Source organism: Jaculus jaculus, chromosome 8 (assembly GCF_020740685.1).
Source record: "Jaculus jaculus isolate mJacJac1 chromosome 8, mJacJac1.mat.Y.cur, whole genome shotgun sequence".
Lineage (NCBI taxonomy): Eukaryota > Metazoa > Chordata > Mammalia > Rodentia > Dipodidae > Jaculus > Jaculus jaculus.
In genome coordinates this window covers 56,127,281-56,239,997 of record NC_059109.1, presented here as the reverse complement: position 1 = coordinate 56,239,997, position 112,717 = coordinate 56,127,281, and the positions used below count along the sequence as shown (strand labels likewise).

Sequence of the window (112,717 nt, the reverse complement as noted above, 5' to 3'; positions counted from 1 at the left end):
TGTGGCAAATAACACATTCTTCTTATATTAAAGTACTTGTGGGGCTGGAGAGATGGCTTAGCGGTTAAGCGCTTGCCTGTGAAGCCTAAGGACCCCGGTTGGAGGCTCGGTTCCCCAGGTCCCACGTTAGCCAGATGCACAAGAGGGCGCACGCGTCTGGAGTTCGTTTGCAAAGGCTGGAAGCCCTGGCGTGCCCATTCTCTCTCTCTCCCTCTATCTGTCTTTCTCTCTGTGTCTGTCGCTGTCAAATAAATAAATAAAATTTTTTTTAAAAAAAAGTACTTGTGTATTTCTCTCTCATATATAAACTCCTAAGATACTTATGGTTCATTATACTTTCTGTTTTAGATCAGTGACTTGCATTTCGAAGACACTGAAAAAGAACTTAATGAACTGAAATTCGTACATATATGTGTGTGTACACACACTGATAGTATACCCCAAGGAAATAAAGGACTTTTTAAAAAATATATTTATTTATTTGTTTGTTTGTTTTTTCGAGGTAGGGTTTCGCTCTAGCCCAGGCTGACCTGGAATTCAGTACGTAGTCTCAGGGTAGCCTTGAATTCATGATGATCCTTCTACCTCTGCCTCCTACCTTTGTAGAGTGCTGGGAATAAAGGCATGTGCCACCACCCGGCGAGGAGTTTTATTTTTTTTTAAATTTTTTTAGTATGTTTGTATGAGAATGTTTATTTAGAATAAGCAACACATAATAAACACTTGGAACTAACGATAAGGGAGTGCTTCGATAAAGGCCAGGGCTAGAATCTAATTCTTCTCTTGTGTCCAGCCAATAGGAAGCATTCAAGTTATTAATTGAAGGGCATACTACACTGTCACTGTATCATGTACTCAGATACATTTAAAGTCAGAGGAAGGAAAAGTACGTTTCACAGAGTATGGGAAGCCGGTGCGGTCATGTGAATCCGAGGAGACTAGAGTGAGCCACCTGTCATGTTTGTCCAGCAATTAAGAGGCGTCCCCAATGCCTGCTCACTTTGATTCCCAGCACCCCCAAGCGCACAGGATGTCATTAGCCGTTTTACAGGGACGGGCAGCGCCGCTGAGGCCAGAGAAGACCGGAGCCGGCCGCAGCTCGGGCGCAGCTCCTGTCCTTCCCTCGGCAGCCATCCCAGGCATTGGCGTCTCGATTGTCTCTTCTTCCCCCTCAGATCGGAGAGCCGGCCGCGGCGGCAGGAGGGCTCTGCGGCGACAGCAGCGGGGCGGCCGCCGGGCCGCGCGACCATAGAGGCCGGAAGCGCAGGCAGAGCGGCGCGCGGCCGGGCGGGGGCGGTCGGGGCGCGCAGGGCTCCCGCCTCGGGGGGCCGGCCGGCACCATGGCGGTCGTGCTGGCCTTCAGGGTGGTCGCGGGTCTGGCGGCCGCGGCGCTGGCGGCCCTGCTTCTGGAGCACTACGGCCTGGCCGGCCCTCCGTCCCCGCTGCCCGAGCCCCGACGCCCGCGGAGGCCCCTGCCCGCGCCGGGCTCCGGAGCCGGCAACATTTTCTGGGGTCTGCAGGTGACGCGGCGGCCGGGAGGCGGGGGCCGGGGGAGGGGGGGGGTCCCCGCGGGGGGGCGTGGCTCGCGCCCGGGGCCGTGACCAGGGTCTTCCCGGGGGGCGAAGGGGGGGATTCCTTCATGCACTTCCTCTTTGCTGTTCCTTCCCCACTCCGCAGAGCTGCTGGGTCACCGCCGCCCCCGCGGGCTCTTCCTCACTCAGACGTCGTCTCTGTTCCACACTTGCTCTTGGCAGATATCCGACATTCACCTGAGCAGGTTTCGCGATCCCGGCAGAGCGGTCGACTTAGAGAAGTTCTGTTCAGAAACTGTTGACATCATTCAGCCAGCTCTCGTCTTAGCCACAGGTAGGGGGCTTGCCATGCTGCTAGCCAGTGCTTGTGGCTGTGCCCTTTGCCACCATTGGCCAGGCCACCGCAGCAGCTCCTCCCAGGCCTGCCCGGTGAAGTAGAGGCAATGAGACTTGGCCTGTGCCCGACAGACTTAAGGTGCAGGCTAAATGCTTTGCCATATGAAGGTGTTGTCAAAGCAGTATGGGGGCATGGGGATTCCTCCCCTTGTGGGGATCAGGCAGACCCCCACTGCTTCTCCAGACCTGACTAGTCATAATTCCAATTTCCAGTTTCTCCGGGGAATTCTTACCTGGTCTGCAGGTCTGACTCCTCCTCATCTCCTTCTACTCAGGAACTGTGGCCGGGGAGGGGGGCGCGGGGGGCTTTACAGTTTCGTTGGGCCACCTGGAAGAGGACCCTGCAATCATGTCAGGGGTGCGCGCTTCCCAGTTCCAGGGACCTTTGGCAGGCTGGGAGGCCCAAGAGCAGCAGTCCTTCCTGACCAACCTGGGTGGTAGAGGAGGACAATCTCGCTGGGGCCTCCGGAGGTGTTGTAGGAATTCTCTGGAAAGATCACTCCAAAGCCCGAATGAGTGAAAGTAGAGGAGTTTATTACCCAGGGGTGGGGGGCAAAAAGCGTGAGGTAGCCCTCCAAAGGAGCTTTGATCGTGAGCTGAGATTTTATTTCCATTTTATAGTTTCCACAGCCAAAGGGAGGGGTAAGTGAAACAAGATGTGGCAATTTGCCTAGCAATCATTTCTGTAGTCAGGCCACCCTAACAATGAACTCCATTTTACTTTGTTTTAGTCTAAACTATCTTTCTTTCTTATCATCCCTTTGGGCTTTCTCTGGACAGTTCCTTTTTGGGTTTTTTTTTTTTTTTCCCCCATCTGCTGACAGATAAGTTTTAGTTCTTTAATAATTAACCCTTACAGTAACTCAGTAAATCAGTTCAACTTTTTGCTGCTGCTGTTGCTGCTGCTGCTTCTTTTTCTCCTTCTTTTAACCACAGATGTACATGAAAATGTGTTGTCTGCTATATATATATATCCATTTCCCATGGTGGTGGTTGTGATTGTTCTGGATTTGAGAAGTAGGAAAAGCATTTTGATCAGAAATCAAAAGTTGTCCTTTGCTAACTTTCCATTTTCTTTATATATAAATTAATCTTGTATTTTTATTTGTTTGAGGCTTCAGGGCACTTTCTTTATTTTTCCTTCTTTTCTTTTCTTTTTTTTTTTTTTTCAAGGTAGCCCAGGCTGACCTGGAATTCACTATGTAGTCTCAGGGTGACCTTGAACTCATGGCGGTCCTCCTACCTCTGCCTCCCAAGGGCTGGGATTAAAGGAGTGCACCACCATGCCTGGCTTCTTTTTTTTTTTTTTGGTGGGGGGAGAGGTTTTTTTTTTTTTAAGATTTTATTTTTACTTATTAGAAACAGAGAAGGAGAGAGAGTGAGTGAGAATGGGCGTGCCAGGATCTTTAGCCACTGCAAAGGAACTTCAGACGCATGGGCCACCATGTACATCTGGCTTACGTGGGACCTGGAGAATCGAACTGGGGTCCTTATGCTTCACAGGCATGTGCCTTAACCGCTCAGCCATCTCTCTAGCCCTCTTTGGGGTATTTTGAGGTAGGGTCTCGCTGTAGCTTCGCTGACCCTGAATTCACTATGTGGTGTCAGGGTGGCCTTGAACTCACGGTGATCCTCTTACCTCTGCCTCCCAAGAGCTGGGATTAAAGGGATGCACCACTATGCCCAGCTGTAACTTTTTGTTTTGTTTTGTTTTTTTGAGGTAGGGTCTCACTCTAGCCCAGGCTGACCTGGAATTCATTCTGTATTCTCAGGGTGGCCTCAAACTCATGGCAGTCCTCCTACCTCTGCCTCCTGAGTGCTGGGATTAAAGGCGTGTGCCACCATGTCAGCTGTATTTATTTATATTTTTTTATTAAGTAGAAGCTTTGTATAGATACATCATATATTGGTACCATCATTTCCCTCCTCCCTGCCCACTCCACTGAACTCCCCCCCACTTGGGGAGTTTCCTGGTGTTCATCATGGAGTTGAGTTTGTGAGTTGTGAGAGCAGACGTCAGTCATTGTGGGAGGGGGAATGATTATGCTTATACATCTTGCATACTTTAAGAATTTTTATTCCTTCGCTGTGCATTTTTAAAATTGAGCTTCCTGGCGTTGATTTTGCACTGTGGTTCATGTCTATGTAAACCTACAGGAGACCTGACAGATGCCAAAACAAGGGAACAATTGGGGTCCAGACAACATGAGGTTGAATGGCAAACTTACCAGGGTGTTTTGAAGAAGACAAGGGTCATGGAGAAAACCAAGTGGCTGGATATCAGAGGAAATCATGGTAAGAGCCAAGATTCAGATATGACAAGTGTACATTATTTCCTTTTGGGAAACTAGATCCTATAATTTAGATTTTAAGATTATAAAATGAAGAATTATAATGCGAATGTAGATATATTGCAGGTCACAGCTCTGAAACATAGTGATTACATTTGGTTTTAAAACTTCAGATGCACCGGGTGTGTTGTAATCCCAGCACTCAGGAGGCAGAGGTAGGAGGATCACAATGAGTTCGAGGCCACCCTGAGACTACATAGTGAATTACAGGTCAGCCTGGGCTAGAGTGAGACCCTACCTCAAAACGACAACAACAACAAAACCCCACAAAAAAACACTTCCGATGCTAGCCTTTGAGAGAAAAGTTGATATTCTTTACATGGGAGAAATGCTTGCTTCTACCAACATTCTTGTGGACAAATGTTTTTCAGACGCCTACAGTGAAGTGAAGGAAGATAAACCCATTATCTTTATAAAGTTTAATTCCATTTTTGTGACATTCAGAATAATGAAAACAACTACAGGTTGTGGTTTGCAGGTGTCGTGATAGGAGGAGAGACATTACAAAGAGGCAGCAGAGCCAGGTGTGGTGGCACATGCCTTTAATCCCAGCACTTGTGAGGCAGAGGTAGGAGGATCGCCATGAGCACAAGGCCACCCTGAGACTCCAAAGTGAATTCCAGATCAGCCTGTGTTAGAGGGAAACCCTACCTTGAAGAAACAAAAACAAAATAAAAACAAGAAAACAAACCAGAGAAGCATCAGAATGGACTTTTTGAGAGAAGGGTGAATTGTTCTGTCTTTTGGCTATTATCTTGGATACATGACCACCTATTTGTCAAGACCTGCATAATATTGGGTCTCTCAATATTTTAATATGAATGGTGGAGGGCAGTAAGGGTATCAAAATAGAAAGGGACTGGTTGGATAGAAGCAGCAGCTCAATAAAAGAGGACAGAAGAAGATAAGGGGAGTATAACCCATACACAGTACGTATGTGTGAACATTGTCAATAAAAAAAAAATAATCAGCTGGGCGTGGTGACGCACACCTTTAATCCCAGCACTTTGCAGACAGAGGTAGGAGGATCACAGTGAGTTCGATGGCACCCTGAGAATACATAGTGGATTCCAGGTCAACCTGAACTAGAGTGAGACCCTACCTACAAAACAAAACAAAAAAATAAATAATGAGGCAAGTCTAAGTGTTCTGAGCACTGGTAGTTTCATGGTGATCACAGCTACCTGATGCTGATACAGAATTACATGGGGAAGAAAGCTTCTAAGCAAAACCAAATATGTGGCCTATTAAATGAGTAAGGAAAGGATCTGAGAAGTAGGAAAGAAGAAGAGGGGAGGGAGGACAGGAGTAGGTAGTGAGAGGGGACTATCATCATGACACGTTATATACATCTATGAAAATTATCAGTGAAAAGGTTAAAATTCTAGAGAACTTAGGCTTGGGATGTAGCTCAGTTGGTAGAGTGCTTGCCTACGATGCACAAGTCCCTGGGCTCCTTCCCTACCACTTCATGAACCAGGTTGGTGGTGCATACCTGTAATCCCCAGCACTTGCGAGGTGGAGGCAGAAGTATCAGAAATTCAAGGTAGGGATTGGGGAGATACAGCTGAACTGATAAAGTGTCTGGCTTGAAGACCTCAATTTGATCCCCATTATCCCTGCTGTAATGGTACATGCCAATAATCCCAGCACTGGGGAGTCAAAGATTTGCTGGCCAGCTAGTCTGGTCTAATTGATAAGCTGCAGGCCAGTGAGTGACCCTGTCTGAAAGGAGATGGACAGCCTTTCTGAGGATGACGCCATACCGAGGTTATCCTCTAGCCTCCATATGCCTGCCTGCTCACATATATGTACCCACACATACACACTTGCATACCACAAATACAAAAAATAATTCAAGGCCATTCTCAGCTACATTGGGTGGTCATAGTGATCCTGCCTGGAGTAGAAACCTTATCTCAAAAAGAAAGGAAGGGGAAAGAGGAAAATAGGAGGCGAGGAGAAAGATCCGTAGAACTGTATCTCACAAAGTATAAACTTTGCTGTATGAAAATTTAAAAAACAGGGATATGGATAATCCATTCTCCCCCAAGGCAGAATCTCACTCTAGCTCACACTGACCTGGAACTCACTCTGTAGTCCTAGGCTGGCCTCAGACTCATAGCATTCCTCCTACTTCTGCCTTCTGGCTACCCATCCTTCTCCCCACCCCCAAGTTAGGGTCTTGCTGTAGCTCAGGCTCACCTGGAATTCACTATGTACTCTTGAAAGACCCCCCAGAGGGTCACTCAAGTCTCGAGATAGCACGCACCCAAAGACACACAGGAGACCAGACTTGCTGCAAAAGCATGAGGCTTTATTCGGGAAACCAGAGCTCTGGGGTCGACACGTATCTCATGCAGGAGACAGAGGAGTCGACCCTGAGCCCTATTGGGTGTTTCTTTTTATAGGGTTTTTAGCAAGGAAGGGAAAGGGGAGGGGGTTTCACAAGGGTATTTGCCAAGCTTGTACAGTTATGTTTACATATCTTATTTGTGCATAACCAGAGTTTAAGTCCTTAGTCAGGCTGTCTTGGGAAACTGTTTTATTATTTTGGTTTTTCTCAAAATTGTATTTTTGTTTATCCTCTTCCCGGGACATAAAGTTTAGGTCGACCCGACCAACCCATATCTTGTGCCACCCGCAGCCTATCTTTTAGCCTATTTTTGATTTACTCCTTTCTGAATATACAGTTCAGGCTGTCCCCTACCTGTAGCAACCAGCTATTTCTTCACCAAGTTTACTTTAAAATTTTTCATCCTGCCTTTCACTCTCAGGGTGGCCCCAAACTCAGCGATCCTCTTACCTCTGCTTCCCCAGTGCTGGGTTTAAAGGCGTGCACCACCATGCCTGTCTTTCCATCCCTTTTTTATATGATTTTTTTTTTTTTTTTTTGAGGCAGGGTTTCACTCTAGCCCAGGCTGACCTGGAGTTCACTCTGTAGTCTCAGGGTGGCCTCAAACTCAAGGTGATCCTCCTACCTCTGCCTCCCGAGTGCTGAGATTAAGGGCATGAGCCACGATGTCCAACATGATCATTTTAAAAAATATTTTTATTTTTATTTATTTATTTGAGAGAGAAGGAAAGAATCAGAGAGAGAGAGAAAGAGAATAGGCGTGTCAGGGCCTTCAGCCACTGCCAATGAACTCCAGATGCATCCGTTACTTTACTCATCTGGCTTACATGAGTTCTGGGGAATCAAACTTGGGTCCTTTGGCTTTGCAGGCAAGTACCTTAACTGCTAAGCCATTTCCAGCCCTGTATGATCATTTTTGTATTAATTAAGGAAATGAACTCTTCTCTTGGTAGGTTTGTTTATTTTATAAAAGTTGACTTTCTCAATAGTTACATACTTAATTTGTCTGTTTTATTTGGTAAATCATTGCTGTTAAGTACTTATTTATATTTTTGAAAAAAACAAAAAAAACCCTTATTTTAGCCAGATATGGTATTGCACATCTTTAACCCAGCGCTTGGGAGGCAGAGGTAGGAAGATCACTGTGAGTTCTAGGACACCCTGAGACTACAGAGTGAATTCCAGGTCAGTATGAGCTGCAGTTGAGACCCTACCTCCAGAAAAAAAAAAAAAAAAAAGATGATAATTCTGCTTTTTACATAGCAATTGGTTTGGTTAAAAAGTTTTCTGTTTATAACTATTTTTTACAAAGCAGCTAGTAATTATAAATCAAATTAGAATTATTTGTCTTATGACTTTCTCTCATATATTCACATTTTTTCTAATTACTTTTTGTTTTGTTTTTTTCAAGGTAGGGTCTTGCTGTAGTGCAGGCTGACCTGGAATTAGTCTCAGGCTGGCCTCAAACTCATAGTGATTCTCCTACCTCAGCCTCCCAAGTACTGGGATTAAAGATGTAGACCACCATGCCTGGCCTTTTTCCTAATTTTAATCAGTTATGTGGGTCATTATTTTTTTGTAACACTTTTTTTAAAATAAAATTTTTAAATATATTTATTTATTTGAGAGAAAGAGGCAGAGAGAGAAAGAGAGAATGGGCACACCAGGGCCTCCAGCCACTGCAAACAAACTCCAGATGCATGCATCCCCTGTGTATCTGCCTAACATGGGTCCTGGAGAGTTGTACCAAGATTCTTTGGCTTTGCAGGCAAATGTCTTAACCACTAAGCCATCTCTCCAGCCCCGATAAACACTTAAAATCTTTCTCCTTTTTGTTTTAATTATTTACTTGAGAGTCAGAGGGAGAGAATGGGTGCACTAGCCATTGCAAATGAACTCCAGACGCATGCATCACCCCTTGCATCTTGCTTACGTGGGTCCTGGGAATGGAACCTGGGTCCTTAGGCTTTGCAGGCAAGCTCCTTAACCGCTGAGCCATCTCTCCAGCGCCTGATACACACTTTTTTTTTTTAATTTTTAAAATTTATTTAGTTATTTGATACAGAGAAAGGCAGAGAGAGAGAGAGAGAGAGAATGAGAATGGGTATGCCAGAGCACCAGATGCATGCGCCCCCTTGTGTATCTGGCTTATGTGGGTTCTGGAGAATCGAACCGGGATCGTTTGGTTTTAGAAGCAAGTGCCTTAACTGCTGAGCCATCTCTCCAGCCCCTGATAAACACTTAAAAAATTTTTTTATTTTTATTCATTTATTTGAGAGGGAAGGAGAGAGAAATACAGATAGATAGGGGGAGAGAGAGAGAGAGAGAGAATGAATGTGTGTGCTAGGTCTTCTAACCACTGCAAAGGAACTCCAGATGCATGCGCCACCTTGTCATCTGGCTGATGGGGATCCTGTGGAATGGAACCTAGGTCCTTTGGGTTTGTAGGCAAATACCTTAACTGCTAAGCAATCTCTCTAGTCCTGATAAACATTTTAAAAAATATTTTTATTTTTATTTATTTATTGATTTTAGAGAGAGACATTGAAAAAGGGGCAGATAGAGCTGGGCGTGGTAGTTCACGCCTTTAATCCCATCACTCGGGAGGCAGAGATAGGAGGATTGCTGTGAGTTTGAGGCCACCCTGAGACTCCATAGTGAATTCCAGGTCAGCCTGAGCTAGAGTGAGACCCTACCTCGAAAAACCAAAAAAAGTGGGGGCAGATAGAAAGAGAATGGGTGTGATAGGTTCTCTGGCTGCTGCAGACGAACTCCAGAGGCATGCACCCACCTTGTGCATCTGGCTTACATGGGTCCTGAGGAATCAAACCTAGGTCCTTTGGCTTTGCAGGCAGGTGCTTTAACTGCTAAGCCATCTCTGCAGCCCATGATAAATATTTCTAACTACTGCTAGTGGGTAGTCAAGTTATATGAGTTTTTTTTTTTTTTTTTTCTAGGTAGTGTTTCACTCTAGCCCAGGCTGATCTGGAATTCTCTGTGTCCTTGCAGGGTAGCCTTGAAGTCATGGTGATCCTCCTACCTCTGCCTCCCAAGTACTGGGATTAAACGTGTGCCCCACCATACCTGGCTAGTCAAGTTATATGAAATCATTGTATTTTTCAGACAAATGTTGTTTGATGCCCTTAGTTTAAACCTTTCCATTTATTAATCCCTAACTTTATGAATCTCTTTTAAGACTTAAGAAGAGAGGGACTTTGCCTATGAGATTAACGTAATCTTGTGTTTAGAAGCATTTGGCATATATGTATAGATCAGGCATGAATTCATTTCTTTCTGACTCTAGACTGCAGTGATTAAAACAGCAGCAACAAGACAGGTGTGGCACATGCAATCCCAGAATGAGGAAGACTGCAGTAGAATGAATGAGAGTTTAAGGCCAGCCTGGGCTTCCTAGCAAGTTACAATCCAGTTTTACAACAATTTCAAAATTACTAATTCTGAGCAAAATTAAAAGTACTTTTTTTTTTTTTTTTGTTTTTTTGTTTTTTTAGGTAGGCTGTTGCTCTAGCCCAGGCTGACCTGGAATTCACTATGTAGTAGTCTCAGGGTGGCCTCAAACTCATTGTGATGCTCCTATCTCTACCCCCTGAGTGCTGGGACTAAATGCATGGGCCATCATACCTGGCTTTAAAAAATACTTGTTCTCCAGTCAGTATACTAGGTGCATTGAAGTTTCCAGATAATCTGAGTTCTGTCAAGCTGCTGTTTTAAAAATTATCTAGTTGAATAATTCTCTATAATTTTGCTATAGAAAGAATTGTTAGCTTTAGTCATTAAATGCATTTTTCTTTTCTTTTTTTTGTTTAAATGAATGTTTACTTTTTTCTTTTAGATGTGTATAACATTCCAAGTCTGGAGAGTGTCAAGAATTATTACAGGTACCGAAATGAACAGAATACAGACCAAGTACAGTCTGTTACAATCAGAGTACAATTCATTTAATGAACAAACAAATGAAAACATTTTTTTTTAAAATTTTTATTTATTTATTTATTTGAGAGCGACAGACACAGAGAGAAAGACAGGTAGAGGGAGAGAGAGAGAATGGGCGCGCCAGGGCTTCCGGCCACTGCAAACGAACTCCAGATGCGTGCGCCCCCTTGTGCATCTGGCTAACGTGGGACCTGGGGAACCGAGCCTCCAACCGGGGTCCTTAGGCTTCACAGGCAAGCGCTTAACTGCTACACCATCTCTCCAGCCCTGAAAACATTTTTAAGAGATAAAATTTCTGTTATGTTATCTCTCGTAATGGAGTTTTCTTTTTTTTGTTTGTGACACCCAGTCCTTTTTGTTTGAACTTGCTCTAAATTTAATTCATTTTAGTATTTGGCTTTTTTTTCCTTTTCTTTCTTTCTTTTTATTTTTATTTATCTAATTTATCTATTTGCTAGCAGAGAGAGAGAAATAGACAAGAGACAGACCGAGAGAGGATGGGCATGGCATTGCCTCCAGCCACTGCAAACAAACTCCAGATGCATGTTCCCCTTGTGCATCTGGTTTACGTGGGTCCTGGGGAGTTGAACCTGGGTCCTTTGGCTTTGCAGGCAAATGCCTTAACCACTAAGCCATTTCTCCAGCCCATCTTTCTTTATTTTTAAAAATATATTATTTTTTTATTTATTTGAGAGAGAAACAGGCAGAGAGAAAAAGAGAGAGAGAGACTGAGAATGGGTGCTCCAGGACCTCTAGCCACTGTAAACAAACTCCAGACACATGCACCATCTTGTGAATCTGGTTTGCATGGGTTGTGGGGAACCAAACCTGGGTAATTTGGCTTTGCAGGCAAGTGCCTTAACTGCTAAGCCATCTCTCCAGCCCACTACTTGGCTTTTTTTTTTCCTATTCTTTTTTACATTGCCAACTTGCATAATTATAGACAATAACCCATGGTAATTCTCTCCCTCCCCCCACTTTCCCCTTTGAAACTCCATTCTCCATCATATCCCCTTCTGCTTTCAATTAGTCTCTCTCTTATTTTGATGTCATCATCTTTTCCTCCTATTATGATGGTCTTGTGTAGGTAATGTCAGGCACTGTGAGCTCATGGATATCCAGGACATTTTTTGTCTGGAAGAGCACATTGTAAGGAGTCCTACCCTTTGTTTGGCTCTTGCATTCTTTTTGCCACCTCTTCCTCAATGGACCCTGAGCCTTGGAAGGTGTGATGGAGATATTTCAGTGTTGAGCACTCCTCTGTCATAATTTTTCTCAGCACCATGGTGCCTTCTGAGTCATCCCAAGGTCACTGCCATCTGGAAAGAGAAGCTTCTCTAACCAAAAGTGAGAGTAGCATTAATATATTGGTATTAACATTAAGAGAAGTGCTTACCTGACAGTTTGGTGAACATAGCCAGATATCAGCATATGTTACACCCCCTAGGGCTCATGACTACCCCTGTTGTAGGTTTTCAGTATCAGGGATGTATTCCCTCCCATGGAGTGGTCCTCCAGTCCAATTAGAGAGCATTTGGTTTCCCCCATACCAGACATGCCACTATTACATCCATTGGTTCTTTGGGCCTGGCTGGTCAAATTTAAGGCTTGCAGTATCCACTGTTGAGTATCTCCACTGGTGATTTCTCTCTCATCCATTGAACTGCATGCAACATAGCTTTTTCCAGCTTTCTGTCATCTGGTTTACCTGGAGTAGCATTTCCAGTATTTGGCTTTTGAAACAAGATCTCAGTATAGGCCAGGCTGATCTTAAACTACTTATCATTTGCTTCAGCTTCCTCAGCCTCCCAAGTGCTGGGATTATATGTGTGTGCCATCATGCCTGTCTCTCTCCTTTCATTTTTTTTGTGTATGTTTTATGTTGGTCAGTGGTGATATCAATCTTCCACTCAGAGGTTCTCTCCTCTCTCTTCTCTTTTCATCTCCACTCCTTCACTCCCCTCCGCTCCTCCACCCCATCTTTTTTGTTGTTGTTGTTGTTTTATTTTGTTGTTTTTCAAGGTATGGTCCAGCTCTCACCCAGGCTGACCTGGCGTTCACTATGTTGTCTCAGGGTGGCCTCGAACATGGCAATCATGCTACCTCTGCTTCCAAAGTGCTGGGATTAAAGACGTGTGCCACCACTCCTTGCTCTCATCTTTTTCTCTTGTCATTGGTGCATAGTAGTGGTCATCCACATCACAGCTTGGAGGCAGGCTACTGAGGTGACTAGGTTTTCTGAATACTGAGATACTGAGTCTTTTAGCCTCTGAGGTGGCTGGAGGGCTCAGTGTTCACCTATTACTGCTTTATCCTTTCATATTAACATTTTCCTTATGTGTCATGAATGTGAAAAAGACTAGTAATCTCTGAATTAGGACTGATTATCTAGTTTCCATGTGTTGGGATTCTTCTTTTGGTTCCAGTTTCACTTTCAGCTCCAAGGTGTTCAGTAACTTTAATCTCTATTGTCATTTAATCAAGCAGCAAGTATTTTGCTGAGTTACATAATAATCAGAAGCATAGAAGAGCTAATGTTCACAAAAATTGGCCTTGTCTTTAAGAAATTAATATTCTAGGTAAAGGAGATCAGGTGTGTTTAGGGAGCAATTAGAAAAGAACATGAGTGAATACCTGATGAAATACTACATTATTTGGTTTTCATGACAATCACTGTAACAGATTAGAAGAGGCCTGGAGAGATGGGTTAAAGATACTTGCTTGTAAAGCCTGATGGTCCCGAGTTTGGTTCCCCAGTATGTGTGTAAAATCAGATGCACAAAGTGGTGCATACATAATGCCCTGATTTGGTCCTGAGCATCGCATGAATCAGGCATGTTGTTGTATAGGCCTGTCATCCCAGCACTTGGGAGGTGGACACAGGATCAGAAGTTCAAAGTCATCCTTGGCTATATAGTAAGCTTGAAGCCATCCTGGGATACATGAGACCCTATCTCAAAAGAACTTAATAAGGAACCAGCCATGGTGGCACATGCCTTTAGTCCTAGCACTTGGGTAGCAGAGGTAGGAGGATCACTATGAGTTCAAGGCTACAAAGAGAGTGTCAGGTCAGCCTGGGCTAGAGTGAGACCCTACCTGGATAAAAACTAACCAACCAAACAAAAAGTTAATAGGGACTGAGGAGATGGCTCTGCTGTTAAATGCACTTTCTTGCCAAGCCTGCAGCACTGGATTCGGTTCCCAGGTACCTACATAAAGCCAGATGCACAGTGTGGCATGTGTGTCTGGAGTTGGTTTGCAGTGGCAAGAGGTCCTGGTGTACCTGTTTCTCCCTCCCTCTCAAATAAATGCACACACACACACACACACACACACACACACACACACACACATATATATAAGCATATGTATTTTTTGGTTTTTCAAGGTAGGGTCTCACTCTCGCTCTGGTTGACCTGGAATTAACTCTGTATTCTCAGGGTGGCCTAGACTCACAGCAATCCTCCTACCTCTGCCCCCCAAATGCTGGGATTAAAGGCGTGCTCCGCCATGCCCAGCTTTATTTATTTATTTATTTATTTATTTATTTTGAGGGGGGCCGAGGTAGAGCTTTACTCTAGCCTAGGATGACCTGGAAATTACTATGTAATCTCAGGGTGACCTCATACTCATGGCTATCCTCCTACTTCTGCTTCTGAGTGCTGGGATTAAAGCTGTGCACCACCATGTCCAGCAATAAAAATATATTTAAAAAATATTTTATTAATTTATTTGAGAGAGATAGAGAGAGACAGATACAGAGAACGAGAATGGGTGCTCCAGGGCCTTCAGCTACTGCAAACGAACTCCAGACACATGTGCCACCTTGTGCAGCTGGTTTACATGGGATATAGGGAATCAAACCTGGGTCCTCAGGCTTCGCAGGCAAGTGCCTTAACTGCTAAGCTATCTCTCTAGCCCAATAAAAATACTTTTAAAAACAGTTAACATAGCCAGGCATGGTAGCGTAGGCCTTTAATTCCAGCACTAGGGAGACAGAGGTAGGAGGATTGCCATGAGTTCGAGGCCACCTTGAGACTACATACTGAATTCCAAGTCAGCCTGACCTAGAGTGAGATTCTACCTCAAAAAATCAGAAACAAACAAACAAACAAACAATTAACATATTTTCCCTCTGTATATGAGTAGTTGATTTGTTTGTTTATTTATTTTTGAGGTAGGGTCTCGTTCTCTAGCTTAGGCTGACCTGGAATTTACTGTGTAGTCTCAGGGTGGCCTTGAACTCATAGTGATCCACTTACCTCTGCCTCCCAAGTGCTGGGATTAAAGGCATGTGCCATAATGTCTGGCTAGTTGCTTTATTTATTTTTTAAAAATATGTTTTATTTATTTCAGGAAGAGAAAAAGAGGCAGAGGGAGGGAGAGAATGGGCACATCAGGGCCTCCAGCCACAGCAAACAAACTCCAGATGCATGAACCCTCTTCTGCATCTGGCTTACCTGCGTCTTGGAGAATTGAACTGGTATCCTTTGGCTTTGCAGGCAAACGCCTTAACTGCTAAGCCATCTCTCCAGCCCTAGTTGACTTATTTTTGATAGCTTTAAAAAAAAAATACTTTATTTATTTGTCGTTTTGTGGTAGGGTCTCTCGCTAGCCCAGGCTGACCTGGAATTCACTATGTAGTCTCAGGGTGACCTTCAACTCACAGACGATCTTCCTACCTCTGCTTCCCAAGTGCTGGGATTCAAGGCATGCACCACCAAGGCTTATTTATTTATTTGAGAGAGAAAGAGGCAAGTGGCGGGGGGTGGGTAGGCAATGGGTGCACCGGGGCCTCTAACCACTGCGAATGAACTCCAAATGCATGTGCCACCTTGTGAATCTGGCTCTATGTGTGTACTGGAAATCAAACCCAGGTTGCTAGGCATTGCAGGCAAGTGTCTTACAGGCTGAGCCTTCTCTCCAGCCCCTAATTTAATTTTTCTTTGAGGTAGGGTCTTGCTCTATCCCAGGCTGACCTCAAATTCACTATGTAGTCTCAGGGTGGTCTCAAACTCACAGTGATCCTCCCACCTCTCCCTCCTGAGTGCTGGGATTAAAGGTGTTCACCACCATGCCCTGCTCTGTATAACATATTTGATGGCTGATTTTGTTTTTAAGTATGGTTTCCTGCCAGTGCATTAAATTTTAGAGGTTTGTTTGTATTTCTCATATATGTACCTTAGCAAATCATAATATAAGATAGATAAAAGATACCAAATTTGGGCTGGAGAGATGGCTTAATGGTTAAGGTGCTTGCTTGCAAAGCCTAAGAATTTATGTTTAATCTCTAGGTCCCACATAGGCCAGATGTACAGTGATGCAAGCACGCTATGTTGCACATGCGGGTGCACGTGTCTGGAGTTCATTTGCAGCAGCTGAAGGCCCTGGCACACCCATTCTCTCTCTTTCTCTCTGTCTGTCTCTGAAATAGATAATAAAAAAAGCTTAAAAAAAAACCCCAAATTTTACCTTTAGTAAATTTTTTCTTTCTCATTCATTCAACAATTACCTAATGATTGCCACCTCTGTACTATCTTACATATTCTTCCTCCCTGCTCTTTCCCGCTACTTATGGACACCTGAACACAGTTTACACTTAACAGTAAGGACTTTGATTACTGGATATGGATTCTGTACATGCTATCAGTCTATGTTTAGGAATGAAAATCTTAAGCATTTCTAGACTAAAACTTTCCTTCTAGCTTGATGACTTCATCTTTGCAAGTCTTTCTTGTGACTCATGCTTCTATAGGTCTGTTTCTGTATCTCACTACACCAAGACTTGTAGACTTCCAATAGGTATTTAGTAAGCTCTCACTAATTTTTTTCCCCTTTTGTGGTGCTGGGCATCTTACCCAAGGCTTTGTACATGCTGTACAAGTGCTCTAGCACCGAGCAACATCACCAGACCTCACTGGATTTTATTTTTTATTTTATTTATTTATTTATTTTTAATTTAAATTTATTTATTTATTTATTTATTTATTTGAGAGCAACAGACACAGAAAGAAAGACAGAGAGAGAGAGAGAGAGAGAGAGAGAGAGAGAGAGAGAATGGGCGTGCCAGGGCTTCCAGCCTCTGCAAACAAACTCCAGATGCATGCGCCCCCTTGTGCATCTGGCTAATGTGGGACCTGGGGAACCGAGCCTCGAACTGGGGTCATTAGGCTTCACAGGCAAGCGCTTAACTGCTAAGCCATCTCTCCAGCCCCCTCACTGGATTTTTAAAAGACTGATTAGTAACATTTTCACTGGGTTCTTTGTGAATGTGTAGAAGACTACTTAAAATAGCCAGCGTTGCTTTACTTGGTGACCTTGTTCTGGGTTATTGATGAGTTAGTCTTTGGAGACAATGAGAGAAAAGTGATCTTGAATTGTTTTCTTCAGTGTACATCTATTTTTGTGCATTTTGCTGTCAGATTAGTAAATCTTTTCAAGGGGAAGTAAAATCTTGTGTGATAGCAGGGACAGAAATAAAATTCATATATATATATATATTTGCTTTTTGAACAATTAAAGACATTTTATTTCATAGGCAAAAGCAATGTTTTATCTAAAATAATTTTGACATAGGCTGGCCTGGGCTACATGAGACCTGTATTAAAAATGAGGCTGGAGAGATGGCTCAGCAGTTAAATACACCTGCTTGCAAAGCCTGAAGGCCCAAGTTTGATTGCCCAGTATCCACATAAAGCCAGATGCACAAAATGATGCATGTATCTAAAGCTCATTTGCAATTTTTTTTTTTTTTTTTAATGAGTGCACTAAAGCCTTCTTGTCTTTTTAGGAAATACTCTGCTGTGCGTAGGGACGGCTCTTTCCATTATGTGCACAGTACTCCCTTCGGCAACTATTCTTTCATCTCTGTGGACGCCACCCAAAAGCCAGGGCCCAAGAGACCTTTTAATTTCTTTGGAATTTTAGATGAGGTAGGATTTTAAAACATCTCACTTCCCTTTGTAGCTTACTTGTTCTTATTTTTTCATAGGTATATAAAGATCATTTAAAGTTTTTCTAGGTAATTTTAGGTCAAGGTTTTCTTATTAAGAAATGCTCAAGAAAAGTTTTACTGTGGTTGCAATATGGCTAGAACCTACTTAGCTACTTCAGCATGATTACTACTGTCTTTGTTCTTATCCTAATATCTATTTTGTATTTATTCAGTAAACATTTATTAAATATGTAGTAAGTGTACTATGTACTTTGCAAGCTGCAGAGCATACATCTTGACATACCATGTAGTATATTGTTAAATCCCCATAATTGTCAGTACTAATCAGTGATTTATATATATTTTTTCTTACAAGAGAAAGACAACTACTAGACTAGATAACTTTCTTTTAAAGTATTTTTTGGCAAGGCTAAGTGAAATCTGTTGCTGGATTACAACTATTTATAAGAACATATCTGAATCCAGGCATGGTGACACATGCCTTTAATCCCAGCACTAAGGAGGCAGAGGTAGGAGGATTATTGTGAGTTTGAGGCTATCCTGAGACTATATAGTGAATTCTAGGTCAGCATGGGCAAGACCCTATCTCCAAAGACCAAAAACAAAACAAAAACAAAGCATATCTGAGAACCTCTCATTTCTTAGTACAAAAAAATGCCAATATCTCAAGCCCCCCATTTAAAAAAAAAAAAGAAAGAAATAAATGTAATAAATAGTAGGATTTGCCAAGTACTGAAAGTGGTTCAGAGTAATATGAAGGCTCAAAAGATCAAGGGAGCAGAGTAAAGTTATATTTTGTTTCTTAGGTACCAGGTGCCTTCATCAGTTGATGAACTTAAATTCTAGTCCTCAGAATAGTGTTTTCAGTGAGATACTAGGCTGGGAATATGGCTCAGTAGTTAAAGGTACCTAATTGCAAAGCCTACCAGCACGAGTTCACTTCCCCAGCCACCCATACAAACCAGGACACAAAGTGATACATGCAGCTGGCATTTCTTTGCAATGGTAAGAGACCCTGAAATTATTTTTTGAAATCAACTTTATGAAGTATGATTTATATTTAGTAAGATACACACATTTGACGAGTTTTAAAAATATCTATACTGGCATAACAGTCACCACAGTCAAAACCTAGGACATCTGGCTGGCCATGGTGGCACATGCCTTTAATCCCAGCATTCAGGAGGCAGAGGTAGGAGGATCTCTGTGTGTTTGAGGCCAGCCTGAGACTACATAGTGAATTCCAGGTCAGCCTGTGCTAGAGCGAGACCCTACCTCAAAACAAACAAATGAAACTTAGGAATTTCTATTGCCCTACAAAGTTTCCATGTAGTCATGTAGTCTATCTTTACTCCTTATGGTATGAATGATTGATTTTCTATGAGTAGTTTTGTTTGCTCTAAAATTTTAGGTAAATAAGATTATACAGTATGTATATACTCTTGGATCTAGCTTCTATGCTTAGTGTGGTGTTTATGAGATGTGCTTGTGTACATTAATAGTTCTTTTATTGCCTGGTATTCTGTTGCATGGATATGTTATAGTTTGTTAATGGTTTGTAGTGCTGAACTATTATGACTAGGGCTAGGTTTGTCTGTGGACATATGTACATTCTTTAGAAATTTGGCTTTTATGTTCTTTATTTAAAATTTTATTTATGAGAGAGAGAGCGAGAGAATGAGAATGGGCATGCCAGGGCATTCAGCTGCTGCCAGCAAACTCTAGACACATGCGTCACCTTGTGTATCTGGCTTACATGGGTCCTAGGGAATCAAACCTGGCTCCTTAGGCTTTGTAGGCAAGCACCTTATCTGTTTAGCCATCCTTCCAGCCTTTTTTTTTTTTTTTTTTTTTTTGGTTTTTCGAGGTAGGGTCTCACTCTAGCCCAGGCTATCCTGGAATTCACTATGTAGTCTCAGGGTGGCCTCGAACTCACAGAGATCCTCCTACCTCTGCCTCCCAAGTGCTGGGATTAAAGGCATGCGCCACCACGCCTGGCCCCTTCCAGCCTTTTAATGTTTTTTTTTGTTGTTGTTGTTGTTTTGTTTTGTTTTTTGGTTTTTGAGATAGGGTCTCACTGTAGCTCAGGCTGACCTGGAATTCACTATGTAGTCTCAGGGTAGCCTTGAACTCACAGCCATCCTCCTACCTCTGCCTCCCTAATGTTCTTTTTATTTATTGCTGTGTGGTATACAAGACTAAAATATTAATTGTAACTTATTTCTCAGTTTCTTTTTTTTACAGCCCCTATTTATTTATTTTAAGATTTATTTATTTATTAGAGACAGAAAGGGAGAGAGGGAGAATGGGCACGCCAGGGCCTCTAGCCACTGCAGATGAACTCCAGATGCATGTTCCACCATGTGCATCTGGCTTACATGGGACCTGGAGAATTGAACCTGGGTCCGTAGGCTCCATAGGCATGCACCTTAACTGCTAAGCCCCAACTCCCCTGTTTTTTTGTGGTAGGGTCTCACTCTTGCCCAGGCTGACCTGGAATTCACTTTAGTCTCAGGGTGGCCTTGAACTCACAGTGATCCTCCTACCTCTGCCTCCCGAGTGCTGGGATTATAGGTGTGCACTACCATGCCCACCTTCTCAGTTTCTTATATGTCAAATGTGGACAGTGCCTGCCCTACCTATTATAGTATTATTTTTAGGATCAAATAAATTATAATATAAATGAAAATAGTTTGAATCTTACAAAGATCTGTTTAACCATTACCTAATAGGGTTTAGGATATAGGGCATGTAATTATTATTGTAAAACTTTAGGGGAATTGTTTAATCTGTTGACATTGGATTTTAGCCTGAGTCCTAATTAAAGATCCTTTCATTTTCTCCATTTCAGGAACAAATGAAGGAACTCATATTACTGTCCAAGGAAAGCAGTCAGAGTAATCAGACAATTTGGTTTGGGCATTTTACAACATCTACTATCCTGTCTCCATCACCAGGAATCCGAACAATAATGAGGTGAAACAGGCCTTTAGAATCAAGATGAACTCTCTGTAGATCTTTCACACTGCTGTACCAGTCTTACCGTCCTGAAGAGATGGTCTTACTTTTGCGGCACATGGGTTGTATTTGTTTAATTATTCCATTCATTATTTATTTATTTGAGAAAGAGAAAGAGAGAGAATGGGTGTACCTGGGCCTCCAGCCACTGCACACAAACTCCAGATGCATGCACCCCCTTGTGCATGTGGCTTATGTGGGTCCTGGAGAGTTGAACTGGGATCCTTTGGCTTTGTAGGCAAACGCCTTAAACTGCTAAGCCATCTCTCCAACCCCAGTCATTTTTTTTTATATATTGGTTAGCTCTGCTACAGCTTATTTGTGTGGACACCTCCATACTCTTGGTGGACTGATGCCTGTTTTACATAGCCGTCACTCCAAAGGCACTTTGGAACTTGAGGTGGGAGACTGGAAAGACAACAGACGGTAAGGAAACTGCTCCCCTACAAAAGAAAACTTATGTAAGTTTTGCTAAAACCATGATATGCAATCTTAGAAAAACCTTGTGATATTTATGTTGTTTTGATTTCGTTGGTTTGGTGTTTTTGGAGGTAGTCCTCAGTAATAGCCCAGGCTGTCCTTCAGCTTCCTTCCTCAGTCTCCCAAGTGCTAAGATTATAGGCATGTATCACCCTCAGCTCAATATTTGTTCTTTGAAAATAATGTAGGTATCTTTTTCTTTTTCAAGGTAGGGTCTCACTCTGGTCCAGGCTGACCTGGAACTCACTCTGTAGTCTCAGGGTGGCTTCGAACTCATGGTGATCCTCCTACCTCTGCCTCCCGAGTGCTGGGATTAAAGGTGTGTGCCACCACGCCCTGCAAACCTTCTCTATTTTTGAACAGAGTCTCATATAACACAGGTTGGCCTCAAACTTACTAAGTAGCCAAGGATGACCTTGAATTTAAGATTTTCTGTACTTCCCAAGTCCTAGAATTACAAGCTTCTGTTACCATACCCAGTTTAAACAGATCTTTGGATCAAACCAAGGATTCACATAGGCAAGCACCCTACCAACTGAGCTACTTCCTTGGCCTACTTTCAAGCCCTCTCAATGTGAAATAACCAAATTACTATTCTCTGGTTTCTAGGTACCGGATCTTTGCCTTTGATCATGACCTCTTTAGCTTTGCAGATTTAAGCTTTGGCAAGTGGCCCGTGGTTCTTATCACCAATCCTAAACCACTCCTCTATAGTTGTGCTAAACATGAACCACTAGAAAGACTCTTCCACTCAACACACATCAGGTATGTTTCAGTTTGTTTTTAATGATAAAGTGGAGAATTAAGTCATTGTGATTGTAATCCCATGTAAAAGCTAGAAGATCCTACTTTTTTTTCTTTTTGGTTTTTCGAGGTAGGGTCTCACTCTAGTCCAGGCTGACCTGGAATTAACTCTGTCATCTCAGGGTGGCCTTGAACTCATGGCAATCCTCCTACCTCTGCCTCCCAAGTGCTGGGATTAAAGGCGTACACCACCATGCCCGGCTACATTTTTTTTAAATTTCATTGTTTGAGGTAGGGTCTCACTCTGGCCCAGGCTGACCTGGAATTCACTATGGAGTCTCAGGGTGGCCTCAAACTCATGGTGTTCCATCTACCTCTGCCTCCCGAGTGCTGGGATTAAAGGCATGTGCCACCATGCCCGGCTTCTACTTTACTTTTTTAATAACCTGAACATATATACATTGCTTACTGGTTCATTGCCACTCCGTGTGTGTGTGTGTGTGTGTGTGTGTGTGTGTGTGTGTGTAGGGTCTCACATATGCTAGGCAAGTGCTCTGCCATTGAATTATACTTCTGGCTCCCCAAATATATAATATTTTAAGCTGATGAAAATTTAAAACTATCTAGAAACACATAATCCATTATTTTTTATGTATTTTAGTCCAGATTTTTAAAAATGCTTTTACTTTTTTTTTAAAATTTATTTATTTTTTTATTTATTTTTTATTTTTTTAATTTTTATTAACATTTTCCATGATTATAAAATATATCCCATGGTAATTCCCTCCCTCCCCACCCCCACACTTTCCCGTTTGAAATTCCATTCTCCATCATATTACCTCCCCATTACAATCATTGTAATTACATATATACAATATCAACCTATTAAGTATCCTCCTCCCTTCCTTTCTCCACCCTTTATGTCTCCTTTTCAACTTACTGGCCTCTGCTACTAAGTATTTTCCTTCTCACGCAGAAGCCCAGTCATCTGTAGCTAGGATCCACATATGAGAGAGAACATGTGGCGCTTGGCTTTCTGGGTCTGGGTTACCTCACTTAGTATAATCCTTTCCAGGTCCATCCATTTTTCTGCAAATTTCATAACTTCATTTTTCTTTACCGCTGAGTAGAACTCCATTGTATAAATGTACCACATCTTCATTATCCACTCATCTGTTGAGGGACATCTAGGCTGGTTCCATTTCCCAGCTATTATAAATTGAGCAGCAATAAACATGGTTGAGCATGTACTTCTAAGGAAATGAGATGAGTCCTTTGGATATATGCCTAGAAGCGCTATAGCTGGGGCTTTTACTTTTTTATTGACATATTCTAGATTTGATTTTATATTTTAGAGAGAGGGAGAGTGACACAGAGAGAGAATTGGCATGCCAGGGCCTCAGCCACAGAAATCAAACTCCAGATGCCTGTGCCAGCTAGTGGGACCTTGCGCTTGCCTCGCTGTCCAGCTTTATATGGTCAGCTGGGGAATTGAACCTGGGGCAGGAAAGCAAATGCCTTTAACCAGTGAGCAATCTCCTCAGCCCCTTTTCCAGACTTTTTGTTTTTGTTTACACTTTTAATTTTTTTTTTTTTTTTTTTTGGATTTTTAGAGGTAGGGTCTCACTCTAGCCCAGTCTGACCTAGAATTCATTCTGTGCCTCACACTCACAGTGATCCTCCTACCACTGCCCCCATGCACTACTATACCTGGCCTTTTTTACACATTTTAACATATTTTTAAAAATTATTTTATATTTGAGAGAGAGTGAGAGAAAGGGTGGGTCTGGGCCTTGCAGCTTCTGTGAATGAACTTCAGACACGTGTGACCCCATGTGCGCATGTGCGACCTTGCATGCATGTGTGGCCTTGCACGTTTGCATTACTTTGTGTCTGGGTATGTGTGACCTGGTAATTCCAACATGTGTTCTTATGCTTCACAGGCAAGCATCTTAACCACTAAGCCATCTCTCCAGCCCTAAAATATTATTTATTTATTTGTAAGCAGAGAGAGAGAGTGAAGGAGAGAGAGAGAGAGAATGAGAATGGGCATGCCACGGTTTCCAGCCCCTGCAAACAATGTGCCACTTTGTGCATCTGGCTTTATGTGGGTACTGGGGAATTGAACCCAGGTTGTTAGGCATTGCAGGCAAGTGCCTTAACCACTGAAACAGTGGCAGGGAAGGCATGGTGGAAGCTGGTCACATCACTTCCTTAGCCCGGAAGCAAAGAGATAAATTCTGGTGTGCTTAGCTCATTTTATCTTTTTCATACAGTTCACAGCCCCAGACCATAGAATGGTGCCACCTGCAGTTAGCTAGAATTTACCACCTCAGTTAGCCTAGTCTAGAAATTCCCTCACAGACAACTCCACAGGTTTGTTTCCATTGTGATTCTAAATCCCATCAAGTTGACAAGATTAACCACTAACCTGCTGCCTGACAGATTGCTGACTAGCTTAATCTTGTCCAGGTTTTAGCCAGTAATCAAAGCTGCCTGCTGTGAGCTCAGAAGTGAATCAGTGATGCCATGCTCCAAAAGCAGTATCTACCTCAGCCCTTATGTGGCTCCTCTTCCAAGATAGTCCTTCACCTTTGGAGGTCAAGGTGATAGAAATGTCCCATTTATGGCTGAGCATTCAACAGTCCCTGATTCTCAGCACTTTGACCAATTTCTTACTTTTAAATTTTACATTATGCATCAGAAATATTTTTTCTATTTTGCTATGTAGGCTTCCAAAAAAGCAAAAGCTGTATAATCTTGATGAAATTGAAAAATTAGTTTGCAAATAAGTTTGATGACATAGATGAATATAATTCTAATGAGGTATTATGGTCTCCTCCCGCCCTCCACACCCAGGTATGGTTTCTCGCTTTAGCCCAGGCTGACTTGGAACTCACTCTGTGGCCCCAGGCTGGCCTCGAACTTATAGGGATCCTCCTACCTCAGCCTCCCAGTGCTGGAATTAAAAGTGTGTGCTACCATACCTTGCCTTCATTGTTATTCTTTTTTCCAAGAAAAAATATAATTTTCAGAAATAAAGGGATTTTAAAAATATACTCTTGATAATAATAACAATAATAATAAAGAAAAAATAAAATAATATATACTCTTGAGGGGAAGCTGAAGAGTTGGCTTAGCAGTTAAAGCACTTGCTTGCAAAGCCTAAGTACCCAGGTTCAAATCCACAGAACTCACATAAGCCAGATGCACATGATGTCATGTGCTTCTGGAGTTTGCTTGCAGTGGCTAGATGCCCTGGTATGCTCATTTTTCTCTTTCTCTCTATCTTGTGTGCTGTCTCATAATTACATAAATATTAAATATATATGTATACATATGTATGTGTATACACACCCACACACACTTTTGGGCTGGTTTATCATGGCTCAGCAGTTAAAGGCTCTTGCTTGCAAAGCCTGCCAGCCTGGGTTCAGTTCCCCAGTACCCACGTGAAGTCAGATGCACTAAATAGCGCATGTATCTGGAGTTTGTTTGCAGTGGCAAAAAGCCCTGGTGTGCTCATATTCTCTCTCTCCTTCCTTCTCTCTCCCCTCACAAATGAATAAAAATATTTTTTAAAAATGCACTCAAGTGGTGGCACATGCCTTTAATCCCAGCATTTGGGAGGCAGAAGTAAGAGGATCGCCATGAGTTTGAAGTCACCATGGGACTACATAGTGAATTCCAGGGCAGCCTGAGCTAGAGTGAGACTTTACCTCAAAAAACAAAAACAAAAACAAAACAAACAAACAAATACACTCAAAGGGATCTGGAGAGAAGGCTTAGCGGTTAAGGTACTTGCCTGTAAAGCTTAAGGACCCAGCTTCGATTCCCCAGTACCCACGTAAGCCAGATGCACAAAGTGGCACATGCATCTGGAGTTCATCTGTAGTGTCTAAGGCCCTGGCTTGCCTATTCATTCTCTCTTTCACTCTCTTTCAAATAAATAAAAAAAAAAAAACCAATCAAATATTTAAAAAAATATGCTTAAGGGCTAGAGAGATAGTTCAGTGGTTGAAGCTCTTGCCTACAGAACCTAATGATCTGAGTTTGATTCCCCAGTGCCCACATAAAGCCAGATGCACAAAAAGGCATCATATGTCTGGAGTTTCTTTGCAAAATCAATACACAAAAATCAGTAGCCTTCCTATACACAAAAGATAAATATACAGAGAAAGAAATCAGTGAGGCTGTCCCATTTTCAATAGCCACAAAAAATTCAAATACCTTGGAATAACACTAACCAAGGAATTGAAAGGTCTATATACTGAAAACATAAAGACGCTCAAAAAAAACAAAACAAAACACTGGAGCTAGAGAGATGGCTTAGCTGTTAATGCGCTTGCCTGCAAAGCCTAAGAACCCAGATTTTATTCCTCAGATCAGCCAAATGCACTAGGTGGTGCATGTGTCTGGAGTTAGTTTGCAGTGGCTGTAGGCTCTGGTGCACCCATTCTCTCTCTCTATCTCCATTTCTTTCTTTCTCAAATAAATTCATACACACACACACACACACACACACACACACACACACACACATATACGTATATGTATACGTATATGTATATGTATATACATATATTTGGTTTTTCAAGATAGGGTCTCACTCTAGCCCAGGCCCAGCTAAATAAAATATTTTTTAGAAATAGACTCAAGCCGGGCATGGCAGTACACACCTTTAATCCTAGCACTGGGGAGGCAGAGCGAGGAATATTGCTGTGAGTTCAAGGCCATCCTGAGACTACATAATGAATTCCAGGTCAGCCTGGACCAGAGTGAGACCCTTGAAAAACCAAAAAAAAAGGAAAACCTACGCTTAAATTTTGTTTTGAAAAGTAATACAAGTACCTGTAAGCCTAGACTTGGGAGGCTGAGGCAGAAAGTAAAACAATCCTATATAACAACTTTCAGAAAATAGAGCAGTGGATTATAAGTATGTTCTGCTTTTTATTCTAGGCATACTTTTATATATTGGGAAGGTAAAATCTAATCCTTTTTTTTCTTTCAACACAGAACATACAACTTTTTTTTTTTTTTTTTTGTAATGAGGTAGAATCTCACTCTACCCCAGGCTGACCTGGCATTCAATCTGTAGCCTTGGGCTGGCCTCAAACTCACAGCAATCTTTCTACCTCTGTCTCCCAAGTGCTGGGATTAAAGGTGTGCACCACCATGTCTGGCTCTAGCCACTAGTTTTTTTTTTTAATTTATTTGAGAGAGACAGACAGACAGAAAGAGGCAGAGAGAAAGAGAGAAAGAAAATGAAAAAATATGGGCACACCAGGGCCTCTGTCCACTGCAGACAAACTCCAAATGCATGTGCCATCTTGTGCATCTGGTTTATGTGGGTACTAGGAAATTGAGTCTCGAACTGGGGTCCTTAGGCTTCACAGGCAAATGCTTAACCACTAAGCCATCTCTCCAACCCATAGCCACTATTTTTGATGGTGACTTATACCATTTTACATTCCCACCAACAGTGTACCAGGCACCCAATTACTTTTGAAAACAGATTTTGAAGCCAGGTGTGGTGGTGTATGTCTTTGATCCCAGCACTCAGAAGACTGAGGTAAAGTGATTGCTGTGAGTTCAAAGCCAGCCTGGGTGAGAGTGAGAGACCCTGGACTCAAAACAAACAAAATACTAATTTATAATGTTACTAAGCAATATGAGTGCCAAGATTCTTCTCATTGACAATTTTAAAACATGTACATAATGTTTTTTGATCACAATCCCCTCTCATTATCTTCTGTTGATGTCTTCCTACCCTGTCCCCCTCTACTTAACCCCTTCTTTGTGATTTTTCTATATTCTATTTTGATGTCTTATTTTCTTGGTCTTTCCCCCACCATCCATGATAGAATGTTGATGGCTTAATATTGTGCAGGTTTTAGGCATGTAGTAACAGTCACTATGGTGTCATGAATGCAACAGCTACTTCATGTCCACAAGACAGTGTTCCACAGAACTCCACCCCATCCTCTGACTGTTAGATTGTTTCTGCTCCCTCTTCCACAGTGTTCCCTGAGCCATGAAGGTTGCAGTAGAGATGTGTCATTTACCCCTGAGCATTTTACACCCATCTGTTGTCAGGACTTTGGGTATTATGCTTTAAACACATTTGTTAATTAACGTGAAACTACTTATTTTAATTAAATTAATTAATTAAATCTCTATATTTATTTTTGATAACTAGTGAAGTAACAGTCATCTGTCAATCAATTATTTGATGTAAACCTAGCAAAAGTGTTAAATGTTAAAGTTTTGGTAGCCTATTTCTGGTTATGATCTTGTTTCTGGGCACATACATCAAGAACCCAAATGAATAGAGTATGGGCTTAACATTAGATATAATGATAATTATTACTATTGTTTTTTTGCATCTGGCTTACATGGGTACTGGGGAGTAGAACCTGGGTCTTTTGGCTTCCTAGACAAATACCTTAACTGCTAAGCCATCTCTCCAGCCCAACATTAGATTTAAAAAGTGTGTTTTCAGCCGGGTGTGGTGGTGCATGCTTTTAATCCCAGCACTTGAGAAGCGGTGATAGGATACCATGAGTTGGATGCTACCCTGAGACTACATAGTAAATTCCAGGTCAGCCTGAGCTAGAGTGAGACCGTACCTCAACTGCCCCCCCCCAAAAAAAAACCTTAAAATCAGGGACTGGAGAGATAGTTTAGCAGTTAAGGCACTTGCCTGTGAAACCTAAGGACCCAGGTTTGATTCCCCGGGACTCTGGTGTATCCATTCTCACTTTCAAATAAATACATAAATAAAATACTAAAAAAAAAAAACAACTAAAAGCAAAAGAATCCTTGAAGGTCAGGACTTAACTCTGTGGTAAAACACTTGCTGAGCATGTGCAAGGTTCCAAGTTCAATTCTAACATCAATGGGAGGTTGTGGTGGTGGTGAAGAGGAGAGGGAAGGAGAAAAGGAAAGACTAGAGGAAAATAGTTTCTAATTTCCCTTTTCAGTTTTCCAAACTTTACATGATCCCTTCAGTTGTGCCATGTAATTGTTTTACCTGTACTTGTGTATTTCAGGTTATAATAGTTTTACTGTCCTTTAAAAAAAACTATGTTAAAAACCTAAAACCATATATTTTATATATGTTCTTCTTTTAGAGTGTTGGCATTTTCCTTATCCTCCATTACTTCTGTCATTGTTAAGATTGATGGAATTAATTTAGGCCAAGCTACTCATTTGTCTGGTCCTATTTTCATACTGAAGTGGAATCCCAGAAACTATAGCAATGGGACATATACCATAGAAGTAATTGTCCAGGTAAGTTCAGCATTTTTAATTTGTTATATAAATTATTAGGCTGTTGCCACAATAACCTGATTTTGGATTTTTTTTTTTTAGTAAAGAAACTAGTTTAATTAATAGTAAATAAAGTTTGAATATATTCATTTGGTATATTTTGAAAATGGGCATTCAGGAGTTTTACTAGATAAAAAATTGCACAGACAATAAGAATATACAACTATTGGCCAGTCTCCTTTTATTGTTTTAATTTTTTTTGGGGGGGTGAGGTAGGGTTTCACTCTAGTCCAGGCTGACCTAGAATTCAATTCACTATGTAGTCTCAGGGTGGCCTCGAACTCACATCAATCCTCCTACCTCTGCCTCTGGAATTAAAGGCGTGCACCATCAAACCTAGTTTAAAGATATTTTTATTGGGCTGGAGAAATGGCTTAGTGGTTAAGGCACTTGTCTGCGAAGCCTAAGGACCTATGTTTGACTCTCCAGGCTCCACACAAACCAGACGCACATGGTGACACAAGTGCTCAAGGTCACACATGTGTACAAGGTGGCACACACATCTGGAGTTTGATTCCAGTGGCTGGAGGCCCTGGTGTGCCAGTTCTTTCTCTCTCTCATTGTCATAAAAAAATTACAAAAAGTAGGGTGGGCTTGTAGTGCACAGCTTTGATCCCAGCACTTGGGAGGCAGAGGTAAGAGGCTTGATAAGGTTTTGTTGTTTTCTCTGTTCAAGGGCTGTTTTCTTTATTTCTCATTTAGTGTTGCAAGGTCCTGATTTTAAACTATTTTATGTATTTATTTTTTTATTCTTATTTTATTTTATTTTATTTTATGTATTTATTTGCATGAAGAGACAGACAGGGAGAAAGAGAGAGAGTGAGCAGCAAGTGAGCCAGAGCCTCTAACCACTGCAAGCGAATTCCAGATACGTGGGCCACTTTATGTATCTGGCTCTAACATGTGTACTGGGGGATCTAACCCAGGTCATTAAGCTTTGTAGGCAAGTGCCTTCACTTCTGAGCCCTCTTCTTGATGAGTTTTGACATACACACTCTGGCCCAGGCTGACCTGGAATTCACTATGTAGTTTCAGGGTGGCCTTGAACTCATGGCGATCCTTCTACCTCTGCCTCCTGAGTGCTGGGATTAAAGGCGTGCACCGCCACGCCCGGCTGCATCTATATTCTTTTTATTTTTATTTTTATTAACATTTTCCATGATTATAAAATATATCCCATGGTAATTCCCTCCCTCTCCACCCCCACACTTTCCCATTTGAAATTCCATTCTCCATCATATTACCTCCCCATTACAATCATTGTAATTACATATATACAATATCAACCTATTAAGTATCCTCCTTCCTTCCTTTCTCTACCCTGCATCTATATTCTTGAAGCCATCACTACAGTGAATACTTTTGGGATGTGCTTTCCTTCCATCTTCATCCCCAAGCAACCTCTGATCTATTTTTAAGTTTATATCTATAACTTTTAAAATTTAATCTCCTGAAGCCTGGTGAGTTGGCACCTATGCATAACCCCAGACATCAGAAGACCGAGGCAAGAAGTCAGCCTGCATAATATAGTAGACACTGTCTTGAAAAAGAAATTTAACTTACTGAATATAAATAGACAACCTGACCCTCTCATTTATTTGTGGTAAAGTTCTGCCCTTTTATTTGTTTATTATTTTTATTTATTTATTTGAGAGTGATAGAGAGAGAAAGAGGCAGATAGAGAGAGAGAGAGAGAATGGGCGCGCCAGTGCCTCCAGCCACTGCAGATGAATTCCAAATGCGTGCGCCCCCTTGTGCATCTGGCTAATGTGGGTCCTGGGGAATCGAGCCTTGAACCGGGGTCCTTAGGCTTCACAGGCAAGTGCTTAACCACTAAGCCATCTCTCCAGCCCTAAGTTCTGCCCTTTTAAATACAGGTTAAGTCTGATTTCAAAATCTATGAAAGAAGACAACTTTTTGCTACCAGTTTTGAGAGTGATGGAGCCTTTCTTGGCCCTGGATGGGCTTAGCTTAGGGTTTAGAGGGTTGGATGCTATATAGTCACTAAAACTCCCCAAGCCAGTGGCTCTTGAATTCTTGTCTTGGGACCTTCAAAGAATAACATGTGGAGGGATGGCTTAGCTGTTAAGGTATCTGCCTGCAAAGCCAAAGGACCCACGTTAGCCAGATGCACAAGGGGCCACATGCATCTGGAGTTCATTTGCAGTGGCTAGAGGCCATGGCACGCCTATTCTCTCTCTTTCTCTCTCTCTTTCTCTCCCTCCCTCCCTCCCTCTTTCTCTGCCAAATAAATAAATAAACATATTAAAAATAATGTGCAAATAGAGTAGTAGAGCAACTTATTAGCAAAGTAAAGCAGAACCTGAATAGCTCCCAAGCCAGGAAGGGACCCCCGCAAAGTGTGTGGCGGGATGAGTGACTTGGGTCAGAGCTTGTTATACCCTTGGGGATTAAGTTGAGCATCAAGTCGAGGTGGACTGGATGTATATGTGAGGGGCTCCTGATAGTCTGATGAGTTAGACAGATTGGTGACTTTGTATAGGTCACCTGACATCCTGGGGAGTCAGTGTGCATTCTGAAGTTGATGCTTAGCGGTTCTGGCAGGCATGCAGATGTCTGTTTATTCTTTTGGGAACTACAACCTTGACTAGCTGCCTACATGTAAGGTTACTATACTAATCCCTATCACTATTATTTAGTATTTTACTTTCCCCCTATGTGTGTTCTTGGTAGCTGTAGTAGACAGCCTCAGGTCGCTGAGATGAACTCCTAAATCAGGCACAATTATGGAGGCAAGGATATTTATTGAAACTTACAGATTCAGGGGAACTTCCATAATGGCAGAAGAAGCTGGCCCACTTTCACAGGCCTGAGCAGAGAGGAACCAACATCATCACCACAAATGAGCCCACTTAGGAACTCCAGGCAAGGTCAGGCACTTGGCCTATTTTTAGACTGGAATTCCAAATCCACCCCCACACCTTAAGGCTGGAGCCTAGGCTCTATCCATGGTGACACCTCTAGCCGGTGGCTGCAGATCTGAATTACAAACTTTAATAAATTCCTTGAGCCGGGCGTGGTGGTGCACGCCAATCCCAGCCCTCAGGAGGCAGAGGTAGGAGGATCACCATGAGTTCCAGGCTACCCTGAAACTACATAGCGAATTCCAGGTCAGTCTTAGCTAGAGTGACACCGTACTGCCCCCCTCCCAAAAAAAAAGGCAGACAAAAAAGTCCTGAATATATTGGGGGCCATCTGTTTAAACTACCACAGTAGCCTAGTAGTATATTGACCTTTAAATTAATCACAATGTAGTTCTTGGACTAGTAACGCATCATCATCTGGGTATATTTTTAGAAATGCAAATCCTTAGGTTCCAACTGAAACCTATGACATCAGGAACTCTGGAAGTGGGGCACATAGTGTCAAGCACCTGTCTTGTAAATAATGTGTAAAATTAGAACCTATACATTTTAAATGTGCATACAAGTTACTTCTCTCCTGTGCTTATAACTAGGATTCTGCTGGAAGAAGTAGGAGTGCTCACCACATATTTTCTGTTCAAGAGAATACTCATCTTACATTTGACCCGTTGGCATCATTTATTCTCCTTACTGACCACTACATTGTGGTGAGTCAATTTAGTCAAATGTTACATGTGTTTTTACTATATTTGATTAAATGCAAAGTTATTTTCTTTTGTTGTTTATTTCTTTGAGAGAAAAAGAGGTAGATACGGAGAATGGGCATGCCGGGGCCTCCAGTCACTGCAAATGAACTCCAGATGCATGCACCACTTTGTGCATCTGGCTTACGTGGGTGCTGGGGACTTGAACTGTGGCCCTTTGGCTTTGCAGGCAAGCACCTTAACCACTAAGCCATCGCTCCAGCCCTTGTTTATTTTTACTTTTTGTTTTATTTATTTATTTGAGAGAGGGAGGGGGAGAGAGAGAGAGAATGGGCATGCTAGGGCTTCCAGCCACTGCAAACAAACTCCAGACTCATGTACCCCCTGTGCATATGGCTTATGTGGGTCCCAATCTCTCCATTCCCCCCCCCCTTTTTTTTTTTGAGGTAGTGTCTCACTCTAGGCCAGGCAGGCTGACCTGGAATTCACTATGTAGTCTGGTCTCAAACCCAAGGCAATCCACCTACCTCTGCATCCCAAGTGCTGGAGGTAAAGATGTGTGCCACCACACCCAGCCTGTTCCTACTTTTTTTTTTTCTTTTTTTGGTTTTTCAAGGTAGGGTCTCACTCTGGCCCAGGCTGACCTGGAATTCACTATGTAATCTCAGGGTGGCCTTAAACTCACAGAGATCCACCTATCTCTGCCTGCTTTTTAATTCCTGCTTGGTTAACAAATACTTCTTAAACAATTTAGTGTTTTTTGTTGTTGTTGTTGTTTTTTTTGAGGTAGTCTCCTGTTTCTCAGGCTGACCTGGAATTCACTCTGTAGTCTCAGGGTGGCCTCAAACTCACAGTGATCCACCTACCTCTGCCTCCCCAATGTGGGATTAAAGGCCTGTGCCACTACTCCCAGCTAATGTTTTTTTTTGTTAATAGTTTTAATGTAATTAGTATTAAACTGTCTTTAGAAAAGCTATAGGATTTATGTTCTAGTCCTACCCCCCATATCTGGCAGTTAACACAAAATACAAAAAGGATATATATGAAAATGTTAAGGAAAAGGTTTAAACCTTCCTTAATTCTACTTCTCAAAGACAGCTTTATGGCATAGCTTCACGAACATAGAATACAAATTCAGGAGGCTGGGGAGATGGCTCAGCAGTTAAAGGCACTTGCTTGCAAAGCCTACATGCCCAGGTTTGATTTCCCAGTACCCACATAAAGCCAGATGCACAAAGTGGTGCATGCATCTGGAATTCACATGTAATAGCAAGAGGTCCTGGAATACTTATTCTTTCTCTCTCTCAAATGAAAAATGAAAAGAAAGAAAACAAACAAACAAACAATGGGAGGCAGAGGTAGGAGGATTGCTGTGAATTCAAGGCCACCCTGAGACTATCTAGTGAATTCTAGGTCAGCCTGAGCTAGAGTGAGACCCTACCTTGAAAAACCAAAAAAAAAAAAAGGCCTGTGGGAGGCTAGAGAGATACCTCAGCAATTGAAGGTGCTGGCTTGCAAAGCCTGATGGCCCAGGGTCAGTCCCCCAGTACCTGTATGAAGCCAGATGCACAGAGTGGCACATGTGTCTGGAATTGGTTTGCAGTGGCTGGAGGCTCTGGTGTGCCTATGTTCATTCTCTCTCTGTCTCCCTTTCAAATGAATAAATAAAAAACTGAAAACATATTTTTAAATGTGAAATTATTAGTATTTTTTAAAATTTTTATTTATTTGTTCTGGTCTTTTCCTTTTTTGAGGTAGGGTCTCACTCTGGCTCAGGCTGACCTGTAATTCACTATGTGGTCTCAGGCTGACCTCAAACTCAAGGTAATCCTCCTACCTCTGCTTCCTGAGTGCTGGCATTAAAGGCATGCACCACCACACCCAACTTATTTTTATTTATTTATTTGTTTGACAGAGTAAGAGGGAGAGAGAGAATGGGCATGCCAGGCCTCCAGCTACTGCCAAGAAACTCCAAATGCATGTGCCCTCTTGTGCATCCTGCTAACGTGGGTTCTGGGGGATCAAACCTGGGTCCTTTGGCTTTGCAGGCAGATGCCTTAATTGCTAAGCCATCCCTCCAGTCCAAATCATTAGTATTTGATTTGCTTTTAATACTTTTGTGGTTGAGCTTTTAAAAAAATGAATAATGGGGGAATGTAGAGATGGCTTAGCACTTAAGGCACTTGCCTGCGAAGCCTAAAGAGTCATGGTCGACTGCAGATGCCACATAAGCCAGATGCACAAGGTGACACAAGCACACAAGGTTGCACGTGTCTGGAGTTCAGTTGCAGTGGCTGGAGGACCTGGTGTGCCAATTCTCTCTCTCACTCTCTCGCATTAAAAAAAAAGGCCAGTCTGTTGGGCTTACATCAAGAAAAAATTAATAATGGGCATTGTTGGCCCATTTTGAATATAAAATGAATAATGTAGCCCTCACTGGTTTCAAATTTGCAATTATCCTCCTGCCTCTGCCTCCCAAATGCTGGGGCTACAGGTATTAGCCACCACACACTACTTGAAAGTGGGCAGTTTTAATGTAATGATTCATTATAACTAATAAAACTCCAATATTGGTCTAAGTAAATTCAGAAAAAGTCATGCTAAGCAGTTTATAATTTCATCAGTAAATAAGATATTTTTACCTCTTTGACCGTTTATTTCAATTACAGTCACTTTTTGTTAATGCTTTTAATTTTGTTCATTTTTATTTATTTATTTGAGAGTAACAGAGAGAGAAAGAGGCAGATAGAGAGAGAATGAGAGCGCCAGGGCTTCCAGCCACTGCAGACGAACTCCAGATGCGTGCGCCCCCTTGTGCATCTGCCTAACGTGGGTCCTGGAGAGTCGAGCCTCGAACCGGGGTCCTTAGGCTTCACAGGCAAGCACTTAACCGCTAAACCATCTCTCCAGCCCATTGTTTTTAAATCAAAACAAAACCTCTCTGTTTCTATGCTCACATGACAACTCTAATGCCAAATGAGTGGGGTTTTCTAAATTAAACAGTTCTCCAGTTGTCCGTGGACACTGATTGGATATCCTATGATTTAACTGAACTCTGACACTAATTACTTTACTCTGCAAGGCTTCCCTCCTCACCACCCGCTTCAAATACCAATTAATTTTACGCTTAGAGTGTGATCTGTGCTTTTGATGGACCAGCTGTGAACCAAAGGCTTGTAAGTCTTCCTTCCTTGGGTTTAATGATTTGCCAGAATGAAATGACTCACAGAACTCAGGATGGGAGTTTACTTACTTTACTGGTTTATTATGGACTGATATAACTCCGCATCAGCCAGATAGAAGAGAGGCCAGAGTAAGGTGTGAAGGTTGGTGTGGGCTTCCGTGGCCTCTCAGACATATGCCACTTTCCTCACACATCTATTGACTAATCTGCAAGGTCTCCAATCTTTTAGTTAGGGTTTGTATAGAGGCATGATTAATTAAATTACTGGCTATCAATGATCAGCTACACCTGACACCCTTCTTCCCTCCTCTGGAAGGCAAGGGCAGAGAGGATGTGAGGCAGAAATGTCCAACCTGAGCACATAGTTGATCCCTCGAGCAACCAAGCCCCTTGAGGGTTTTCCAAAAGTCACTTTATTAATACAGACTCAGGTGTGGGTGAAAAGTAGCTTGTTGCTTGTAACAGATGACATTCCTTTCACTTCCCACTCAAGGATGGTGACAAAAGATGTTCTACTATTTTCTGTTATCATTTACAAACTTACAGAAGTGTTAGGTGGTATGGCCAGGAGGAGAGGATGAAGACCAAAATATGTATTTCTTCTTATGTCACAGGATGACATGCCATTTCCATCTTTTTTTTTTAAAAAATTATTATTTATTTATTTATTTTTTATAAATATTTTTTGTTCATTTTTTATTTATTTATTTGAGAGTGACAGACACAGGGAGAAAGACAGATAGAGGGAGAGAGAGAGAATGGGCGCGCCAGGGCTTCCAGCCTCTGCAAACGAACTCCAGACACGTGCGCCCCCTTGTGCATCTGGCTAACATGGGACCTGGGGAACCGAGCCTCGAACCGGGGTCCTTAGGCTTCACAGGCAAGCGCTTAACCGCTAAGCCATCTCTCCAGCCCTTATTTATTTATTTATTTATTTGAGAGAGACAAAAGGAGAGAGAGAATGGGCATGCCAGGGCCTCTAGCCACTGCAAACAAACTCCAGATGCATGTGCCATCTTGTACATCTGGCTTACGTGGGTCCTGGGGTATCAAACCTGAGTCCTTTGGCTTTGCAGGCAATTGCCTTAATCACTAAGCCATCTCTCCAACCCTTTGTTTTGTTTTCTTGAGGTAGGGTTTCACTTTATCCCAGGCTGACTTGGAATTACCTATGTAGTCTCAGGGTGGCCTCAAACTCATGGTGAATCTTCCTACCTCTGCCTCCTGAGTGTTGGGATTAAAGGCGTGCGCCATCACGCTGGGCCATTTCCATCTGTATTAGTGAGACCAGTGTACACACATTCACCTTTCTTTCTCCATAGGCCCGGGTCCTCTTTGTGCTGATTGTGCTGCTCCAGCTCACCATTCTTATTACTTTTAGGTGTCTAGCATACCCACAGATGAAAGGTGAGTCATGCTTCCTTTCATTGGGGGGGAGATGTTTAAAGCAGTACATAATGTCTTTACTGTTACTAAGTAATAAAAAGCAATATGAATTGTCTTTTCATAAACTTGGTGAGGCACATTCTTCACATGGTCACTCTTTTCATAATACTGTTTTTGCACATGTGTATGTAGTATGTGTGGTGTATTCATGTGTATGTGTGAGGAGGCCAAAGGAGAATGTTAGGTGTCTTCCTGGAACTCATCTGTGTTTTCTTAAGATGGATTCTCTTCCTGAACATGGAGCTGCCAGTTTTTTCAAGGAGACTGGCTTGCTGGTGAGCCCCAGTGATTCCTTGGTGTTTGCTCCCTGGGGGACTGCAGTTATATAGGCTTGCATGGCCATACCCAGCTGCTTACATAGGTGCTGAGGAACTGAACTGAGGTCCTCTTGCTTCACAGCAAGTGCTCTTATATGCTGAGCCATCTTCTCAACCTCTATAATATTCTAATCTTAAAAAGGAAAATAGCTGGGAATGGTAGATCCCACCTTTAATTCTAGCACTCAGGAGCCTGGGTTGTAGAGTGAGTTCCAGGTCAGTCGGGGCTAGAGTTAGACCTTATCTCAAAAACAAACATTTTCCTTCCTATTCCATAGCAGTAAAATGAGGACAGCTGTCTTCCAAAATGGGGTGTGTGGGGAGGAAGCAGAGAGAGGGGGAACCACATATAGCTCAAAATAGCCAATTAAAAAAAAATTTAAGGCCAGGTGTTGTGGCACACGCCTTTAATCCCAGCACTCATGAGGCAGAGGTAGAAGGATTACTGTGAGTTCAAGGCCACCCTGAGACTACATAGTGAATTCCAGGTCAGCCTGAACTAGAGTGAGACCCCACCTTGAAAAACAAAACAAAAAAATTTATTTATTTATTTACTTATTGGGTTTTTTGAAGTCGAGTCTTACTCTAGTCCATTCTGACCTGGAGTTCACTGTGTAGTCTCAGGGTGGCCTTGAACTCATGGTGATCCTCCTACCTCTGCCTCCCAATTGCTGGGATTAAAGGTATGTGTCACCATGCTCAGCTATTTTATTTTATTTTATTTTATTTTTTGTTTTTCAAGGTAGGATCTCACACTGGTCCAAACTGACCTGGAATTCACTATGTAGTCTCAGGGTGGCCTTGAACTCATGGTGATCTGCCTATCTCTGCCTCCCAAGTGCTAGGATTAAAGGCATGTGACACCACGCCTGGCTTTGGCTATTTTATTTTTTAAAAATATTGTATTTATTTATTTATTTGAGCCTTCAGCTGCTGGAAACAAATTCCAGATGCATGTACGACCTTGTGCATCTGACTTACTTGGGTTCTGGGAAATAGAACCTGGATCCTCAGGCTTTGCAGGCAAATACCTTAAATGCTAAGCCATCTCTCCAGCCCTGTTTTTATTTATTTATTTTTTTTTATTTGTAAGCAGAGTGGGGGAGGGATGGAGTATGAGAATAGGGGAACACCAGGCCTATTGCCTCTGTAAACGAACTCCAGATGCATGTGCTGCTTTGTGCATTTGGCTTTACAAGGGTACTGGGGAATCGAACCCAGCCTCTCAGATTTTACAAGCAAAGACTTTAAAAAATTATTTATTTATTTATTTGACAGAGAAAGAGGGGGAAAGACAGAGAGAGAGGATGGGCTCACTAGAGCCTCCAGCCACTGCAAATGAACTCCATATGTATGCACCCCCTTGTGCATCTGGCTAATGTGGGTCCTAGGGAATCGAATCTGGGCCCTTTGGCTTTGCAGGCAAACGCCTTAACCATTAAGCCATTACTCCTCTCTCTCACTCTGTGTGTGTGTGTGTGTGTGTGTGTGTGTGTGTGTGTGTATGTCTGTCTCTGTTTCTCTGTTTCTCTGTGTCTCTTTCTGTGTGTTTCTGTCTCTCTGTGTGTATGTCTTTCTGTGTGTGTCTCTGTGTCTGTATCTTTTTCTGCCTGTGTGTGTGCCTCTTTCTCTGTGTTTGTCTCTCTTTCTCTCTGTCCATCTCTGTCTGGATCTACGTGTGTGTGTCTTTCTCTCTGTCCATCACTCTCTCTTGGTGTCTTTGTGTGTGTCTGTCTCTCTGTGTGTGTCTGTCTCCCTCTCTCTCTGTGTCTGTCTCTGTATGTCTCTGTGTCTTTTTGTGTCCTTATGTCTACCCCTTATATATATCTCTGTGTGTCTGTCTCTCTCTGTGTCTCCCTTTGTCTGTGTGTGTCCATCTCCTTCCTCTCTCTGTATCTGTCCCTGTGTGTCCATTTGTTTGTGTGTGTGTGTGTGTCTCTCTCTCTCACTGGCTCTCTGTGTATGGATGTGTCTGTGTCATTCTCTCTCTCTAAGTGTCTGTCTCTGTCTGTTTCTGTCTCTCTGTATATGTGTGTCTATCTGTCTCTCTGTGTTTCTGTCTGTTTTGTCTTTCTATGTCTGCCTGTCTCTTTCTCACTGTGTGTGTCTGTCTGGTTCTCTTTCTCTGCAAATAAATAAAAATAAATTTATATAAAATATACTTTTGTAGTAAAACAACTTTCTATAAGTGTCTACATAAAATCACTAATACTAAGCTGGGCATGGTGGCACATGCCTTTAATCCCAGCACTGGGGGGGGGGGGGGCGGGCAGAGGTAAGAGGATCACCATGAGTTCAAGGCCACCCTGAGACTACATAGTGAATTCCAGGTCAGCCTGGACTAGAGTGAAACCCTACCTTCAAAAACCAAAAAACAAAACAAACAAAAAAACCCCACTAATACTGTTACTAGTACTAGAGAGTTATAAATATGTAGGTATAACTAAATTAACTTCTCATCAGTTTTCAACTGTTTCCATCATGTACTGCTCTGCTCAAATCTTTTTTTTTTAATATTTTTTGTTCATTTTTTATTATTTATTTGAGAGTGACAGACACAGGGAGAAAGACAGATAGAGGGAGAGAGAGAGAATGGGCGACCCAGGGCCTCCAGCCACTGCAAACGAACTCCAGATGTGTGCGCCCCCTTGTGCATCTGGCTAACGTGGGACCTGGGGAACCGAGCCTTGAACCGGGGTCCTTAGGCTTCACAGGCAAGTGCTTAACCGCTAAGCCATCTCTCCAGCCCTCTTTTTTTTTTTTTTTTTTTAAAGTAAATCATTATATTTATTGAGGGAAGTATAGAGCCAAGGAAAGGTACCCACATTGACTAGAGATCCCTCGTGGAGGGCCTGGGGAAAAAAGTGTGGAAAGAAAAGAGAAAGTTAAAGGAGCTCCTGCCATGTGGGAAGATGGAGGGGAGAAAGGGCCCATGTGGAGAGTAAGGGCTAGGGGACCCTCCTTGCTGGGTCTGGGCTAAGGCTTAAGCCAAACCCCTCCTGACTGGGCCTGGGCCTGGTGGGCCCAGGCAGCGCAGGCCCAGCCAAGGGAAAAACTCACTCATAGCTGGAAGTTTCCAGGTGATCAGAGAGCCTGCCTTTCCCTTGCAAAGGTATTTATGACCTTGTGGGGATGGGCTATCTTCTGGCTCAGGTAAACCAGAGGGCCCACTGGTTGGTTAGGGCTAGGGGCTGTCTCAAGAAGAGCTTAGTTCTGGAACCAAGTTCCAGGGGCTGAATTTGATCAACCACAATGTTTAAATCCTATGAAAGACCTCCCTCCCAGGAGGGTTCCTGGTTTGTGGAAAAACAGGTCTAGTCAAGATAAGAAGTCAGATCATCTTTGATTTCTAGCAAGTGCAAACTTTCCTATGCTTTTCACCTTCAGGGGTCAGTCATCCTAACTGTACCCCCATCTCATGAGAAGACACTCTAACTTCTGCTAGAGGACAAGGGGCAATGACATCAGATCGTGAACAAAGTTGTTTGGGACAGTTAGACTCTCCCAGAGAGGGGAACTACTCTAAAGGACCCCAGAAGTGTATTGATGGAGTGCAGGAAGATAGTCTTGGAAGAGAATGTTGGGGAAAAACAATAAGAGTAAGGAGTTAATGAGAAGTGAGCGCACAGCAAACTGGTTGCCTTCAAGGTTGTCCTTCTTGTGGACTTGTAGGCCTTGGGGAGCATTCGAGGAAACCCAGGTAGACAGAGTTAGATTGTCTCAGGACCATCTGAGCACAAGGTGGCTGAGATTTTCTTCCAGAAATGTTCATTGAATGGCACAGTAGTATCTGACATGGCCTGAATCTGTTTCTGCATGGCTTGTAAAACAGATGAGATTAACAGAGTTATCAGGAACATAACTTTGATACCATATTGTGTATAATAGCCTTCCAGAATGTACCTTTTTAAATCTGTGCTGGGGTAGCCAGGGCCAAAGGTTGGTAGCATAGAACCATTGGGTGCCATTAAAGACTGTACAAATATATTTTTGGCTCAGGACTTATTTAAGGATGTCCTGACACAAATTAGAAGAGTTTCACCGTTGTTCCCAGTATTAGCCTTCTGAATTAAGCAACCCTTGGTAAGAGTCATCTAGATTTGAAAATAACCTTTTGACATCTGTGGTTGTTTTTCTTTATTATAGAATTAGAACTACTAGAGATAGGGACAACATGTCTTAAGGCTTTGCTTGTTTTAATTCTTGGAAAGCTCTTGTTGTATTACTTAATAGGCCATTCATATATTTGAGGTATCTCTTTATCTTTGGTTATACATTTCTCTCTAAGTGTTTAAGACCAAGCAGATAGCTAAAATTTAATCAAGGATTAATTTTGGAGGTCACTAATGGCTCTCCAAAGGAGACTTTAGGGACCCAGGAGTAGTCCTATAGCTTCTCCAATATTGGTGTTTTCTGTATGTTAGGATGAGTCAAGGCTGTGCTGGCCAAGTAATTTTCCCTTCTTTGGGAAGTCAGGAGGACTGATTTTCCCTCAGTTGTGATTCTCCTGTTTCAGACTGTACACCAATTTTTTGTTTCTGGGTCTGTGTATCCTCCCTGATCAGGAATACAGGTGACTTAGCAGGGGGCCACTGTAGCAGTATCCTATCATCTCCAGTGGCCTCATGACCTGGGAGCACAGCCCAAAATATTGGCCTTTTTGCTCTGATGATTCCAATTGGCTTTGGCTATCACATAGGTGATTAATACATTTAGAAAGGAAGTTACACCAATCTGGGTATATTTACATATAGAGCACATTTGATTACTGAACTAGATCTAGTTAAAGAATGATATCATGGCCGGGCATGGTGGCTCATGCCTTTAATCCCAGCACTTGGGAGGCAGAGGAAGGAGGATCGTTGTGAGCTCGAGGCCACCCTGAAACTACATAGTGAATTCCAGGTCAGCCTGGGCTAGAGTGAGACCCTATCTTGAAAAACCAAAAAAGAGGGCTGAAGAGATGACTTAGTGATTGAAGTACTTGCCTGCAAAACCTAAGGACCCATGTTCTACTCTTCAGATTCCACATAAGCCAGATGCACAAAGGTGAGGCAAGTGCAAGGTCACATATGCCCACTAGGTGGCGCAAGCGTTTGGACTTTGAGTTCAGTAGCTGAGGTCCTGGCACGCCAATTCTCTCTCTTTTTCAAAATAAAAATATTAAAAAAAGAAAAAGGCCAGGCATGGTGGTGTATACCTTTAATCCCAGCACTTGGGAGTGTGAAGTAAGAGGATTGCTGGGAGTTCAAAGCTAGAAACAAACAAACAAAAAAATAGAGTCATATATGGTCATGCACACCTTTAATCCCAGCACTCGGGAGGCAGAGATAAGAGGATCACTATGAGTTTGAGGCCACCCCTAGACTACATAGAGAATTCCAGTTCAGCCTTGGTCAGAGTGACACCCTACCTTGAAAAACAAAAACAACAACAAAAATAAAGAATCTAATTTCAAAGTATATTTAAACATAAGCATGACAAATTTTGAAAATCAAGATATAGGGCTGGAATCTTAAAAAAAAAAAAATAAGGCTGGAGAGATGGCTTAATGGTTAAGGCATTTGCCTGCAAAGCCAAAGGACCCAGGTTTGATTCCTCAGGACCCATGTAAGCCAGATAAACAAGGGGATGCATGCATCTGCAGTTTGTTTGTAGTGGCCCTGGTGCACCCATTCTGTCTCTCCCCCTCAAATAAATAAATAAATAAAATATTTAAAACAAAAGATATTAGCCAGGCATGTTGGTGTATGCCTTTAATCCCAGCACTTGGGAGACAGAGGCAGAAGGACTGCCATGAGTTCAAGGCTACCCTTAGACAACATAATGAATTCCAGGTCAGCCTGGGCTAATGTGAGACCCCACATTGAACCCCCCCTCCAAAAAAAGATATAGGGCTTGGGAAGATGGTTCAGTGGTTAAAGGCACTTGCTTGCAAAGCCTGCTCACCCAGGTTTGGTTCCCCAATATCTTTGTAAAGCCAGGCAAACAAAGTAGTACATGCATCTGAAGTTCTTTTATAGGAGCAAGAGGCCCTTGCATGCTTATACACATACATCTTCTTATTCTTTCTCTCAAGTAAGTAAAATTTAAAAATAGGTAATTAGGGCTAGAGAGATGGCCCAGTGGTTAAACTGCTTGCCTGCAAAGCCTATTGACCCAGGTTTGATTTCCCAGTAAAGTGGCACATGCATCTGGAGTTCATTTGCAGTGGTTGCAGGCCTTGGTGCATCAATTCTCTCTCTTCCTCTCCCTCTCTTCCCCTCTCTATCTCTAAAATTTGTTTTCTCACAATTTGGTAGCTTATAAGTCCCAGATCAAGGCTCTTTCTTTCTTTCTTTCTTTCTTTCTTTCTTTTCTTTCTTTTCCTGAAGCCTCTCTCTTTGGCTTAGAAATAGCTACTTCTCAGGGTGTCCTTACATGGTCCATCTTTAGGTCTGTGTCGTCTGCCTTAATCTCCTTTTTATCCTAGCTGAGGCTGACCTGGAATTCACTATGTAGTCTCAGGCTGGCCTTGAATTCATCGTGATTCTCCTACCTCAGCCTCCCAAGTGCTGAGATTAAAGGTATGTGCCACCACATCCAGCCAAGGTACTTGCTTGCAAAGCCTGACAGCCTGGGTTTAATTCTTCAGTACCTACATAAGTCAGATACTTTAACTACTAACCCATCTTTCCAGCCCTTATCTTAATTATTTAAAGTACTTATCTCTGAATATAGTCAAATTCTGAGGTAGTAGGGATTAGGGCTTTACTATCACTATCCATATCATGCTACAAAATGTTGTTTACTGCCTCTTAAACTCTTGCCTTAACCATTTAAAGGCTGGGGGCATGGAGGGGGGTATGGCTCAGTGGTAGAGAGCTTGCCTAGCATTGTGAGGCCCTGGGTTCAATACCTACTTAGGAAAAAGAACAAAAATCATTTGAATGGCAGGTACAGACAGAGTCCCAAACTGCTCCATGGTTCACATGTGGGAAAGGAAGAAGGAAGAACATCCGGGTCTTAAGTTCACTACGTGCCTGATCAGTTGCTGGCCTGCTGCCTTGCTCTTGTTTGAACACTGGACATGTTCTTTTTTTGTTTGTTTTTTGCAGCCGTGAACTCTTGGCGATCCTCCTACCTGGCCTCCCGAGTGCTGGGAGTAAAGGCGTCATTAATCCTTTCCTTGAGGTTGGAGAGATAGCTCAGCAGTTAAACATGCTTCCTGCATAATAAGCTTGAGGGTTTGAGGGGTCTTAAACTGCCCCAGTTCAGATCTCCAGCCAAAAACAGCTGGGCATGGGCACACATGCATGTACCTATAGTGAGTGCCACAGGGAGTAGAGACAAGAGCATCTTCGGAGCACCGCAAGCTCTGGAATCAGTAAGAGATTCCAGCTCAAAACGAGAGCAGGCAGAAGAGTGATGGAGTGGGGCACCGATTTTTCACTCTGGCCATCGCACTTCTGCCACAGGGCCACTTCAAGGGCACATACATATGCCTATACTGCACATACAACAAACACACAACACATTGCACACAAGCAGAAATAAAGTCATCCTTTCTTTGAATAAAAATAAACAATAAAAACCCTCCTTGTGATATGTCCTTGTTACTGTACTATTCTCTCTCCCCTTCTTTTCTGATGGATCCTTTCTTTCCTTCATACATTTTTCTCTTAAGCCTAGGTCAGCTAACTCCTTTTTTTTCTCTTTAAACATTACTCCTTTGGAAAACCCCATTGCCTCAATACTACATCCTAGAAGCTATTCAAAGTTTAATATCTGTTCCTGATCTCTCTTACTGGGTCTTCAAGTGGCTGCTAGATCTTTCTACAAAGATAACTCTGACATCCCTCACCTACTCACTCCCCTTGCAGGTTTGATTTTCTTATATCTCTTCATGGCATCATTATATATTCTTTCTTTCTTTTTCTTTTTCTTTTTCTTTTTCTTTTTCTTTTTCTTTTTCTTTTTCTTTTTCTTTTTCTTTTTCTTTTTCTTTTCTTTTTTTTTTTTTTTGAAGTAGGGTCTCACTCTAGCTTAGGCTGACCTGGAACTCACTATGTAGTCTCAGGGTGAACTCGAAATCATGGCAAACCTCTTACCTCTGCCTCCCTGAGTGCAGGGATTAAAGGCATGTGTCATCACACCTGGCTATCATTTTTCAGTAATCTTTAGTCTTTACTCCCTAATGTCAACATATTATCAATACCCCATTAATTCTTTCTTCAAACGTTTCTCTTACTTTTGAGGGATCATGAAATTCCTTGTCAGTACCACTACCTCACTAGATTCCTGACAGCCTTCTCACTTGTGCCTCTATATTCAGTCTCTCCATCTAATTCATTCCCTTTGACATGTGCCAATTCCCCCTGTCATGGCACTCATCCAGCATCCACTTCCACCAGAGACTTAACAGCTTCTAAGCTAGTGGCTTCTTGGGTTAAAAAGCAGAAATCTGGGCTGGAGAGATGGCTTAGTGGTTAAGCACTTGCCTGTGAAGCCTAAGGACCCCGGTTCGAGGCTCAGTTCCCCAGGTCCCACGTTAGCCAGATGCACAAGGGGGCGCACGTGTCTGGAGTTTGTTTGCAGAGGCTGGAAGCCCTGGCGCGCCCATTCTCTCTCTCTCTCTCCATCTGTCTTTCTCTCTATGTCTGTCGCTCTCAAATAAATAAATAAAAAATGAACAAAAAAATTAAAAAAAAAAAAGCAGAAATCTTGGGCTGGAGAGTTGATTTAGCAGTTAAAGGTACTTGCTTGCAAAGTCTGACAGCCTGGGTTCAGTTCTTCAGTACCCACATAAGGCCATCACACAAAGTGATGATTTAATTATATATTTTGTTCTGTTTTGTTTTGGTGGCTCTGGTGATCAAACCCAGCTCCTTACGTACACAAAGCAGATATTAGGTCACTGAGCTACATCCCCAACACCAATCTGTACTTAAGTAGGCAGTCATCTTAGTTCACCACTTAAAATGTATTTTTTTTTTTATAAAATTTTTTATTTATTTATTTGAGAGCGACAGACACAGAGAGAAAGACAGATAGAGGGAGAGAGAGAGAATGGGCGCGCCAGGGCTTCCAGCCTCTGCAAACGAACTCCAGACGCGTGCGCCCCCTTGTGCATCTGGCTAACGTGGGACCTGGGGAACCGAGCCTCGAACCGGGGTCCTTAGGCTTCACAGGCAAGCGCTTAACCGCTAGGCCACCTCTCCAGCCCAAAATGTATTTTTTTAATCAACCAGATGAATACTTAGAAAAGCACCAGAGTTGAAAAAAAAAAACAGTTGAGAAATTAACCAAATGAGAAAAGTTATGTATTATCAGGTTTTATGTAAAATTAACTGTCAATAGATAGAATAATGTTATAAATGAGTATGTTGGCTTATTAGCAGAGATATATGTTATCAGACATACATCAGGTATCTTCTTCTGTTTTTTTTTTTTTTAACTTATTTTATTTTGAGAGAGAAACAGAGAGGAAGGCGGGGGGAGAATGAATGAATTTGGGCATACCAGGGCCTCCAGCCATTGCCAATGAATTCCAGATGAATGCACCCCCTGCATCTGGCTCATGTGGGTATGGGGAATCGAACCTGGATCCTCAGGCTTCGTAGGCAAGTGCCTTAACCACGAAGACATCTCTCCAGGTCTCTTTCTCTGTTTTGTCCCTGACTGTTGCTCATTGTGCACTGGGTTTTGTGTCAAAGTCTTCTGCTGACTGCTTTATGACCAGCCATGTGCGTGAAGTGAAATAACAGCCTAATGCTAAAGATTTGTGGCCACAGCATGGAGTCTCAGTGGGAAGGACTTACATTTGAAATCTTGGGCACTATTTTAGAAGACTATATCAATTTTGAGAGCTTTATGCTTGCCCTTCAGTTGGAATGATAGAACTGCTGGGAATTATACACTGTGTCCTATATGTGAAAGGGCTAGTTAGACAGATACTTTTATTTGAGATTCAAATAAGAAATTTTGATATATTTGATGAATCTTTTGGCAGCTTATATACTTGGATACTAAATCCTGTGGTAAATAGACTTGATCATCTTTTGAACATAGTACTATCTTTTAAACCTACATGAGGATAAAATAGTGTAGGCCTCTAGAAGGAATGTCTGTTTTTGCAGTTGTAATATGTATGTATGAATTTAATGTGTTAGTAAATAAAATCTAATGATACATTCCTTTTTATCTAGCTGTATGTAAGATATCTTGTAACTAAATAGTTTCTCTGAACTTTCAGCTATCCGTAGTTCTATCTATACTGGCTTCCTAGGATTCTGAATTTGAAGTGTTATCTGTATAGTTACCATATAACAAAAGATTTGCTGAGTATGGATTAGCTCACCCATGGAAATCTTAGAGAACATGTTATAAAGAAATAAACGTTGCATGTGTTTACTGAATTGTTTTAAATTTATTCTATTTAGAGCCTCCAGGATTTATAAATATGACTTCATTTTCACTTCATGTCTTGAGCAAAATAAACATCTTCTACTATTCTGTGTTGTTGCTGACCTTGTATACAGTACTGGGTAAGTAGATGAAACATGAAATTGTGGAGAATGCTGCCAAAGAATATATTGGAATAAATTTTAAATATTTTTATTTATTTGCAAGCAGAGAGAGATAAAGAGAGACAGAATGGGCATGTCAGGGCCTCTAGCTGTTGCAAATGAACTCTAGACACATGCACCACTTTGTATCTGGCTTTATGTGGGTACTAGTGAATGAAACCTGGGTTGTTAGGCATTGTAGGCAAGCACTTTAACTGCTGAGCCATCTCTCCAGCCCTAAATTGGACATTTTGAAAACAGAGTAATTAACGAATTTGTATTTGTGGGCTGGGAAGGAGGGTTAAGTGGTTCAGGCACTTACATGCAAGGCCTAATGGTCCAGATTCAATTCCCCAGGACCCACATAAGGCCACATTCACAAAGAGGTACATGCATCTGGAGTTCGTTTGCAGTGGCTGGAAGCCCTAGTGAGCCCATTCTCTCTCTCCTTCCCACTCCCTCTCTCTGTCTCTCTCCCTCTTTCTCTCTGACAGATAGATAAATAAATAAAAATAAATAAAAATAAAATATTAAAAATTAACAAGCTAAACTGTCCCTGTTAACCCTGATCATATAGTTGATATACAATATAATGAGTCAGTCAATAAGAAAAGGCCAAAATACATTCATTAATATTGGTAGGAAAGAGAAGTTTGTGAGTATATTTTAAATTTCCACAAAATGGTTAAGTTTTTTTAGTTATCTCAAATATTTGCCTCAGTAGAATTTCTCTTTGCTTCTCAAAGGGAAATGTTAATGCATTATATTAGGGTTATTATTTCAGTGGAATATTTAAAGATCTTACGACTGTAATGCTTTATTAGTTACCTCATGACAAGGAACTTACAGAAGGAAAGGTTCCTTTGGCTTATAGTCAGTCCGTCATGGTGAGGAGGGCATGTGTCAGGATCTGGAGGCAGCTGGGCACATTCAGTCCACAGTGAGGAAGCAGAGTGAGGAATGCTGCTGCTCCCTTGATTCAGTCCTGGATTCCAGCCCATGGAACGGTGCCACCTGCATTTAGGGTGGGGCCTCCTACCTCACCCTAATCCAGAAAATCCCTCACGGGTATTTCCAGAGATCTGTTTCCATGGTGGTTCTAATCTTACCAAGTTGACAACCATACATTAATTGCCACACATGCCATCTGTTTTCAGAATCTATAAAGTATATGTCTGTTCTAGGTAGATCATGTACTCAGTTTCATAATACAGAAAAGTATAGAGCAAATGGTTAGGATATCAAGTTCAAAGAAGAAATTAGCAAAGGAAAAAATGCTATGGATTAAAATGCTTACAGCACTTGCCTGTGAAGCCTAAGGACCCTGGTTCGAGGCTCGATTCCCCAAGACCCATGCCAGCCAGATGCACAAGGGGGTGCACGTGTCTGGAGTTTGTTTTCAGTGGCTGGAGGCCTTGGCGTGCCCATTCTCTCTGTCTTTCTCTATCTGCTTCTTTCTCTCTCTCTCTGTCCTTCTCAAATTAATAAATAAAAATAGGGCTGGAGAGATGGCTTCGCGGTTAAGCGCTTGCCTGTGAAGCCTAAGGACCCTGGTTCGAGGCTCGGTTCCCCAGGTCCCACGTTAGCCAGATGCACAAGGGGGCGCACGCGTCTGGAGTTCGTTTGCAGAGGCTGGAAGCCCTGGCGCGCTCATTCTCTCTCCCTCTATCTGTCTTTCTCTCTGTGTCTGTCGCTCTCAAATAAATAAAAATAAAAAAAATTTTAAAAAAATAAACACAAAAAAATTTTGAATGCATATAGATGCCAGGTGTGGTGGCTCACATCCCAGCACTCAGGAGGCAGGAGTAGGAGGATTGCCATGAGGTTGAGGGCACCCTGAGACTAACTAGTGAATTTCAAGATGACTTGAGCTACAGTAAGACCCTACCTGGAAAGACAAAAAAAAAAAAAAAAAAAATGCTTATAGATGACTATAAGCTTGTGTCTCTTGACTATTCTTTTTTTGTTTTGTTTTTTGTTTTGTTTTTCGAGGTAGGGTCTCACTGTAGCCCAGGCTGACCTGGAATTCACTATGTAGTATCAGGGTGGCCTCGAACTCACGGCAGTGAGTGCTGGGATTAAAGGCATGTGCCACCATGCCCGGCTCTTGACTATTTTTGCAAATATCTTATGAAATATATAATCAGATTCACAGTTCTTTAATCTGCTTTTCTGTCCATTGTCTTTCCTAGGACCATGGTTTTTTGGTGAAATAATTGATGGCCAGTTGGGTTTCTGCTTTTCCTTTGGGATGTTTGTTAATGGTCATTTCCTGCAAGGCAGTCTGACATTTATAGTCGGAATTCTTCAGGTAAGAAATCACAAGTACAATTTAAGAATACCCAAAATCAATACCATAGATCATCTTTTCTGCTTTACTTGCAAGGCAATTTTAGTAGCTGAAGTCTTCCCTTTTTGGAACATCTATATGTAATTTTAGCCAAAAGGCCAAGAAGTGACTGTGTAAACATTTAAAATACATTTTGGTGGGCTGGAGGGATGGCTTAGTGGTTAAGGGGCTTGCTTACAAAGCTAAAGGACCGAGGATCGATTCCCCAAGACCCACATAAGCTAGATGCACAAGGTGGCTCATGTGTCTGGAGTTCATTTACAGTGACTGAAGGTCCTGATATGTCCATTCTCTATCTGCCTCTTTCTCTCAAATAAATAAAATACATTTTGGTATTCAGGGTTGATTTCAGGAGAGAGAATTTATGTTTTTGTTGTTGTTAATTGTTTTTGCTTCTCTCTCTCTCTCTCTCTCTCTCTCTGTGTGTGTGTGTGTGTGTAGATATGTGGTATATGCACATTTATGTGCCATTATGGTGCCCCATATGCTCATCTGCGATGGCTGGAGTGTCTCACTCTATTAGCTGGTCTTGTTTTGAGCCTGAATCTCACCCCACTTTTTTAAAAAAAAAATTTTGTTGTTCATTTTTTTTTTTTAATTTTTTTTTAAAAATTTATTTATTTATTTATTTGAGAGCGACAGACACAGAGAGAAAGACAGATAGAGGGAGAGAGAGGGAATGGGCGCGCCAGGGCTTCCAGCCTCTGCAGACGAACTCCAGACGCGTGCGCCCCCTTGTGCATCTGGCTAACGTGGGACCTGGGGAACCGAGCCTCGAACCGGGGTCCTTAGGCTTCATAGGCAAGCGCTTAACCGCTAAGCCATCTCTCCAGCCCTGTTGTTCATTTTTTATTTATTTATTTGAGAGCGACAGACATAGGGAGAAAGACAGATAGAGGGAGAGAGAGAATGGGCGCGCCAGGGCTTCCAGCCACTGCAAACGAACTCCAGATGCGTGTGCCCCCTTGTGCATCTGGCTAACGTGGGACCTGGGGAACTGAGCCTCGAACCGGGGTCCTTAGGCTTCACAGGCAAGCACTTAACCGTTAAGCCATCTCTCCAGCCCCCACTTTTTTTTAAAACTAATTCTAGAGTTGGAATTTTACTAATTGCAAAGTTTGGGGCGGGGGTCCCAGTGATTCACCTCTCACATGTCTCAGTTGTTAGCATTCCCTTAAAGAGGCCAACACCTCTCCCAACCCTGGGCTCTTCATTTGTTCCTTCCTGGAATGTGTTTCATCAACTGATTCATTGTTTAACTTCATGCTTCAAGGGGCAGCCTCTAGTTTTCCTCTTACCATCCACTTAGTTCCTTCACATTGAATTTGTTACAGTCTTTAATTATCTGTATACATGTGTATGTACACACATATACATATTGTCTATAGTAATTTTTTTCAGTTGTTCACAGTGTGTTCCTAACCTAGAACCTAGCATAATACCTGCTATATAATGGGTGCTGAATAAATATTTATTTTTATTTGACAGAGAGAGAGGGAGAGAGACAGAATAGGCATGCCAGGACTTCCAGCCACTGCAAAGAAAACCACCTTGTGCATCTGGCTTACAGGGATTTTGGGGAATCGAACTGAGGTCCTTTGGCTTTGCAAATGCCTTAACTGCTAAGCCATCTCTCCAGCTCTAAATATTTATTGAATAATTGAATGAGTGACATAGAAGCTAACCCTGAACTAAAACTTAGATCTAATGTATATTTCTATACACATCATGCTCCCTCAAACAATACAGACACCCAAATCCCTATTTCATTCTGCCAACAAAGAGTATACACTGTGTCACCATGGTATGTGTACATGCATGTAGATAATTCTATTCAATTCCAACTGAAATACTGTTATAGCCACTGTCTAGGCTTCAACATAATGGTACTACCTTTAAGATAATTAAAATGACACAGGCAGAGTTAACCACTGTCTTACAAACAAGTATATGATGAAATAATTAAAAATAAGACATCTAGGGCTGGAGAGATGGCTTAGCGGTTAAGCGCTTGCCTGTGAAGCCTAAGGACCCCGGTTCGAGGCTCGGTTCCCCAGGTACCACGTTAGCCAGATGCACAAGGGGGCGCACGCGTCTGGAGTTCGTTTGCAGAGGCTGGAGGCCCTGGTGCGCCCATTCTCTCTGTCTCCCTCTATCTGTCTTTCTCTCTATGCCTGTCGCTCTCAAATAAATAAAGAAATAATAATAAAAAAAGACATCTAAGAGCTGGGTAGTTGTAGTTCAGTGGTAGAGTGCCTAGCATGTGCAAAGCCTCCCTACCCCGCCTTCCCCCCCCCAAAGAAGAAAAATTCAGACATGTAACATCTAACCCAAAGATAGTAACATTCTTAAGGGTCTTCAATAATGAGACCTGACCACCCCAGGGCTTGGTGGGAAATTAAGGACTCTGTCTGGTCCTCTTTTCTAGCTGCTGTTTTTTAATATCCCGTTGATGGCATACCTGTGTTGGAGCTTGCTGCAGCGGTGCTATGGTCACAACTTCAGCTCTCATCTTCACCAAGGAAAATGTTTAAGAATTATACCTGTTCACCTACTTATGCTACTGCTGTACATCTGGCAGGTTTATTCTTGCTATTTTCTTCATGTGACGTATGGCACCCTGGCGCTTATATTTTCCCCTTTGCGGACCTGGTTAGCATTGTTGACACCTGTACTTATCCGTCGTGTCTGGACATTGAACTCCCCAGAGCTTGGAACTTTCATGGTGCACTTAAAAAGTCACCTGAGCTCCTGAAGACCATGACTACCACTGGCAGAATTCCAGCCTCCACATCTAAAGCCCATACCTCTGCCCCAGTAGCAGTTGGAAAGCCGGTATTGGTGGGTGAGCTTTCCAGGAGCTGCTGATCCGGGTTTCTGGATGTTGGAGCGTTACTACTGATTCCTGCAGAGTGGCCTGCAGGAAAGTCTAATGACTTTACCTCGGCGAAGAGCCTTAATCAGGGAGAGCCACAGGGTAAGGGCTGAGTGGTACCTCAGAGCCCCTGTGTTATTATGGTTTTCCTGTGTAAAGCATCTGGTCCATGTTTGGAACTCAGAAGCTGTCAGAGATGCCATTTTAGGCAGAGGGAACCTGTGTGGACTTGGGCTGTACCCTGACTACCTTTCAGCTATTTGTTCCAAGCCCTGTTTTCCTACAGGGTTATGGGCTTCTGGTAGTTAGTCGGGGGTGTTTTCAACTAATCAAATAAATGATGAATGTGAAATATGGACTTCAGCTTTGCAGCCAAGCCTCTGGGAACATAACGTAGGCCTGGCATCTGGGCTGCAGAGAGGTTGTGGCGGGATCTGTGGGAAAGGGGCAGGGGACTCTTGTCCAGCTCTCCAGGAAGAAACGGGTGCAATCAACCTTGTTCTGCAGGTGGAACCCGGATGGGGCGCGAGGGAGGGACACCAAGCTGGGCGGAGCTCATGTGAGGGGGAGAGGGAGGAGATCAGGCTGGGCGGGGCGGGCGTGAGGGAGGGAGGAGGAGCAGGCTGGGCGGGGCGGGTGTGAGGGAGGGAGGAGGAGCAGGCTGGGCGGGGCGGGCGTGAGGGAGGAGATCAGGCTGGGCGGGGCGGGTGTGAGGGAGGGAGGAGGAGCAGGCTGGGCGGGGCGGGCGTGAGGGAGGGAGGAGGAGCAGGCTGGGCGGGGCGGGCGTGAGGGAGGGAGGAGGAGCAGGCTGGGCGGGGCGGGTGTGAGGGAGGGAGGAGGAGCAGGCTGGGCGGGGCGGGTGTGAGGGAGGGAGGAGGAGCAGGCTGGGCGGGGCGGGTGTGAGGGAGGGAGGAGATCAGGCTGGGCGGGGCGGGCGTGAGGGAGGAGGAGCAGGCTGGGCGGGGCGGGCGTGAGGGAGGGAGGAGGAGCAGGCTGGGCGGGGCGGGCGTGAGGGAGGGAGGAGGAGCAGGCTGGGCGGGGCGGGCGTGAGGGAGGGAGGAGGAGATCAGGCTGGGCGGGGCGGGCGTGAGGGAGGGAGGAGGAGCAGGCTGGGCGGGGCGGGCGTGAGGGAGGGAGGAGGAGCAGGCTGGGCGGGGCGGGCGTGAGGGAGGGAGGAGGAGCAGGCTGGGCGGGGCGGGCGTGAGGGAGGGAGGAGGAGATCAGGCTGGGCGGGGCGGGCGTGAGGGAGGGAGGAGGAGCAGGCTGGGCGGGGCGGGCGTGAGGGAGGGAGGAGGAGCAGGCTGGGCGGGGCGGGCGTGAGGGAGGGAGGAGGAGCAGGCTGGGCGGGGCGGGCGTGAGGGAGGGAGGAGGAGCAGGCTGGGCGGGGCGGGTGTGAGGGAGGGAGGAGGAGCAGGCTGGGCGGGGCGGGTGTGAGGGAGGGAGGAGAGCAGGCTGGGCGTGGCGGGCGTGAGGGAGGGAGGAGGAGCAGGCTGGGCGGGGCGGGCGTGAGGGAGGGAGGAGGAGCAGGCTGGGCGGGGCGGGCGTGAGGGAGGGAGGAGGAGCAGGCTGGGCGGGGCGGGTGTGAGGGAGGGAGGAGGAGCAGGCTGGGCGTGGCGGGCGTGAGGGAGGGAGGAGGAGCAGGCTGGGCGTGGCGGGCGTGAGGGAGGGAGGAGGAGCAGGCTGGGCGGGGCGGGCGTGAGGGAGGGAGGAGGAGCAGGCTGGGCGGGGCGGGCGTGAGGGAGGGAGGAGGAGCAGGCTGGGCGGGGCGGGTGTGAGGGAGGGAGGAGAGCAGGCTGGGCGTGGCGGGCGTGAGGGAGGGAGGAGGAGCAGGCTGGGCGGGGCGGGCGTGAGGGAGGGAGGAGGAGCAGGCTGGGCGGGGCGGGCGTGAGGGAGGGAGGAGGAGCAGGCTGGGCGGGGCGGGTGTGAGGGAGGGAGGAGGAGCAGGCTGGGCGTGGCGGGCGTGAGGGAGGGAGGAGGAGCAGGCTGGGCGGGGCGGGCGTGAGGGAGGGAGGAGATCAGGCTGGGCGTGGCGGGCGTGAGGGAGGGAGGAGGAGCAGGCTGGGCGGGGCAGGTGTGAGGGAGGGAGGAGGAGCAGGCTGGGCGGGGCGGGCGTGAGGGAGGGAGGAGGAGCAGGCTGGGCGGGGCGGGCGTGAGGGAGGGAGGAGATCAGGCTGGGCGGGGCGGGCGTGAGGGAGGGAGGAGGAGCAGGCTGGGCGTGGCGGGCGTGAGGGAGGGAGGAGGAGCAGGCTGGGCGTGGCGGGCGTGAGGGAGGGAGGAGGAGCAGGCTGGGCGTGGCGGGCGTGAGGGAGGGAGGAGGAGCAGGCTGGGCGGGGCGGGTGTGAGGGTGGGAGGAGATCAGGCTGGGCGGGGCGGGCGGGAGGGAGGGAGGAGGAGCAGGCTGGGCGTGGCGGGTGTGAGGGAGGGAGGAGGAGCAGGCTGGGCGGGGCGGGTGTGAGGGAGGGAGGAGATCAGGCTGGGCGGGGCGGGCGTGAGGGAGGGAGGAGGAGCAGGCTGGGCGGGGCGGGCGTGAGGGAGGGAGGAGGAGCAGGCTGGGCGGGGCGGGTGTGAGGGAGGGAGGAGATCAGGCTGGGCGGGGCGGGCGGGAGGGAGGGAGGAGGAGCAGGCTGGGCGGGGCGGGTGTGAGGGAGGGAGGAGATCAGGCTGGGCGGGGCGGGTGTGAGGGAGGGAGGAGATCAGGCTGGGCGGGGCGGGTTTGAGGGCGGGTGGGGGAGCAGGTTGGGCGGGGCGGGTGTGAGTGAGCCACGGGACCAGGCGGGGCGGGGCGCGTGCGGGTCTGTGGCAGGGACGGAGTTCGACTCCACGGGTTGTTGACGGAAACGAGTCTGGTTTGGCCCCGGAAGTGTGGCATCTTGGGCCATTCGTCTTCCGTAGTGGCTTTGGTGGCGTTGGGACCCCGCCGAGCCATGGCTGGCGCGGCGCCCGCCGTCCCCGTCCTGCCTCCTCCTCCGGAGCAGCTACGGCTCTTGGCTGCGGAGCTGCGGTCGCTGGTGCCGGGGGTGCGGGGTGAGTGGCCGGGCCGGGGCGGGCACTGGGTCGTCCCGGCTGGCGGGCGGGCGGGCGGCGTGGAGGCCGCTCCGCTCACCTCGCCTCCCTCTTCGTCCCGTCCGCTCTCCGCAGTCGGCGAAGCCCAGGAGAGCGCCGAGTTCAGTCGAGAGGCGTTTTGGAGAAGACTCGGTGAGCGCGTCGCCCTCTTTCCCCGTCCCCAGTGGAGTGACAGCCCCTCCCTCTGCCCTCCTCCCTTGGGAGGCTGAGGTAGCCAGGGATTTCTGGAGTTGGTTTGAGACCTTTAGGCCTGGAAGAGTGGAGAAGGATGCGATATGTAAAAGGCAGCTGCAGCTCTAACCTTTGTCACTGTCTTTACCCTTGCCCGTCACCCCCACCCCTCCTAGATGAGGCCGCCGTGAGGGTGTCCCGGGAAGCCACGGCTCTGACCACAGTCTTCTGTCGGCCTCCGCTGCCGTCTCCTCAGGTGGGCTTCACTTACTGGAATTCTTAAGCTGCCTGTCAGAAATCTTCGCGTGTTCTTCTCTTTTTTTCCCTTTGGTTTTTCGAGGTAGGGTTTCACTATAATCCAGGCTGATCTGGAATTCATGTAGTCTCAGAGTGGCCTTGGTCCTCCTGCCTCTGCCTCCCCGGGATTACAGGCGTGCTCCTCTTCTACCTTTTAAGGTCACCCAGATTTACTTATCTATCACAGTTCCTTTTAAAAGTAGTTTATTTGGCCTGGCGAGATGGCTTAGTGGTTAAGGCATTTGCCTACAAAACTAAAGACCCACGTAAAGCTAGATGCACAAGGTGGTGACTTGCATCTGGAGTTTGTTTGCAGGGGCTGAAGGCTCTGGAGCACCGTTCTCTGCCCCCCCCCTTCCTTCTTTCTCTCTTACACTCAAATAAATAAAAAGCAAAACATTAAAAATAGTTTATTTATGGGGGCTGGAGAAATGGCTTGTCTGCAAAGCCAAAGGACCCAGGTTCGAGTCCTCAGGTTCGATTCCCCAGGACTCACGTAAGCCAGATGCACAAGGTGGGCCATGTGTCTGAAGTGCGTTTGTAGTGGCTGGAGGCCGTGGCACACCTGTTCTCTATCTCAAATAAATAAACTATTTTAAAAATAGTTTATTTATTGATTTGCAAGCAGAGAGAAGAAAGAAATAATGGGCATGCCAGGGCCTCCAACCATGCAAATGAACTCCAGACTCATGGCCACTTTGCATCTGGCTTTATGTGGGTACTGGGGAGTCGAACTTGGGTTGTTAGGCTTTGCAAGTTAAGTGTCTTAAATGTTGAGCTATCTCTGCTGCCTGAGATTGCAGTTCTTAACCTCTCAGCATTGTTGGAAAGACTAAATGCATGCCTGCTTGGAGTAGGCAAGTTTCTAAATTGACAGATGAACAAGCCGGTTTAGAGGCTCAGGTCAATAGTGATAAGCAGTATAGTGTTGAGTTTAAGTAGGTCTACTCAGTGTTTAAGCTACACTTTTTATCCTTTTATATTGTGTATTTTACTTATTTATTTTTTTGGTTTTTCAAGGTAGGGTTTCACCCTAGCCCAGGCTGACCAGGAATTCACTATGCCTCTCAAGAGCTGGGATTAAAGGCGTGTGTCCCTGCACCCAGCCTATTTAATTTTATTTTATTTTTAATCAGTAACACATGTAGATAATATAAAGTTGAGAAGATAGCAAAGATTCATGTGCCAAAATGTGTATCTTCCCACACCAGTTCATTTTTCTCTTCTCTTTTTTCTTTTTTTGTATTACTTCATAAATAAGCTATGCATATATACATTTGTGTATATTTATGTATGTGTGTCTGGCTATTCACAAAAATGATCCAGTACTGTAGACATTGTTCTGGGTCTTCCTTTAAAAAGTTAATAAGAGTTTGGAAATTAATTCTTAGCATCACATAACAGGTTGCTCAGTTCTTGGTAGTTGCTGCTAGATATTGAGTAACTACAACCATAATTGAACCAGTACCCTATTGTAAACTGTTTTCAACTTGCAACTATTGTAAGTGAAGATGTGGTGATTTGTCTCATCATCTATGTGCATATGGGAGAAAAAAAATCTCAGAGGTGAAATTGCTGGAACAAGAATTTATGCATTTTTTAAAGTTTTTGTTTATTTATTTGCACGCAGAGGGAGAGGGGGAGAGAGAAAGAGAAAAAAAGAATATGAATGGATTGAATCTGGGCTGTCAGGCTTTGCAGATAAATGTTTTTAACCACTGAGCTATCTATTCAGCCCTGAATTTATTTATTTATTTTGGTTTTTCAAGATAGAGTCTCGCTGTAGCCCAAGCTGACCTGGAATTCATTGTGTAGTTTCAGGGTAGCCTTGAACTCACAGGGATCCTTCCACCTCTGCCACCTGAATGCTGGGGTTAAAGGTGTGTGCCACTGTGCCCGGTGAATTTATATGGGTACTGGGGAATTGAACCTGTGCCAATATCTTTAAACCTAAACCATCATGCCCCTTACCTTCAATGTCATTATATAGCCAGATGTCTTATTTTTTAAAATATTTAATTAATTAATTTATTTATTTATTTATTTGTGAGAGAGATGATGGGTGTGCCAGGGCCTCAAACCACTGCAAACTCATGCACCCCTTGAGCATCTGGCCTGTGAAGGTCCTGAGAAATCAAACTGGGGTCCTTTGGCTTTGCAGGCAAATGCCTTAACTGGTAAGCCATCTCTCCAGCCCATATGTCTTATTTTTAATTAATTTATTTCATTTTATTTACATATTTATTTGAGAGGAAGAGAGAGAAAGAGGAGAAAGCATGGCGTGCCAGGACCTCTAGCCACTGCAGATGAACTCCAGACGCATGCACCCCCTTGTGCATCTGGTTTATGTGGGTCCTTTGGCTTTGCAGGCAAATGCCTTAACTGATAAGCCATGTTCCCATCCCAATTTATTGAATTTTTGCAGTGCTGTGGGTTAAATCTGTAACCTCACCTGTGCTATGCAAATATTCTACCACAGAATTATACTCCAGCTCTATCTAGATACCTTGAAATAATATAACTGTCCTCTTTTAAAGGCAGGGTCTTGTTCTAGCCCAGGCTGACCTGGAATTCACTGTGTAATCTCAGGTTGGCCTCAACCTCATGGCAATCCTACCTCTGCCTGGCCCACGCCTTTAATCCCAGCTCTTGGGAGGCAGAGGTAAGAGAATCATTGTAAGTTTGAGGCCACTCTGAGATTACACAGTGAATTCCAGGTCAGCCTGGGCTAGAGCAAGACCCTACTTGAAAAAACAAAACAAGGGCTGGAGAGATGGCTCAGCGGTTAAGTGTTTGCCTGTGAAGCCTAAGGATCCCAGTTTGAGGCTCAATTCCCCAGGACCCAGATGCTCAAGGGGGTGCATGCATCTGGAGTTCGTTTGCAGTGGCTGGGGACCCTGGCACACCCATTTTCTCTCTCTCTATCTGCCTCTTTCTCTCTCTGTTACTTTCAAAAAAAAAAAAAAAAGTTGGGTGTGGTGATGCATGACTTTAATCCCAGCACTCAGGAGACAGAGGTAGGAGGATTGCCATAAGTTCAAGGCCACCCTAAGACTATATAGTGAGTTCCAGGTTAGCCTGAGCTAGAGTGAGACCCTACCTTGAAAAACCACAAAAACAAAACAAAACAAGAAAAACCTTAACAGTTGGCCTGATTTGGCTTCTGAGCCATACTTTGCTTACTCCTAGTTGAAGATACATATTTCTATGTTGTGCTCTGAATATCAGGATAGAGAGTAGGAAAAATAAGTTTTTTTCTTCTATTTCTTAATTCTTTATTGAGTGTTTAGCCTCTGTCTGGTATGTAGCTAACTTTCTGGTGTTGGATGATTGTAGGTAGTATAAGGCCTGACTCATAGGCTATCAGAAAACACTTGATGATGCTTACTGTACACAGATGTTCATTTCCTCTGTAGATGGGTTGGCTGCATTGATAGTAACCATTCCTCCTTTCTCATCCTGAAATTGGTCCATCACCTCTTAGGAAACCCAGAGAGTCTGTGAGCAAGTCCATGCTGCCACCAAGGCAATTATTACAGTATACTACTCATTCCCCAAGGACCAGGGTAAGTCATTGCATTGATCAGCTACATATTTTTTGGTATAATAGATTATATACCAAGATATCTATCTTTTTCCAATTTTGAGTATGTAATTTTCTTCCAGAAAATGAAGTCAAAAGTAATTTTTTTCATGGTGACTAATGAGTTAAGCATTTCATTATGCTACGGTGCAGATGTTATATGCCTCTCTTTCCATCGTTCTTGGTTTGCCTGACATTTAAGGCTTTTAATTCACTTCCTCTTTCCAACTGCTGGAGATGCTGGTTGAATGTCAGTTTCATACCCAGGATCAGGCCATTCCTATTCTTTCCCATTCATATACTATACCCGGTTTTCAAATTCCTTCACAAGTTAAGTGTCCACCAGACTCACCTGTAGATTTCTGCTTTGATTATAGTTAGGCCAAAATTATAGATGGATATGTGTCGTAGATCACCAGAGTTACTCACAAATGGCTTAAACTTCCAGTGTTGTAGCCTCAGTTGTCAAAGGGCCAGTGTCCTTAATGAATGAATGCATGCTGTCATGGGAAGGTTTTGCTATAGAACTGTTGGAGAATAGTTGGAAGAAAATGACATGAGGATATAAGTAAGACCTAAGTTTTATGCTAGCACATGACTTAAAGCATGTGGGTGCTCTTTACCTTAGAGTATGTAATGCTAAGACTTCAGAAGAACATACAGTGGCCCCTGAAAAGGAAAGCAGGCCTCTTACTCTTTGGGTTTGGTCATAGGAATCACCCTCAGAAAGCTGGTACGGAATGCCACTCTGGACATCGTGGATAGCATGGTTCAGCTCCTGGAAGTGCTTCTTGTCACTCCACCTCAGAGGTAGTAGTGCCACAGTGTGAGTTACTAGGTTTCCTTGATTCAGGAAGGAAAAATTCATACTAGTAACCTAAGTTATCGATACCTGAGAATAATGACCAGTAGGAAGAAGTTTTTTTAGGAGATAAGAACTTAGGTTATTGATGTTTTCTTATCAATTCCTTTTCCCAGCCCTGAGAACAATGACCTTATTTCCTGCAACAGTGTCTGGGTTGCTTGCCAGCAGGTGCCTCAGATACCAAGAGGTGGGTATGAGTGGGTGTTGTACTTACTGTTTCATTGCTGAGATAAAGCACTCGACCAAAAGCTACTGATGGGAGGAAAGTTTTTTATTTTGGCTTACAGTCTTGAGGGGAAGCTTCCTGATGGCAGGGGAAAGCATGGCATGAAAAGAGGGTGGATATCACCTTTGCCACAGCAGTTGGAAAGCAGTTAGCACAGGTGAGTGAGCCAAACTTTGGAAAGGGGGAGCTGGCTAATACCCCTAAACCCACCCCTAACAACATACCACCTCCAGCAAGGCTCCACCTCTCAGATTGCTACCAGTTAGGAGCCAAGCATACAGAACTCATGAGTTTATGGGGCCATCTGATTCAAGTCACCACAGTGGGATGCTAGCCAAAGCAGAGAGTGCCCTCATACCTAGTTTCCGTCTTTGTAGCATCTTTGACACCTGATTTATTTTATTTTATGTATATATTTTATTTTTAAAATTTTTTTGAAGCAGGATGTCACTTAAGCCCAGGCTGACCTGGAACTCACTCTGTAGCCCAGACTGGCCTCAAACTCATGGTGATCCATCTACCTGAGCTCCCCAAGTGCTGGGGTTAAAGGTGTGGGCCACCATGCATGGCTTTGTATTTTAATTTCTATAGTTTAACGAAACAATATATAACTTTCCATCAAAACTATTCAGTTTAGTACTTTGGCTTTTTTTTTTAAAAATTATTTATTTATTTATTTATTTGAGAGCGACAGACACAGAGAGAAAGACAGATAGAGGGAGAGAGAGAGAATGGGCGCGCCAGGGCTTCCAGCCTCTGCACATGAACTCCAGACGCGTGCGTCCCCTTGTGCATCTGGCTAACGTGGGACCTGGGGAACCGAGCCTCGAACCGGGGTCCTTAGGCTTCACAGGCAAGCGCTTAACCGCTGAGCCATCTCTCCAGCCCGACTTTGGCATTTTTTTTGGAAGTGCTGGGAAATCAAACCTGTGACATGGCAGGCAGGCACATTACCACTGAGCTATATCTTTTAATTTTCTTTTTTTATTTTTTTAGTTTTTCAAGGTAGGGTCTCACTCTGGTCCAGGCTGACCCGGAATTCACTTTGTAGCCTCAGGGTGGCCTTGAACTCATGGCGATCCTCCTGCCTCTGCCTCCCGAGTGCTGGGATTAAAGGCATGTGCCAACATGCCCGGCTTCCACCCCTTTTAAATTCAGACTCCTCTTGCTGTAGCTGTCTCTTGTTGAGTACATATGATTTGTTTTCTTACTGCTGCCTCAGGAGCAGTGTTATGTGGCACACTAAAGCAGTTAAGCAGAGCTGGGCTGGGGACATGGCTCAATGAATGTGGGCATTGTCTTGTGTGTGAGAGAGCTTGGGACCACCTGAATTTGATTCCCCAGCACCAACATCAACAGCTGGGCATGGCCACACATTTCTGTAATCCCAGTCCTGCAGTGAGTGAAGACCAAAGAATTACTGGAGCTTGCTGGTTAGGTAGTCCAGCCAAAAACAGCAGCGACATTGCCAGGCTCAGTGAGAGTCTGTCTCAGGGAAACAGAACAAGTGAACAGTGTTCTCCTTTGGCTTCTGCACACATGTGTATGGGAAATACGTATCAGCATACACATGCAAAAGAGAGAGAGCCAGAGAGACTAAAAGTGGTCATTAAGAGGACTGTGATAAGAAATATGTGACATTTTTTTTTTCTTGTGAATATAGAAGAGTTATACATTAAACTTTGTTAATCTTGGTACTCTTCAAAAAAGAAAATGCTTGGCTTTTGTAGTGTTAAGAGAACGATTGTGTTTCTCTTCTAATTCTAGTGCTTGTGATATTTTTCACTTGTAGATAACAAAGCGGCAGCCCTTCTGATGCTGACGAAGAGTGTGGATCTTGTGAAGGATGCCCATGAAGAGATGGAGCAGGTGAGGAGCAACTTCATGACCATCAGATGGGAGCTGATCATATTGACTGAAGAATCCCACTCTCACTCTTGTCTTGGCTTCCATCGTCCACTGTGCTGTGGTTTGTGACTTAGTACCACTCCTCTTTGTTCCTTTGCTGGACAAGGAAAAGTGAGAATGTGGCTTATGAAGTGATTCAGTTTTGTGGCTATTGGTGAAGTAGTGATTAATGGTATCATGGCATGTCTTAGGCTGTGGAAGAATGTGACCCTTACTGTGGCCTTCTGAATGATTCTGAGGACAATGCTGACAACCATGGTGAGGAGGATGGGGTATTGGAGTGTCCAAGCAACCAGGACTCATACTGGTCAGAAGATGATCAAGAGCTCATAACCCCATGCCTTGCATTGGTGAGAGCATCCAAAGCTGCTCTCAAGAAAATCCGGATTTTAGTGGCAGAGAATGGGAAGAAGGACCAGGTGGCCCAGTTGGATGACATTGTGGATATTTCCAATGAGATCAGCCCCAGGTCAGTTTGTTAACTGAGGTGACAGGAGCATTCTGATCTGAGGTGCTGCTGTTGCTCCAGGGTTTTTTTCCCCAAGGTTTTTTATTTTTTATTGTTGTTTTAGTTTTTCGAGGTACAGTCTCACTCTATCCCAGGCTGACCTGGAATTCACTCTGTAGTCTTGGGCTGGCAATCCGCTGAGCCATCTCTCCAGCCTCTTTATTTTATTTTTTAATCTATACCATATTTTTTTTTTCTAAACAATTTAAGAGTTAAGTATACACATAAATGCCATTTTACCTCTAGATACTTGAGCACTTACCTTCTAAGAAAGGAATTCATATTTAAGAAATTAAACAGGCTAGAAAAATGGCTCAGTTGTTAAGAGCAATTTCTGTATACACATAAGGGCCTGAGGAGCTCTGAGAGATAGTTTGAGTTTGATCCCCAAGACCCACTTTATAAAGAGCTGGGTGTGGCCATGTGTGTCTCTAACCCAAGTCCTATAGGAGAGTAGAGATCTGAGAATTGTCAGGGTGGGGGCAACAAGCTCTGAAGTCAGTAAGAACTCTGGGTGAAATAAGACAGGGAAGAAGAGCTATGGAGTGGGACAGTATATTGGTTTGGCCACCACTGGTATATGCCCAGGCAAGTACACCCTGTTGCAGGCAAACTCATGGGGTACTGCATGGGCATATACACATGCATACATTACACACATGCAAAAAAAAAAATACATAATATTGAGATCACTCCCATTTGTCTCTAAAAGTCTCATAAAATTTAGTTTCATCAAAGTTTAATGTTACATTTAGTTTCTTGCAATCTAGAACATTCCTTATCTCTTTTAGTCTGATTGACATTGCCATTTCAGAATTATACAGGTTAGTTACCTTAAAGACTATAAAAATTTAGAGTCATAAAATTATTTTCTCATAATTGCAGTCAAGTTAAATCTTTTTTAAAAGTTATGTTATATTTATTTATTTGTTAATCTGTTTGAGAGAGAGAGATAATGGGCGCAATAAAGCCTCTCTAACCACTGCAAATGAACTCGATGCATGTGACACGTCACCTTGTGCATCTGGCTTATGTGGGTACTGGGAAATGGAAACTTGGGTCTTTAGGCTTCACAGGCAAGTACCTTAACCACTAAGCCATCTCTCCAGCCCATGTTAAATCTTTTTTAACAAGAATATCATGTAAGCCAGGTGTGGTGGTGCACAGGAAAGAGGCAGATAGAGAGAATGGGTATGCCAGGGCCTCCAGCCACTGTAAACAAACTCCAGATGCATGCAACACCTTGTGCATCTGGCTTACTTGGGTACTGGAGAATTGAACCTGGGTCCTTAGGCTTTGCAGGCAACTGCCTTAACTGCTAAACCATCCCTCCAGCCCATAATTCTCATTTTTTTTGACTAGTCATATCCCATCCTGTGAACAAAAGGCATTTTTCTCTATCTCTCTAGTGAAATAGGTATTTGTTTCAATAAATACTGGTTGAATTGATTGTGTATTGCTTTTCTGTTTATTCAATTTAAGGAATTGATAAGAATTTCTAGGAATGTCAGTTTCTCCCTTGTTACAATTATATTTGTATACTGAAAACAAGCTGGTCCATGTCCTTTTTTGTTAATGGTTATTTTTGTCTTCTACTCAGTGTGGATGATTTGGCTCTGAGCATCTATCCACCTATGTGTCACCTCACTGTGAGAATCAATGTAAGTACCAGCTTTGAAAGAATAGTCACCAACCTGATTGCTTCCTCTAAACTATGTAGTGCGTGTTTACTTGTCAAACTTGTGTGCAGGTCCAACAGTGTCACAGTTTGTCCATATTTGTGAAGTTGAATTATAGTAGCCATGTGCTTTTATGATGCACTTAAGGTGTTTGCCTGCAAAGCCTAATGACCTGGGTTTGATTCCCATGTACCCATGTAAAGCCAGACACACAAAGTGGCACCTGTATCTGGAGTTTGTTTGTAGTGGCTAGAGGCCCTAATGTGCTTATTCTCTGTCTCTCTTTCTGCTTGAAAAAAATAAAATATTTTTTAAAATCTGAAGGCTGGGGAGATGACTCAGTGGATAAAGTGCTTGCCATGCAAGCATGATAACTGGAGTTTAGATCTCCAGCATCCAAGTAACTGCTGGATGGGCGTGGCAGCCCACCGGTAATCCCAGCACTTGGGTGGTAGAGACAAGATCCCCAGAACAAGCTGGTTAGGTACACCAGCCAGATCCGCAAGGTCTGGCTTCAAGTGAAATCCCCTGCCTCAGTAAATCAAAGGGGAGAGTGAGCAAGGAGGATGTCCAGTACCACTTCTAGCTTCCACACTCACGCACATGTGCACAATGCATGCAACTCCCAAAAATCTGACTTTATTATATTCTTTTAAGTGCCATCTCCTTCTTATAAAAATATTGGAAGCATATGTAAAATTATATTAGGTTTTGTGTGTGTGTTGTATGTCATGGGTTCTGAAGGTGCAAATCAGGCCTTCTTAGGCCCTCATACTTAATGTGACAAGTGCGTTTTGTTGTCGTCATTGTTGTTGTAGCATTACTGGGTACTGAGCCCAGGACCTCTCACACTTACTAGGCAAGCATCCTTCCACCAAGTTATATCTCCAGCCTAGGATGAATCAGAGTATTTGATAATAAAGTGGGAGAAAATTCATTAAAAGAGACATCTTTAGGTTTGTTTTGTTTTGGTTTGATTTTTCAAGGTGGGGTCTTATTCTAGTCTAGGCTGACCTGGAACTCACTCTGTAGTCTCAGCCTGACAGCGATCCTCCTACCTCTGTCTCTCAAATACTGGGATTAAAGGTGTATGCCACCACACCTGGTCATCTTTAGCTTTTTATGGTCATTAACTTTTCTCTACATTAACTTTCTAAAAATTGACTTTCTGTAGTTGCTGCATTCTTAACCTTACAGCTACAGTCCATTAGTTGGACACAATATTGAGTCCATCAACATTCCATCACAGATGATGGAGAAGGGAAATAAAAGACATTAAAATAGAAGAGGGTCTAGTTAGCGAGAGGAAGGGGTTAAGTGGCAGAGGGAGGGGGAACAAAAGAAGGTAATGGGAGGGGATTATGATCAAAATATATTATGTACATGTATGACGGTTGTCAATTAAAAATTAGCTTGCGGGCTGGAGAGATGGTGTAGCGGTTAGGCACTTGCCTATGAAGCCTAAGGACCCCGGTTCAAGGCTCGATTCCTAAGGACCCATGTTAGCCAGATGGACAAGGGAGTGCACATGTCTGGAGTTGGTTTGCAGTGTCTGGAAATCCTGGTACGCCCATTCTCTCTCTCTCTGTCAAATAAATAAATAAAAATTAAAAAAAAAATAAAAAAAAAAGCTTCCTCCTCCCCTCCCAGTGACTGACTGCTGCTCCTACAACCCACAACCCCATGGCGAGTACTAGTAATCCCACTGAGAAGGGCCCTTAGTGGATTGGGGACAGGGAAAGGATGGTACCAACATGTGATGTATCCATACAAAGTGTATACTTAATGACTTCCACTGGGTGTGGTGGTGCACACCTTCATTCCCAGCACTTGAGAGGTAGAGGTAGGAGGATCACTGTGAGTTCTAGGCTAGCCTGGATTACAGAGTGAATGCCAGGTCAGCCTGGGCTAGAGTGAGACCCTCCCTCAAAAAATAAGTTGGCTTCCTGAGAAATTTGTTCAGCAAGATGTCTTATCAAATATCCCAAATACAATATATTGGTAGTAATTTAGAAATATGTAATATATTTATCATATTTTATATGTTGCCATAATCCATCCCTTTGTTTCTTTTGGTAGTGCTAAGGGTTGAATCCAAGGTCATTTGCATGTTAGGCAAGGGCTCTACCACTGAGCTACATCCTCACGTCCTCTAGATCCCCAGGTTAACTTGACATTGATCTTAAAGTTCTATACATGATTTTTTAAAAAATATTTCTTTTTGGAGGGGGGCCTGTTGAGGTAGGGTCTCACTCTAGCCCAGGCTTACCTGGGATTCACTATGTAGTCTCAGGGTGGTCTCAAACTCATGGCTATTCCCCTACCTCTGCCTCCCAAGTGCTGGAATTAAAGGCGTGTGCCACCATGCCCTGCTCAGTCTTCTTTCTGGGTTTTTTTCCTTTTTTTGTTTTTATTTTTGAGGCAGTTTCACTGTATTAATTCAGGCTGCTTTTGAATTCACTGTCCTGCCATAACCTTATAATTGCTTTTATATGTTCTTTTCAAATTAAAGACATTTAAACTTTGAAACTAAAATGTTATACAACATTATGCATGACACTTTGCTAAGTAGAGAAGAATTTATAATCTGACCACCTTAACCTAGTCAGTAGTTTTGGAGATATATATATATATATATATATACACATGTACATATACATATATGTGTGTGTGTGTATATAACACACACACACATACATAAACACACACATACATTATATATATCTACACATACATACACACACATACACATATTTGTAAGCAGAGAGAGAATGAGAATGGGCATGCCAGGGGCTATGGCCACTGCAAGCGAACTCCAGATATATGCACCATTTTGTACACCTGGCTTTATGTGGGTACTGGGGAATTGAACCCAGCTCATTGGACTTCGCTGACTAGTGCCTAAACCACTGAGTCATCTCTCCAGCTTCCATGCCCAGTTTTTTTTTTTTTTTTTAATAGGGTGCTAGGGATTGAACAAGTATGAGATCTCAGGCCCTCAAGCTTGTGCTTAAAGTAAGTGCTCTTACCCACCTTCCCCACCCCACCCCGAGCCAGTTCCTAGGTCCCCAAGCCTTTTTTGAAAAAAAACCAAACAGGTGTGCCAGGGCCTCTAGCCATAAATAAACTCTGCATGCACGCACCACCTTGTGCATCTGGCTTTTGTGGGTACTGGAGAATCAAACCTAGGTCCTTAGGCTTTGCAGGCAAGTGTCTTAAATGCTAAGCCATCTCTCCAGCCCCAAGCTTTCCTTTTGATAGTAGTATTCAGGGTGAGTAACTTTTGTTTCTTTTCTAGTCTGGGAAACTGGTGTCTGTTTTATTGAAGGCACTTGAAATTACAAAGTAAGTATGAAGATATCTCCCCAGGTAGCTTTTTGAGAATAAAACTAGCTGTTTTCAAAAACTGTTCTCCCCCATTGCAAAGACTAGGAAGGGTGGCTGTGGGTTATGAAGAAGCTGAGTTTCTATGAAGGAGCTTTCCTCTTACTATAATTCCTTCTGTGTACCTCCTGTGAGAAGGGATTTTCACTGACACTGCTAAGTTTTAACTTTTTTTTTTCCCATTTCATTTCCAGAGCAAGCCATGTGAGCCCTCAGCCAGAAGACAGCTGGATTCCTTTACTTATTAATGCCGTTGATCACTGCATGGACAGAATTAAGGAGCTCACTCAGCATGATGTTGAATTCTGAGTTTTTAGCCTCCTCATTATTTTCTTCCTCTCTTACTTGGTTACAACTAGGCTCTGCTAGGCTCCAATATTTGCTTTTAAAAGTGGAGCTAGAGGAGCAGGGGAGATGGCTCAGTGGTTAAAGATGCTTTCGAAGCCTGCAGCCTGAGTTCAGTTCTCCAGTACCCACATAAAGCCAGATGCACAAAGTGATGCATGCATCTGGAGTTGACAGCAGCAGGAGGCCCTGGGATGCTCATTTTCTCTCTCTTTTCTCTCTGCTTGCAAATAAAGAAAAATAATGAAAAAAAAATGGAGCTAGAATGCTTGCTGGATGAAAAGGAAGTTTCTATCTATCACTCGCTTGTATGTGTCTGTGCCTGTTTGGGTGCAGGTGCACACGTGTGCGTGTAGGCTGTGGAGGCCAACAGTTGACCCTGGGAGTTGTCTTCAGTCACTCTTTACCTTGATGTTTGGACGGGACTTCATTCAACCTGAAACTTAGCAATTAGGCTAGATGAGCTTGCCAGCAAGCCTCAGGGATGTTCTGTCTGTGTCTCCCCAGCATTATAGGAGTGTACCACTGTGCCTGGCTTTTAGGTGGATGTTGTATGGTGAGCACTTGACCCATTGAACCACCTCTAGTCCTTCCTGTCTATGTTTTGACAGGCGACTGTATGACTAATGATTATTAGCTAGGGCAGATTGGTAATTATTTATAAATTATTTGAATGTGATTTTTTTTTTGTGCTAGACATGAAAGAAATATGCTTAAATTTGTGTTCCTGAGCTGTCTTTTGGCGATTCCTAGGAAAACTACTACTTATTTGCAATAAAGTATATTGTTTCATTGTTAAAGATGTTAAACTATTAAAATATTAATCTGCTAGTGATTGACTGTTCTTCCAAAGTTTTTTCTACTAGGAATGCAGCCTTTTGAGACTAGAACATTTTCTTTTGGGGTTAAAGGTCTGAAGATCTGAGTCTTATCAGGATATTTAGAACAAGTACTTGAATTTACATAGAACTACAGAACTCCTTTAGTACTTCAGGATATCATATTATATTGTACTAGTAAGTCCTTTGGAATATGATTCAGGTTACCCTGTTCCTCTAAATGATACTGGTTCTGAGCTTGTTATTTTTTGCCTAGTTAATTGAACAGATTTATTTTCCATATACATACCTATATTGTTCCCTGTTACATATTACACACACATCTCCACAAATGTAAATACCACACGTTAACAAATCAAAAATATTGAGGGCTGGAGAGATTGCTTAGTGGTTAAGGTGCTAGCTTGCAAAGCCTAAGGACCCAGGTGTGATTCCCCAGAACCTACAAGGTATGTGTATACCTTCCCCACAGAGCAGGCCTCCAGTTCAAGTCGAGAGCAGTTGGTTTCCCCTATAACAGACATGCCACTATTGCTCCTGTTTGGTCTTTTGGCCTGGTTAGCCAAACTTAAGGCTTGCAGTGTCCACTGTTGAGTATCTCCGCTGATGTCGTCTCTCTCTCCTATGGAGCTGCATTCAGCATAGCTTTTTCCAGCTTTCTGTCAGCTGGTCTGTAAGGAGGAGGTTTTCAGCCCAGCCCCAGCTTGATTTCTCAGTGAACTTGCAGCCCAAGCATGTGGAGTCTTTAGCAATAAGGTCTTCTCATCTATTCATGGTGGGAAACTAAGGGCCTTGGCAATGGCCTGTAATGTTTTTGGGGGTATCAGTGACCTCCCTGGCCAACAACTCACTGGAAGGTATCCCATCCCTGGCACTGAAAGTTTTCTAGTAACAATCTATGACTTCTGGGTGTGCCATTGTCCAAAATAGTACGTTTCCATAGGACTTATTCATACCCTCTTAGAATTTGATTAACTCTTCCCTCTACCCTTTCTTTACTCAATCTCTTCCCCCCACCTCACTTAGGTCTTTCCATCCCCAGTGATCTGTTCTTCTACTTACAGACACAATACCATCCCCTTAAGTCCTCCCCTCTCCTCCCTCCCTTATAGCCCCTTTCTAGCTTACTGGCCTCTGCTACCAAGTGTTTTTCTTTTTTTGTTCGAACTCACGGCAGTCCCCCAACCTCTGCCTCCCAAGTGCTGGATTAAAGGCGTGCATCACCATACCCAGCTGCTACCAAGTTTTATTCCAACTCACATACAAGTTTAAACATTTGTAGCTAGGATCCATGAAGGTGAGAGAACATGTGGCACTTGGCTTTCTGAGCCTGGGTTACCTCACTAAGTATAATTCTTTCCAGGTCCATCAGTTTCCCTGCAAATTCCATAATTTTTTCTTTACCAATGAGCAAAACTTCATTGTATAAATGTACCACATCTTTATTATCCACTCATCAGCTGAGGGATATCTAGGCTGGTTCCATTTCCTAGCTATTGTGACTAGAGTGGTAATAAATATGGTTGAGCGAGTATCTAAGGTAGTGTGACAGGTCCTTAGGATATATGCCTAGGCGTGGTATAATTGGGTCATATGGCAAATCTATTTATAGCTGTCTCGAGAACCTCTACACTGATTTCCACAATGGCTGTACCGGATTACATTCCCACCGACGGTGTAGAAGGGTTCCTCTTTTTTCGCATCCTCACCAGCACTTATTGTCATTTGTGTTCTTGATAGCCATCCTGACAGGAGTGAGATGGAATCTCAAGGTAGTTTTAATTTGCATTTCTCAGATGTCTAAGGATGTAGAACTTTTTTTTTTTAGATGTTTGTGTATTTCTTCTTTTGAGAACTCTGTTTAGTTCCTTAGCCCATTTTTAATTGGGTTATTCGATTTTTTAATATTTAGTTTTTGAGTTCTTTGTATATCCTAGATATTAATCAGCAGCTCCAGTTTGAGAGAGAAACCCCGACTCAAGGAAACAGATGGACAGTAACAGGATGGCTGACCTTCTTCTCTGGCCTCTGCGGGGCACATACATCTTCACAATACACTCACCACACACACAAAACTCAAAACTAGTACAGATTAGTAAAGAGTAAAATAATGTAAACAAAAAAATCCTAACTGTACAAAAGCAGTTCTTTTTGTATTCTTTATTGTAGGGCCTATTTTCTTAAGCTTAGAGAAACTTTATTAAGGAAAGAGGAGAAATCATGAAAAGCTTCTGCCCATAAGAAGATAGGAAGGGGTGAAGCCTACCTGCAGACCCAAATTGGGATCATTTAGTTTCTGAATAGGGGCTTGTTAACCAGCCATGATGCTGAGTTCTGGGGCCTGAGCTTAACCAACCACAATGACCAGATAAGGCTTAATCATTCCAGGAATCTTAATTTTAGGAAGGGGGGACATCTGCCTAGGGAGAGACTTGGGTTTAGGGCCTATTTTGTATATATTTAATTTCCATATTCCCCAACCACCATCAAAATCATATTACTTTATGTTGGACTTTAGCTGTGAGCTATTTAGTCAGTGTAGAACTCAGCTAAATTTAGATTATTTGGTTCAGACCTTTGTTATAGATTATATAACTATGTTTAGTCACCTTTGGATCATCTATGGCCAGAGATGGCATTAATCAATGGAATTTTAAGGTTACAGCTGATACTATCCATCGTTACAAATAGAATGATTTAAAAATAATCCCTTGTATAAGTTAGTGAATGTTGATAAAAATCAAATGGCTTAAAATGCCTGGTCCCCCAAATCTGGATGTGCTCTTAAATGTATTCAAAAATATTAAATGTGTTTGGAAAGTTATCCAAGCACCCTTTGAAAGATGTCCTTCTTATTCAAGCACAGTATATTCTAAGACAACTCATTTTCCTGGCTGTCTTAAGTTGGCATGGCAAAAATGAATGTTGCTTTCTGTGAATTTAGCTTTGTTCTTGGTCCCTGTTCTGCTCATACTCAATGGAGACTCATTTGTCTGATAAGCAGCTTCCCTCCAGCGCTCATGTCTGGCTTTAGATGGTACTTTTGAAGGTTGCTAGGGACAGTAGTGATGGAACTGGAAGTTTAAGCTGGCAGCTCAGGGGCCACCACAGTGACACTTCTGTAGCTGGTGAGGTTCTGGAACACATTGCAGTCTGCTTCCACAGTGAGTCTCTGGAGCCCCAGCTGTGTTGGTGTGAACTGGAGCTCAGTGCACAAGGTGTTTCCAGGCCACACGGTACCTAATCTGAAAGGAAGGAAAAGATGGCTTTTAATTCTGTCCCAAGGGTCCTGTTCTGCTGTCCTTGCTTGAGGAGGTGGGCCATGAGGAGGTGAAATTGAAGTGCATACTGCAATGCCAGGAGTGGTCATAAGGGGCAGAACAGGGGCTCACTGCTGAGCAGCTATGTGGTTCAAGAGAAGCATCCTTGAGGCCCTTCAAGCTGCACCTGCTCCCTTATTACCTGTGATTCACTCTTGTGCAGCTCTCGGCACTAGTTACAGCTTTGGAGCCCTCCCTAACCTTATCGTGGGTAGGCAGCAGGCATATTGAGTGTAGCAGGTGGTATTTGGACTTCTGGACTGCTCTAGAACTTTTGGCGACTGAGAGAATATAGGGGATTTCCTTAAAGAACTTGCTGCACAATTAACTTGGAAACTTATAATGTCTACTTAAACACTGGCAGTTCCTCCTCTCATCTTACTGACAAGAGTGACTTACTGGAATTTCATGAGGCTGAGACAGTGGTTCAATTGTGCTACCTGCCAGAGACCTCGGGGATGGCTGGCCTAGGCAGCTTGAACTTCAAGCCGTATACCATACAGCCAGCAAAGGATGCAGCAGGCAAAGTGAGAACAAATGTAACATAGAACCAAAGAGGGACCAACACTCCTAAAACTTAACAAAAAAGATAGTAGGAACTACAAAAGAGAGAACTAGGAAAAGATAAGGATGACCAGCGAAAATGAAAAAGGCGAATGAGGGCTGGAGAGATGGCTAAGTGGTTAAGGTGCTTGCCTGTGAAGCCTAAGGACCCAGGTTCAGTTCCCCACTACCCATGTAAGCCAGATGTACAAGGTGGTTGCATGTGTCTGGAGTTCATTTGCAATGGCTAGAGGCCCTAGTGTGCCCATTCTCTCTCTCCATCTCTCTCTCAGATACATTTTTTTGTTCATTTTATTTATTTATTTATTTATTTGAGAGCGACAGACACAGAGAGAAAGACAGATAGAGGGAGAGAGAGAGAGAATGGGCACGCCAGGGCTTCCAGCCACTGCAAACGAACTCCAGATGCATGTGCCCCCTTGTGCATGTGGCTAACGTGGGACCTGGGGAACCGAGCCTTGAACTGGGGTCCATAGGCTTCACAGGCAAGCGCTTAACCGCTAAGCCATCTCTCCAGCCCTCAAATACATTTTTTAAAAATTTTAAAAAAATTTAAAAAAGAAATAGACTAATGCACATGAAGGCTGGTAAATTAGAACAATTGTAAGACATTGCTTTCTGTTAGGAGAAATAGCTGGATATTGCCAGGAGAGAAGGAGAAGCAGTCATATAGACACTCTCCTGTGGTACTGGCAGGACTATAGACTGCAGCCATTCTGCTGGTCACAGACCACATAGGATCCTATGACTCAGCAACTCCATTCTTAGGCAGACTTATACCCCGGCATCACCAGAGTTTCAGACTAGCAGATCAGGGGATATGCTGTTGACTGCAACACACTGTGACCTCATCAAAGAGTTGGATGCATTTGGTGCCTATTGCTGTGCACTGGTGGGTGCGCACAGTGGAGTATTAGGGAGCAGAAGAAATGGACTTGATGTTTGTGAAAATAACAATTAGACATGTAAGTTAAAAATACAAGCTCATGAAGCAACAGTATATATTTTACATGTACTAGGGGTCCATACACAACAGGATAAGAAGGGTGGTAGAAGGAATGGGGAAAAAAATGAGTTAAATTAAAATTGCAGGAGCTGGAGAGACGGCTTAGCGGTTAAGCGCTCGCCTGTGAAGCCTATGGACCCCGGTTCAAGGCTCGGTTCCCCAGGTCCCACGTTAGCCAGATGCACAAGGGGGCGCACGCGTCTGGAGTTCGTTTGCAGAGGTTGGAAGCCCTGGCGCGCCCATTCTCTCTCTCCCTCTTATCTGTCTTTCTCTCTGTGTCTGTCGCTCTCAAATAAATAAATAAATAATTTAAAAAAAATTCCAGGAAGTGCAGAACATCCTGCCTGCCTTTTAAAATTGCATATTGTAGTGGTGACTAGTAGCATGCAGCTCTCCAGTCACACGGAGAGGCAGCCCACCCTACCTGTAATATTCTCTAGTGCCCGGGCCTAACCTCTGTACTAACCCACCAAGACCAGGCTCTTCCTGTTGGACAAGGACAGCAACTTTGATGATGTGGGTGTATGCAGCGCCCACACAGACTCCCTTGTGACCACCCCTGTTCACTGGTAGTCTCAGAATGAGACAGGCCATTTGGTGGCCATTAACCTTTAATTCAACTTCGGGGGTATTTGCATCATCTTCATGGCATGGAGAAAAGATGGGTGGTTATCTTAAAAAACCATTGAGCTCTTTTTTTCCCTCCATTTTTAAAAAAATACTTTTTGTTCATTTTTATTTATGTATTTGAGAGTGACAGAGAGAGAAAGAGGCAGATAGAGAACAGGCATGCCAGGGCCTCCAGCCACTGCAAACGAATTCCAGATGTGTGTACCCCCTGTACATCTGGCTAACATGGGTCCTGGGGAATTGAGCCTCGAACCGGGGTCCTTAGGCTTCACAGGCAAGCGCTTAACCACTAAGCCATTTCTCCAGCCCCTCCATTTTGTTTTTATATTAGTTTTTTGAGGTAGAGTCTCACTGTAGCCCAGGATAACCTGGAATTCACAATGTGGTCTCAGGGTGGCCTCGAATTCATGGCGATCCTCCTACCTCTGCCTCCCGAGTGCTGGGATTAAAGGCGTGTGCCACCATGCTGGACAAGTCCATTGAGCTCTTTTAGTTGGATGAGAAGCCTACAGTCTCTTACCTGTATCTCCTCTCTCTGTGAATGAGGCCCCTTCCAAAGATGGAGATCACACAGTCCTTCATGGGGGAATCTAGGGAGTTATGGATGCTGACCAAGACCATAAGAGGTTGGTACTGTTCTGTTCTCTCTGGCATCTGTAGGAAGAGGCAACATCTGGTACATCAAGGTCAGAGCCCTTGCTGTGTGCTTCCCTTCTCATATACATGTCTCACTTCTGCCCCCTTGACCCCTCTCCCTGACCTTCCTGCTTTTACTCTCCCCCTTGATCCCCACAGATGGCTTCTGATGGCGCCTCTCCTCTGCTTAGAAACTTTGGGGTTTCCTATTGTCTTTGGAATTCAGCTTAGGTTGAGTGCTTCAGTCTATACCCAACCCAACCTGCCAGCCGCACCTGTCCTTTCCTTGACTACAAGATGGTTTACCCATGCTGGGGACTTCCCATGTCCAGCACACTGCTCACACATCTTTCCTTGACACCCCTCTGATCCTCCTCTCCCTTCAGTGCTCTCCCCTGACTCTGCACTACAAGTGAGCCTGTCTTCCAAGGCCACCAGTTCTTCCCATGACTCCGTACCTTTCGTAAAGCATTTATACAGAAGACCAATTGGTATGTCTCCAAACTATCTACTCCTTGAGATCAGGGACCGGATCTCATTTGTTTTGGCCATGGTGGATGCGTGAAAAGAGGGCTGGACCAGGAGTGTTCAGCTTATAGAACTCCTATTGTTATGGTCTCAGGCAGGCTGCTTGCTAGGGTTCACTTTACTTACCTGAATAATGGGGACAATGCCACTTCAAAAGTACTGAACTGGGGCTGGAGAGATGGCTTAGCGGTTAAGTGCTTGCCTGTGAGCCTAAGGACTCTGGTTCGAGGCTCAGTTCCCCAGGACCCATGTTAGCCAGATGCACAAGTGGGTGCACGTGTCTGGAGTTTGTTTGCAATGGCTGGAGGCCCTGGCGTGCCCATTCTCTCTCTCTCTCTATCTGCCTCTTTCTCTGTCGCTCTCAAAAAAATGAACAAAAAAACAATTTTTTTAAAGTACTGACTGAACTGGGGCTGGGGAAATGGCTTAAGGGTTAAGGTATTTGCCTGCAAAGTCTAAGGACCCTGGTTTGAATCCCCAGGACCCAGGTAAGCCAGATGCACAAGGGGGCGCATGCATCTGGAGTTGTTTGCAGTGGCTGGAGGCCCTGGCACACACATTCTCTTTTTCTCTCTTCCTCTTCCTCTGTATCTCTCTCTCTCAAATAAATAAATGAAATATTTTTTTTAAAAAGTACTGAACTAGCCAGGCATGGTGGCGCATGCCTTTAATCCCAGCACTGGGGAGGCACAGGTAGGAGGATCACCATGAGTTCGAGGCCACCCTGAGACCACATAGTGAATTCCAGGTCAGCCTGAGCTAGAGTGAGACCCTACCTCGAAAACCAAAAAGAAAAAAAAGAAATGTACTGAATTGGAGTCAAGGACATGAAAATGCTTTGGCATATATATAGAGTTCTAAGTAAACACAATCTATTACCATCCATGATAATTTGGAGGCAGCAACTGGGACAGACCTAGATTACGAACTTTTACTTAATTGACTAATGAAGATTAAACTCAGTATGTGTAGGAAACCATCTCTTCAAGATAAGGTGGTCTCCAACCTAGCCTGGTCTGGTAAGCACACTATATACTCATCTATGATTGGGAACAGCTAAGAGCAAGTCAGGGACGAGCCAGTGCCTACCTTGATGACAAGGTGTGGTCTACAAATGGCCACGTCCTTCTGAGCAAAGCAGCTGAGGCTGGTGTCTGAGTGCGTTGCCATCGCTGTGATTCTGAGGAAGCTGTTCTCGGGTGGACTTCGCTCAAAATAGGAGAAGGACAGGCTGGTGGTTATTCTCATAACTGTAACACAACAGGCGGAGGTAGTGCAAAGGGGTGAGTCTGTACTGGCAGAATTAAACCATAGCTCCACACATAATGCAAAGGACTTAGGGGCTCACTGAGGCCAGAAAGATGCCTCATTACCTACAGTAACTATTCTTTTTTTAAGTATTTTATTTTATTTATTTTTTTTGAAAAATTTTTTGTTTATTTTTATTCATTTATTTGAGAGTGACAGAGAGAAAGAGCGGGGGAGAAGGGGATAAAGAGAAAGAGAGAATGGGCGCGCCAGGGCCTCCAGCCACTGCAAACGAACTCCAGACACGTGCACCCCCTTGTGCATCTGGATAACGTGGGTCCTGGGGAATTGAGCCTCGAACTGGGGTCCTTATGCTTCACAGGCAAACATTTAACTGCTAAGCCATTTCTCCAGCCCTACATATTTTATTTATTTATTTGACAAAGAGGGAGAGAAAGAGAGAGAGATTGGACATGCCAGGGCCTCCAGCCACTTCAAATGAACTCCAGATGCGTGTGCCCCCTTGTGCATCTGGCTAACATGGGTCCTGGGGAATCAAACCTGTGTCCTTTGGCTTTGCAGGCAAATGCTTTAACTGCTAAGCCTTCCCTCCAGCCCCAACAACTTTATTCTTATTAAGAGCCCCATCCCATCACCATCTGCCAGTGTTCTTGGCAGACCACTCCATTGGGGTTGTGGAAAAGTCCTTGTGAAGTAGAGCAACTTAAGAAGCTCTTTTGACCTTCCTGTCCTTGTCTATAGTAGTAGGATGGTCTGTGTTAAATGACATACTGCAAAGAAGTTACTTGCCACATAGTAATTGCGAAATATATTTTCATAGTCCCTTCCTACTCCCTGCTTTTCCTTACTTTTTCAGAGAAAATATAACTAGCAAGTGGGAATCTCTCAGGCTCAGGTTCCCATTCCCAATGGGAAAACCTAGATATTATTCCCGCTGTCACATTTCCTCAGGGTATTAGCTATCCCTCTGCCCAAGTTAGATCATGGGTTTTTTTTTTTTTCATTTTTTTAAAATTTATTTATTTGAGAGTGACAGACACAGGGAGAAAGATAGAGGGAGAGAGAGAGAATGGACGCGCCAGGGCCTCCAGCCACTGCAAACGAACTCCAGACGCGTGCGCCCCCTTGTGCATCTGGCTAACGTGGGACCTGGGGAACCGAGCCTCGAACAGGGGTCCTTAGGCTTCACAGGCAAGCGCTTAACTGCTAAGCCATCTCTCCAGCCCCCCCCCCTTTTTTTTTTAAGCTTAGGCTATTTTATTGTTTATTTATTTGAGAGGGAAAGAGTGAGAGAGGAAGTAGCAGATAGGGCCTCCAGCCACTACAAAGGAACTCCAGATGCATGCACCACCTTATGTATCTGGCTTATGTGGGTACTGGGGAATTGAACATGGGTCCTTAGGCTTGGCAGACAAGCACCTTAACTGCTAAGCCATCTCTCTAGCCCAAGTCCTGTACTTTTTAATATTTTATTTATTTAAGAGAGAGAAAAGAGAGAGAATGGGCACACCAGGGCATCTAGCCACTATAAACAAACTCCAGATGCATATGCCACTTTGTGCATCTGGCTCACGTGGGTACTGGTGAATTGAACCCTGGTCCTTGGGCTTTGCAGGTAAGTGCCTTAACCACTGAGTCATCACCTCTCCCACCTACGTTCTGGGACTTTTTAAGTCTGTTCTCCATCCTCATCTACCTCTGATGAACTGTGTAGCCGCAGGCAAATTATTTCGCCCCTCTTATCTCAGTCTCCTCATCTGTCAAGTGGCTGTTTTCTCCTAAGAGATTGTGAGACTGGAGATGAGGCAACTTTGACAAATACTAAGTAAATATGATTAAAGTTATTCTTGTTGTTTTGTATTTCTCCATGGATTACACTGACTCTTAGAACACTTCTCCACAAGGCTTTAGCCTCTATCCTTATTATTTTCCTCAGCATACAAGCAGAGTCATCTTAAAGACAAATGGGCCGGGGAGACAGATGGCTATTGGTAAAGTGCATGCTGCCAAGCACGGGGACAGAAGTTCGGATCCTCAGCAAATATGTGAATGCTTAGTTGGTATGGAAGCTGCCTGTAATCTTGAGACAGGGGGTCTCCAGGGCAAGCTGGGAACTTAAACCAAGTGCTAGACTGTCTAGACTAGCTAAATCAATGAGTTGTAGGCTTGAGTGAGAGACCCTACCTCAGTGAAATAGAGGAGAGCAATTGAGGAAGACCCCAACCAATCTTTGGCCTCTGCACATGCACTTACCAGTGCACTCACATACCTGCACACACATATGTGAAAATAGAAAAATTCATAACCCCTCTACCCAGGGTCCTTGGCTGACAACCCGCCTAGTCTCCTCTTCCCATCATGCTTCAGAAAGAACTACACTGTCTTACCTCCTCAGCTCACTCAGTTTAAACCCTGGGAAGCTTGCCTTTGCCTATAAGTTCATGCATGCCTTGACTCTTGGCCACCCCCTCATACAATTCCCACATTTGTTCATTCTAGGCTTTATCTTGAGCACTAGGTTTAATCCTAATGCTTGCTGGCCATCTCGACATGTTTCATGGGCTTTTAACAAAACATAACTGAATTCATCTTTCTCCCTACACCTGCTCTTCTTCATTTTCTCTTATATGACTCACCCAAACCAGAAGCAAATACTCCTCCCACAGTCACAAGTCCAACCTCTCCCATCTCCTCAATCCGACTTAGCTCTAAATGCTACTATCTTGGTTTGGCATTTATTTGTGTACGCAGCTAAAAGAATGGGCGGGATCTTCAGCCACTGCAAACAACTCCAGACGTGTGCGCCCCCTTGTGGCCCATGTGCAACATTGATTGCATGCTTGTGTCACTGTGTGTCTGGCTAAGTGGGACCTGGAGATTCAAACATTAGTTCTTAGGCTTCACAGGCAAGTGCCTTAACCACAAAGCCATCTCTCCAGCCCCACTTTCTCCTTTTTAAAAGGCAGAGTCTCACTTTAGTCCAGAATGACCTGGAACTCACAGCAGTCCTACCTCAGGTATTGAAGGCATGAGCCACTATATCTGGCTTCTACTCTTTAATGCAATTGTTCTTAACATTGAATGTAAGTTAGATTCCTATGGGGAGTTTTATAACAGTCCCAATACCGGGCTATACCCCAAGTCAATTAGATCAGATGCTGGCAGTGAGGTTCAGGGATCAAGAGGTTTTTTTGAGGTAGGGTCTCACTCTAGCCCAGGCTGACTTGGAATTCACTATATAGTCTCAGAGTGAGTGGCCTCAAACTCAACTATTCTCCTATCTCTGCCTCCTGAGTGCTGAGAATAAAGGCATGTGTCACCACACCCTGATTTATTTTTACACAAATCTTTTACACAAGATTTTTACAGTTCCTCCAGTGGTCCACTGTGCAGTCAAGGTCAAAAACCATTACTCTAGTGTGACTTTCCATCTTGCCAAAAGTTCATTCTTTCTGAAATAGATTTCTGAGCACATCGACATGCCTGGTTAAAACTCCCATTATCCAGCTAACAAAGCTCAGAGTCTTTAGCGTGATAATACAAGACCAGTCATTGTCTCTGCCCTGTACAGCTCTCACACCACTCACTTCCCTCAAGCTTGGGCAAGGAATAGTGATGAAGAGACTGGAGACAGGAGACTAGTTAGAAGGCTGTTGCAATCCTGTAGACAAAGTCTACTTTTTCTCATACTTGCCTGTACACTGGAATTTCTTGAGGAGTTAAAGAAAATTCTGATGCTTGTGTTCACTAGTGGATTTCTGGCTTAGTTACCTGGGATGCAGTTTGGGCATGGAACTTCCCCAGGTAACTCTGATGTGCAGTAAAGTTTGAGAGGGATTGCTCCACTTCAGGGAATCTCAACCCTTACCACACAGGGGTTTTTGAAAACTGTTCCTGGACCCTATCTCAGATGATCTGAGAGAGAAGAAAGGACTGTGGTGTTTATTCCCTTGTCTGGAATGCTCCATCTACTTTTCTCTTTTTAAAAAATTAATTTATTTATTTAAGAGAGAAACAGAGAGAGCAACAAAGTGGGGGGTGGAGATTTGAATATGAGTTCTTGGGCTCTACAGGCAAGCACCTTAACTGCTAAGCCATCTCTCCAGGCCTCCATTCATTTTTCTGTCCATCCCACCCCTCCAGGACTCAGTGTGGTGAGAGTCACCAGGAGCACATGCTGCAGCTGCCTGAGGTGCTCTGCCCTCTTGGACTCTGTTCACATCCTCAAAAGCCTCCCCACTGCTGGGCCAGGTCCATTTACTTACCTGATGACAGTTGGAATTGTGGCTTTCTGTGGCAACACAAATATGTGAATGACTTAATGAGAGAGAGGGAGAGAGACAGAGAGAGCAAACGAGCACTAGGTGCTAAAAGCCACCTGTGGAGACCTATGTAGCGTCTAGGATAGAGCCAGTTGTGTGTAGCGTGGTGAGGTCATAGTTACCCTGGTTGGCTCTAAGCCTGAAGGAATTCTGCTGCTGCCAGAGCTTAGCAGCAAAGGCTCCATTGTAGAACACAGCCTGGGCCCCAATCACCAGTTGCACTTCTTTCTCTTGGTCACTGCGGTTAACCATAGTCACTGACAGCTGCTCATCCCCTCCTAAAGGGAAGGAGCTGGGTGCTTCCAAGTACAGATACAGAGGATCAGCTGGTTCATGGATGGGGGGATGCATGCCGTTGTCTTTCCCGTATTTCATTCTCTCTCTTTGAACTCTGTCTAGCACCTCTTTTTCTTGAAGAGACCCTGGAGAATGAAGAGATAAAGCCTCTCTTATCAGCAGGTATGAATGTGCAGGATTGAAATGTACTACTTCTGCTCATTTACAAAAGCTTTGTAATTGTCTAAGACCATGCTGGGCACAAAAAGAAGCCTGTGCTAGGCTGGCCCATGACAAATAGAGTATCTCCTTCAAGCCACTCAAGGACTATGTTTTTAAAGTGCTAAGATTCTGCCTCTTGAACAATGAGAAAATAAGCTTTGTGACCAGTCAACACTGTCTCTGAAAACAGTTTTGTGGGGAATTGAGCCTCCTTACATGAAGGGATTTGGACTTTATCCCAAGGGCAATGGAGCAGGTAGGTAACATAAGGACATTTGTGTCTCAGAGAAATCTTTTTCTGGACACTGAAATGGGAAAGGGAACCATGATAACTCATAGGCAGGAACTGTAATTGTATAGGCAAAAGGTTCAGAAGCTTCAGATTACCATGGGAACGAGGTCAGAAGACAGAATCAGGTGAAGACAGGATGGTAAAGAGGAAGACTCCAGGTGGCACAAGCCTTTTGATTTGGACAGACAGATAGAAAGAAGTGCCATTAGCAAACATGGAGGAAGAGAATTGGAGGTGCTGGAGGAGAGGGAGAGAGGATTTACATCAGAAGTCCTCAGTGGAGCTGGGCATGGTGGTGCACGCCTTTAATCCCAGCACTTGGGAGGCAGAGGTAGGAGTGCCATGAGTTTGAGGCCACCCTGAGACTACATAGTAAATTCCAGGTCAGCTTGAGCTAGAGGAAGAGCCTACCCCAAAAAACAACAACAAAAAGTCTTCAGGTCCAGGTCAGCCTGGGCTTGAGTGAGACCCTGACTCAAAAAAAGGGGGGGTTCTCTGGTGAGATGGCTTAGTAGTTAAGGCGCTTGCCTGCAAAGGCTAAGGACCCATGTTCAACTCTCCAGATCCCATGTAAGCCAGATGCACAAAAAGTGAAGTAAGCACAAGGTCGCATATGCTCACTAGGTGGTGCAAACATCTAGAGTTCTATTGCAGTGGCTGAGGCTCTGGCACACCAATTCTCTCTCTGTGTCTCTGTCTGTCTGTTTCTCTCTCTTAAAAAAAATAGGGCTGGAGAGATGGTTTAGCAGTTAAGCGCTTGCCTGTGAAGCCTAAGGACCCTGGTTCGAGGCTCAATTCCCCAGGCCCCACGTTAGCCAGATGCACAAGGGGGTGCACACATCTGGAGTTCGTTTGCAGTGGCTGGAAGTCCTGGTGCGCCCATTCTCTCTCTCTGCCTCTTTCTTTCTCTGTCGGTCACTCTCAAATAAATAAAAATAAACAACAACAAAAAACTTAAAAGAAAAAGTCTACAGGGACCAGGCTCAGTACTGAGTGCTTTATTTCACAGCAGCGGCTCTCAACTGGAGGCATCTTGCCCTACCCCGCTCCCAGAGCATTTGGAAATGGCTGAAGACATTTTTGGTTGTGAGAACTGAAGGGTGGGGCATCTCAAGGACAGAGGCCACCAGTGCTGCTCAACATCTCACGGTGCACAGCCCCTACTACAAAGAGCCACCTGGTCTGAAATGACAATAATGTTAATCTGAGTGGAGAAACCTTATTTGACTTGTTGGGAGAAAAGACGGGGACTCTTTCTGGCCTGCATCTGTCTGTCTCAGTCCCTTCCCTTCATTTGCTCATTCAGTCTCTATAAAGGATGGCGCCCCGCCCTGGCCGGTACCTTCAGGATACTTGTAGTTCTGAGTGATGTCTTCACAGCGGTCACTGCCCACAACCTTGGTGCTGATGCTGTCGCCAACATACTTGGTGTTGGAGTTGGTTAACTCCAGTTTCCCGTCCTCACAGCACTTCCAGACCACACATGAGGCATTCACTGCAGCAAAGAGGTCGGATACTGCAGGGGACAGCTGCAGTTCCCCTTCCTTGACTGCTCTGACTGGGACCAGATCACAGGATTCCAGGACTGGGGGAGACACATATCAATGAGACCTGTGCTCGGCTCACAAGTGCATCACGTCAATTCCTCTCCTTTGTGAGCTAGCCAGGGTTTCTGAGATGGTATCACGAAGGTGAGACTCACAACTAGGTGCTAAAAATGAATTTGGATCCTTAGTCTATGGCAGACACTGGACAGGAAAGGAGCTCAGAGGAACAGATTTTGTGCATAGCTTTACATCAATATGACAGGAATACCCACTTCCAATGTGCCAGGCTTTATGACAGTTTTGTTTTTGTTTTTTCGAGGTAGGGTCTTGCTCTAGCCCAGGCTGACCTGGAATTCACTATGTAGTCTCAGGGTGGCCTTGAACTCACAGTGATCCTCCTACCTTAGCCTCCTGAGTGCTGGCACTAAAAGCATGAGCCACCAGGTGTCTATGATAATTGTGTTCCTAGGCAAGGAAGCATCATCCTTCCATGGCTGTCAAGGTTTCCCTCTCTGGGCCTGAGCTTACTCTGTGATCCTTTTCATATCCATAGCCCCATAAGTCCCGCTCTGCAAGCCCCTGTCCTGGGATAGCCACCAGGCATCTTAAGACTCTCTGCCTTCATTGAGATACAGCTCTCTTGCCTCTTGGTCTAAGGTGGGTCTAGTCCCCCTGCAGTCTGTGACAGGGATGGCTGACATCTTCACTCCTGGGATCCTGCTGACACCTATTCTTCCTTCTGCTTCTCCTATTGTAGAGATGACGACCTTTGGACCACCTGCTGCTCCTAGGCCCTTTCCAAGGGGCCCCCTCCACTCTTGCAGCCTTGGTTGGCCCTGCGCCCACCCCTAGGCTTTACCTCCACCTCCACTAGGAGCTCTTGGGCACAGAATTTGCCATCCATCATAACCTTGCGACAAGTCAGGCCTGGCCATCCAGCACTCTATGTAAGTCTGGAAGATCCTAAGGAGCAAAGGCAAAACTTCAAGAAGGGGGGAAAAAAGGAGCATGGAAGATATTTTAGAAATACAGCTTAGTATAGGTGACACCAAAGAGATATATGAAAATAGTGTATGAAAGTCCCAGGAAAGGGTGTGTACCCCACTATGGGCCACCAGCCTCCAAGCGCTCTGAAGGCCTGCTCTCAGTGCAGGTTGGAGCCCTCCTTTAGCATGCTCACCAGATGCGGCCTTTTTGGCCTTCTCCGTTCTGGATACCCTCTTCATTGTAGTATTCATCCACCAGCAGACCCCCGCCAGTGCTCTGAGCTGAGGCAAACATAGTAACAACGCGGGCTGGGATTCCCAGGCATCGTAGTACTGTGTAGAGGAGACATAAAAAGTCATGGGGAGTAAATCCCAGGCTGGAGCTGGGGTCATATTAATAAGATTAGAATTTTCCATCTCTTTTGGACAGGGTCTGTCTTAGATGTTAGGTGGCATTATAGAAAGAGGAGGAGGGGGCTGGAGAGATGACTTAGCAGTTAAGGCGCTTGCCTGTGATGCCTAAGGACCCATGTTCCACTCGCCAGACCCCAGGTAAGCCAGATGCACAAGGTGACACAAGCTTACAAGGTCACACATGCACCATGTCTGCAGTGGTTGGAGGCCCTAGTGTGTTTTCTCTCTCTTTCCTTCTTTCTTCCCATCCATCCTTCCTTCCTTCCCTCCTTCCTTCCTTCCCTCCTTCCCTCCCTCCCTCCCTCCCCCTTTTCTTCCCTTCCCTTCCTTTCCCCTTCCCTTCCCCTTCCCTTCCCTTCCTGTTGCGCCCCTCCCGCCAGCAGGAAGAACAACAACAACAGGATTCTTCTCAAGCACACTTTATTGGGAGCTCCAGACTGAAAGAGAGAAGGACCCTGACCCTACAGAGCCCCAAGCTTATATACTAGTGGTCAGATGATTGTGCAGTGTCGTCTGATTGGCTTAAGTCTCAACAGCTGACTATGTATCACCCAATCGGGATAGGTGAGCAGCCATGTTAGGATAACATCATGTGCTCATGCACAGACAATTAGGATACAAAAGCAGTAAACAAGCTGACACAGCAAAGCCTGATAAAGCCAGCATGGCTTCCCACACCTTCCCTTACCTTACCTTACCTTCCCTTCCCTTCCCTTCCCTTCCCTTCCCTTCCCTTCCCTTCCCTTCCCTTCCCTTCCCTTCCCTTCCCTTCCCTTCCCTTCCCTTCCCTTCCCTTCCCTTCCCTTCCCTTCCCTTCCCTTCCCTTCCCTTCCCTTCCCTTCCCTTCCCTTCCCTTCCCTTCCCTTCCCTTCCCTTCCCTTCCCTTCCCTTCCCTTCCCTTCCCTTCCCTTCCCTTCCCTTCCCTTCCCTTCCCTTCCCTTCCCTTCCCTTCCCTTCCCTTCCCTTCCCTTCCCTTCCCTTCCCTTCCCTTCCCTTCCCTTCCCTTCCTCTTTCTTTCTTTCTTTCTTTCTTTCTTTCTTTCTTTCTTTCTTTCTTTCCTTTCTTTTTTCGAGGTACAGTCTCACTTTAGCCCAGGCTGACCTAGAATTCACTATGGAGTCTCAGGGTGGCCTTGAATTCAAGGCGATCCTCCTACCTCTGCCTCCCCAGTGCTGGGATTAAAGGCCTGCGCCACCACGCCGGGCTTTCTCTCTCTTGCTCTTGCATTAAAAATAAATAAATAGGGCTGGAGAGATGGCTTAGCGGTTAAGCGCTTGCCTGTGAAGCCTAAGGACGCCGGTTCGAGGCTCGGTTCCCCAGGTCCCACGTTAGCCAGATGCACAAGGGGGCGCACGCGTCTGGAGTTCGTTTGCAGAGGCTGGAAGCCCTGGCGCGCCCATTCTCTCTCTCTCTCTCTCTATCTGTCTTTCTCTCTGTGTCTGTCGCTCTCAAATAAATAAATAAAAATTAAAAAATAAATAAATAAATAAATAATTTTAAAAAAGGAGGAGGAGGAGTCCAGGCACTAGGAAATTGGAACTGGAACTGGCATCCAAGAATAAGTCTGATGAAGGCAGCAAATGAATGAGATACAAGTTGCACAGCAAGGGATACAAATTATAGACAGGGAAAGGGCCAGAAGTACAGGGCAGTGCTGAGGCTCTGTTGGAACAGGCTGGGGAAAGTCTGTGGGGAAAGCGAGTTTTGGAGAAGAGTTCATAAACACGCTCAGCCTTTGAGGAAGGCGGAGAGAAGCAGCAGGTGGTGAGGAGAGGGGGAGGGGGAGAGCCTCTGCCCCCACACACAGAAGACCACGGGACAACCCAAAATGCAGGGCAGGCACTCTACAGTAGCCCAGATGACTGCCTTGTGAATCGCCCGCCCTGTACCTGTGCAAACAACAGCTGCGAACACCCAGGCCTGACCCTCGTACACCGGTCGCCCTTGGCCAGTGAGCCACTGTCGCAGGATGGGCGCGCTGCCCCGCCGTTTGTACAGCAAGGCCCCTTCCTGGATGGCCTGGGTGTGTGGGGTGGGCAGGACACTCTTCTCCTTGACAACATGCAGCTGTTTGGGTAGATAGTGGGAGTCAGCGAGGGGCGATCCTGTGGCAAGATAGCTTCTGGGGGGTGGTAACGGGTTCACTGCAGCTCTCCAAGCATGGATACCCCTGGAGCTGGTTAAATCTGCGTGCTCCCGGGGCTCCAGCCTGAATGAAGCCTGCTTTGTAATCTCAGAGGCAGGCCTCCTAAATCGGCTCCCCAGCTTGAGTGGGAGTGGAGCTCAAGCGCAGTTCCTTCCTGTCATCTGGCTCCGTTGGTCCCCAGCTTCCTCTGCTCTGACTCCTTCAAGATTGTTTGCCTTGGGACTTGTGGGCCACTTATCCAGGCTGGCCTGGAATGTCACCATGCTCTTAAGTGGGGACCCCAGAGGCATGAGAGGAAATGGAAGACCTTTAAGGGAAGCACTGAGCCACCTTCATGGTCTGTATATTCTTAGGGACATTTCAGAAACATTTTTTTTGTGTTTTGGTTTTTTGAAGTAGGGTCTTGTTTTAGCCCAGGCTGGCCTAGAATTCATTCTCTAGGCTCAGGCTGGCCTTGAACTCACAGTGATCCTCCATGCCCAGCTAGAAATTGTTTTAAAGTCCCTTTGATCACTGTAGCAACAAAAGCACTACAAAAGATAGACCCTACACCTTCCCACCTAGGGGTCTAAACCCCCAGAATGGGGCCAGAAAAAGGAAGTGGGAAGGAGTGCTCTGGGAAAATTTAAGCCTGTTTGCCCCCTCAGCTGGCTTTTGTTCCAGATGAGCATATTTCCTTTCGTTTTTCTTGCCCTGTCCTTTTTACCTCTTCCATCAGACCCTTCCAACTGCCTCCCATGTCCTGGCAGAGGGAATTCTTTGAGATTTGAGAACCTCTACAGCCCTACAGGAGGACCTGACCATCAGGGGACTTTTGCCTCACTTCTTCTCCCTTTGCCCCTCAGCTTCATACTTACCAAGGCACCCAACACATGGGCCACACGCGCAGGCTGGCTCCATTCCTCCACCTGCTTGTCCACACTCAGCAAGTCCAGGCTGAGGTCCATAACGTCAGTCTGGAACTGTAGGAACCACACAGGGCTAGATGAAGGATCTCCAGGTCAGGCCCTTTCCCACAGAACAGTCGCTGTCTTGTCCTTCTCCCAGACTAAGGTTTTCATGTCATCTTTTCCTGCCTCAGTGTCCCCCACGGGAGTTCTGGCTCTTCCCAATTTCCACTGTAACTCCCATTCCCTGTGCCCATAATCCTTTATCAGTTCTGTGGACTGATGTCCCAATGGGATAGTGTGAGCTCTTGAGAATCAGGACCGTGGTTTTGCTTCATTTTTTTTTTTTAAAGACTTTCATTTTATTTCATTCCATATCCACTTAGCAAATTCTTTCTACTATCCCCTCAACATTGAGCTGGTTCTGGAAGATACCAAGGTAGTGTCTGCTCTGGAGGAACCCTTGGTTAGGATCTGACACCATAGGTTTCAGATCACAGGAAGGTGTGGCTAGAGCTCTAGGTGAGAGAGCAGAGGGAACAGTCAAGACTCTCTGCCTTAGAGACTTGAGGGAAGCTTCCAGAAGGTCCTAATACTGGGGAAGTCATTTTCTAGGGGAAAAGGGAAGGAAGCTAGTCGAAGCAGAGGGAATGCTCAATCTACATGCTTAAACGTGTGGGGAAAGGGAAGCAAACGGCATGGCTGGAAGGCCCTTGGGTGTGGCAGGTGGGGACATTGGTCTGTAGCTTGTAGATAGTGGAAATTTAATAGAGGCAGGTTTGGCGCGGCTTTTACGGGGACAGTTCTGGCAGCTGTCCAGTGTGGTCCAGAGGAAAGGGAGGAACCACAGGCCTGAATGGTCTAAAGAAATGGCCACATGCCTGGCCAGGGACATTTGGGTCACCAGCTTTGTCTGGCTTGAATGTTGGTGGCTTTCTCCTCCCTGGAGGTCCCAATTACCTGACCAAAATCCCAGGGCTCTTCCTGGATACAGTCAGCTGTGCCCAGGTAGATGAGGCCATTCTGGTTCAGCACGTACTCGCTGCACTGAGCCTCATTCTGCAGAAACACAGGGTCGTCTGGAGAGAAGCAGGAGGGGCAGATAGCCTCTGACAGGTGCCAGGACTGAATTCTTGACCCAGGTCAGGGCTGGCTCTAGCCCTTCCCTGAGGCTCTGAGTCTAATGAAGACCCAGGAGGAGGTACCTTGTTCCCTTTGAAGCTCAGACTAGACTAGGTGCAAACTCACCTTTATTCCAGGGATTAAAGAGCAGTGTGAATTGGCCCAAAGGGTATTGTTTTCTGCATGAAACCTGTAGCAGGAGTGAATAGTGGCCAATGACAGCATCTGCAGGTGTGGTCACAGATACAGTCCACGACAGGTCATCTCTCTCCTCTACTGCTGCACTCCATCCCTCTCGGTCCCCCAGAGAGGAAACTGGGAATTTGGCTTCGGTCTTGTTGGTCTTGGAATGCTGCTCTCCTGCGACTGCACAGTGATAAATCAGTCATTTGGAATTCTTGGTCACAACTCAAAGCAATAAATTCAAGGTCTTACAAGGATGAGGAGGTGCAAATTGGTTTTGGAAGAGAATGAAAGAGGCTCTTCCAGTTATGAGGAGCTATAAAGGGTGTTGGGAGAACCCAGTCTCTTGGCCTGGTGCACGTACATCTATGAAAGGTTCACAGTCTGTAAGATGGCTATAATAATAGTACAGTCATCCCTGGGCACTCAGGGGGATTGGGTACAGACTTCTGGCATCTATCCAAATCTGAGGATTTTTACTTTCCTTTTAAATAAAATTCTATGGTATTACGTTTCCTTATATACTTTATATCATCTTTAGATTACTCATAATACCTTATATAGTATGAATACTATGTAAATAATGCTGTATAGTTTATGGCATATTGTTTATAGTTATGAGAAAAGTCTGTACTTTTCTCATCATAACATTATTGCATGTGAAGTACTTATTCAATTTGCTAAATAGTACAGATTGAATAAGTAGTACCAATTAGGTATTATACTTAGTCTGAATTAGACACCAACCTTTTCTTGTCTTTTTAAAAATATTTTATTTTTATTTGTTTTATTTGAGGGAGAGACAATAAGCAATCTCTTCAACCCACTTAGCTTTTTCTATATAGCCTAATATATTTGTAACCGAAAGTGCCTCTTAGTGATAATGCTGCTATGAAACTTCGGAAACACGAATAGTAACATTTATTATACACATTATCTTGTAGCTTTCTCCCAATAGATGAGCCAAGTGGGCAGAACTTTTTAAGGCCAACTACGGCGTGGACAATTAGTCCCTTGGTCCTCTGAGAAGATGCTGGCGAACTCTCCAGTGCCCCCAGGCCTCCCAGGGGTCTTGGCCTGTTACACATACCAGTTTGTGCAATGAAGGACACTTGCTTCAGAGTGGACAGAAACGTGCGGACAGGGGTACGGAAGTTCAAGGTGAGGGTGAAGTTCTGTCCCCTCCGCACAATAAGGCGCTGGGAGCTGAAAGCCCGAGTGTGATGCTCCTCATTGTTTTTTGCTGCTTGAAAGTCACAGCTCTTGATACTCAGGGCTGTTGTGGAAAAGAAGGAAGTTGTGAATGCTAGGCAGACGTGATGATATCAATACAAGCAGGACCCAGGGCTCAAGGCCTTGACTCAACTTACTCTCTGTGCAACCGCAGGCAAACAACTGATCAGAGCCTGTTGCAGTTTCCTTAGAATAACCAAATAGATATAAAACAGAATAATCAAATAGTCACCCTCTCTGCAGAGCTATAGGAATTCAGCGATATACACATATATGTGGATATATCAATCACAGCATCAGACATATATTAAGCCCTCTGACAAGGAACTGTTCTTAGCACAGAGGGAAATGCTCGTTCTCATTGTTGAGATTCTTTTCTGGTTTTAATTTGGGGCAAGAATAAAACCAAGGGTCTTGCTCATGCCTCTTTTCTAAATTTATATTTTTATGCGTATATAATGTATTTTGTTGTTGTTTTTTTTTTTTTGGTTTTTCGAGGTAGGGTCTCACTCTGGTCCAGACTGACCTGGAATTAACTTTGTAATCTCAGGGTGGCCTTGAACTCATGGCGATCCTCCTACCTCTGCCTCCCGAGTGCTGGGATTAAAGGCGTGCGCCACCACGCCCGGCTTTCATTTTGTTGTTTTTTTATTCTTTATTTTATTTGCAGGGCCGCCAGCCACTGCAAATGAACATGGGCCACCTTGTGCATATGGCTTATGTGGGAACTGGGTAATTGAACCTGGGTCCTTAGGCACTGCAGGCAAGCACGAAGCCATCTCTTTCCAGCCCCAATGTAGTTTAAAAATATTTTTATTTATTTATTTATTCTAGAGAGAAAGAGAGAGTGAGTGAGTATGGGTGTGCCAGAGCCTTCTGCCACCACAAATGAGCTCCACGTGCACCACTTTGTGCATCTGGCTTTACATGGGTACTGAGGAATTGAACCCAAGCCATCACGCTTTTCAAGCAAGTGCCTTTAACCATTGAGCAATCTCTCCAACCCTATACCATACGTCATATATTTTAAATATATGATATAAGTGTGGGTATGGAGTGGTTTATTTTTATTTATTTATTTGCAAGTGACAGAGAGAGATAGAGAAAATGGGTGCATCAGGGCCTCCAGCCACTGCAAAATGAACTCCAGACACATGCACCCCCTTGTGCATCTGGCTTATGTGGGTCCTGGGGAAGGTCCAGGGTCCTTAGGCTTCGCAGGCAATGCCTTAACTACTGAACCATTTCCCCAGCGCCCTATATCATATATTTTTATATCTATCAATCATCTATATATATCATGTACTTTATTCCTCTCCCATCACTTTCTCTTACCCTCCTCCCTGTCCTCCTTATGTCAAACTTCTTCTTTCTAACTAGTCCCTCTTATTTTTTGTTTTGTTTTGTTTTTTGAGGTAGAGTTTTGCTTTAGTCCAGGCTGACCTGCAATTCACTATGTGATCACTGGGTGGCCTTGAACTCTGGGTGATCCTCCTACCTCTGCTGGGATTAAAGGCATGTGCCATCACACCCAGCTATCCCGTTTTACTTTGATAGCTCTCGTTTCTTGTGTGTGGGTGTGAACTGAACTGAATTAGGGTTGCCTACATGGCACTGTTGGGGGACTATTTACCAGAGCACGTAGGGCCTACCAATGGCTATACCATTACAGAAAATGTCTCCTACAGCCACCATTAACTGCCAATAACTCTTGAGTGTGGGAGAGGACCCATGCCCTCCTGCATCACCTATGACAGAATGTCGATGGACCCGATATTGTTTGGGTCTCATGCAGGTTACAATAGTCACTGTGAAGTTATGAACACAATGGTCATATTATGTCTGGGTGGCACTGTTCCACAGCTGGGAGAAGGAGGTGATGGAGGTGTTGGTATGAAGTGAGTGGAGGAACGAGGGTGGGGGAGAAGGAGGTGATGGAGGGGTGGGTATGGAGTGGGTGGAGGTAGAGGGTACTGGGAGAAGGGGGTGATGGAGGGTGAGAGTATGGAATTGGAGGATGTAGGAGGGCACTGGGAGAAGGACATGATGGTGCTGCAGGTATGGAATGGCAGCTGGGTAGTTTTTTGTATGGTTGTCATAGTGGCAAGATGGTGAGATTGTAGTGTGGGTATCATGGATTTATTTATTTATTTTTAGAAATATGGCCATGGATTTATTTTTTCACATTTTTATTTGAGAGAGAGAGACACACACAGAGGTGGGAGAGAGAGAGAAATGAATGGGTGCAGAAGGGCCTTCTGCTACTGCAAACAAACTCTAGATTCATGAACCACTTTGTGCATCTGGCTTTACTGGGGAATTGAACCCAGGCCATCAGGCTTTGCAAGCAAGTGCTTTTAACTGCTGAGCAATCTCTCCTGCCATGGATTTATATTGCCATCCAAGGACTGTCACAGTGTAAGCGGTCATGGCTCACTGAGATGAGATACAAATGAGATACACCCAGGGAAGTATGAGGATGTCAGTCACAGCCTCAAAGCCTAATGGGAGGGCAAAGGATGGAGGAGTTGGGAAGCCCAACTGCAAAGGGCAGAGGTGCCAGCCTGGGCTAGATAGAGCAAGACCCTACCTTGAAAAACTGAGAAAAAAAATACAAGAACACTGAAAACAATGGATGTGATGGTGTACACTTTTAATCCCAGCACTTGGGAGGCAGAGGTAGGAGGATTGTCATGAGTTCAAAGCCATCCTGAGACTTCAGAGTGAGTTCCAGGTCATCCTGAGCTAGAGTGAGACTCTACCTCAAAAAAAGAAAAAAATAATAATGAAAAAAGAAAATCAAAAAAGGGCAGAGACCATCTTAAACAAGGAACCAGGCAGACTTAGGAGGCAGACACATCGGGGCGGTGACAGGGTTTGTCAGCACAGGCAAAGGCCCAAGGCTCTCAGATACATCTAAGAAGCTCTCCTTAGGTATTCTTGTCTTGTCATTGATGAAGCAAACACTGATTGGTAATCAATGTGCTCAACAGAGGCTATAGACATGAAATAAACACGGTTCTTCAGGAAGCTCACAGTGAGGAGGAGCAGAAAGAGAAGCAGGTGATGGTTATAAAATGGGTTGAAAGATGAACAGAGCGGAGCAGGGCACTGGGGCAGCTGAGAGGACCAGCGGGGCCTGCAGGAGCTGGTAAAGGATTTACAGGTGATGCTTTTGGATCTAGGAAGGTGAACAGACACCTGCCAGGTGAGAAGACGCAGAGAAGCCTTCTAGGCAGAACTGGTCTAAATGAGTTCCAAAGAGTAACTCCTGTTCTAACACTGGGGTTATTATATGGGTCTTGTGCCCTGTGGCTCAAATCAATCTCACCATTCCATAGCCCATTCCAACCCAACCGGCCCACACAGGCAAGGCTCAGCACAAGTGGAACAAGCAGAGAGGAACCATTGCTGAATTCTGACTGCTCCCATAGCTCACTTTAAAAACCCCAGCTGGGGGCTGGAGAGATGTCTTAGCAGTTAGGATGCTTGCCTGCAATGCCTAAGGCCCCTAGTTTGATTCCCCAGTATGCAGGTAACACCAGATGCACAAGGTGGCACATGGGTCTGGAGTTCATTTGCAGTGGCTGGAGGCCCTGGTGTGCCCATTCTCTCTCTCTCCCCCTCAAATAAATAAATAAAGGGGCTGGAGTGATGGCTCAACAATTAAGGCTCTTGCCTCCGACTCCATACCCACACCTCTATCACCTCCTTCTCCCAGCACCCTCTTACTTCCTCCCTCCTCATAACCATATCTCAATCACCTCCTCCCAGCATCGTCTTTCCTTCTCCCACTCCACACCTCCATCATCTCCTCCCAGCACCCTATTACCTCCTCTCACTCCATACCCACACCACCATCACCTACTTCTTCCAGCATCCTCTAATCTTCTTCCAATCCATATCCACACCTCCATTACTTCCTTCTCTGAGCACCCTCTTGCTTCCTCCCACTCCATACCCACCCCTCCATCATCTCCTTCAAGCATTCTATCACCTCCTCCCACTCCACACCCACACCTCCTTCCCCCAGCCCCCTCCTACCTGCCACTCCACACCCACACCTCCATCACCTCTTTCTCCCAGCACCCTGTTACTTCCACTCCATACCCACATCTCCATCACCTCCTTTTCCCAGCATCCTCTTACCTCCTCCCACTCCACACCCATACCTCCATCACCTCCTTCTCCCAGCCCCCTCCTACCTCCTCCCACTCCATACCCACATCTCCATCACCTCCTACTCCTAACACCCTGTGGCGGTTTGAGTCAAGTGTCCCCCATAAACTTAGGTGTTATGGATGCTAGGTTCCCCAGCTGATGGCAATTGGAAATTAATTTTTCCTGGAGGCAGTATATTGTTGGGGGGTGGGCTTATGAGTGTTATAGCCAGTTTCTCCTTGCCAGTGTTTGGCACACTCTCCTGTTGCTATTGTCCACCTTATATTGGCCAGGTGGTGATGTCCGCCCTCTGCTCATGCCATCATTTTCCCCTGCCATTGCGGAGCTTCCCCTCGAGCCTGTAAGCCAAAATAAACCTCTTTTCCCCACAAGCTGATCTTGGTTGGGTGATTTCTACCAGCAATGTGAACTGGACTGCAACAGTAAAGTGGTACTGAGGAATGGGATTGCTGTTAAGACACCTGAGTATGTGGCTTTGGCCTTTTGGAGTTTTCAAGAGGAATGTGGAAGGACTTGAAACCTTGGCCTAAGAGATGTCTTGCAGTGCTGTAAGTACAGCTTGATGGACTATTCTGGTCAGAGTTGAAAGACCTGAATGCAGTAAGAACTATTGACTGTGAGGTTTGGCTTATGAGGGTGAGAAAGAGCTTTGCTTGGACTGGGCTAAAGGCAGTCTGTATGAAAAGCTTGCTATTTATTATGCCTGTGTCCTAAGAAGTTGTGCAGGGTTGCTTTGCGTAGAAATGAACGTGTGAGCAGAGAAACATGGCACAGAGAAAATGAAATCTTTGGGCCTAAACTGCTGCCTGTTCTCTTGTAAATTGTTTGATAGATTACAACCTTTGAGACTGGGCTAGCTGACCTGCACTGGGGCAATAGGAAGAATGTAGACTCTTTTGAAGGGGCTGAGTGCTCAAGGAGTGTTCTGTTCTTCAAAGTCTGCTTTGTTCCCCCCTGGATTAACAAATTGGCACCCTACGTGGTATTGTGGAGTTTAAGAAATGCAGGAAAGAGAGGGTCATTGAGTTTGCAACACGGTTTTGTGTTTTGGAAATGGCCATGGGCAGTGTGAAGCAGATTTGCTGGTTGCCTGCATGGAGACCCAATGGGGCCATGAGGATGAACTGTGGATTGCAGCAGAGACCCAGTGGAGATGCCAGGACCATGAGATGGCTGCTAAGGAAAACTGCCGGGCCCAATGAAGTTTTCTAGGACTGTGAGTAGTCTAGCTGGAGGGGTGGAATTGGAACTCCAGAGACTTGTTGCTGGTTAGAATTAGTGGACTTGGAGATTTGTCACTATCTAGAATTGTTGGACTTGGAGCTACAGAGTTTGGTGTTTGCCCTGTTTTAAATCATGCATTGCTTGAATATTTCTTTGCTGTGCCCAATGCCATCTTTTGCAGTGTGAGTGTTTATTCTGTGCCATTATGTTTTTTTTGGGAGGGAATTTTTTGGTATTATGGCTCAGTTAAAAGGTCTTGAACTATTATGGGGAAGTAGGAACATCATTGGAATTGATAAAAACTATGGGGACTTTTAAAGTTGGACTGAATGCACTGTATTTTACATTATGTATGGATATCGGTTTATGGGGGTCAGGGGCGGAATGTGGTGGTTTGAGTCAGGTGTCCCATAAACTTAGGTGTTCTGGATGCTAGGTTCCCCAGTTGATGGCAACTGGAAATTAATGCTTTCTGGAGGCAGTGTATTGTTGGGGGGTGGGCTTATGGGTGTTAAAGCCAGTTTCCCCATGCCAGTGTTGGCCACACTCTCCTGTTGCTATTGTCCACCTTATATTGGCCAGGGGTGATGTCCACCCTCTGCTCATGCCATCATTTTCCCTGCCATATGGAGCTTCCCCTTGAGCCTATAAGGCAAAATAAACCTCTTTTTCTCACAAGCTGCTCTTGGTTGGGTGATTTCTACCAGCAATGCGAACCTGACTGCAACACTCCCTCTGCTCCTTGCACTCCATACCCACACCTCCATCACCTCCTTCTCCCAGCACTCTCCTACCTCCTCTTACTCTATGCCCACACCTGCATCACCTCCTTCTCCAAGAACTCTCTTACCTCCTCCCACTCCATACCCACACCTCCATCACCTCCTTTAATGGAAGCATGCCATATGGCATCACTGACAGGCCAGTCAGCACTGTGGAGATCAGGCTTCACTCACCTTGTCCCATGGCTGCAGGTTGCTCGGATTCCTATGAACACAGGAACGTCTGTTTTGAACTGTTGCTTCTGGATTCCCTTTCCAATTTTTCAGGCAGGAAATGACGGAGTACTTTATTGGCTTAAAATTTGCAAATAGCAAAATTTCTCTTTGGTCCTCTTGTGAGCTCTCTGCTGGTATCTTCTAGACCAGCTGCTGGGAGTAACCGCCCCCCCCCTTTTTTTTCATTATATCTCTGAGTCAGGAGGCCCAGGCAGGGTTATGACTGTCAGCCTGGAGTGACAGATGCTGGGGAAGACCTGCCAGCCAGAAAATCCCTGACCATCAAAGCCAGTTTCTTCAGTTTCCTCCAGAGCCCCTCAGTAATGGCATTTGAACATCTCTAGAAGAGCTGCAAGGGAGGGACAACATCCAATTTCAAGTCTCAAACCCTGAACATGTTATGAGCTGTTCTCACTAGATGCCAGGTGCTCAAGTAGTGATCTGAGAATGTGTGTGTCTGTAACTCATCTGTTTGAAAGAGATAAGGAAATAGAGTTTTTTCGATGGCTTACACACACACACACACACAGAGAGAGAGAGATAGAGAGAGACAGAGAGAGAGAGAGACAGAGAGAGAGAGAGAGAGACAGACAGACAGACCTAGAACTCTGGCTCTTCTACAATGACCATCTTTGGGACACTTGCCCAGAGAAGGTTTGATTTGGAACTGTTTGGGACTCAGCCTTGGTCTTCTCTGTTTTTTCACATATATATACTTTTTATTGATAACTTCCATAATTGTAAACAATATCCCATAGTAATTCCCTCCATCTCATGACTTTCCCCTTTGTTTCTTTCTTTTTTTTTTTTTTTCTGAGGCAAGGTCTCACTCTGTCCCAGGCTGACCTGGAATTCACTACGTAGTCACAGGGTGGCCTCAAACTCATGGTGGTCCTCCTACCTCTGCCTCCTGAGTGCTGGGATTAAAGGTGTGTGCCACCACGCCCAGCTTATGACTTTCCCCTTTGAAACTCCATTCTCCATCATATCCCTTCCTCCTCTCAATCAGTCTCTCCTTTATTTTGATGTCATCATCTTTTCCTCCTATTATGATAGTCTTGTGTAGGTAGTGTCAGGTGCTGTGAGGTCATGGATAGCCAGGCCATTTTGTGTCTGGAAGATCACATTATAAGGAGTCCTACCCTTCCTTTGGCTCTTACGTTCTTTACACCACCTCTTCTGCAATGGACCCTGAGCCATGGAAGGTGTGATTGAGATATTTCAGTGTTGAACACTCCTCTGTCACTTCTTCTCAGCACTATAGTGCCTTCTGAGTCATCCCAAGATCACTGCCATATGAAAAGAGAAGGTTCTCTAACCAAAAGTGAGAACAGCATTAACATATGGGTATGAACATTAAGAGAAGTGCTTATTGGGCAGTTTGATGAGCAGAGTATATATATTTAGCCAGACAGCAGCAGATGTTACACCCCTAGGGCTCATGACTACCCCTATTGCAGGTTTTAAGTATCAGGGATGTATTCTCTTCCATGGACTGCACATCCCTCCAGTCAAATTAGAGGGCAGTTGGTTTCCTCCATAACAGATGTGCCACTATTGCACCAGTTGGCTCATTTGGCCTGGATGGCCAACTATAAGGCTTGCAGTGTCTACTGTTGGGTATCTTCACTGATGATTTCTCTCTCTCCCATTGAACTGCATGCAGTGTGGCTTTTTCCAGCTGTCAGCTGGTCTACATGGCAGTGGTTTTCAGCTCAGCTCCAACATGGTTCCTCAGTGACCTTGCAACCCATGTATATGGAGTCTTCAGCAATAGGGTGTTACCATCTCTTCCTGGTGGGAAACCAAGGGCCTCAGCAATGGCCTGTAATGTTTTGGGGGACATCAGGGACCTCCCTGGCCAACAAGTCACTGGAAGGTATTCCATCCCTGGCACTGAAAATTTTCTAGTAACAATCTATGGCTCCTGAGTGTTCTATTGTCCAAAAAAGTAGGTTTCCATATAACTTATTGTAGCTAGAAACCACATGGGAGAAACATGTGGCACTTGATTTTCTGGGCCTGGGTTACCTCACTTAGTATAATCCTTTCCAGATCCATCCATTTTCCTGCAAATTTCATAACTTCATTTTTCTTTACTGCTGCGCAGAACTCCATTGTATAAATGTGCCACATCTTCATTATCCACTCATCAGTTGAGGGACATCTAGGCTGGGTTCACTTCCTAACTATTGTGCATAGAGCAGCAATAAACATGGTTGAGCAAATATCTCTAAGGTAGTGTGATGAGTCCTTAGGATATACGCCTGGAAGTGCTATAGCTGGGTCATATAGATCTATTTTTAGCTATCTCAGGAACCTCCACACTGATTTCCACAATGGCTTGACTGGATTTCATTCCTACCAACAGAGTAGAATTGTTCCCGTTTTTACACATCCTTGTCAGCATTTATGGTCATTTGTTTTCATGATAGTAGCCAATCTGACAGGAGTGAGATGGAATCTCAACGTAGTTTTAATCTGAATTTCCCTGATGACTAGGGATCCTGAACATTTTCTTAGATGTTTATATGCCATTTGTGTTTCTTCTTTTGAGAACTCTCATTTTTTAAATTTAATTTTTTAATTGGGTTGTTTGATTTCTTATTATTTAAGTTTTTGAGTTCTTTGTATATCCTAGATATTAATGCTCTATCAGATGTATATCTGGCAAAGATTTCCTTCTATTCTGTAGGTTGCCTCTTTGCTCTATTCACAATTCCTTTGCTGTACAAAAATCTTTGTAATTTCATGAGGTCCCAGAAGTTAATCTGTGGTTTTATTGCCTGAGCAATTGGGGTTATATTCAGAAAGTCCTTGCCAGGGCCAATATGTTGAAGGGTTTCTCCTACTTTTTTTTTCCTCTAGCAGTTTCAGAGTTTCAGGTCTGATGTTAAGGTTTTGATTCATCTGGACTTAACTCTTGTGCCTGGAGAGAGATAAGGATCTATTTTCATCCTTCTAGAGATACATATACAGTTTTCCCAGCACCATTTGCTAAAGAGGCTGTCTTTTCTCCAAAGAGTATTTTTGGCATTTTTATCAAATATCAGGTGGTTTTCGCTACCCAGACTTACATCTGGGTCCTGTATTGTGTTCCATTGATCTACATGTCTGCTTTTGTGCCAGTACCATGCTTTTTTAGTTACTATGGCTCTGTAATATAGGTTAAAATCAGATATGGTGATACCACCAGCTTATTTTTTGCTCAAAATTGTTTTAAATAATAGAGGTTTTTTGTGCTTCCAAATAAATTTTTGGATTTTTTTGTTTGTTTGCTTGAAGAATGCCATTGGAATTTTGATGGGGATTGCATTAAATGTGTAGATTGCTTTTGGTAAGATTGTCATCTTCACAATATTGATTCTTCCGATTCAAGAACAAGGGATGTCTTTTCATTTCCCAGTGTCTTCTGCAATTTCTTGCTTGAGTGTTTTAAAGTTTTCCTTGTAGAGATCCTCATTTCCTTGGTTAGGTTTATTCCAAGATACTTTATTTATTTTATTTTTTTGATGAAATTGTGAATGGGAGTGATTCTCTCATTTTACCCTCTGTATGTTTGTTGTTAGCATATAGGAAGGCTACTGATTTCTGTGTGTTTATTTTGTATCCTGCTACATGGCTATAGGTGTTTATCAGCTCTAACAGTTTGCTGGTAGAGTCTTTAGGGTCCTTTATGTATAGAATCATGTCATCTGCAAATAATGATAACTTGATCACTTCCTTTCCAATTTGTATCCCTTCTATGTGTGTCTCTTGCCTTATTGCTATGGCTAAGACTTCTAGTACTATATCAAATAAAAGTGGGGACAGTGGCACCATTGTCTTGTTCCTGATTTTAGTGGAAAAGCTTCAAGTTTTTCTCCCTTTAGAATTATGTTGGTTGTAGGCTTGTCATAAATAGCCTTTACTATGTTGAGATATGTTCTTTCTATTCCCAGTCTCTGTAGGACTTTTATCATGAAGGGATGTTGGACTTTGTCAAATACTTTCTTTGCATCTAATGAGATGGTCATGAAATTTTTGTTCTTCAGTCCATTTATGTAATGTATTACATTTATCATTTGCATATGTTGAACCATCCGTGCATCTCTGGGATAAAACCTACTTGGTTGGTGTGAATGATCTTTCTGGTATATTCTTGTATTCTGTTTGCTAATATTTTGCTGAGAATCTTTGCATCTATGTTCATGAGGGAGATTGGTCTATAATTTTCTATTTTTGTTCTATCTTTTCCTGGTTTTGGTATCAGGGTGATGCTGTTTTTGTACATGGAGTTTGGTAGGATTCCTTTTTTTTTTTTTTTTTGATTTTATGGAAAAGCTTAAGAAGCAATGGTGTTTTTCTCTGAAGGTCTGGTAAAATTCACCAGTGAATCCATCTGTCCCTGGACTTTTGTTAGTTGGGAGATTTGTGATAACTGCTTGGATCTCTATACTTGTGATAGGTCTATTTAAGTGATTAATCTCATCTTGATTTAATTTAGGTAGTCATATAAATCAAGGAAATCATCCATTTCTCTCAGATTTTCATACTTATTGGAGTAGTATGTCCCTATGATTTTTTGAATTTCTCTGTTATCTGTTGTGATGTTGCCTTTTTCATGTCTAATTTTATTAAATTTGTCACTTCTCTCTTTCTTTTGGTCAGATTTGCTAAGGGTTTATCAATCTTGTTTATCCTTTCAAAGAACCAACTCTTTGTTTCACTGATTCTTTGGATTTTTTTTTTTTGGTTTCTATTTCATTAATTTCTGTCCTAATCCGTATTTCTTCTCATCTACTGATTTTCAGTTTGCCTTGTTCTTCTTTTTCCAAGGCTTTAAGGTGAAACATTAGGTCATTTACTTGAGACCTTTCTAATTTCTTAATATAGGCACTTAAAGGTATAAATTTACCTTTTAGGACTGCCTTCATTTTGCCCCAAAGGTTTTGGTATGTTGTGTTCTCATTATCATTTGATTCTATGAATTTTTTGATTTCTGTCTTGATTTCTTCATCATTTAGTAGTGTATTGTTTAGTTTCCATGATTTTGTGCATGCTCTATAGCTTTTCTTGCTATTGATTTGTAGTTTGATTCCATCGTGGTCAGATAGAATGCAAGGCATTATTTAAATTTTCCCTTATTTGTTAAGATTTGCTTTGTGTCCTAATATATGGTCTATTTTAGAGAATGTTCCATGTGCTGCTGAAAATAATGTATACTCTGTAGCATTTGGATGAAATGTCCTGTAGATATCTGTTAGGTCCATATCTTCTATAACCTCATTTAATCCAGATCCCTCTCTGTTTATTTTTTGTCAGGATGACCTGTCAATTGATGAGAATGGGGTGTTGAAGTCACCCAGTACCACTGTGTTTGGTGTTATCTGTGACCTTAGTTCTAATAGCATTTGTTTGATGAATTTAGGAGCCCCATGTTAGGTGCATATATGTTTATGATTGTAATGTCCTTCTGTTGGAGTGTGCCTTTAATCAATATAAAGTGACCTTCCTTATCTTTCCTAACTAAGGTTGGACTGAAGTCTACCTTGCCACATATTAGGATAGCAACCCCTGATTGTTTTCTAGGCCCATTTGCTTGAAACATTGTTTTCTAACCTTTCACCCTAACATAATGTCCATCCTTTATAGAAAGGTGAGTTTCTTAGAGGAAACAAATTGAAGGATCCTGCAGACCCAATCTGCAAACCTATGCCTTTGTTTGGGGCATTGAGGCCATTGACATTAAGAGATATTATTGAAAGGTATGTATTTATTTTTGCCATTTTTTTGTAGTTCTTCCTGTTTTACCTTTGCTCTCTTGTGTTAACTAGTATTTGAGTATTGTTTGTTTTTTCCAGGTGCCTTAAATGTGTGCTTTTCTTTCTCTTCAGCATGGAGGATTCTTTCAAGTATTTTCTGTAGATCTGGTTTTTTCTTCAAATATTCCTTTAGCCTGCTTTTGTTGTGGAATGTCCTTAGTTCTTCATCCATTTGAATGGCTAGCTTTGCAGGATAAAGTACCTTTGGTTGACAGTTGTTATCTTTCAGAACTTGGAATATATCATTCCAAGTCCTTCTGGCTTTTAAAGTTTGTGTTGAGTAATCTGCTGTGATATGGAAGGGCTTGCCTTTGTAGGTAACTTGATTTTTCTCTCTAACTGCTTTCAATATATTTTCTTTGGTTTATATGTTTGGTAGTTTAATTATAATATGGCAAGGAGAGGTTCTTTCCAGGTTTTGTCTGGTTGGTGTTCTAAAAGCTTCCTGTATCTGCATTGGTACCTCTTTCCCAATTTGGGGGAAGTTTTCTTCTATGATTTTGTTGAAAACACCTACTATGCCTTTGGAGTGAAATTCTTCTCCTTCTACTATACCCTGAATTCTTACGTTTGATCTTTTCATAGTGTCCCGAATATCTTGAAATTCCCATTCATATTTTCCTATAAGTTTGTCTTTCTCTTTGTTGGACTGTATTAGATCTGGCCACCTGATCTTTTTGTTTAGATATTCTGTTCTCTTCTTTATCCATTAGACTGGTGAGATTTTCTACAGAATTTTTTTTTTTTCATTAACTGTGTTCTTTATTGCTAGTAATTCTGACTGTTTTTTCTTAATTGTTTCTACTTCCTTTTTTATGTCTTGTATTTACCTCTTTATTTCATTAAATTGGTTTCCTGTGTCTTCTTTGATTCCTTTGATTTCCTCTTTGACTTCTTTGAGCATATTTATAATCATTCTTTTGAAATCTTTCTCAGGCATTTCCTCTAGCTCATTTTCACTGGAGGTCGTTTATGATGCAGTAATACTTTTTGGTGGATTTATATTGTCTTGATTTTTGGTGTTTCTTGTGTTATAATGTATATATTTTTGTATCTTGGATTAATTTAATGCTTGGATTTTCTAGTTAGCAGCAGTATTATTAGATGTAGCAATCAATCTGATGTTATATATCTTCAGGGTAGGACCTTAAGGTGCTAGGTATGGCTCTCAAGACTCTCAGAGTATCTACAAAAGTGACCCTAGGTATTTGGTTTGCTTACTATGAGAGTATTCAAGTATGCTGAGTGGAACAAAATGTAGGCAGAATCTAAAATTTAACTGAACAGTGTACACGTTCAATGAAAAACAGTACACAGTATTTATGCAAGAGTAGGTATTATGACAACCAGATCTTCTAACTGTTCCTTAGGGACACACACCCTTAATTCTGTCAATAAGGAGGTTAAGATTTATGGTCTGTTGAGGGTTCCAAGTCAGCTTGTGACCAAGTGAGACCCTTCCCTAATGTACAACAGAAGAGGAAACAAAGCCACTATAAATCAAGAAGCAACAAACAACAAGCCCAAAATACAGCTTATTTAAGAATGGCAAATCTGACCATCCATCAGATTTAACATATAATTTATCCTGATATGGAATGTGTAACTAGCACTTCTGGTTCAGGACTATATGCCAGGTTTATTAGGCAGGTACTGACCTGGTGTAATCCCAGTTACCTTTTGGGATGATTTTGGTCTCAGCTATGCTGTGCTCCTGATTGGCTCCCTATTTGGTGCACTGTGGGTTCAAGTAGGCTGGCTGCGTCACTGGATCGCTGCTCTGGTCACCAGTGCTGGGTGCTGTGATCTCCCTTCTGCTGGTCTCTGGTGCTTGCACTGGCGGTGGGGGATGGGAGGTTGTGGATGGTGGTTCTAGTTCTCCCGCTGGTTCACGTGATCCTCTACCTTGTGATCTGCTCCTCTGTTGGTCACTGCAGTCCTCCCTTCACGTTTCTTGAGTTTGTGAAGAGCTCTGGTGTGAGTGGTAAATCCCCTCACTTGGCTTTTCCTGTGGCTCAAGCTGAGCCTTGAAGCTATGGTCCCATGGACCTGGTGCCGCTGCTGCTGGAGCCACTTCCTGCCTGTGTGGGCTCTAGATGCTTTGATCTCTCCTACTTCTCTGCTGCCGTTGGTAATTTCTTATACACCTCACTTTTTAGTAGAAGTGTGTATTTTACTGGTTTTTTTTTTTGGGGGGGGGGGCTTTTTCTCCCCTAGGCTGCTTTGGGTGGTTCTTATGCTGCCATCTTAACCAGAAGCTTTTTTGTTTTTTTGAGGTAAGGTCTCACTCTATCCCAGGCTGACCTGGAATTCACTATGTAATCTCAGGGTAGCCTCAAACTCATGGTGATCTTCCTACCTCTGCCTCCTAAGTGCTGCGATTAAAGGTGTGCACCACCACTTCTGGCTGCAATACTTATTTTTTAAAAACATTTATTTTATTTATTCATTTGCAAATAGAGGAAGAAAGAGAGAGAGAAAGAGGAAGAGAATGGGCATATTGGGGCTCTTGCCACTGACAACCAACTCCAGATGCATAAACCACTTTGTGCATCTGCTTTATATGGGTACTGGGGAATCAGACCATCAGGCTTTGTAATAAGCACCTTTAACTGCTGAGTCATCTCTCTATCTCCTGAAATATTTGTTTAATTTATGTTGGGAAAACCTTTAAAAATACTGTGCAAAACCCAGAAGCAATAGAGAAAAATTAATAAATTTGATTACTTGAATCTTTTTAAATGGGAAAACTCACAAACAACATGCAAAATATTAGATACTTGAGACTCATATCACAAATGGTTAATTTGCTTACTGTAAAGTGGGCCCACAAGTCAGTCTGAAGAGAACAACAACTCTATGGAACAAAAGGGGAAGGTGGTAGATATTCACAGAAAAGCAAATTAAAGCTCTCAATATAGATACAAAATACAAAATAATACTCTGAGATAAAAAGTTTTCACCTATCAGATTGTCAGAGACAAAATTTCAGTGTTGATAACATTTTTACCTGGTGATGGCTGGGGAAATGGTGACTGTCTTACAGCGACTGGTGCAGTAGAGGTGGTGGTGGTGGTGTGTGTGTGTTTGTGTGTGTGTGTGTGGATGCATTGCATTCTGGGAGGACAGCAAATTGGTACAAGTTTTTCAGAATGCTCTTAGTCTGCTTGGGCTGCTATACAGAAGAATGTTGGACTGGTGCCTTAAACCACAGACATTCCTCATGGTTTTGAAAGCTTGAATTCCTCAAGGAGACATCAGTCTTAATGCCTGATAAGCTTCTCTTCCTGACTTGAAGATGAATTTTTCTTCATGGTTCCTTCATATGGCCTCTAGACTCTGCAGAGATCTCTGGAACTTTCCCTCTTCTTAAAATGATGCCAACCTATTAATTAGTCAGGTTTCCTTTTAGGTTCTGTCTCTAAACACAGCCACATTGTGGATTAGGGCTTTGACATAAGAATTTGAGGGGGGGGGGCTGGGCAGATTGCTCAGTGGTTAAAGGTTCTTGCTTGCAAAGTCTGCTAGCCAGGGTTTGATTCCCCAGTACCCTTGTAAACCCAGAAGCACAAAGTGGTATGTGCATCTGGGGTTCATTTTCAGCCACAGAAATGCCTGGAATGTCCATCCTTTCTGATTCTCAAATAAATAATTTTTTTTCCCTTGTTTTTTCGAGGTAGGGATTCACTCTAGCCCAGGCTGATCTGGAATTCACTCTGCAGTCTCAGGGTGGCCTCGAACTCACGGTGCTCCTCCTGCCTCTCGAGTGCTGGGATTAAAGGCGTGCACCACCACGCCTGGCTAAATAAATAAATTTTTTAAAAAGGAATTTGAAGCAGGTGTGACTCACGCCTTTAATTCCAGCACTCGGGAGGCAGGAGGAACACTGTGAGTTCGAGGCCACCCTGAGACTGCAGAGTGAATTCCAGGTTAGCTTGGGCTAGAGTGAGTCCCTATCTCGAAAAAACAAACAACAACAAGGACAAAACCCCAAACAAACAAAAAAATTTGGGGATGGGACAATTTTTTCTGTAATGGAGAAATTAAGTAGCAACTACCAAAACTTTAAAAATTAATACCTTTGAAGAGAGGCAGAGTTATTTGACAGGTTAAAAGTGGGACAAACTTTAGGGAGTGGGGGGCTTGGAGGAGTAGAGAGGGTGCAGAGGAGATTACACAAATGTTAAGACAACATGAATTAGTTCCGTAGAAACCCTCCTTCTGGCTAGCATTCTACCAGATATAATCAGCAATAAAGGGGGGGGGGCAGTCCAGACAGGAGGTAGAATGAGCATAACCTTAAAACCATGGACTCTGGCCAATAAATCACAGGCCCAGAATTGGGTGGCCCCCTACAGTTAGCTGTTGGCCAGGGAGACCCATGAGGTCCTCAAAACAATGTAGGCCATGGCCAAAATACATGGTCACCTGCCAGAGCTGAAAGGTAAGACCCTATTGCTGAAGACACCACAGGCTGCAAACTACAAAATCAATCAGCCAGACAAGAAGTACACACTTGTGCAACAGCGGCATGCAGACCATGCAGGTAACCAACAGTTCTGATTGGACACGAGGCCTGCTCAGCGGGAGACAATTCATATCTGGTACTGGAAACCAAGTCAGAATCCCATGGTCAGGAAACGCATAGACTTCAGAGAGAAAACCCCACTGATCTCTAGAGAACAAGACTGAGATTGCACACCAAAAAGTCTCTCAACTAACTTTGCCTACCCCATTTAACCCAAACTGCTCTCCCTCTTGGTTGGAGAATCTGATTTGTATTACAGAAGGCAGAGAAAATGGAGGAGAACCAAGATCCATTGATAAGACAAAAAGATGGTTGAATCCCCACCATGGGACATGCCACCTCTACCACATCTGCTGGGGTCCAGGAGAAATTGCAGGGTAAGCAGGGACGTGAACGCTGCTCTTACTGCTAGCCTGACAACCAGCTCCAGGGCAATGGTGACAGACAGTGATCAATCAAAACCCACCAAAGCAGAAATCCAGAGGCTACAGAGAACTCAACACTAAATCAGACTGCCAACATGCCTGCCATGGCTCAGGGAGCATTGTGGAAGAGGGGGCAGAAAGATTGTAAGAGTCACAGAGTGGGTAAGAATATGCTGAGGCACAGTCCCAGCTACCCCACAGGGACTGACTGAGGCTTTCATGATCCCACAGTGAATACCATAAGCCCACTGGGGAGGGCCTCAGGAAAACAGGAGCAGGAACAAGGGACAAAAGGGTATAATCTATTATTATACATACATACATACTACATACATGTGTGTGTATAATCTGTTATTATATATAAATATATAAAAATAATTATAATGCTGGGCATGGTGGCGCACGCCTTTAATCCCAGCACTAGGGAGGCAGAGGTAGGAGGATCGCCGTGAGTTCGAGGCCACCCTGAGACTCCATAGTGAATTCCAGGTCAGCCTGGGCTAGAGTGAGACCCTACCTCAAAAAAAAAAAAAATTAAATTAAATTTAAAAATTAATACTTTTGATTGATCTATTTCAAATAGGTAAAATAACATTTGTATAAGTATAAGCCAGACATGGTGGTATACGTCTTTAATTCTAGCACTCAGGAAGCTGAGGTAGGAGGATCACTATGAGTTTGAGGTCATCCTGAATTCCAGGCCAGCCTGGGCTAGAATGAGACCCTACCTTGAAAAACAAAACAAAAACAAACAAACAAACACAATTTATACAAGTATAGTGACTGCATTGATAGACCAAAAGATTGAAAACTACCTAGGCATCCATAAATAAGAGATTGAATAAATATTGAGACCTGCATTTAATAGACACAAGGGTAAAAAAGAACGAAAGCCTTATATAAACAGGTGTGGAACAATCTTCGAGCTATACTGTTAACTGAAATAATCAAGGTGTGGAACAATGTGAACAGTAGATGATGCTTTGTGGGAGGGCCATATGTGATGGGGAGAACATACACAAATTTGCTTGTATTTAAACAGCATACTCCTGGAAAGTTCCTGCTTCTGGATAAGGACATTCAGTGCCTAGCAGTAAGATAAGGCTTTCTAAAAATCTCTTTTAATTTTTTTGGGGGGGACATGACTTTATTGTAAGGGGAGAGTAGGAGGGACCGGGAGGGGGAGAAAGCAACTGGAGCAGGAGAAAAAAGGAGCCTTTTTTTAAAACAATTTTTTTGTTCATTTTTATTTATTTGAGAGCGACAGAGAGAGAAAGAGGCAGAGAGAGAGAGAGAGAGAGAGAGAGAGAGAGAGAGAGAGAGAGAATGGACGCGCCAGGTCCTCCAGCCACTGCAAAGGAACTCCAGACGCGTGCGCCCCCTTGTGCATCTGGCTAACGTGGGTCCTGGGGAATCGAACCTCGAACCGGGGTCCTTAGGCTTCATAGGCAAGCGCCTAACCGTTAAGCCATCTCTCCAGCCTGAAAAAAAAAAAAAGCCTTTTTTTCTTCCTTTTTTCTTTTTCTTTCTTTTTTTCTTTTTTTTTGGCACGCGTATGTGCCCTTGGCGGACGCCATGCGCTCACCTGTGGCCGTGGAACTGCTCACCTGCGGCGCCTGAAGCAGAGCACTGGGTGTCCTGGTCCGTCACACTTCTTCCCGTTTTGAACTGGCATCTTACTGATAAAGGAACTAGCCATTTTTTCATGCGCTTGGGCCATTCCTGGCCTCTGCTCCCCTTTGCAGGACTGGGGTGAGGGGAGCATGTGGCCACTGCTAGCTGTTTCGGGGGGCGGGGGGCCCTCATGCTTGCACAGGAAGAGCACTTAACTGCGGAGCCATCTCTGCAGCCTTCAACGAGCTTTCTAAATCCGTACGTCGCCTTGTACCATCAGCATATATTATGTGTTACTATTCAAAAATAACAAAAACTTGAGAAGGAAAGAAAAGGCTTGCTAAAGAGAATCGTGTGCAGCACTGACACCCCCCTTCCCTCACCCACCTGGGAGGGCAATGGGGAAGTTATAGGCTTATTCCCCTTTTGGGGGAGTTTGTTCTATTTTTCTTTTCTTTTTTTTTAAATTAATTAATTTATTTGAGAGCGACAGACACAGAGAGAAAGACAGATAGAGGGAGAGGAGAATGGGCGCGCCAGGGCTTCCAGCCTCTGCAAACGTTGTTCTATTTTTCATACTAACTAGCAAAAAAAAAAAAAAATCTGTTTTTTCTGGTAAAGCTTCCATGAGAACTCATAAATATTCAGTTTCTGACACTTTTGGAGGAGCCCACAGTGAGAAAGACGCGGAGCTGATTCATCTCTGCTGGGGAAAGGTGTGAGGGATGTAGGAGGCAGACGGAGGGAGGAGTGACCACGCGAAAGTCTGTCGTCCACTTCCTATGACACCCTCACCTTTCAGCAGAAAAGCAGTCCCTCAGCTTAGGTGGGCCAGCGAGTGCTTCATGTACTCAGCAGTGAAACACAAGGATTAGAAACCATGATACACCTGTAATAGAGTCATAAGTGATTAGCAGTGTCCCTCTTACCAAGGAGCTTGTATTCCAGCAGGGGGAGACAGACAGTTCTAGATCCCTCCAACAGCTAGGGCTCCACCTGTCATTATGAGAAATGTAAAAGAGAGGTTCTGGGGCTGGAGAGATTGCTCAATGGTTAAGGCACTTGCCTGCAAAGCCTAACGACCCGGGGTTCAATTCCCCAGGACCCATGTAAAGTAGAATGCACAAAGTGGCACATGCATCTGGAGTTTGTGTGCAAGCTGGAGGCCCTGGTGTACCCATTCTGTCTCTCTTCTATCTTTGTTTACAAATAAATGAATAAATTAAGAAAGAGAGGTTCTAGAGGTTTGAGGTCAAGGCAGGCTTCCTCGAGGGAGTGGCATTTAGGCTGAGAAAGTGGGATGATTAAAAGTTGGCTAAGCAATGGGGCAAGAGGCTGGGTGTTAGTGAAGGAGAGGAAACAGAATATATAAAGGTTCTAAGGCAGGGATTAAATCTTGTGAGTTCATTTGGGGATTTGGGGTTTTATTCCTGGAGCAGTGGGAGGCTATTGAATGACAGTTTAAGCAAGCAGCAGCAAGTCTGATTTGCATTTAAAAATACCATATGCTTGTCTTAAAGACAGAAAATGGTTTAGAGGGGTAAGGCGGGAGGGAGTTGATAAAAGAAACTACTAGTCATGGTTCAGGGGAAAGATGACAGTGGCTCGGTCAAGGATTGTTGATAAAGGAAGGTGTGGACAGATTTGAAGACAGAAGTAATTGACAAGACATGATAGAAAAGGCAATAACATGACTCCCGGGTTCAGTTCTGCTGGGATATGCTTTACAAAGCACTTTCACTTAAATTATCTCCTCTAATTTGAAGCTCAGTTTTGTAAGCCAAGTAAGGAGAGGGCTTGGGAGATGGCTTAGTGGTTTATTAACTTGCCTGCCAAGTCTAAGGAACTATGTTTGACTTTCCAGGTCTCCCATAAGCCAGACACATGAGGTGACATAAGTGTGCAAGGCTGCACATGCACACAAGGTGGTGCACATGTCTGGAGTTCGACTGCAGTGGATGGAGGCCCTGGTACACCATTTGTTTTTCTCTCTCTCACACTATCTCTCTCTCTCTCTCACACACACAATAAAAATAAAAATAGGGGGCTGAAGGGATGGCTTAGC

General features: G+C 44.0%; 3 protein-coding genes across 5 annotated transcripts; 2 read left to right on the top strand and 1 right to left on the bottom strand.

Moving 5' to 3' along the window:
- Positions 1-1,340: 1,340 nt before the first annotated feature.
- Tmem62 (transmembrane protein 62) lies at positions 1,341-53,778 on the top strand. 3 transcript variants are annotated; one of them, XM_045156527.1, is made up of 14 exons: positions 1,341-1,520; positions 1,755-1,866; positions 4,086-4,223; positions 10,489-10,534; positions 17,380-17,521; positions 20,396-20,520; positions 20,866-20,988; positions 21,652-21,807; positions 28,920-29,079; positions 32,597-32,710; positions 37,214-37,298; positions 48,076-48,180; positions 50,394-50,512; positions 52,980-53,778. In XM_045156527.1, the coding sequence occupies exons 1-14, from the start codon at positions 1,341-1,343 to the stop codon at positions 53,304-53,306; spliced, it is 1,932 nt and encodes a 643-aa protein (XP_045012462.1). In that variant the 3' UTR covers positions 53,307-53,778. The 3 variants fall into 3 exon arrangements, with proteins under 3 accessions (XP_045012462.1, XP_045012463.1, XP_045012464.1); XM_045156528.1 differs by lacking the exons at positions 1,341-1,520; positions 10,489-10,534 and having other exon boundaries at positions 1,667-1,866; XM_045156529.1 differs by lacking the exons at positions 1,341-1,520; positions 10,489-10,534; positions 17,380-17,521 and having other exon boundaries at positions 1,667-1,866.
- Positions 53,779-56,227: 2,449 nt separating this feature from the next.
- On the top strand, positions 56,228-70,271 carry Ccndbp1 (cyclin D1 binding protein 1). Its single transcript, XM_004660884.2, has 11 exons — positions 56,228-56,450; positions 56,565-56,621; positions 56,837-56,916; positions 60,442-60,523; positions 61,254-61,350; positions 61,519-61,592; positions 63,424-63,500; positions 63,731-64,008; positions 65,648-65,708; positions 69,025-69,071; positions 69,305-70,271. Exons 1-11 carry the CDS (start codon positions 56,351-56,353, stop codon positions 69,417-69,419), a joined length of 1,068 nt encoding a protein of 355 aa, XP_004660941.2. The 5' UTR covers positions 56,228-56,350; the 3' UTR covers positions 69,420-70,271.
- A 2,438-nt stretch (positions 70,272-72,709) lies between these two features.
- Epb42 (erythrocyte membrane protein band 4.2) lies at positions 72,710-98,356 on the bottom strand. The gene is made up of 13 exons (XM_045157385.1): positions 98,240-98,356; positions 91,735-91,920; positions 90,588-90,821; positions 90,300-90,418; positions 89,310-89,414; positions 88,196-88,373; positions 86,087-86,225; positions 85,766-85,869; positions 84,702-84,944; positions 82,692-82,991; positions 78,068-78,228; positions 76,335-76,468; positions 72,710-73,539 (listed from the first exon to the last, which is right to left on the bottom strand). Exons 1-13 carry the CDS (start codon positions 98,247-98,249, stop codon positions 73,377-73,379), a joined length of 2,076 nt encoding a protein of 691 aa, XP_045013320.1. The 5' UTR covers positions 98,250-98,356; the 3' UTR covers positions 72,710-73,376.
- Between the last annotated feature and the right edge of the window lie 14,361 nt (positions 98,357-112,717).

Coding starts and splice junctions, on each gene's coding strand:
- Tmem62 (XM_045156527.1), top strand. CDS start 1,341: ATGGCGGTCGTGCTGGCCTTCAGGGTGGTCGCGGGTCTGGCGGCCGCG. Junction 1,521..1,754: donor ACATTTTCTGGGGTCTGCAG/GTGACGCGGCGG, acceptor TGCTCTTGGCAG/ATATCCGACATTCACCTGAG. Junction 32,711..37,213: donor TTACTGACCACTACATTGTG/GTGAGTCAATTT, acceptor CTTTCTCCATAG/GCCCGGGTCCTCTTTGTGCT.
- Epb42 (XM_045157385.1), bottom strand. Junction 88,374..89,309: donor CCCATGTGTTGGGTGCCTTG/GTAAGTATGAAG, acceptor CTACCCAAACAG/CTGCATGTTGTCAAGGAGAA. Junction 82,992..84,701: donor GAACTACAAGTATCCTGAAG/GTACCGGCCAGG, acceptor TTCATTCTCCAG/GGTCTCTTCAAGAAAAAGAG.
- Ccndbp1 (XM_004660884.2), top strand. CDS start 56,351: ATGGCTGGCGCGGCGCCCGCCGTCCCCGTCCTGCCTCCTCCTCCGGAG. Junction 56,622..56,836: donor GGCGTTTTGGAGAAGACTCG/GTGAGCGCGTCG, acceptor CACCCCTCCTAG/ATGAGGCCGCCGTGAGGGTG. Junction 65,709..69,024: donor ACCTCACTGTGAGAATCAAT/GTAAGTACCAGC, acceptor TTTCTTTTCTAG/TCTGGGAAACTGGTGTCTGT.